This window comes from Podarcis gaigeae (assembly GCF_964106915.1).
Source record: "Podarcis gaigeae genome assembly, chromosome: 16".
Classification (NCBI taxonomy): domain Eukaryota; kingdom Metazoa; phylum Chordata; class Lepidosauria; order Squamata; family Lacertidae; genus Podarcis; species Podarcis gaigeae.
The window spans coordinates 23,854,144-23,981,115 of record NC_139693.1 but is presented as its reverse complement, the minus strand read 5'-3'; the positions used below and the strand labels follow the sequence as shown (position 1 = coordinate 23,981,115).

Below are 126,972 nucleotides of genomic sequence, written 5' to 3'. Positions count from 1 at the left end.
CCAGTAAAGCAAGATGAGTGCCGCAACCCCAGAGTCAGTCACGACTGGACCTAGTGGTTAGGGGTCCCTTTACCTTTACCTATATACACACACATAACATATACGCACTTTATTACTGTTTTCCTAATTCAGCAACCTCAACCAAATACATGCCCAGAAGGACAGTGGTGTATATCTATTGCACATGGATTCAGACTCCAAAAGAAAGGGTAGCATGTCATAAAGCAGAGGAAAACACCCATCAACGGCAGCTAGACTGGTGACTGGGAGCGGCCGCCGAGACCATATAACACCGGTCTTGAAAGACCTACATTGGCTCACAGCACGTTTCCAAGCACAATTCAAAGTGTTGGTGCTGACCTTTAAAGCCCTAAATGGCCTCAGTCCAGGATACCTGAAGGAGCGTCTCCACCTCCATCGTTCTGCCTGGACACTGAGGTCCAGCTGTGAGGGCCTTCTGGCGGTTCCCTCTCTGCGAGAAGCCAAGTTACAGGGAACCAGGCAGAGGGCCTTCTCGGTAGTGGCATCCGCCCTGTGGAACACCCTCCTACCAGATGTCAAAGAGAAAAATAACTACCAAACTTTTAGAAAACATCTGAAGGCAGCCCTGTTTAGGGAAGCTGTTAATGTTTAATAGGTTATTGCGTTTTAGTGTTTTGTTGGAAGCCACCCAGAGTGGCTGGGGAAACCCAGCCAGATGGGTGGGGTATAAATAATAAATTATTATTATTATTATTATTCCTCTTTTGGGAAGCCTGCAAGCAGTACCTGAGCGCAAAAGCAAAACTTGCCCCAGTTGTGTTTCCCTGGTAACTCGTATTCAGTGGCGTATTCCTTTCCAGCAGTGGAGGTACAATGTAGCTGTCATGGCTCATAGACTGCTTTTTATCTGCAAAGCATGTGGTTTACCACTACTGTATGCTACAAAACTGCATTTAAAAAACAGCAACTAAGTTCTTCGCAAACGTGGGACACTAAGAGGCTAACTAACAAAGATGATTAAGAAACTATCCTGCTGGCTCTATCTAGTCTAATCATCAGGCCCCAAACTTCCATCTATATTCCAGCTTTCTGGTGTGTGTGTTTTTATGTGCTCAACTGTGTTTCTGGAACCTCCCAAACAGGATCTGAAAGCAGCAACTTCTTGGAAAGGGCAGCATAGGTACAAGAGAGCGGAGAAAGGGAGAGAAATTGTCTTGTGCTTACAATTTTATTTATTACATTTATATACCAATTTTTTTTCCAAGGAGCTCCTGGTGGTGTATATGGTTCTGCTTCCTCCCCATTTCATCTTTGCAATAACCCTGTGAGGTTGAACAGGCTGAGAGAGGGTGACTGGCCCAAGGCCACCCAGTTCATCGCTGAGTGGAGATTTGAACTCTGGTCTCTCAGGTCAGAAGTCCAACACTCTAGTTAGACTATAAGCTTTAAAAGAGGATTAAGCAAATTCTTTTTTTTTTTATAATAATTTTTATTAAGGTTTTCCAAATTAGAACAAATTAAAACAAATTAAATCCAATTTATAAACTTTTTGCCAATAACCAGGACTTCCCCTCCCTGCCCCCTCTTGTGTTCCAAATCTTCCAAATAAGCAATTAAATTCAACAAGTTCTTTTCCCCAAATTACACTCATCATCAATAACCCAATTTATCCAAATTCCCATCCCCTAAGATTGATCTATTCCCTTCCACGAGTTCCCCCCTTTCAAGCATGGTACAGATGGAAATAAAATAAATATGAGTAGTGATTTTACAACCTTTGGATTCCAACTTTCCCTCCCCTCTTTCCCCTTTGCGTTTCACCTATCCCTCTACTTCTAATATCTTCCTGGAGTTCCCACATTACACTATGACCCTCAGGTTCTTTGCCAGTCTTTAATTACGAGTGTCCAATCATAGAAGGAGTCTATCAAACGAGGGGCCCATTTCTTCTATCCAGGTTTTTATATCCAGGAGTAAAGACTCCAATTTTGTATCCATAAGCTTGTCAAACCTGGATATCCCAAATGTTCCCTCTCCCAGTTCTGTCCAGTTCTTGTTGTTTCCTTGTTCTTGTCAATCATTCTCCTCCTTTTTGTTTCTCTGTTCTCCTACAGGAATGTTCTTTTTCCAAAAGTTTCTAGTGTCTCTGCAGGGGCTTGTTATTCAGAAGCAAAGCATTGCATCATGTTCCTTTCATTTTCCAACAAATAGTTCCATTGTTTCCTGTAGTGTAAAGACCTCTGTAGACAAAATAAAGTTCCATTCCTGCAATTTCCCAGGAGATTAAAAGTTCCATTCAACTGTTCAAGTTTCCTGTCAAAAACACATGCAATATCCCTCAGCTCCTCTAGGTGGATTACAGTAGCAAAGTTCCCTTCCAGAATCACATCCACCAGTCCAAATAGCTTGTTAGCCCATATTTGAAACAGTTTATGTTCAATTTATAACAAATGTAACCGGCAAAGTCCTCATAACAAAGTCTCTATTTTAATCTTCCTTTTTGACAGCTCTTTGACAGCTGTCAAAACCTCCATTGCTCTTCTCCAGGCAGTTTCACGAATCGCTCCAGGGATTCCGGGGGGGGGGGGGTTGCTTTTTTAAAACAATTCCACTTTTCTCCTCCAGCTCAATCTTATAATTTTCCCTCGCGAAGTTGCTAATTCGGCGAGATAAGGTTACACTCGATCTTAGTTGTCCAGTCCTTTGTTTTGGCTCTTCTACAATTTAGGGGTGGGCTGACTTCCTTTTTTCCGCCTCCCCCGTTCGCTCCAAATTTTAAAAATTTATCCCTCTTTTTTTTAGTCCATATTCCAATTACTCACGGGTTCTTCTTTAGATCCAAATTTTCAATAGAAGAAGTCAGCGCTCTCCGCCGGATGGCATGCGGCTGCGCTCGGCAGGGATAGCAGAGAACTCAAAGCACCACGCTTCTCCCCGGCACCCGATCCGTAGCCTTTAAAAAGGCTCCTTCACGAGTCGGGAGGGCGCTGACGGTGCCAGCCGAGTCTCCATGTCCACGGCCTCCTCTGGCCGTGGTTTTTAAGGGTCCCCGCATCGCCGGTGCGGTAGGACCCAGCCCCTGCCAAGCCGGCTCCCTCCGGAGCTCGGAGGGAGTCCGCCATTCGGCGATGGCGCCGACCCGGAAGTCTGAAAAGAGGATTAAGCAAATTCAAGGGGGATGAGACTATCAGTGGCTACTCACCTTGATGGATATATCGTTCTACCACCGTGTTGGAGGCAGTATGCTTTTGAATGCCAGTGTCTAGAAACTGCAGGAGGGAAGAGTGCTGTTAAACTCAAGTCCTGATTGAGGGTTTCTCAAAGGCATCTGCTTGACCACTGTGAGAATAGGATGCTGGACTAGGTGACCCACTGGCCCAATCCAGCAGACAAGTTTTTGGGAGGTGTTAATAAAGGTACTGTCACAAACACTCTTAAAATGACTCCTTTTTTAGCAGTATTCCACAATGGGCATTTTTTTTGTTATGGTGAGCCACCGTGGAAATCCTTTTATTTTAGGGTGCTAAGGACACCTTTAAAATGTAATCCTAAGGAGTGTACTTTATGCTCTTGGGGAGCGTTGCCGCTGGGTCTGCTTTACCATATCCTGCATTGACTCTTGAATTAACAATTTGCTTCTCCTGCCTGAGCATTCACACAAAGGTGAGTTTGGCTTTCTAAACACACCCCACACCCCCCGGCTGTTTTCACAAAGACGATTTGCAAAAGAGCCACCTTTGTGGCTGATGTCGGATGCAAAACAGATAATCTGAAATCTGCTTAGCTTCCAGTGCAAGGGAGAGTAGATGGTTGTGGCCAACCGCTGGGCATGTATTGTTCATCCCAATCCACCCACAAAGGATGTGCTGTTCCCTGGTTGGCTAGGCCTTTTGGATGTGAGCCCACAACTACCCACATGCAAGTTGTGAGGTTCTTCCCAGACCAATTAGGAGACTGAAGATAAAAATCTGGAAGAGATGCTTATCTATGCAACAACATGCATCTCTGGGAGACGCACCTGTGTATAACAGCAAATTGTGCAGATAACATTGGCAAAAGGTTGCTTTGAGTAGAATGAGAGCTCCAGACAAAGCCCTGAAGCAGAACCCAAGCGTGGTTCCTACATGTCTCTGATGTAGTGTGGCTGGAAGGAATGGAGTCATTTTGCAACCCACCCGTCACCTTGCCTTGCCTTATTATATATGTACTTTGTATATGCTCTGATGGTCCCTGTTTAATTTTGGAGGCAGCGATGCTTCTGAATAACAAGCCACAGGAAGGGAGAGTGCTCTTGTGCTTGCTTGGGTTCTTCTTGAAGGTTTCTCACAGGCATCTTGTTGGCCACTGTGAGAACAGGATGTCAAGACTAGATGGGCCATTGGCCTGATCCAGCAGGCTCTTATCTTGTCCTTGCCAGTGGCAATCTCAGCCTTCTGGTCTCTGTCATTGGCCAATTATTCTCCTTGCCTGTTTTTTGAGGCAATTCTGGGGTGTTTTTTCAAAGGTGAATTGTTCCTATTGTTCTGCTGTTAATCCCTTGCTTCCCTTTGTGGTTTCCTTAAGAGCTAAATTATGGGGGGGGGGGGTGCATTTTTGCCCCAAATGCACAACTACAGTGGTACCTCAGGTTACAGACGCTTCAGGTTACAGACTCGGCTAACCCAGAAATAGTACCTCAGGTTAAGAACTTTGCTTCAGGATGAGAACAGAAATCGGGTAGCGGCGGCACAGCAGCAGCAGGAGGTCCCATTAGCTAAAGTGGTGCTTCAGGTTAAGAACAGTTTTGGGTTAAGAACGGACCTCCAGAACAAATTAAGTTCTTAACGCAAGGTACCACTGTATATAAATGGCACACGCGCATACACACACACACACAAACACAATAGCATCATGTAGTATACCGGCGGTCATTTTCTAATGGAAGTTTGCCATGTTTATTTAAAATACAGTGGTACCTTGGGTAAATAACTTAATTCATTCCAGAGGTCCATTCTTAACCTAAAACTGTTCTTAACCTGAAGCACCACTTTAGCTAATGGGGCCTGCCACTGCGCTGCTGGCACACGATTTATGTTCTCATCCTGAAGCAAAGTTCTTAACCCGAGGTACTATTTCTGGATTAGCGGAGTCTGTAACCTGAAGCGTCTGTAACCCAAGGTACCACTGTACTTTTATACAGCTTTTAAAGGTCAAAACATTCTCAAGGCAATTTGCAATGTAAAACCTGAAACCCTCTGTGTGTTCGTGTGTTTTTATTGCAAGTATCTAAAACGACAGTATTAAAACAACATTCCAAGTTGAAAAGAAAATAAAGCAATAACTGTACAAACAGCAAGCATCAATTAAAAACAGACTGAAATATCCACGTCTACAGGGCCTGTGTAAAAATAGGAAGGGACCCAGGCATAGCTCTCATGGAAGGCCATTGCAGCGCATCAGGACCAAAAATATGTGCCAGATGCCCTCCACATGTTTTGAACCACATTTCTCCCAGACAAACAGACAATGGTCAGAACCGATAGTTCTTTATAGTCCGAAACAGGATTTCAGGTTGGTAAAGGATGTAAAAGAAGGATTTTCTGGCCAGCTGCACAACTGAATAAGGTGTATCAATGTGAAGAAGCCAGAGTCTCCATATGGGCTTTCTAAACATTTTAAGGAAACAAGTATTTTAATGTATTAACTATTTTAAATCAAATGAAAGTAAGAAATTGGTCATCACCCCTGAGACTTTGCAGGACCAGGATATACGATGGGATGTGTGTTTCTGTGGCTTCATTCCTCCTGAGAAACTTTGGTAGAATTCCTCTCGCACATTTTGCTATATATTTCTGATTTTAAAAGGTAAAGGGACCCCTGACCATTCGGTCCAGTTGCGGATGACTGGGGTTGCGGCGTTCATCTCGCTTTACTGGCCGAGGGAGCCGGCATACAGCTTTTGGGCTTAAAAACTGAGTTCTATCCTTGGGAAAGAGCTCAGATAATACAGGAAGGAAGCCTGTCATATATTTGAGGGGCCCAAGGCTACCACCTCAGCTGTATTTTTGGACCAGAACTCGTGACATGATAAAAGATGGAAAACCTTTGAAGATACATTTTATGAAGGCCTCGGTCCAGGTTCAAGCTTGGGCCACTGGACACATTATGGATTTTGAGAGGGTGGCGTGGGCGCCAGTCACAAAATGGCTGCTGTGCGGGAAGTGGCAGAATACAGAAGGGCTGCTGCATCTGAAAGAGAGAAAAACAAAACAAAAACAGGAGCACAAAATGGTCCCTACAATCAGCAGCCCCATCAGGGAGGGGGAGGCACCGAGCCTAACACAGTGGCTTCCAAGCTTTCTACCTTCTGACATCCATATCATATCCTCCAACTGCCCTGAAAATGCCGGGATTGTCATGAAAACCTTGAAGCCACCGCTGCTCCACACTTTTTCATGCAAAGTCCCAAATTCCCAAGGGGCATTTCCTAGGGTACAGCGTTTCAGCATGGCATTGGAAGTTCAGATCCATACGTCCCTATAGCAAATTTTGAAGAAGAAGAAGAAGAAGAAGAAGAAGAAGAAGAAGAAGAAGAGGAGGAGGAGGAGGAGGAGTTTGGATTTGATATCCCACTTTATCACTACCCGAAGGAGTCTCAAAGCGGCTAACATTCTCCTTTCCCTTCCTCCCCCACAACAAACACTCTGTGAGGTGAGTGGGGCTGAGAGACTTCAAAGAAGTGTGACTGGCCCAAGGTCACCCAGCAGCTGCATGTGGAGGAGCGGAGACGCGAACCCGGTTCTCCAGATTACGAGTCCACCGCTCTTAACCACTACACCACACTGGATCTTAGATCCCGCTATCCTTTCCTCGCCCCCCAGCCTGAGATCAAATCAGAAACTGGGGTGACTTCTGTAAATCCAGGACTGTCCCTGGACACTTGGAAGGTTTGGAATTCCAGTTTAACGATGCACTTCAGGAAGATGTGCGGACAACAAACATGGCTGCCCCATTTTGGCCTACAATCCAGGGCCACTCAATGAGGCTGACCTGAGGCGCTTCAGGTCCACCCTACTTAAACCTAGCAGGGGATTCACATCGCCCTCTCCTGAGGCAAAACATGACCGGACTGGGGAGCTCTATAATGGTGGGGAAGCTGTTTCTCATGGAAGTCTGTTGGCCATTATGGGCCTTTGTGAAAACCACTCCAAAACCACTCAGCTCACAAATATCTCTTACGTACATGCAAACACACATGAATAATACACGCACGTACACACAACACACACATAATCCCATGAAAGTGGCATTCGACTCTGAAAAGTCCTTTGTCCCTCTTGGCTGGCGATAAATTGTCACCCTTTCTCCCACAACAATACGCCCCGACAGCATATGGAATTTGTCACAGCCCAGCCATCGGCCTGCAACTAATTTAGAGCACAATAGGACGGGCTATGCTCTTTCCCCCCGTCTCTCCACTTTTCTTTCCTTGCACTTGGTCCGCCGTAATAAACACCATCTGCTTTCCCTTCCTTCTTGCGCCGATTTGCAGGAGACTCAAGGAAAAGAAAATAAGATGAAAGGAACTGACTCCTCTCTGCACCTTGCCCTGTTTGCGGAGCTCAGCTCTCCCAAATACCTCCCTCAGCAGGGTATGTGAGAATTTGCTTCGCAACTGGGGTGGAAAGGAAAGGAAAATATAAAATACATTCCACAGGGCATGAAATGGCCAGGCCTTTTTAATATTGAAGCAAAAGAGAATTACCCACGCCCTATAAATTTGGCAGAACCAGGCCCATACACAAGGATAGCGGAAAAATACAGGCCAATCCAGTGTGTATGGACTGCAACCGTAATGTGAGGCAGGGCCCAGCCCTAGAAGGCTATTGTTCACATTGTGTTCTGCAGAAGATAAGGAGTGCTTGCTGATCTGTGCAATCACAAAAGATGGTTGCAGAGGTTGTATTCTAAGACAGCCTTTGCCAAGCTCAACACTCCAGATGTTTTGGGCTATAGTTTTTGGGCTGGTGGGGGGTGGGTTCTGGGAGTTGTAGCTCAAAACATCCAAAGGGTTGCCAGTTTAGTGCATGGTGTAGAGAAAGCAGATGTTTTTGTTGCATTGATTTGTTTGATTTACTTTAATAAAATTGAAAAAAAAAAGGAGGAGAAGCTACTGTTCCCAGGATTCTTAGGAGGAGGCCGTGACTGTTTGATGTGGTATGAAACTGCTTTAAAACTATCGTGCAGATGGAACCTAAGTTACAACCTTTCCCCAAGAGAAATATCTTCCTCTTAGGAATACAGGAACACTTGCCTTATACCGAGTCTAATCAATGATCCATCTAGCTCAGTACTGCCAACACTAACTGGCAGCAGCTCTCCAGGGCTTCAGGCAGAGAGTCTCTCCTAGCCCTACTTTGAGATACTGGGGATTAAACCTGGGATCTTATGCATACCAAGCAGGTGCTATACCACTGAGCTACTGCCCTTCATCTAAAAATAAATTAAGATGCTAGTCTAAAAAAATAGAGCTGAATTAAAGAGGAAAGCTGCCTCCTATTGAATCAGACCACTGGCCCATCTAGTTCAGTGCTGTCTGCACAAACTGGCAGCAGCTTTCCAGGGTTTCAGACAGGGAGTCTCTCCTGGCCCTATTTGGAGACGCCACTGGAGGCTGGACCTGGGACCTTATGCATACAAAGCAGCTGTTCTACCCCTGAGCTATGAACCTTCCCCTCTCCAAGCAACCATTACAAAAGGGTGGGGGAATAACTGAAGTACTCATTGACTGAAATGCATCTCCGATGGATGTGGGGCGTGAGATGCTCCCTTCACTTGTCTTTGAGCCTATCCTCCTCCCGACGCTGCCAGACGATGTTTACAGACAACACAGGTGTTCATCTGCGTTGCGAGCCCTCTGGCACCATCCCTGGAACATCGGAGCTCTTTCCACAATGAGGGATTGTGCACTGCAATCAGAGGTAGCCAGATCTGGGGACCAGAATTTGGCAACTGGCTGAAAAACTGAAGGAAATGAGCATGCCATAATTAGTTTAATTGAGCTAAATTATATACATAAACAATCTAAGACACGTCGGGGGGCCTTCTTCCACAGGGGTTCCCCAGCCTCCATCCCCTCCCCATGTACTTATCGGTCTCTCACACACAATTTCACACACAATTTCTGCCTGGGTGCCTGCCAGGAGTTTTTTTATAGCTGCAAAGCAGGCTAAAAAACTCCCACCGGTTGAGCTTTTCATATACTTTGCCTATAGTATTCCTGTCTTTGAACAGCCAAGCCAATGCTAGCTCTACATTTATCAGAAAGTGGTCACCTTTTATTTTGGCTGGGCTCCTACATATTCCAGTTTCCTCCTTTTAGATGCTAATCAAGCCAACATTCAACAGGTTCAGCTGTGGCAAACTTCATCTGTTGAGTTTTGACTCACATTTGTCTATCCTAAACCTACTACAAAAAGAAAAAAAGCTATGGTTTTCCCAGTAGTGATGTATGAAAGTGAGAGCTGGACCATAAAGAAGGCTGATCGCCAAAGAATTGATGCTTTTGAATTATGGTGCTGGAGGAGACTCTTGAGAGTCCCATGGACTGCAAGAAGATCAAACCTAGCCATTCTAAAGGAAATCAGCTCTGAGTGCTCACTGGAAGGACAGATCGTGAAGCTGAGGCTCCTGTACTTTGGCCACCTCATGAGAAGAGAAGACTCCCTGGAAAAGACCCTGATGCTGGGAAAGATGGAGGGCACAAGGAGAAGGGGACGACAGAGGACGAGATGGTTGGACAGTGTTCTCAAAGCTACGAACATGAGTTTGACCAAGCTGGGGGAGACAGTGGAAGACAGGAGTGCCTGGGATGCTCTGGTCCAGGGGGTCACGAAGAGTCGGATATGACTAAACGACTGAACAACAACAACAACAAAACCTCCTACCAAACGATGCTCTCTGGTGACTCTGAGTTTGAGTCTTATGAGCATGAAAACTTTGTTCCTGCTGCTGATCACTGAAGCTATATATGAACTAGGAATGCTCCTCGATAATGTAAGAAAAGCCCTGCTTCAAATGGGTCAAAGGCCCATTCAGTCCAACATCCTCACTGCGGCCAACTAGATTCCTACAGGAAGTCACAAGTAGGAACCAAGTGCAACAGCAATCTCCCTAGTTGTGATTTCCAGCTACTTTCCAAGGCGGGAGTCAGGAGCAGGCCAGCAATAACTCACAAGGTGTCAATGAACTTAACTCTTGATTCAAAGAAACAAAGCAGCCCAGGCCTAGTGAGCACAGCAACTCTTCCCAGTAGATTTTGCCACAGTGAGGCAGTTGCAAGGACTGAAGGTCCCTGCCTTCCCATAGCTCTCTAAATTTCCTCCTTCCCTGGGTCGTCCCCAAGCAATCTGAGACTTCCTTGCTTTGTCTGTCTTTGTTCCGCCCTCTTCATACCTCTTCTGGTTCTGGGAGACCAGGGAAGAGGGAAGCTGGTCGCAGCAGGACGGGGAGTCTCCCTGGCTTCTTCAGCAGCCTGCCTCATCTCTGTCTCCTGGGTCCCCCTCCTCTCCAGCCTCTGATTCTGGACTGCTCTCTGCCACAGACTCTTCCTGCTCACTAAACCCTGTTGCCTCTTCAGCTTCCGACACCTCTTCCCCCCACTCTGCTCCTTATTCTCCCTCTGACCACTCATTGTCCTCCTACCACCAGCCCCTGGCTCTCAACCTTCTTCTCTTGGGGGAGAGTTCCCAAGCTGGTGCCCCCACCACTCCTTTGCATCCAAGCCACTCCATGACACCAGAAGTCATCAGTTCTCAAAGGTTTTGAGGGCATGGAGTTCCTCTTGAAGCAGGGAAAGGGAACCTCCAGCCAGTGGGCCTTATATGCCCCAGCTTCCCCACAAGCCCCCCCCCAACCTGCCCCCCCATGCCTGACATTGTTTCCTGCAAGCAATAATTGCACAGTTTCTAGGAGGGTATGTAGCATTTATTAATACACATGGGAAAGAATGTGGCAACCCTGCTTTTAGGGAACATTGAGTGAGTACTGTAGTGCTTTGGGGAATGGCCATCCCTGGCCAGCTTTGGCTGAGTTGGCTTCCTGTATTAACCACTGGGGGGCACTGTCTCTCCTTAAATGAGTACACACTCTAGTGCTCTTAATTCAGATTAGAGCTGGGGCACAGGTTGAGGTGATCATAGGAAGAGTGCTGGAAATGATGGATGACCTTCAGAAGGTGAATTTCCTTTGCTACCACTGTTATGTGCAGCTGGATAGTTTCTGTACCAGTCTCATGCTGCTGGAGAACCTTTTTCAACCAGACACCAAAATCAACATTATGGCCAGAGTTACATATTAGTTGTATTGCACTACATCCGTCATCTATGGACAAAAGTTATCTAGAGATTTCCAGTAATGTTTATTATGAAGATGTGCTTTGGCTCCTTAACAGGCTTCAGTCTCTTACCCTGGGGTATCACCATGGTGCAATAGTTAGAGCATTGGACTAGAGTGTGAAACCATTGGAATGTGAGTCCGTGGATCAAATCTCTACTCAGCCTTAAAGCTCACTGAGTAACCTTGGACCAGTCGACCTTTTCACTTGGGAATCACAAGTGTGGGGAGGTAAGTATTTTATTTTATTTTTAAATATTGAGTACAGTCAAACCTCGGTTCTCAAACGGCTCTGTTTCTGAACGTTTCGACTCCTGAACACCGGCAACCTGGAAGTAAATGTTCTGGTTTTTTAACGTTTTCGGAACCCGAACGTCCGACGCGGCTTCTGTTTTGAGTTTCCCTATTGAATTGAGGCTTCTGCTTTCAGTTTTTGGTTTTTGAACGTTTCAGAAGTTGAGTGCTTTTCCAGAACGGATTTTGTTCAAAAACTGAGGTTCTGCTGTAAAAGGTGACATGATAGAAATTCATTAAATGAAGCAGGGCCTGGAGGAAATGTGGTGCTTTGTTTGTTTTTTGGCGTTTTTGTAAAAAAAAAAAAAAAAGCAGCTCAACAACTTTCAGGTTTTCCTAAAAAAGTTCAGCAACTCTCAGGGTGTCCTGTTTTTTACTTTTTGAAATATGGCAACCCCTTGGAGACACGTGGGGGGACTGTAAACATTGAGGTCAATAAGGTCCTTTTCTGCATCTGTGGACTCATGCTGCACTGTTAAATAATAATAATAATAATAATAATAATAATAATAATAATAATTTATTATTTGTACCCCGCCCATCTGGCTGGGTTTCCCCAGTCACTCTGGGCGGCTTCCAACAAAGATGAAAGATACACTAAAATGTCACATATTAAAAACTTCCCTGAACAGGGCTGCCTTCAGATGTCTTCTGAATGTCAGGTAGATGTTTTTATCTTTGACATCTGATGGGAGGGTGTTCCACAGGGCGGGTGCCACTACCGAGAAGGCCCTCTGCCTGGTTCCCTGTAACTTGGCCTCTCACAGTGAGGGAACCGCCAGAAGGCCCTCGGAGCTGGACCTCAGTGTCCGGGCAGAACGATGGGGGAGGAGACGCTCCTTCAGATATACTGGACCGAGGCCATTTAGGGCTTTAAAGGTCAGCACCAACACTTTGAATTGTGCTTGGAAACGTGCTGTGAGCCAATGTAGGTCTTTCAAGACCAGTGTTATATGGTCTCGGCGGCCGCTCCCAGTCACCAGTCTAGCTGCCGTTGATGGGTGTTTTCCTCTGCTTTATGACATGCTACCCTTTCTTTTGGAGTCTGAATCCATGTGCAATAGATATACACCACTGTCCTTCTGGGCATGTATTTGGTTGAGGTTGCTGAATTAGGAAAACAGTAATAAAGTGCATATATGTTATGTGTGTGTATATAGGTAAAGGTAAAGGGACCCCTAACCACTAGGTCCAGTCGTGACTGACTCTGGGGTTGCGGCACTCATCTTGCTTTACTGGCCGAGGGAGCTGGCATACAGCTTCTGGGTCATGTGGCCAGCATGACTAAGCCGCTTCTGGCGAACCAGAGCAGCGCATGGAAACGCCATTTACCTTCCTGCCGGAGCGGTGCCTATTTATCTACTTGCACTTTGATGTGCTTTTGAACTGCTAGGTTGGCAGGAGCAGGGACCAAGCAATAGAAGCTCACCCCGTCGAGGGGATTCGAACCGCCGACCTTCTGATCAGCAAGTCCTAGGCTCTGTGGTTTAACCCACAGCGCCACCCGCATCCCTATGTGTGTATTTACGTATCTATAAATACACATGCCCATATATCACATGTAGGTAGATGGGAGTAGACACACATAGATCTTAGAGACAACAAGGCTCTTGGAGCTGTTACAAGGTAGAGTGATGAATGAGAGTCATCTCAACAGCCCCCAGTGACTTTGGCGCTGGCGAGCTCCTTTCCCCCGAAGATAAAGATGTTCTTGTTCCTGGTGGGAGGGAATGAAGAGAGCAAGGGAAGCAGAACAAAGTGGGGGTCTTGGCTGCTCAGCAAGAGGCCTTTCCCAGGCAAAATCACCCTGCTCTTCATGCACTGCTCCCATAGAAGAACGCACAAGCTTATCTCCATGCAAGATGGGACCTCAATTGCTCCTAGTACCAACCTCGACCCTTTGGTGCATCTCCATAAACTGTTCCCCCCCCCCCCCAAAGCTGGGATGATGTTCCTTCCACCCTGTACTGACAGAAGCTGCCCCTAAGTCACTTTAGCACGCACACAGTGCCACAAAGCAGCTGCATTGCATGATCTGAGGGTGGGGGGCACTGCAGGCCTAGAATGAGGAGAGGGCAAGAGGTAGCACACAGGTTGGCAAACTAAGGCCCGGGGGCCAGATATGGCCCAATCGCCACCTAAATCCAGCCGGTCTGGGAATCAGCGTGTTTTTACATGAGTAGAATGTGTCCTTTTATTTAAAATGCACCTCTGGGTTATTTGTGGGGCATAGGAATTCATTCACCCCCCAAAAAAAATATAGTCCGGCCCCCCACAAGGTCTGAGGGACAGTGGACTGGCCCCCTGCTGAAAAAGTTTGCTGACCTCTGAGGTAGCACATGCTCCAGGCGGCAGGTTAGGGGACTGACGAACAGCATCCTGCCCTGAAGATGATGTGCTGTGGGAGAGAGAGAAGAGAAAGATGTTGCAGCACACACTCAGTAGTGCCTCCCAGGTTTTGCAGCTCCCAGCTGGTTTGTCAGCTGGGAATGATGGGAATTGTACTTCAAAACCTATGGAGTGAACCAAATTGGGGAAAACTGGTGAATGGGATTTTTTTTCCTGGGTAAGTTTTACTGAAGTTAAGTGGAGAAATAATGATGGTGGGGCAATTCAACCCTTCTCTTTCCCCCTGGTTGTTCTCCCCCCTTGAGATGTCCTCCTTTGAGCTGTATTTCTCCCACAGAGGTGAAAATATATACGTAACAGGTTAAACAAGGGTCACACACTGCCGGCTCTTTTTGCAGCTTCTGCATGCAGGTACCCTACCCTCTTGGAGCAGCTCGCTGTGTTTCCCACACAAAGGGGGCAGATTTGGGGTGCCACACAATTGCCCTTCATGACATGCCGAATCTGCCCCCCCCCCACCCGCTTTGTAAAGGCCTCCTTTGAGGTGCAACTCCTTGGCAACAGGAGGTGGGGGAGAGAGGAGAGACGCTGGCTTCCTGAAAAAAAGCCGGTCTTGTGTGTGTGTGTGATCTCAACACATCCACCCCACCCCCTAAGTCCTTTCTTTTTCTGCTTAACAAGGCCAGGAGTGAATAGGGGAACTTTTCCAGGGTTTGAACATGAAAGACTGAGCAGGGGGAGGGGGCAAATGAGGAGGGAGGGGACCCTTTGCAAAAGCTTCTCTCTCTCTCTCTCTCTCTCTCTCTCTCTCTGGTTTCCTTCTAGTCGAAGGTGGGGGGGGGGGGCTTGAGACAAGGGGAGGGATCTGCAGGTGAAATGTATAGATACATGTTGCATTGGATATGCAACATATTTTGCAAATAAGATGTTTTGCAAATAAAATGTTTTGCAAATAAGACGGAGGCACCTTGAACCAAAAGTGGGAAGGGTTAAGAGTTTCAGGCTAGACAAAGTTCTCTCTCTCTCCCCCCCCCCCCCGCTCTGCTGGAAATCCAGCCCCTGGAAGGCTACCCTTCCCCACGGCCGGGGCCCTCCAGCAAGTGGGGGGAGGAGGAAAGAGGAGGCCCTTTTCTACTTTTGCGCTCTTTTGATCCATCCGGCGCAGCCTGCACGCTTTTGCACGCGCGCGCAGCAGCTGATCAGCGCCCTCCTGCAGCCTAGCTGGATGCGAAGAGAAAGGGAGTTGAATGCCATTTTCTCCTCCCGTGCTTTTCTTTTCTCTTTTTTAAAAGATAGATCTCATTTCTTCTTCTATTTATTTGGGGTTTGCAGCTTGTAAGCAGCAGCAGCGCGCAGCTGAGCTCTTTCCCCTCCTCGCTCTGTTTTGGCTGAAACCCCTGGATTTATTCCGGCTGTGCTTGGCACGGAGCCACCCATACTCTCTCTCTCTCTCTCTTTCTCTTTCTCTCTCTCTCTCTCCTTTGCCAAGCGGAGGACTTTTCCTCTCCCGCGGTTGCCTTGGCTGGGCGTCTCAATGAGGGCTCCTTAAGCCGGGGAACCTTTTGCGCGTCGGGGAGGGCGCACGGCTCGCTCGGGAGGTTTTCCACCCCTTCTCCCCGCCATCAGAAACACGGTTGCCTGGAGGGGGACTGGCCGGCTCTCCAGCTGCCCCGCGGCTCTTTATGGAGACGGCCGGGAGAAGGCGGCGGCGCTGGCCGGGCTGCCTCCGAGCTGCGCTTTGGCTTTGCTGCTTGCTCCCGGCACCGGTCAGCTGCACCTGGAACCGCGCGGGGCTCCAGTACACCAATCGGAGGTAAGGCGGGCGTGTGGTTACTCCGGGGGGTTTAATGCGGATTGTGCTTTTTAATGCCCAGAGCTCCTTGGGCGAGGCCCAGCTAATTCATCCTTCTTTCCTAGCAAGACAGATGCCTCTGGGAAGCTCGCAAGCCCTGTTGCTTTATCTCTTTGCAGATAGACTGCTCCTACACAGGGGAGCTCCATTGTATTTATGGCATTCATAGGTTCAACTTTTCCTCCAAGGAGCTCAAAGTGGTGTCAGTGGCGTAGCGTGGGGGGTGCAGGGGGAGCCGGCCGCACCGGGCGCAACATCTGGGGGTCAGGGTTAGGGGGAGCAAATCCACGGGTTAGGGGGCGCAAATCCACGGGTTAGGGGGTGCAAATTACTTGCCTTGCCCCGGGTGCTGACAACCCACGCTACGCCACTGAGTGGTGTGCAGGAGTGCCAGCTTGGCCCTGTGACTGTGGGTGCCTGGGGCTGTGGGCGTCATGCAATGTGCATGGCCCTGGCACCAAAATTTGTGGGTACATGGCCCTTTCGTGGGGAATTTCGTGGGTGCTCGGGGTCCCAAGGAGTTGGCACCTATGGCGGTATGCATGCCCCTTTGCAGCTTTATGTAACCCTCCACAACAGCCCTGTGAGCTTGGTTAGGCTGAGAGGCAGTGACTGGTCCAAGGAGACCCAGTGAGCTTCCTCTCCAAGTGGGTATTGGAACACTGGTCTCTCCCAGGTCCTTGTCTGATGCTCTAGCCACTATGCCACACAGTCATGTTATTTCCTCAGAAAGGTTTCCAGAGTGGCTAATGAACAAGACATACAAGAAGCTGCCTCAATACCGAGGTGGGTCATTGGCCCTTGTAGATCAGTGATGGTCACACTGACAGGCAGCAGCTCCAGGGTTTCAGGCAGGGAATATTTTCCTTGCCACATCTGCAGAGGGAGCTGGCGAATGAATGTGGGACCTGCATGCAAAGTGGCCGCTTTGCCATTGAACTGCAACCTCCCCTCGCTGATATTTATTGTCTTAGCCGTTGTTGCCACCCTGATGGATGAAGGGCAGCGAATAGAGGAAACAAATAGCATAAGAAATAAAAATGGAATGAGAAAGAACAGGGGACACTCAGAGAAAGGGCTGGGCAGGGAGGAGGAGAAAAGCAAGCTCAACTCCATCAGCAGAGTAGGAGAATCTTAATCTCCGGGTTGTGGGTTCAAGCCCCACGTCACGCAAAGGATTCCTGCATTGCAAGGGGGTTGGACTAAATGACCCTCGTAGCCCCTTCCAACTCTGCAATTCTATGATATACCAACCAGCCAGGATGGAGAGAGTAATGGATGTGTTCAGACTATGTGAATTTGCACCAGCTTTTGAAAACCACCTGGGCTGCTGGCCATGAATGGATCTGGTGGCAGTGAATTCCATAAGTTAATTGTGCTTTGTCAGCTCTGAAGTTAGGGCTAGTTCTGAAGGCATGTTTTAATAACCATATAAAAGTTATCATACCTTTTATACTTACAGTGAAGGAAACTAAGGAATGGTGAAATTATAGGACCTCCCCACCCCCACTTTGAATATAGTTTTAGAGCACTCCTAATCTATATTGGGGGTCTTGCAGGGTAATGACTAATCTAGCTACTGAATTTAGGTATAAATGGCAAAGGGTAGCTGTAGTTTTGGTTCCCACGTTGGCTTGGGAAGTACAGTGGTACCTCGGGTTAAGTACTTAATTCGTCCCGGAGGTTTGTTCTTAACCTGAAGCACCACTTTAGCTAATGGGGCCTCCTGCTGCTGCCGTGCCGCCGGAGCACGATTTCTGTTCTCATCCTGAAGCAAAGTTCTTAACCTGAAGCACTATTTCTGGGTTAGCGGAGTCTGTAACCTGAAGCGTATGTAACCTGAGGTACCACTGTACAAGCTATGTAGGCTTGCATCAAAACACGAACCGGATCAAATTTCTCTGCCATCCTTATTTGTGACACGTATTTTAGGGTAGCAAGTCTTGGTGAAAGGGCCCTTCCAAAGATTTTGCTGGCAACATTGGCTAGCAATAAATAAAGCAAAGGACACCTGCATCAATGGACAGAGAACAACAAGGCGAGTTAAGGAAGGGTGGCCCATGTCCAAATGCAGGTGTCATTTGCTCTTTGTTTATTTATCTGTCACATTTATATCCCACCAAGGAGCTTGAGACAGCATACATGGTTCTCCCCCTCCTCGTTTATTCCCCACAACAACCCTGTGAGGTAGGTTAGGCTGAGAGACAGTGACTGGCCTAGGTCACTCAGTGAATTTCTAAGCTGAGCGGGGGATTGAACCCTGGTCTCCCGGGTCTTAGTCCAACATTCTAGCCACTATACCACGCTGGCGTTCCTCGCCTGGGCAGCCTCTAACACTGAAATTGGGGACCTCAGGCCCAGGGACCAAATGTGGCCCTCTGTTCCCCTTTATCTGGCCCCTGGGAATCTCCCTAGCCTTGCCTTTCACCTTCCTCCAGTGTTTTTGCCTGGCTGGGCTGTGTCCTTGAAGCCTGATGATGATTCTTGTTTGCTTGCTTGCTTGGACAGATGGATGGAGGACAGAGAGTCTGTAGCACTAGAAACCAACCTGGTGTACAAAGGGAGACATTTATACCTGTTGCTCTGCCCACTCTCAATTCCCAGCATGCAGCCCCCAGGCTGATAAAAGGCTCTGGGCTCCTGCTACTAAGTCTGCTGCACCAGGTTGAGAGGGGGAAAAGAATGTGGAGGCAGGAAAGGAAGCATTTCCTACTCTTTGAATGACCACAGCTAATTATAGGCATTGCCCTGATAATGTTGGGGGTGGAGCATCCTGGCTCACTCTGGACCATCACTTGCCTGTGATGGCAATGCAGGAGTCGGGCTACGGAATTTTCTGAACCGCCAAGCTGATTGCAGCCATATATGTTGATTTCTGCTTGCTGCGTTTCAAGGGGGTTCCGCTCTGGCCTTCAGTAAACGCTGCAATCAAATGGAGGGGGAGAGTGGAAACCCTACTAGGTAAAGGTAAAGGACCCTGTGATCTAAACCACTGAGCCTCTTGGGCTTGCCAATCAGAAGGTCGACAGTTCAAATCCCCACGAAAAGGGTGAGCTCCTGTTGCTCTGTCCCAGCTCCTGCCTACCTAGCAGTTCGAAAGCACACCAGTGCAAGTAGATAAATAGGTACCGCTGTGGCGGGAAGGTAAAAGGTGTTTCCGTGCGCTCTGGTTTCCATCACGGTGTCCCCTTGCACCAGAAGTGGTTTAGTCATGCTGACCACATGACCCGGAAAGCTGTCTTGTGGACAAACACCGGCTCCCTCAGCCTGAAGGTGAGATGAGTGCCGCACTCCATAGTCGCCTTTGACAGGGCCAGATAAATGGGTTGTGTGTATCCTTGCTAAGTTATACAGTGGTACCTCGGGTTACATCCGCTTCAGGTTACACACTCTGCTAACCCAGAAATAGTGCTTCAGGTTAAGAACTTTGCTTCAGGATGAGAACAGAAATCATGCTCTGGCGGCGCGGTGGCAGCAGGAGGCCCCATTAGCTAAAGTGGTGCTTCAGGTTAAGATCAGTTTCAGGTTAAGAACAGACCTCCGGAACAAATGAAGTACTTAACCTGAGGTACCACTGTACTCTGACATGATTTGAATCAGACCATTGGTCTGTCTAGCTCAGACAGGCTAGATTTCAGAGAGGCTTCTCTCCTAGCGTTATGTGGAGATGCTGGGGATTGAACTTGGGACCTTCTGCAAAGCAAATCCTCTGCCACTGAGCTACAGCCGTTCCCCTGAATGTCTTGGTTGTTTTCCTGATGAGTTAGATTTTTTACTGAGCATTACATTCTTTTACGGTGTGACTTTATTTGGTTGCATTTTTTTCCTCTGTAAATGAATGACATAAAAACACTTCAATTAAATAAAATGGCACAGGCTGCATCATGCATGTGCTTTTAGGTCATATCCATGCTATACATTTAAGGCACTTTAATAGTCATCTCTCCCCCCTGCCCCGAATCCTAGGAACAAAAGTTGTCTGCTCTGGTGGCTACTAGCCAGTGTTTGAAATTACCCAGGTGCCAGGCACATTTTGCACCTGGCTACTGGCCACTTGCGACCAAGTGAAGATGCCTGGGCTCCAGGATGGCACCTGACGCCTCCACCATCTGCAGGTGCATGCCAGGGAATCCTTGGATCTTGACTGTTTCCACATACTAGCAACACATCCTGTAGAATTCTACCCATGATATTTTATCTGCACAATCAGAATGCATTTCGGGAGCCAAAAAGTCGTGTTTTGGACTCACAGCTGGCCATGGAGGCGCAGGTCAGTTTTGTGTCCAGGGCAGCCGTCTACCAGCTCCACCTGGTACACTCGCTGATACCCTTCCTGCCCGCATACTGTCTCACCAGAGTGGTGCATGATCTGGTTATCTGCCACTTGAACTACTGCAATGCTCTACATAGGGCTACCTTTGAAGGTGACCCAGAAACTACAACTAATCCAGAATGCGGCAGCTAGACTGGTGACTGGCAGTGGCCGCTGGGACCATGTAACACTGATCCTAAAGGATATTCATTGGCTCTCAGTACATTTCCGAGCACAATTCAAAGTGTTGGTGCTGACTTTTAAAGTCCTAAATGGTGCTAAATTTTTAAAGTCCAGTATACCTAAACGAGTGTCTCTACCCCCATCATTCAGCCTAGATACTGAGGTCCAGATCCAAGGTCCTTCTGGCGGTTCCCTCACTGCAAGAAGCAAAGTTACAGAGAACCAGGCAGAGGGCCTTCTCGGTAGTGGCGCCCTCCCTGTGGAACACCCTTCAGATGTCAAGGAGATAAACAACTACAGTGGATGCTCTGGTTGCGAACGTGATCTGTGTGGGATGCACGTTCGCAACCCGCAGTGTTCGCAACCCGTGTCTGCGCACGTGCGGGTTGTTATTCGGTGCTTCTGTGCATGCCCAAAGCACGATTTAGCACTTCTGCGCATGGGAGACCGCCGAAACCCAGAAGTAACCCATTCCGTTACTTCTGGGTTTCGGCGGTCCATAACCCAAAAAAACACAACCTGAAGTGGCTGTAACCTGAGGTATGACTGTATACAACTTTTAGATGGTATCTGAAGGCAACCCTGTATTGAGAAGTCTTTAATGTTTAATGCTTTATTATGTTTTATATATTTTGTAGGCCACCCAGAGCAGCTGGGGAAACCCAGCCAGATGGGCGGGGTATAAATAATAAAATTGTTGTTGAAAAATACGACTTGTATCTGTCTGGGCCAAAAATGGCAACTAGGCATTCCGTTTTGGCGACTGCAATCCTGGCTTAAGGAGCCATTTGGTGCCTAGCTTACATATCTGAGTTTCTAGCACTCCTGCCAGCCGCAATGGCTGTCCTTTGCTTCCACAGTCGGAGGCAGCAATGCTTCTGAGTACGAGTTGCTGGAAACCGCAGAAGGGGGAGAGGACTCTTGTGTTCGAATCCCGCTTTCAGGTTTCCCACAGGCATCTGGTTGGCCACTGTGAGACCAGGATGCTGGCCTAGATGGGTCATTGGCCTGACCCAGCAGGGTCCTTCTTGGGTCTTTACATTCTTTCTCCCAGCCCTGCCTTAAGGGAGAGCATCCCTTTCAGCCAGCGGCAATGCTGGCCAGATGACGTTCCTCCCTAGACCAGGCAGCCTGCCTCCCAGGCGTCATGGGAACTGTGTCTAGGGAGGTCTTGCAGCTGGAGAGTGGAATCGAGACAGCCGCAGAGCGCTTCTTGCGGTGGGCCCAATTTTTTTTTTTGGGGGGGAGGGAGGGAACAGAAGATCAGGGAGATCTACTCATTAACTCCACTTGGCCACTGGCGCCCGTCCCTCTTGGCGGGCTGGGATCTGATGCTGAGTGTTCACATTCCACGAGTGCGAAGGACAACCCCTTCCAGCTGCTCTGGGGTGAGCGGTTGTTGGCCAGCCACCCACCCACCCGCAAGCCTGCAGCATCAGGACCAGAAGAGGCCTGATTGACAGGGGGAAGGCAAGGCATAAAGAGGCTTTTGTGATGGGCTCTGGGGGCGGGCAGTGGCGAGGGTGTCGCATGGCCTTGTTCCAGGAGGTAGGTGGTGGCCGTGGGGCTGGTGTGATGCTGAGGAGGAATGTGACAGGAATGTCAGAAGTAGGGGAGTTGTCGTTGTCTGTCCCCCTTCATCAACCCCAGACTGGAACCAGTCCCTGGGCAAGTGTGTGCTCAAGAGATGGGGCTGTGTCGGCCTTTAGCAGTAAGCACCTTGACCCCTGTGAGACTCCCCCCCCCAAAAAAGTATCAGAGCGACTTAGTAAGTTTCCTGTCCTCATTGAGCCCTTGGACAGCAGACTGAGAAGGCACACAGGGGTCAGAGTCTGGCAGCCTCACTCCATTAGTTCTGCTTGTGGCAGGCTTGCTCCATCAGGTCTCCTCTCCTCTCCTTCCTTTTTTTTTTTTAAATATAAATTTTATTAGTATTTTCCACACAACGACAACAACATGAAAAATATCGAAAAATTTTGTTGTTGTTTAGTCGTTTAGTCATGTCCGACTCTTCATGACCCAATGGACCAGAGTACGCCGGGCACTCCTGTCTTCCACTGCCTCCTGCAGTTTGGTCAGACTCATGCTGGTAGCTTCGAGAACACTGTCCAACCATCTCGTCCTCTGTCGTCCCCTTCTCCTTGGGCCCTCCATCTTTCCCAACATCAGGGTCTTTTCCAGGGAGTCTTCTCTTCTCATGAGGTGGCCAAAGTATTGGAGCCTCAGCTTCAGGATCTGTCCTTCCAGGGAGTACTAAAGGGCTGATTTCCTTCAGAATGGAGAGGTTTGATCTTCTTGCAGTCCATGGGATCTCAAGAGTCTCCTCCAGCACCATAATTCAAAAGCATCAATTCTTCGGCGATCAGCCTTCTTTATGGTCCAGCTCTCACTTCCATACATCACTACTGGGAAAACCATAGCTTTAACTATACGGACCTTTGTTGGCAAGGTGATGTCTCTGCTTTTTAAGATGCTGTCTAGGTTTGTCATTGCTTTTCTCCCAAGGAGCAGGTGTCTTTTAATTTCGTGGCTGCTGTCACCACACAAAACACAAAAACCGACATTCAAAAAACAAAACCTTATCTTACAGGTTAATAATATAAACACTAAAAAGAAAAACAAACATTGACTTCCACCAATCCCACAGCACCTCTTTTACCTCTCATTGTGTCTTCCTGCTTTCCTGTTTTTCTTCTCATCTCTGTCCTAGCATCCAGATATACGGTAAATCCCTCTTTCTTGTCCTTTCACTTCCCAAGGTTATTCCTTCCTTACTTGGCAGGGGAGACACCTTGATCATGAAGGTCTCCCCTCCTTTCAGCTGTCATGCAATCCTAGATTTCGAAGGGACCTGTCTTTTGCCATGCTTTCTCTATATGCAGAGTGCAGCGTGCATTTCAGTGATGTAGGCAGGCCTGAGACTGGCTCCCCTCCTTTTGGGAATGAATGGAGCCCTGTCTGTAGGTGGTCTCTTCTGGTTGAAGGACTGTGAGGAGCAGTGGTTGCTCGGCAGCCGAATCCTTGCCTCTCATGCTGTGTGGAATGACAGAAGTTGCTTGAGGTTCCTTTGATCTTGCTCCATCCATGAGGCTGCAACACAATGAAGCTTCTGCTGGGATACTGGCTTGAGGCTCTGGGGTTGTGTAAAAGGTGGAGGAATGCACGATTTGGGGCTGAATTGGTGTGTAGGGGAAGAGACAGACCCTTATAAATTTGGCTTATGGTGAGTCAGCAAAGTATCAAGCCAACATTTGCAACAAACCTGTGGGTTGTTGTTTTAAGTGGTGAATTTCAGAAAGCTCAACAACTCAGGGAAAGCTTTTCCAGAGGGATTGCAGCGAAAGCAATAGAGGGTTGCTGCATCCAATGTTAGCCCTACTCAGGGTAGACCCACTGAAATGGCAGTGTATGGCTATTGCTATGGCATCGGGCTACAACTTCATCGTCACCGTTGACCACGTTGACTAGGGAAAGGTCAGAGGGAAACAAAATACCTTATCTTCCGGGAATTTGTCTAACCCACTTTTTGAAGCCGTTCAAGTTGGTGGCTGCCACTGCCTCCTGTGGGAGTGAGTTCCACAGATTAACAATGCACTTTGTGAAGGAGTCCTTTCTTTTTTTCTGTCCTGTCTTTCCCAGCATTCAGCTTTGTTGGACTTCCACGAATTCTAGTTTTATTCAAAAAGGAGCAATTTTTTTCTTAATCCACTTTCTCCGTAATTTTATACATTTCTGTCGTGTCACCTCCTTCTTGCCTTTTCTATAAGCCTAAAAAGTTCAAGTTCAGGAATGGGGCACAGAGGGGGCTTTAACTCTTTCCACCCACTGTGTTCTCACCAAAAATCCCCCCCACCCGAGCTGCTATTGGTCCCAGGAGGGGCAATTTTTCTCAAGGCTGTGGTGTGGGAAGCAAATATTAACTGGGCTCCAAAGTCCTAATTTTGTCAGTAGTGTTTCTATTTTACAATCTCTTTAAAAGCCTTACAGATGATGCATTTGATGTGATTTGCCATTTGACCCTCAGCCCCTTTTGGGTAGTGTGCTCCCATGTGAAACTGCCTTCTGCCAGCTCCCACCGATTTACTGCAAGAGGAACACTGGTGAAGTGGTCCAGGCTTATGGGGGGGGGAGTCAAAGACCCCTTACTATTTCTGCAGCTGCAGCGTCCCAGCAGAGATCTTGCCTCCAGCATCTTAGAACCACCCAATCAGCACAAAAGGGTGTTTTCTAGCCACTAAGAAGTCATCTCCTTCCCCTTTGTGCTGATGGGAGCCAATCAGAGTGAAAGGAAGTGAGCCAGCCAATGAGGGTGGGCTCCTAGGGTCCTTCTGGAGGAGAGGCGTGGGAAGAACACCAAGGAGGTGTTTAGGAACCCTGAAAAACAAACCAGGGGCTTCTGTCTCAAGAGAATGGCATGCAAATTCTGCGTACAATGGAACTTTGCAGAAAGCACCACCTGGGTCACTTTTAAGGTGACATTGGAGCACTCCAAATCATTTGTCCATCTACGTGCACAGGAAATAGTTGATCTAGCTGAAAGGCAACGCATGGAGATCTGCATTGACTGTTGCAATGTTGTTGTTATTATCGAATAATTGTAAAATGGTTGTACAGTGGTACCTCGGGTTAAGAACTTACTTCGTTCTGGAGGTCCGTTCTTAACCTGAAACTGTTCTTAACCTGAAGCACCACTTTAGCTAATGGGGCCTCCTGCTGCTGCCGCGCCGCCAGAGCACAATTTCTGTTCTCATCCTGAAGCAAAGTTCTTAAACCAAGGTACTATTTCTGGGTTAGCGGAGTCTGTAACCTGAAACGTCTGTAACCTGAGGTACCACTGTATAATCAAAGAAGGGGGAGTGGCTGTGTCTCCCATGAAGGGACCTTGCAGTTCTGAATTTGCTGCTAAAGTAATGATAAGGAAGCAGGTCTCTAGCCCACAAGAAATGGCGAAATCTGTGGTCCTCCTTATATTGTTAGATTCCCAACACCCTCTAGTCCAACATCTTGGGATGATGAGAGTTGGAGTCCAATAACATCAGTTGAGCATGCCACAGGATCCCCATGCCTTATTTACACACTTGCTCCACAGGCCTGTGATGTCTGTTGCCTCCATCCGAGACATGGCAGTGCAATCCTTGCAAACTTACTCATGTGCAAATTGCACTTTGTCACCGTGTGGCTTATTCCCAGGTAAGGGTCTCCATGCGGGCAGCAATCATTTTGCATGGGGGTTCCGTACCCGGCTCCTGAGCGTGTTGGCAGAGAGCATCTAAGTGTCCCTGCCCCGTTCCGCTTCTGATCTACCTTCATGCGTCGATAGAATGGCAGGACACGAGTGGCGCTGTGGGTTAAACCACAGAGCCTAGGACTTGCCGATCAGAAGGTCGGTGGTTCAAATCCCTGCGACGGGGTGAGCTCCCATTGCTGCTGCTCCTGCCAACCTAGCAGTTCAAAAGCACCTCAAAGTGCAAGTAGATAAATAGGTACCACTCTGGTGGGAAGGTAAACGGCGTTTCCGTGCGCTGCTCTGGTTCGCCAGAAGCGGCTTAGTCATTCTGGCCACATGACCCAGAAGCTGTACGCCGGCTTCCTCAGCCAATAAAGCCAGATGAGCACCGCAACCCCAAAGTTGGCCACGACTGGACCTAATGGTCAGGGGTCCCTTTACCTTTACTAAAACAGAGTGGCACCCTTAATTTCCAGAAACCTCGGTGGTGGTGCTGAATCCTGAAGAATGCAGCAGGTCTATAAACTCACACTTTTAAGATTTTTAAAAAAGGCATCCCCTCTCCCTGGAAGGGCAAACTGGGATTCACTGGGACATGTACCACCGAACTGGGGCAGCTTAGGGAGGGGAAGGCTACTAGCCAAGATCTGCCGGCACGATTGGAGGCAGTGGTGTTTCTGAAGGCCAGTTGCTGGAAACCACAATGCTTCTTGCATGCAGGTCCTGCTTACAGATTCCCTGCTGGAGCATCTGGTTGGTCCCTGTGAGAGCAGGATGCTGGACTAGACAGGCCATTGGCCTAATCCAGCAGGCTCTTCTTGTGTTCTTAAGCCTTTGATAAATTGGAACCCCTTGGAGTGATGCCTCGACACATCGCTGACATCAGGCCCTTGCTGTTCTGAGCCTGCTTGGCCGCCCCCAGCTCTTGACCTGCTGAAAGGTCTCCATTTAGATTAGATCAGGGCTTGAAAGGTGACCTGCAGATTCCATGTGTTTTGGCAACCTTGGGTTTCTCGCATTACCTGACTCTTTTGCCGGTTCTCCTGGAAAAGCTTGCCGCTGCCTGGAATTCAGAGACTTAACGTGTCTCATATATGCGCGCCAGACGGATGGAGAGAGTAGCAATGCAAGGTCCTGTGAACCCCCCACAAGGCGAGTGAGTATTTCCTTTCTCCATCCTGCCAGTCAGGGATTTATGACTCTGGCACGGAAAATTACAGACCTCTCAAGAGCAAGACTTGGCACCAGGTTTCTGGGGCTGGAGGGAATTCCCCTTCCTGTTTGCTCTCTGGAATGCTTAATCGCCTCTCCAGGGCCCTTTTCCAGCCTTTTCAAGTTCTCGCTCTCTCCTCCCCTATATTATGGGCGCGCGCGCACACACACACACACACACACACACACACCCTCTTCCTTGCTCAGAATGTGGAGAGGCAGTTCAGTTCAGTGCCAGCGGGGTGTTCATCTGGCAACTCGCAGTGTTTTAGTTTCTTGGACCGAGTAAGGTGTCAATCACAAACTGGGGAAAGTCTGGGCTGGGAATATTCCTGGGTTCACGAAGGCTTCGCACACTGGTTTTAACTGCATGTTGTTGCTTCGGTGTTGTAGTCATTAGGGGCTCGGTGGGAGGGTGCTGGCCTCCTTACCATAGGTGCCAACTCCTAGGGGACGAGCTCCCTTCGCCCCTCCCCCCAAATTGAGGGGGCCGGGCATTGCCATTCAAATGGTGTGAGTGCGCCTCATCATGTGATCAGTTATACAGGGCAGGACTTACCTGCCCCCTTCCCAATATTTTATTCAGGTTGGCACCCCTGCCCCTCATTGAGATTCTAGCTCTTGCCTTGAATTTTCTTTCGTTAGGGTGGGGAAACCAAAAGAGTAGGGGGAAGATGAAATGATTGACTTGTAAGGGACCTTTGAGGTCATCTGAACAGCCAAAAACATAAGAGCCTAGTGCAAGGGTCAGCAAGGCTTACCAGTCATGGCCGGATCACTCCTGCGGAGATCGTCCGTGGGCCGGACCAGTGCAGCGCAATGCCAGAAATCACGTCTGTGCATGCCCAGACGCCGAAAATCATTCCTGCGCAGAAGCGATTTTTGGCATCTGGGCATGCGCAGAAGTGATTTTCGGTATCTGCGTGTCCGTAGATGTGATTTCTGGTGCCTCTCAGTGAGTCCCCGTGCTGCACTGTGCCTGTTTAGTGGGTGGCTCAGTTTGGGGGTGGCTCATGGGCCGGTAAAATGGTCTTTGTGGGCTGGATCCGGCCCATGGGCCACACGTTGCCAACCCCTGGCCTAGCAGCTGGGTCAGGTCAACATCCCGTGTAGCCCGGCATCCTGGGCTCAGGGGTGGATGCAGTGCTGCTTGTTTGCGCAAGTGTTTTGCACCTTCCACCCAGTGGCGTCCTCGTCAGAAGGCAAGGATGGTAATGGCGAGGAACGATCAATGATGCGCCTGTAGATAATCTCATAGAATCATCAAGTTGTCCCAAAGAAACCAGAGTCCTTTCTGTTGGGGATAATTCAGACTGAAATTCCCAGGTTTCAAAAAAGTTTATTTATGTGTGCCACTACTGCAGCCTGTGTTTTGTTAGCCCCCAAAAGGAAAACGAGCGAAGTCCGACTACAGAAGATTGGCAGCTTAAGTTGACAGAATATGCGCAGCTTGCAGACTTAACATATAGAATAAGAGAACAAGAAGAACATACGTTTAGAGAAGATTGGAGAACGTTCATTGAATGTATGGGGAATAACTGTGTACGGCTGAAAACGCTGGCAGCATTAAGATAAGTTCAATAGTTTGAATAAGTTATGATGGATGCAATAATGGAATACTGAATGGTATAGTTTCTGTATGCAGGGATTTAGGATATGTAAAATAAACCGTGGAAGAGAAGAAGGGAAGTCATTGATATCTTAAAGATGTAAAAATGAGTAAAAATTGTAAAACATATACACACACGGACACACACACACACATATATAAATATATGTATGTATATATATGACAGAGAGAATTGTTGAGCTACAAGGGACCCCCAAGTGTCATCTAGTCCAACCCCCTGCAATACAGGAATCTCAGCTAAGGCATCCATGATAGATGGCGATGGAGCTGGGATAGAAGGGCTCAAGAGATCCCTGGGGTACCTCGGACCTATGTTGTTCAGGGCTTTGTCAATTAATACAAGGACCTTGAACCTGGCTTGGCTGTAAGTGGGCTCTAATGGTGGTGCGGCATGTTGTCAGTCAGATGCCCCCACCAGCACTCTGGCCACCACATTCTGCTGCAGCTGGAGCTTCTGGAAGCTTCCAGACCAGGCACATAACACGAGGGCAAATGGATATTCTGCCTCCGCTTCTGTTCCTCAGCACCTGGTGATTCATCCTGTGTCTCTTGCCTCCTTTCAGGAATTGGTGTTCTTACACTGTCACCCGAACGGTTTCCTGTCATATCCAAAATGGCACCTACCTCCAGAGAGTGTTCCAGAGCTGCTGGTGGCCCACGACTTGCACGGGGGGCAGGTGAGGAAGCCAAAAGCATTTGACCAGCCTCCCACATCCTTTCCGAGCTCTGCCTGCCTCTATTTCCAAATGAGTGGGTCATGTTTGACGGGTCGGTGGGGCTTGACACCTGCCAGTCACCCAGTGTCCTATCTGCAGCTGGTGGGTGGGGCTTGGCCAAAATGGCCCCGCAGGCCAAACAAGGAGGTGCGGTGGGTCCGTTGAGCCCCACTGGCTGGTGGTTTCCTGGCTTTAAGGCCTCTGTTGCCAATGCCATTTATTTATTTATCCTTACATTTATTCTTTTTATTTCATAAAATGTGCATACAGTGGTACCTTGGTTCTCAAACTTAATCCGTTCCATAAGTCTGTTCCAAAACCGAAGCGTTCCAAAACCAAGGCGCACTTTCGCACAGGAAGTAGAAGAAGAAGAGTTTGGATTTGATATCCCGCTTTATCACTACCCGAAGAAGTCTCAAAACAGCTAACAATCTCCTTTCCCTTCTTCCCCCACAACAATCTGTGAGCTGAGTGGGGCCGAGATACTTCAGAGAAGTGTGACTAGCCCAAGGTCACCCAGCAGCTGCATGTGGGGGAGCGGAGACGCGAACCCGGTTCCCCAGATTACGAGTCTATTGCTCTTAACCACTACACCACACTGCAAAACAGATTAATCCATTCCAGACTTTTAAAAACAACCCCTAAAACAGCAACTTAAGATGAATTTTACTATCTAACAAGACCATTGATCCATAAAACGAAAGCAATAATCAATTTACTGTACTATAAAATAAATAAGACAGTATTGTAGATGATAAAAATTAAAATTAACATTTTTTTCTTACCTGCACTGATGATAGTCATTGTTTGGATGGGGGGCTTTTATCCATTTCCGCAGTCACACAATCAGTCAGAATTAGTAGCAGAACTGGGTTCCATACAGACACAAAAACAAATTAACCAAAAAAGCCTCAAAAACAAAAGCGCATAATAAATAGCAAAAACGAAAGCGCCAAACTTAATCCATTCCGGAAGTCCATTTGACTTCCGAAATGTTTGAAAACCAAGGCGCAGCTTCTGATTGGTGCAGGAGCCCCAGAAACAATAGCCGGCAGCCGCATCGGACGTTTGGCTTCCGAAAAATGTTCGCAAACCGGAACACTTACTTTGGGATTTTTGGTGTTTGGGAACCAAGGTGTTTGAGGACCAAGGCGTTTGAGATCCAAGGTACCACTGTACAGCTTGATTGTAAAAGCAAACCTCTAAGCAGTTTACAAAAAGAATAAAACAATAAAACTGAATACCTCCTTTCCCCCCAAGGGTCTCAAGGTGGCCTAGAAAATCTTACCTCCCTGCATTTTCTCCTCATATCAACCCTGCCGGCTCGGTTAGGCTGATGGGCAGTGACTGGCTCAAGGCTTACCTATTGAGTGTATCATGGCTGCAAGGGGATTTGAACCCTGGTCTCCTTGGCCCTTGGCCCTCCAACCACCCACTCTACTCTTCCCTCCACAGCCCCACACTTTATTATAGGAGTTGGGCCCCCACAGAAGCCCCAGGCTCTCTGCACTTGTAGCTCCTGTTGCCTGAAGAAGCCATTTTGTTTTTTGTCTCTCCTCAGCTATAGAACGATTGTCAGGCCAACGTACAAGCAGGCCTACAAGACGGTCACAGCTCTGGAGTGGAAATGCTGTCCGGGACACACGGGTTCCAATTGCGAGGCAGGTATGAGGCAGCCGGTTGGGGTGGGCGCAGAGATAAGGCCCGGTTCATAGAATAATAGAATTGTAGAGCTGAAAGGGACCTCGAGGATCATCCAACTTATTGCAATTCAAGAATCACAGCTATGGTTGTTGGCATTGATATGACCGTTATGTGATTCTTGCTGCTTTGTACAGGTACGTAAACAAATAAACAGGTCCCCCAAGGGTCTTCCGGTCTGAAACAGTGGGGAAATTGAAGGATGTGGGGGGCAAAGCTATGCACCGCTGTCTGGTGCAGCCCCCTGAGATGCAACTTATTTATCTCGCAAAATTTATATGCCACGTGATTGTAAAGGGAAGAAACCTCAAAGTGGTTTGCAAGAAGTCGTCCCAAGAAGCTTGCGACTCCACTTGCCCTCTGCCTTGCTTGCGCATTTTCAGCCTTGAAAGCGCGCAAGTTAAATGCACATACGATGTGACCGTGCTGTACGGCAACATACAGAAACCCACAACGTTTCAATACTATGAATATGGTAAGATTACATTAACAATGTCAAACTTCCTGGCAAAAGCCAAAATATTAAGGTTGCTATTCGAGTTCGCCTTGGTTCTAGAGGCAGACACACCTCCCCTGATGTTGTTCATGGTCCTCCTGCAGCAACTTGCGAACCTTCCAGAAGGCTGAGTAACAGTGTCCTGGGAACTGTGGTTTGCTGAGGGTGCTGTGAGCTGCTACCACAGAGCAGGTGGGACATGGGTGGCGCTAAACCAGTGAACCTCTTGGGCTTGCTGATCAGAAGGTTGGTGGTTCAAATCCTCGCGACGGGGTGAGCTCCCGTTGCTCTGTCCCAGCTCCTGCCAGCCTAGCAGTTCGAAAGTAGACCAGTGCAAGTAGATAAATAGGTACCGCTGCAGTGGGAAGGTAAACGGTGTTTCTGTGTGCTCTGGCTTCTGTTGCGGTGTCCCCTTGCGCCACAAGCAGTTTAGTCATGCTGACCACATGACCCAGAAAGCTGCCACGGCAGGAAGGTAAATGGTGTTTCCGTGCGCTCTGGCCTCCGTCACTGTGTTCCGTTGCACCAGAAGCTGTTTAGTCCTGCTGGCCACATGACCCAGAAAGCTGTCTGTGGACAAACGCCAGCTCCCTTGGTCTGAAAGCGAGATGAGCGCCGCAACCCCATAGTCGCCTTTGACTGGACTTCACGGTCCTTTACCTTTTACCACAGAGCAGTACAATTTAGAATCCTCTAACAGTGTTTGCTTATTGAAGGCATTTATAAATCGCTTAATTATTTTTAAATTAATGTTTCTGTGATGGGACAGGAGCTGGGTGAGGTGGTTCTGCCTGAGGTGGTTTCTAGCTGACGACTCGTGTTGATCTTGTGTCTGGGTCCCAAATCGCAAATGGCAGGGGGAAGTTCAATGTCCGCTTGGTTTGGGTTGAAGGAAGCAATGACTCAGGATGACCCAGAAGGGAGCTGACCGATTCATCCTGTTTCTTTCCCTCCCCTTGTCTTTGAAGCAAGGAAGGATGTGAGCAAGGACCCAAGACTCCCAGATGCTGAGATGCTCTGGAGCAGGGGTCAGCAAACTTTATCAGCAGGGGGCTGGTCCACTGTCCCTCAGACCTTGTGGGGGGGGGCAGGCTATATTTTTTTGGGGGGGGAGAAATGAATGAATTCCTATTCCCCACAAATAACCTAGAGATTAAATAAAAGGATACATTCTACTCATGTAAAAGCACACTGATTCCCGGACTTTCCATGGGCTGGATTTAGAAGGTGATTGGGCCGGATCCGGGCCCTGGGCCTTAGTTTGCCTACGCATACTCTGGAGGGCTGCACATGGGCAAAGAAGAAATGGAAAATTCCCAAGCGAAAAGCCGGGAGAGTTTGCTGGGAAAGCTGAGAAGCGAAACTTTAGTACTCTATTTATAAAAACACAGAGAGACAGTAGAATTGGAAGGGACCACAAGGGTCATTTATTCCAACCCTCTGCAATTCAGGAATCTTTTGCCCAACATGGGACTCGAACCCACAATGCTGAGACTGAGAATCTCGATGTTCTACTGGTTGAGTTGAGCTTGCTTTTCTCCTCCTCCCTGCCCAGCCCTTTCTCTTTGTGTGCCCTGTCTCTCGTCTCATGCTCTACCAACTGAGCTACCCCAGCTATCTAGATGGAATATATAAGGCTACAAGATAGGTAAAGGTAAAGGAACCCCTGACCATTAGGTCCAGTCGTGACCGACTGGGGTTGCGGCGCTCATCTCGCTTTATTGGCCAAGGGAGCCGGCGTACAGCTTCTGCGTCATGTGGCCAGCATGACTAAGCCGCTTCTGGCGAACCAGAGCAGCACACGGAAACGCCATTTACCTTCCTGCCGGAGTGGTACCTATTTATCAACTTGCACTTTGATGTGCTTTCGAACTGCTAGGTTGGCAGGAGCAGGGACCGAGCAACGGGAGCTCACCCCGTCGCGGGGATTCAAACCGCCGACCTTCTGATCGGCAAGCCCTATGCTCTGTGGTTTAACCCACAGCGCCACCTGTGTCCCTAAGACAACAAGATAGAGGTGTCCAAAATAATGCACAACATGGAGAAAGTGGGTAGAGAAAAGCTTTTCTTTCTCAGTCATAATGCCTGAACTTGTGGACATCAAACGAAGCTGAGTGTTGGGAGATTCAGGACAGTTAAAGAAAGAAAGCACTTCACACTGCGCATGGTTAAAATGTGGAATTCTCTGCCACAAGAGGCAGTGGCTCTATTTAAAACTGGCTGCAGGACAGCACACCTGGAGGCAGCGGGGCTTGCATTGGGCATACAGGACAACCTGCTCTGTCTTGCATTGCCTCTCCCAAGCAAAAATGGCCAGAGGCAGCTTCCTCTCTGCCCCATGGTAGAGCCAGCCCTGTGAATGCCACTGATTGTGGTGACAAGACGGAGTGGTGGTTTGCGGCCAGGAGGTAAGCTCCACTTAAACCACTCCACACACTTCCTGAGCCTTAGTGAAGGGTTGCCCCCCCAAACCCAGCTATGCTTGACTGCGCATGGAAAGGGGGACCAGTGTCGGTAACTCCAAACAGCAGGCTCAGATCATAACAGGTGGCAGGCAGCCAAGATGTCAGAAGTGATCCATAAAATACAAGGACACCTGGTGCGAAATCCCATTATTGTGAAATCCTACCCGGTGGATGGATACTCCCTGTATTGAGTTTGGCAGAGCATAGTAGGAAATGAGAGAGGTCTGTGGTGGAGGGGAGGCTGACTGGGGCTGGTGGGGGGAGAGGGGGGAAGAGGGAGAGAAATAAGCCAACTTTGGAGAGAGTGCTCTGTTTTGCCAGGGAGATTCAGGATTATAATTTTGTTTTTTTAATTGGCTCTTGGTTTTGACATAATTTTTATTCGGATCCCATTTTATTTGAGTCATTTTAATATTTATTAAGAGCAAATTATCTTGCCTTCTTAAAGTTGACCTTCCAGGGAAATTCAGCATACTGTAGTTTATTTGTGGCCAAGTTAATTTCAGTTTCTGCAGCCTTGGTCTACTTCTGTGTGGTTAAACTCTGTTCGGCAATGGTCGAAGGTGCAGAAACAACCAAATAGGTCTGAGATCTGCGGGTAAAGGGTGGTATAGAAATTGAATAAATAAAAATAAATAAAAAATAAATACCCCTCGTTCAGGTCCTGGTGCCCTCAAGCTGTTGCCATCATCCTTGGCCATTGGTTATGTTGGCTTGGGCTGATGGGAGTTTATTTTATTTTAAAAAATAGCTCTTATTAAAGATTTTCTTGTGTTAAACAACAAACAAATAAACAAGGAAAAGTACATAGAGCATCTCTGTTTCTGATTTGTAGGGTCTTCGTCACAGTTTACATTTGGTATGAGACACTATTGCCACAGACATCGTGCGTTTGGGGGGGGGGAGATGGGATGGAGAGAGGGAAATGGGAATAATGATCTTTTATTCTATTGCATAGTGTTTGTGCAGGGTTTTTTGTGTGAGCATCATGTGAGTAGGTCCCTTATTTATTTATTTATTTATTTATTTTACTTTTTTATTTTTTTATTTATTTTTATTGCCATTGTGAGAGATTAGGGGGTCCAGAGCCTGGTTGGTTGCAGTGTGGTTTCATAGAATTGTAGTGTTCGAAGGGACCATGAGTATCATCCTAGTCCAACCCCCTGGCAAACCAGGAATCTTTTGCCCGGTGGGATTCGAATCCATGACTTTGAGATGGAGAATACCAGGTTCTACCGACTAAGCCATGGGTGTCCAAACTTTTTCCAAAGAGGGCCAGATTTGTTGAAGTGAACATGAGTGAAGGCCAACCAAAGGGCCAACCAAATTTTTTGACCTTTTTTTAGGATTGAAGTTGTTGAGAGCTTTACCCCAGGAAATAAACTGCCACAGGGGCCAGATTAGACCAACCAGCGGGCCAGATTAGGTCCCCAAAACGGACTTCAGACATGCCTGGACTAAGCTATCCGAGGTGTCTTGTTTGTATTTATGTGTGTTTGGAAGTGGGTTGCCGAGTCAGATGAGCCATACTGGCTGAGTCAAAGACTCGGTAATGGGACAGGGAAAAGGAAGCTTTTATTCACACAGCACATCGTTAAACTTTGGAACTCTCCGCCACAGGAGGCAGTGACGCCCACCAACCTGGATGCCTTTAAAAGAGGATTAGAAAAATTCATGGAGGAAAAGGCTATTAATGGCTGCAGGCGATGACTGCAATCTTTTGCCTCCATTGCAACTTTCAATTGTTCTCTGAGACGCGGAGGAAAAAAGGAAAAGAGGAATCGAAACCAGGATGGCTTATGTAATTCCGGGACTGCCCCTGGAAAATAGAGACACTTGGAGGGTATGGTGTAAACAAGACTGAGCTAAATGGATAAGGCACTCTGTTCCTGTACTCCAGTGATGGAGGTAATTGAGAGTGTTTTAGGTAAGAGGTGCAGGGACCCCTCCTCTTCCTCTTTCGACAGGCCCTGCCTGCTTGATCAGCGATCTGTTTTCCTAGGCGTGGGGCTTGTCTTTCTGTGACGGCATCCTTTCATCTCCTGAACCATCTGACCTACGAAGGTGACAACCTCCACGGGAAATCATTCGCCCTTCCTGTTTGTTGAGTGTCCCTTGCTGGGTCAGCAGTATGGCTGCCCTTCTCGAGATCCCGTTGGCCCACCGCCTTTCCTTTGCTTGCTGTGGTCATCTCAGCCCATTTCATGGCGAAAACCGCACACATTTTAATAAAGCATTCCGGGGACGAAGGGAAGAGGCAGCTCAATTAAACTTACGCAGGAAGTAACAGCTGGCAGAGGTGGATATCGCTGAGAGGTCATCTTCAAATTTCTGAAGGGTTGTCACATGGAAGATGGAGCAAGCTTCTTTTCTGCTGCTCTGGAGGCTAGAGCCTGAACCAATGGGTTCAAATGACAAGAAAGTTGATCCTGGCTAAACATTAGGATTGGGAGAGATGGAGGGCACAAGGAGAAGGGGACGACAGAGGACGAGATGGTTGGATAGTGTTCTCGAAGCTACCAGCATGAGTTTGACCAAACTGCGGGAGGCAGTGGAAGACAGGAGTGCCTGGCGTGCTCTGGTCCATGGGGTCACGAAGAGTCGGACACGACTAAACGACTAAACAACAACAACAAACATTAGGAAGAACTTTCTGATTGTGAGAGCTGTTTGACAGTGGAAATTGAAATACTTTATTGTCACTTGTACAACTTGTATACTGTGAGATTACATGAGCACCCCCCACTCAGCTCTCTTAGTCTTAATTCCCCTTGTTTACTGACGCACACCCACCAAACCCGAAAGTCAGTTGCCCTGTTGTTATCTTTTCATTCAGCAGCCTAACAGCCCACAGATAGAAGCTGTTCTTTACCCTGTTGGTGCAGACTAATCATACTTCTATATCTTCTCCCTGAGGGCAGGAGATCAAGAAAGTGCCGGCCAGGGTGTGAATCATCCCTGAGAATTTGCCTCACTCTCCTGAGGCAACATTCTTCCGCTATTTCATCCAGTGGATTCACGGGACAGCCCATAATATATTGTGCTGTATTAACCACCCTCTGTAGGCACTTCCTATCAGTTGATGTCAAACCAGCGTACTACACCGTGATGCAGTATGAATGGACACTTTCTATTGTGGACCGGTAGAAGAAGATCATCAAATGTTGATTGACATTGTTCTTTTGCAATACTCTGAGGAGATGGAATGGACAACCTCGGAAGCTGATGGGCTCTCCTTTGTTGGAGGTTTCTAAATGGAGGCCAGAAGGCCATTTGTTAGGGATTTCTTTAGCTGCGATTGCACGGGCTAAACCAGATGACTCTTGGGGTTCCCTTCCAAGTCTTGAATTCTTTGTTATTTCAGGGATTTCCCATAAAGTACAAGTGTGGAAACTCTTTCAGCCTGAGGAGCTATGTTCCTTTCTGGTCAACCTCCCAAGGGCCACATGTCAGTGGTGGACAGGGCCAGAGACAAAAGTGAGCAGAGCTGCTAAGAAGGAGGAGGAGGAGGAGGAGGAGGAGGAGGAGGAGGAGGAGTAGTTTGGATTTGATATCCCGCTTTATCACTACCCTAAGGAGTCTCAAAGCGGCTAACAACCTCCATTCCCTTCCTCCCCCACAACAAACACTCTGTGAGGTGAGTGAGGCTGAGAGAAGTATGACCAGCCCAAGGTCACCCAGCAGCTGCATGTGGAGGAGCTGGGAATCGAGCCTGGTTCACCAGATTACAAGTCTACCACTCTTAACCACTATACCACACTGAGCAGAGCTGCTCATGTGAAGCTTATTCCACCTCTTTACCTTCTTGCCAGTCAAGCAAGAGACTTTGGAGTTTAAGGACACTTTCCAGCTAGGCCAAAGCACTGAGGCAGTGCTAGTGAGAGGTGTGGTCTGGGGAGATAAGTGTGACAAGAGAGGGGGTTGGTATGGGTAAGGTCCCAAGGGCCTGAAAGAGAGACTTGGGGGCCACATTTGGACCCCCCCCCTGCAATAAAGCATGCCACATTTCTCCCCACTCCTTATTATTACAATTTGGCACCCCCTTTCCAAAAGCAGGTCACCACGCTCTCAACAAACAGCTTTAACACCACGATACGTAACTCTTACCTGGTCCTGGCAAGTCTTCTCCCTGGTTATTTTGTCCCTGCATTTGATTCCTTGGCAGCTAGCCTCTGTGATCATGAGGACTGGAAACGTGAGTGTGAAATGAGGGCTGATAGTGAGAGGGAGTCATGCAAGGAAAGGGTGACCTTTTGTATATTCCTTGCATTTAGCTTGGGAGCTACTTGGAGGAGTCTAGTAGAAAAACAGGATGCAGATTTATCAACCAAACAAATGTGTAAACAAATAATTAGAAGGGAGAGCTTCCGTGCCTTTGTGTGTTCCAGTTAATTGTAGCTTATCTATCCAAGAACTAAACTTCCTTTTCAGTTTAGGCGGGGAAGAGAGTAAGGGAGGAACAAAATAGTGATATTTAAAATAGTGCATGGCTTGGAATAAGCGGACAGAAAAAGCCCCCCACTTAAAATACTAGCAAAGCAGCATTTAAGAGAGCTGAATGTTGGAAAATTGAAGAAAGACAAAAGTAAGAATTTATTCATGCAGCATATAATTAAAATGATGGAACTCACTCCCACCAGGGCTAGTGATGGCCGCCAACTTGGGAGGCTTTAAAAGAGGATTAGACAAATTTATGGCAGAAGATAACAGTGGCGTAGCGTGGGGGGTGCAGGGGGGGCCGGCCGCACCGGGCGCAACATCTGGGGGTTAGGGTTAGGGAGCGCAGATCCACGGGTTAGGGGGCGCAAATCCACGGGTTAGGGGGCGCAAATTACTTGCCTTGCACCTGGTGCTGACAACCCACGCTACGCCACTGGAAGATAAGGCTATGAGGGCTACTTAACTGCAATAGCTATACTCTGCCTCTCGGTCAGAGGCAGTAATGCTTCTGAATACCAGTTGCTGCAAATCACAAGTGGGGAAACTGGCTGTAGTGCTTAGGTCCTGCGTGGGGAACCCCACTGGAACATCTAGAGGCTCCTAAACTCACCCCCATAAACTCACCCCCAGTGCCCCTTACCTTACAAAAAGCATTCTTCAGAATAGCAGTTTGCATGACCCACTAAGGAAGATAATTGCAGAATAAAATTCAAAACAGTAACAGTAATTAGTTGGGGGGAAAAAATTCAAATCCAGTTGAAGCTGCAGCACAACCTTGGTTCAGCTGCTGAACGCTGAAAACCCAGAAGTGAATGCTTCCATTTCCGAACACACCTTGGAAATTGAACGGCTTCCACGGCACGTGTTTCCATTTTCACCATTCACTTTGCCGACACCCCTTGATTTTCAGTTTTCGAATGTTTCGGAAGTCAAACGACTTCCGGAATGGATTACGTTCGAAAACCGAGGCTCCACTGTATTTAGTTTAATTGATGAACTTGATCCAGTGATACCAGTTTAAAAAAACTGGTCTGATGGTCATTTACACCTCGTCACCCCTTACCTCTTAGCGCCCCCCCAGTAATCCCCACCCCCACCCCTAGAAGCCTAGAGATTTCTTGCTGCCTCTTTTCTATCTTGCCAGCTGCATCACTTCATGCCTGTGATCTGCACAAACACCCGCCCTCCTTTCTCTTCCATTCCCCTCCTTTCAAAGCAAATATTTACATTGCCAAATGCATTCCAGTTCAGATTAAGGGGAAAGGGGAGATCGTGGTCCTCAGGGTGGTCTCAGAATGAGCCATCAAGAGATCAGCGTGTTCCCTTATTGGTTGGGACAGCTGATGATGCCCTGACCTGGTGTGACTTGAAATCAGGATGGGGCGAGTGGGTGGGGACAAGGCTGATGACATCCATTTGGCCACCCAGATGCGACAGCCTTGCGGAGACAACCTTGTCTCAGCGTGTCCCCAAATAAGTACTGGGAGGCTGAAGAAAGCGTCTCCTATCTACCAGCAGATAATCAGACTAGCTATTCAACTACTATGGGATTCACTCCCACCCACAAGAGGCAGTAATGACCAACAATCTTTAACAATGGCTTTAACAAAAGATTAGACAATTTTGTGAAGGATAATTATTATCGTTATGTTTATCCCCACCCTGCCTCAAGGACTCAAGGCGGCTTACAGATAAAATAAGAACAACTAAAAATGGGGGGGGGTGTCATTAAAAACCAGTTAAACATTAATAGAATTAAAACTAACCAACCAGCCAACACACACACACACACACACACAGAGTTGTACCTCGGTTTACAAACTTAATCCATTCCGGAAGTCCGTTTTTAAACCAAAGCCGTTCTTAAACCGAGGTGCGCTTTCCCTAATGAGGCCTCCTGCCACCAGTGCCCTTCCACTGTTCGGCTTCCATTCATAGACTGAGGTAAAGTTCGCTAACTGGAACACTACTTTTGTGGAGTTCTTATACCGAATAGTTTGTAAACAGGGCTGTTCTTAAACCGAGCTCCTACTGTATGTATATGTGTACAGTGGTGCCTCGCAAGACGATAAGAATCCGTTCCGCGAGTCTCTTTGTCTTGCGGTTTTTTCGTCTTGCGAAGCAAGCCCATTAGCGGCTTAGCGCTATTAGCGGCTTAGCGGGCTTAGCGGATCAGCTGTTCAGCGGCTTAGCGGATCAGCTGATAAGCGGCTTAGCGGATCAGCTATTAAGCGGCTTAGCGGATCAGCTGTTAAGCGGCTTAGCGGATCAGCTGTTAAGCAGCTTAGCGGCTTGGCGGATCAGCTGTTAAGCGGCTTAGCGGATCAGCTGTTAAGCGGCTTAGCGGCTTGGGAAAAAGGGGGGGGAGGGAAAAAACCCCGCAGGAACTTGCAAGACATTTTCGTCTTGCGAAGCAAGCCCATAGGAAATTCGTTTTGCGAAGCACCTCCAAAACGGAAAACCCTTTCGTCTAACGGGTTTTCCGTCTTGCGAGGCACCACTGTGTGTGTGTGTGTGTATATATATATGTGTGTGTGTGTGTGTGTGTGAATTATATATATGAGTGTGTTAGTTGGATGGTTACTTTTAATTCTGTTAATGTTTAATTATGTTTGTTTTAATGACTTCCCACCCAGTTTTAGCTGTTATATCGGTGTTAAAAACATACAGATAATTACAGGTGGGCCCCCCCACTTATGCAGCGGTTATGTGAAATTGCATATAATTGAAACCCATTGAAAAATCCTGCAAAACCCTTGTTACGCCCTTTTGGTGGCATTTCAGTGAAATCTGTATGCAGGTATTGAAGGTGCATAAACAGGAGGTTGCCTGTACAATAAAAAAACTATAGAATAAGGCTGTCCACAGCTACTAACCCTTATTGATGTGTTCCGTACTATCCACTGTTGGAGACAGTATGCTTAGGTCCTGCTTTTTCCTTTATGCTATGCCTTTGGCTCTTAATTATTCCATAAGTTGCTTAGAGGTGGCCCCCATGCTTTTGTATTAAGTGACCAACAAGTTTTTTTTAAAAAAATAGTAGCTATGGAAAGAATGAAAAGAGCTCTGGTGACTTGACTCCCAAGACCCATCTGATCTGATACATCATTTCCAGCTATGGCTGGGCCACCTTGCAATAAGAGCAGAGCCATGCAAAGCAGGTGCTCTTCCTCTGAGCTATGGCCCTTCCCCTTAAAAAAGGTTAAGTTTCTAGCCCTCAGCATTGTAAATAAAGGGTTGCATTAAATAGGAACATAAGAAGCAGCCTTGTACCAAATCAGACTATGGGCCCATCTAGGTCAGTGCTGTCTACACTGACTGGCAGTAGCTCTGCCCCTAAGGAACGGCCCTTCTACTGTGGCGGGTGGCACTGTGGTCTAAACCACTGCGCCCATTGGGCTTGCCAATCAAAAGGTCGGCGGTTCGAATACCTGCGGCGGGGTGAGCTCCCATTGCTCTGCCCCACCTTCTGCCTACCTAGCAGTTTGAAAGCACACCAGTGCAAGTAGACAAATAGGTACCGCTGCAGTGGGAAGGTAAATGGTATTTCTGTGTGCTCTGGTTTCCATAATGGTGTTCTGTTATGCCAGAAGTGGTTTAGTCTTGCTGGCCACATGACCCGGAAAGCTGTCTGTGGACAAACGCCAGCTCCCTCGGCCTGAAAGCGAAATGAGCACCCCACAGTCGTCTTTGACTGCACTTAACCGTCCAGGGGTCCTTTACCTTTTACCTTCCACTGTGTGATCAGGGTTTGGGGGAATTTCCAAATTCCCTGGCCGGGCTAACTCCACGGAAACCACCCTAGCAATTCTTTTCCTCCTGGGGATCTCAAACGGCAAAAAGGCTTTGTTACCTAGCAGAGTTGGGGATACAAGCTTGGCTCAAGAGAGACAAACCAGACGGCAATCTCGGGCAATCCCGTCCCTTTCCCACCTCATCCCAGCATGGGAAGCCAGCCCTCCGGACCTGTGTAGGAGACAGACCTCCATCTGGAGGAAGCCAACTGCAGTTCCAAGTGATTCAGACAGCGGATTTCCTCAGTGACTCCCCATGCCAACACGAACCTCATTCAGAGAGCCATACAGCTGCTGTCCTAACCCCACCTTCCCTTGGAATAAGCCCCTCTGAATCCAACATGGCTTACTTCTGAGCAACTGTGGTTAGGATTGCGCTATAAACTGTCTCTGATAGTGGCATGCGACAGCCCTATGGCTACAATTACACTGTATTTATTTATTTACTTATGTTTCATTTTTGTTTATGATTTTCGATTTTATACATTACAATAATTTTACCATCGTTTTAACATTTCGAAGCACGACGTCCTTCCCTGCCCTCTTTCTGTGCTACCTTAAATTTATTTTTTTACATATTTTCTGCATGTTCCAAATGAACTTAACTTACTCATTTATTCATCTGCTTTAAATATATACACTTATAAAACTGCAGGTTATTAAAACAATCCTGCCAATGTTCTTATCTGTTTACAGTTTGTTTGTTTCTTTGGTAAATATTTAATAAACAATTTCCATGCTTTTATAAAAAGTTTGCTATCTTGATTTCTTATATTTCCAGTAAGTTTTGCCATTTCAGCATATTCTGTAAATTTTTTGTATCTGTTCTTCTTTCGCTTGGACTTCTTCTTCTTTCCATTTTTGGGCAAGTAACATTCTTGCCGCCGTAGTCGCATACATGAATAAATTTCTATTCAGTTTGGGTAATTCTGTTCCTATAATTCTTCCCACACAATATTTAAAGCAACCAGGATACCTCCTTAAACAGCTGTGGCTTCCCTCAAAGGATTCTGGGAACTGTAGCATGTTAAGGGTGCTGAGAGTTGATTGAAGACTCCTGCTCCCCTCACAGAACTACAATTCCCAGAGTGGTTAAGCAGAGATCTGGGAACTATAGCTCTGAGGGAGGAACTTGTGACCTCCAGACTACTCCCACAGCCCTTAACAACATCTCCCAGGTTTCTTTGGCAAAAGCCACAATTGTTTAAATTCATGGTGGGAATGTGGGAAGAATAATGTCTAGCTTAGGGTCAAACGACTCAATGATGTGGCGTGTGTATTTTTTAAGTGTGCTTAAGTTTGGGTGGCATGGGACACGGATGGTGCTGTGGGTTAAACCACAGAGCCTAGGACTTGCTGATAAGAAGGTTGGCGGTTCGAATCCCCGCGACGGGGTGAGCTCACATTGCTCTGTCCCTGCTCCTGCCAACCTAGCAGCTCGAAAGTACGTCAAAGTGCAAGTAGATAAATAGGTACCGCTCTAGCGGGAAGGTAAACAGTGTTTCTGTGCGCTGCTCTGGTTCGCTCTGGTTTGCCAGAAGCGGCTTAGTCATGCTGGACACATGATCCAGAAGCTGTATGCCGGCTCCCTTGGCGAATAAAGCAAGATGAGCGGCGCAACCCCAGAGTCGGCCATGACTGGACCTAATGCGAGCGAGTGTGGTGTAGTGGTTAGGAGCGGTAGACTCGTAATCTGGGGAACCGGGTTCGCGTCTCCGCTCCTCCACATGCAGCCGCTGGGTGACCTTGGGCCAGTCACACTTCTTTGAAGTCTCTCAGCCCCACTCACCTCACAGAGTGTTTGTTGTGGGGGAGGAAGGGAAAGGAGAATGTTAGCCGCTTTGAGATTCCTTCGGGTAGTGATAAAGCGGGATATCAAATCCAAACTCTTCTTCTTCTTCTAATGGTCAGTGGTCCCTTTACCTTTGGGTGAGCTCTGATCTGGCTCTCAGGCTGAAATAGGTTCCTTGCCACAACCCTAAACAATTCTCCCCCATCTTTTTCTTCCTTTTCAGAGACTGCTGGCTACCAGGATCCCCAGGACGCTGCTCATGGGGCTGCCCCTTTACGCAGACTGCCAGCCCGGCCTGCAGCTTATTCTGGTGAGGGTTGAGGACCTAAGATGAGTCAGGCCAATGGCTCAGCATCCTGTGCTCATGGCCGCCTCCTCAATGGGAAACCATCAAGCAGCACCCAAGCGCTAGAGCAACCCTCTTCCCTCCTCTGGCTTTTAGCAACCAGTATTCAGAAGCATTGGGATGCAGGTGGTGCTGTGGGCTAAACCACAGAGCCTAGGACTTGCTGATCAGAAGGCCGGCGGTTCGAATCCCCGTGACGGGGTGAGCTCCCGTCGCTCGATCCCTGCTCCTGCCAACCTAGCAGTTCAAAAGCACATCAAAGTGCAAGTAGATAAATAGGTACCACTGCGACAGGAAGGTAAACGGCGTTTCTGTGTGCTGCTCTGGTTCGCCAGAAGCGGCTTAGTCATGCTGGCCACATGACCCGGAAGCTGTACGCCGGCTCCCTCAGCCAATAAAGTGAGATGAGCGCCGCAACCCCAGAATTGGCCACGACTGGACCTAATGGTTAGGGGTCCCTTTACCTTTACCTTTAGTCAGAAGCATCACTGCCTCCTACCATGGAGGCACAGCATAGCCGTTGTGCCTAGTAGCCGGCAAGAGCTTTTTCCTTCAGGAGACCCTCCCCAAGGGTTTCTAAGCAGAGTGCCCTTGCCCTTGGGCTGGTGTATGTTGTCCTACCCAAACTGCACCGTTGCTTTCCTCCCCTTCACTCTTGGCATTTTGGGCAGACAGCCAAAATGGCAGATCCTAGGACATCTTTGACTTGAGCTGAAGGCTGGGGTACATCTTTCTCACCTTATTCAGTCCCCACAACAACCGTGCGAGGGAGGTTAGGCTGAGAGGCACACAGTGAGCTTCGTGGCCGAGCAGGTGATTTGAACTCCAGTCTCCCAGCTCCTACCAGGGACGCGGGTGGCGCTGTGGGTTAAACCACAGAGCCTAGGGCTTGCCGATCAGAAGGTCGGCGGTTCAAATCTCCACGACGGGGTGAGCTCCCGTTGCTCGGTCCCTGCTCCTGCCAACCTAACAGTCTGAAAGCACATCAAAGTGCAAGTAGATAAATAGGTACCACTCCGGCGGGAAGGTAAACGGCGTTTCCGTGCACTGCTCTGGTTCGCCAGAAGCGGCTTAGTCATGCTGGCCACATGACCCAGAAGCTGTACGCCGGCTCCCTCAGCTAGTAAAGCGAGATGAGCGCCGCAACCCCAGAGTCGTCCGCAACTGGACCTAACGATCCCTTTACCTTTACCTTTATCTCCCAGCTCCTAGTCCAACACTCTAACCACTACGCTGGCATGGGTATAGAGCGTTTAAGATCTCTTTCATGGCTTTCAACTCTTATTTGCTTGTCTGTTCCAAAGTCACGTTTCAAAGTACCCTCTGTGTCTCTCTGTGTATGCGCTCAGTTCTGATTCCCATTAGTTGGATCTCAGCGATGAGTGAAAAATCCTTCTCTTTCCACTCCCCTCCAATAAGGACAGCAGGGATATTTGTCATGGCTGCAGCACCTCACCAGGGAGCTAATAGAATTGGTTCTACAATGCAAGGCACTAATCTGCTCTGTGTGGGAATTGGCTGAGCTGGCTTGGCAGAGGGCTGGCAGCCCTTTGCAGGCTGAGAAATTCCTGGTTGTCCCTCTGGCACTGCTTTCACAGTAGTGTGAATTTGCCTTCCCCAACCTGGTGCCCACTCAGATATCATCATCATCATCATCATCAATAATTGTTAATAATCATCTTCCACACAATGGCCTCAAGGCAACGTGTGAAAAAAACAGTGGGAAACAGTGGAAAGCACAAAAGAACAGCCTCTATATTTGAGACAAAACTTAAACAATACAAAATAGACACTCTGCACAAAGACCCATTTATCCAGCTGGGAAAGCATTAATACAGTCGTATATCGGAAGTCGAATGCCTTGTGATTCGAACGTTTTGGCTCCTGAACGCCACAAACCCAGAAGTGAGCGTTCCAGTTTGTGAACGTTCTTTGGAACCTGAACTTCCGACACGACTTCCGTGGCTTCCGATTGGCTGCAGGAGCTTCTTTTTACCCAGTAAAAAGCCTTTTACCCAGTCAGACCATTGGTCCATCTAGCTTAGCATTGCCTGCACTGACTGGCAGTGGCTTTCCAGGGTTTCAGAGAGAGGATGTTTGCCGATCTTACCTGGAGATGCAGGGGTGTGTGAGAGTGGGGTGGCCACACCCACTGATGGCATGTGCTCCTTAGAGAATTAACCAAGGGCGAATGTGGCTTCCAGGCCAATAAATAAATAAATGTTAGCTGCCCATTTTAACTACTCCCTGTCTCACCTGATTCCCCAGGTTGTTTAAACTGCAGCAAACTCTCAGAGCTGCTGGAGAGGGTCAACTTCTTAGAAGCAAAGGTCAGTCTCTTTCAATATAACTTTATATACTCTTGAAGGGGCAGTGGGGTTGGGGGGGGTCTCAGCTGGGCTTCTTTATCCAATACCTCTCCTCCAACTCTCCAGCCTTGTCAGAAATCATTATTTCAATGTGGCAAGTTTGGCACTCCCTGCCTATTGATATCAGACAGGCGCCTTCATTGTATTTTTTCTTCCCGGTGCCTGCTTATTTTGTTTTCATTTAGGCAAGCCTCTCCAGAAACATGAATGTTAATGTTGTTCGCCGTTAATTATTTTTTTCAGATGCTTTTCCTTGTTTTTAACTGTTTTTTAATTGATAATTTTAATATTTCTTGTAAACTGCTTAGAGGTCTTAGTTCAGTCAAGTGGCATGTAAATGTTAAAAAAAAAAAAGATATGCAATTTCATCAAAGACCAACAGCATCAGAAGGGAAACAGCTCTGCATGCGGGGGACACAGAGGAGAACGAAAAGGATGCCTTCTTGCCTCCCTAATCACATATGGTAGTCAATATAGCTAGCATACTGATCTGAACACACAACCCTCACATACTCAACCCCAACAACGCTACTTCTGGAGCTGCGCCTCCCTGCCTGTGCATGTGTCAGGGGTGAAGACCTTTTGCTTCCTTTGCTGGAGATGTTCCCCCTTGTCTTCAGGTAGCTACCCTCTCTGCGGCTGAATCTGTGGACTCTCTGGTGCCCGGCAGACGACTTCCTCCTAATGGAGGTGACTCTCCTGATTCCGTGGCCCTGTGGGGCTCTATGGCTGCTCAGGGGAGCCCTGGGGATGAAAGCGCAAAAGGTAAGCAGGAGGGAGGCAGTGGATCTTCGGTGGTCATCTGGGGTGTGGTAGGGTGGGCACAGGAGACGTGGCCTTTTCAGTGGTGGCCCTGCCTGTGAATTCCTTGCCTGGTTAGCTCCTTCATGCCTTTAGACTCTGGCAGGGAGTGGGAGCTTCCTCATGTGGGCTGATGGGGCAATGCCCCATGAATCTCAGTCTGGCCTTGGCCAGCTCTCACCTGCCTACCTTCTTACATACAAGCAGTCCAGGGGGTGGCCCTGCCTAGCCCCTACCTGCCAGGGAACGAGCCAGCACTAAATCACACGGAGTCAACTCTTCATTAGACGAAACAAGACCTGCTCCAGGGAGTGAAGCCTAATCAGCACAGCAACTCTTCTGGGTAGGCAGTTGTGGAGGCTGAAGGTCCCGGCCTTCCCACAGATGCCTAAATCTCCTCCATCTCCAGGTCCTTCCCAAGCAATCTGAGACTACACCGATGTGCTTGTCTCTGCTCCTCTCTGAACATACCTCTTCTGGTTCTGGGAGACCAGGGGGAGTGGGGATTGTCACAGCAGGAGGGGGAGACGCCAGCCTGACTTGTCTCTGCCTCTTGGCTCCCCTCCCCTCCTGCTTCAACATCTGCCTCTGATTCTGGACTTCTCTCTGCCCTAGACTCCCCCAGCTCACTAAACCCTGTAACCTTTTTAGCTTCTGGCAGATCCTCTTCCCATTCTGCTCCTTCTTCTCCCTCTGACCACCCATCCTCTGTGTCCAGCCAATCTGTGATGCTCCTCCAGCTCAATCTCAGTGGTTGCCCTGATAGGGTGCAAAACTAGGATGAGTTGGCTCCACACAGAATTGTACAGTTGGGACTCATAGAGTCACCTAGTCCAGTGGTTCTCAAAGTGGGTGGTACTGCTCACTGGGAGTCAGTGGGATTACCTAGGAGGCAGGGGGCGCAGGAGGTGTAAATGACCACCAGACTTTGAAAAGCTGCTGGATCAAGTTCATCACCTTTGTTGAATTAATTAAATAGTTTTAATTGGATTTTGAATAAATGTGTAATTAATTGTTACTCTTTTAAATTTTATTATGCTACTATCTGCTGTAGGGGGTTGTCAAAACTGCTAAAGAGAGGGCTATAGCTTGAAAAACTTTAGGAACCACTGGTCTAGTCCAATATACCGTATTTTTCGCTCTATAACACGCACCTGACCATAACACGCACATTGTTTTTAGAGGAGGAAAACAAGGGAAAAAACATTCTGAATGAAACAGTGGATGTATCATTTTTGGGCTTCATGCTGTGGCCACAGACATGTGATCTGATGGTGAATTTGGGATGACCCAATGCAAAGATCCTAAGAATCCCTGTGGATCCATGCTCTGTAACCACGTTTTTGCACCATTGCAGCCCCAGGCAACAGTGGGTGCGTGATTTTTTTGGTGCAGGCTGTAGCCATGGACATGCTATGTGATCTGATGGTGAATTTGGGGTGACCCAATGCAAAGATCCTGAGAATCCCTGTGGATCTATGCTTTTTAACCACGTTTTTGCACCATTGCAGCCCCATGCAACAGTGGGTGCGTGATTTTGGGGGGGCAGGCTGTAGCCATGGACATGCTATGTGATCTGATGGTGAATTTGGGGTGACCCAATGCAAGGATCCTGAGAATCCCTGTGGATCCATGCTTTTTAACCACGTTTTTGCACCATTGCAGCCCCAGGCAACAGTGGGTGCGTGATTTTTTTGGTGCAGGCTGTAGCCATGGACATGCTATGTGATCTGATGGTGAATTTGGGGTGACCCAATGCAAAGATCCTGAGGATCCATGTGGATCCATGCTTTTTAACCACATTTTTGCACCATTGCAGCCCCAGGCAACAGTGGGTGCGTGATTTTGGGGGGGCAGGCTGTAGCCATGGACATGCTATGTGATCTGATGGTGAATTTGGGGTGACCCAATGCAAAGATCCTGAGGATCTATGCTTTGTAACCACATTTTAAGTGGGGAGGGAAGGAAAAACACAGAAGGGACAAGGAGCAGGAGAGGGGTGTGCAGAGAAGCAGCTGGCTAAGAATGCAGGAGAGGGGTAGGGAGGAAAGGAAGGCAAAAGTTTTCCCCCACCCAAGCCAGCCAGCCATCTCTCTCTCTCTCTCTCTCCCTCCCCCCCTCCTTCCCTCCCCCCCTCTCTCTCTCCCTTCCCCCCTCTCTCTCCCTCTCCCCCAGCAGCACCGGAGCTTGCCTGGAGGGGAGGGGCTTTCCCTGCTCTTTGTTCCGTTTCAGCAAACACAGCAAGGAAACAGAGAAGGGTGGGCAGTAAGACCCTGAGGCAGAATGCAGGAAAGCAGCTGCTTCCTCTTTTCAAGTTTGGCTTCTCTGTGCAGCGTGCAGCCCCGCGATTTGATTTTTGCTTGATTTTTCGGCTCCAGGGACCACACATTCGCTCTATAACACGCACAGACATTTCCCCTTCCTTTTTAGGAGAAAAAATCTGCGTGTTATAGAGCGAAATTTACGGTAGATATAATCTCTGGCGCCCCCTGCTGTTAGCCTCCCTACTTTCCACTCTACCAGTCCCATCAGCTACCATTTTGCTGTCTGGATGTGCTAACAGATGACAGTATAGGTGTGCATTTTGTGTGGGTGGCCATCGAGAAGCCTCAGCTACTTTGTTTGCCTTGTCTCTCCTTTTCCGGTGGTCCTGGGACCTGAGTTTTGTACTTGTTTTGATGGTGGTTAGCCACACTGTTGGCAGATGTTTTAATAAAAAAAAGCAAGATGGAGCAAGAAGCCAGTTTGTTCGGAGAGGATGCGCGTGTGTGTGCATGGAGCCTAAACTTGAGGAAAGTCTGAGGGAGTATCCTTTTACCTGTTGCTTCTTCTTCCCTGAATGAACCGAAGTGGATCAGTTGAGGCCAGGACCTTGCCTACAGGCCCTCACTAGTTCAAGGCAACTGTCCTTGACATTTAACAATGCCCCAAAATGACCATTTTCTCTCAAGAGGGGTGAGCAACCCAATTGCCTGCTTGGCCTCATTTCATGTGCGTAGGAAGCAGGCAGGAAAGGGATGCAAGAGAAGAGATGAGAGAGAAAAGGTATTAAGTTGTGGGTGAACATATCAGACGACACAACGATTCTTCAAACAGCTCTTGTTTATTCACAGGCCAGAACAGAACTGAACTGAAGGGTTTAGCCAGCCTGCTTATATAGAGCTCCACCACAACGCAACAGTAACCACTTTCTGTAACTATCCAATCACTGAACGTCACTTTCAATCCCTTACTTGCATACGTGGACCTGAGTGAAAACTATCTACAGTATCCCTTCTGGCCCAGGGTGAAAACTTCAGTACATAACAAAAGGGAGTGGGAAGAGAGAGAAGGAGAAAAAGGGGTGTGGCAGAAAAGAGGAGAGAAAAAGGAGGGCTGCCCCTTTTGGCTCCAGCACTGCCAGGGGGGCAAAGCACTTCAATAGCGCACACTGAAATTTCCATCACTTCTGCAAATTACTTGACAGTCTGGAGGTGACCAAAATCTGGAGGCTACTTTGCCTCTGCAAAGACACCATGCATTGGCTTTAGCAAAGGGGCCCCATGTTGCCTTTTCAAGCAAATGTAATTTATTTTATTTATTGCATTCATATTCCACCTTTTCCTCCGGGGAGCTCAAAATGGTGTGCACAGTTCTCCCCCCTGTCCTCTCAATTAATCCCCACAACAACCCTGTGAGGCAGGTTGGGCTGAGAGGCAGGGGCTGACCCCCGAGGTCGCCCTAGTGTGAACTTCATAGCCGAGTGGGGTTTTGAACCCTGGTCTCCTGGATTCTAGGCTGACACTCTAAACGATGCATTAGATTTTGATTTTAAAGTAGGACAGCGTGGGGGAAGCTGAGGTTCTTTGAAAGCAGAATTCTGCGTGGATTTTCCGTGGAATCGTAACTGACCTGAAGCAATTCTGTTTGGGCTGGCTGGCAAAACTGGCTGAAGTTTTCACAAACTGGGCAGCAGCATCCTCAGACTGGCCCTGCCTTCTCCAGGATTGAAGTAGGGACAATGGAGTTTTGCTTCTGATTATCAGCTCCAGCCTCTTCCCTCTCCTCCTACCACCCGCCATCTCCTTCCTCCCAAGTCCGCTGCCAGCATTGCATCGGAGCTGGTGAGAAGCACACCAGGGGAGGGGGCCGAAATTGAAAGCAGCTGGCTGACAGGGACTGTCCCGGGGCCTGGTGAAGCTTCCTGGCTTTGGCTGGAGCTCTCTGCAGCTGGAAAGGTTTAGTGGTCTTTCCCTCGCTCTGACAGAACATGTGTTTCTGGTTTGGGCGAAGAGAGGGGAGGAGAAGACGGGAATAATTAATGATGGAATATTTCTCTCCCCTCTTTGCACAAGTTGCAAAAGGACAATGGGCAGAAAGGGTGGCGAGATGTTCTTTCCTGGCAGGGACGTGCAAGGGCTTCCCTCGCCGCTTTGTCACTCATTACACCCAACAGGAAAGGTGTGCTGAACCCGGAACATGATGCGCCGTGAGCAACTGCTGTTGTTCCTCGGTTGCGTTTCTGCTTTGCAGAGAATGTCCCACATTGACTTATGCAGGGTTTTCGGTGCCTCAGAGATTGGTCTTTGGCCTGATTCAGCAGAGCTCTTCTTAGGGGACACAGGCGGCGCTGTGGTCTAAACCACTGAGCCTCTTGGGCTTGCTGATTGGAAGGTTGGCGGTTTGAATCCCCACAATGGGATGAGCTCCCATTGCTCTGTCCCAGCTCCTGCCAACCTAGCAGTTTGAAAGCACGCCAGCGCAAGTAGATAAATAAGTACTGCTGCGGCAGGAAGATAAACATGATGGGGGACCTCAGAGTCGCTTCAGGATCGTTGTGTGGCAAAGGGGTCCTTGTTCTAGCGCAGTTGTAACTTGTGGCGTTGCAGCCCTAAGAGGTAAAAAAGGGTAAAGAACCCCAGGACGATGAAGTCCAGTCAAAGGCAACTATGGGGTTGCAGCACTCATCTCGCTTTCAGGCCGAGGGAGCCGACGTTTGTCCACTGACATTTTTCCGGGTCATGACTAAACCGCTTCTGGTGCAATGGAACACCGTGACAGAAGCCAGAGAGCATGGAAACTCTGTTTATCTTCCCGCCGCACCGGTACCTATTTATCTACTTGCAGTGGCGTGCTTTCGAACTGCTAGGTTGGCAGGAGCTGGGACAGAGCAACGGGAGCTCACCCCGTCGTTGGGATTCAAACCGCCAACCTTCCGATCGCCAAGAGGCTCAGTGGTTTAGACTGGAGCGCCCCCCGCGCCCCCTAAGAAGAACTCTGTTGAATCAGGCCAATGACCCATTTAGTTCTGTTCTCACAGTGGCCAACCAGATGCCTGTAATGGGAAACCCTTGAGGAAGACCCAAGCGCAAGAGTACTTTCCCCACCTGCAACTTCCAGCAACTGCTTTTCAGAAGCATTACTCCCTCTGAACATGGAGGCAGAGCATTGCTGTTGTGGCTAGTACCCATTGATAGCCTCCATGAATTTGTCTAATCAAAGCCATTCACCTTGTGTGCCCATCATTGCCTCCTGTGGCAGTGAGTTCCCTAGTCCAACTATTTGCTGCGTGAAGAAGCTGCTTCTTTTGCCTGTTCCAAATCTTCCAACCCCCAACATCCTTGGATGTCCCTGGGTTGCCGTGTTATGAGAGAGGGAGAGGAACTCCCCTCTATCGCTTTCCCCAGACTGTGCAGACTTTCATAAGCTCCCATCGTGTCCCTTCTTCCTCGGTTTTTCTCGATACAAAAAAATCCCTAGGGACTGGATTGCCACCTGCATCTGAAAAGCCTCGAGATGGTGGAAATGCAGCTGCAGGAATGGGGTTCTTTTGGGGAGCACAGAACTTGGCACTTTGTGGGAATGATAACGACGAAATGGTTCATTATTCGGGGATGCAGCTACTATATGAGAATCATAGAATTGTGGAGTTGGAAGGGACTCTTAAGGGTCAGATTAGTCCCAACCTTCAATGCAGAAAACACAGCGATGCTCTTGGAGGCTCAAAAAAGCAAATTCACTCTCCATCTGCATGCCCCCCTCCTGAGTTCTTTTGCTTTCTAAATGGCATGCAACATTCTGTGGTTCCTATTATTATTATTATTATTATTATTATTATTATTATTATTACAGTGGTACCTCGGGTTACATACGCTTCAGGTTACATACGCTTCAGATTACAGACTCCGCTAACCCAGAAATAGTACCTCGGGTTAAGAACTTTGCTTCAGGATGAGAACAGAAATCGCGCGGCAGCAGCAGCAGCACAGCGGCAGCAGGAGGCCCCATTAGCTAAAGTGGTGCTTCAGGTTAAGAACAGTTTCAGGTTAAGTACGGACCTCCGGAACGAATTAAGTACTTAACCTGAGGTACCACTGTATTATTATTATTACTATTATGAATTTATATACTGCCCTACACCCTAGGGGTGACTGAATCTCCCACTTCCTTCTTGGTGGTTCAGTCATGGGAGCACTGAGTTCAAATTAGAAGGAGTCATCATTCAAAGGGTTGCTGCATTTTCCCAAACTGATGGATTGCAGAGGTGGGGTGGGGAAGAGAATGTTCCATGCCTTTGTGTGCAAATGGGGTCTGGCTTAGTTTTTTCTTTCTGTCTCTGTGTGTCTTGTCTGTCTGTCTGTCTGTCTCTCTCTCTCTCTCTGTGTGTGTGTCTCCAGGCTTTTCATCCCAGCGGTCAGTTCTGCCTCTGACCCCATGTCTAGGGTTTAAAGTCCTTGTGTCTCCTTGCAGTTGGTAGCAGGGTCACTTAAATACCACAGATGGAGTACAGAGAGAAAAGCAACCCTGATAACAATTTACAGAGAGCAGTGAACAGAGAGCAGTGTATGATCTGAGGAGAAAGGAACAGGGAGGTTTCTTCTTACTTACGTCAGGCCTTGTACATAGCAGAAAGAGATTTGACCAAACATACAGAGGAAAACTTCCTCAGAACTACACGGCCAATCGGAGCACATGCTTCCCCAGTAAAGATCATGTCATTTTGCCCAGTTGCTAAGCAACATCTCCACCTGTCCCGCTCTTGTCCACTTGACTTTAACATGAGCAGAATTAACCCTTATATTACAAATTGAATGATATCTGCTGCTGCACTTTCAACAGCAGCATTCCAAAGATCCTGAAAGAAGGAAGAGCAGGGACACTGCATGGCGTGTACATGTGTTACACTCTTAACATAGCCTTGCTTGTAGGAGCTCCAGGTAACATCTTGTCCCCTCTGTATTCAACAGGTTCTCCAGGCCCCAGAGAGAGGCTGAGGACCATGATACCTGGACGGGATGGTATGTACTCAAGCGACTTACAATATTTTAAGGGAAAAAGAAAACGTACAGATACATTCAAAGCAGCATTAAAAATAAATTATGAAAGACACTTCTGTTTTTTAAAAAGCAAACAAACTACATCGAAACATCCCACCTATGCAGAAAGGCCATAGATGGCTAAAAAAAGAATGTTTTTGCCTGGGACCAAAAGATATGTAACTAGTGTCAGGCGAGTCTCCCTGGGGAGAGAGTTGCACAAGTTGGGGAACCACTTCTGGAAAAGACCCATTTTCATTTTGAGGAGGGGCCGCGTGAAGAAGGGTCTTGGCTGACGATTGATAAAAGGAGACTGTGAATTTCTGTGTGAAATGTTCGTTTTACATTAATCTTTTCTTTTCCTGCTGTAATCCGACGTCTTCAAGCATTTCACTTTCTCAAGGACTGAAATTCTCGCTGCAACACACCCTTCGCCGTGAATCTCAGTCTCAACACATCCCTTTTTGGCTATGGCCGCTCCATGTATCTGAAGCACACAACTTCCCAGCAAGAGAATCCTGGGAACTGTAGTTTCTCCCTACCACAGAGCTACAATTCCCAGCACCCTTAACAAACTACAGTTCCCAAGCTTCTTTGGAGGAAGCTGTGTGCTTTCAGTGTATGTTGTGATCTTGGGAATGCGCGTCTTCCTCGACTGTTACCGCCTTCCCTTTCCAAACCTTTTGTTTCAGGGAGGCTGGCCTCGCAGGGACCCCCAGGCCCTGTGGGTCCCAAAGGAGACATTGGCATCCGCGGCCCGTCAGGCGTACCTGGTGTCAAAGGCCCTGCTGGACCGCAAGGTAAGCCCTCGCTGCTCTATGGGTGCAACTCTGCCTTCTCCTTGCATGGTTCAATCCTCTGCATTTCCAGCTAAAAACAACTTACCATATTTTTCGCTCTATAAGACACACTTACTAAAAAGAAAGGGGAAATGTGTGTGCATCTTATGGAGAGAATGCAGGCTCCATGGCTTCAGCGAAAGCAACGCGAAGCCTCCAGAGCTCCCGCTGCGCTTCAGAGGATTCGGGCGGCTATCCCTGAAGCCAGGAGAGCAAGAGGAGTCGGTGTGCACTGATCCCTCTTGCTGTCCTGGCTTCGCTTCGCTGGAGAGGCGCTGCACAGCTTTCCCTCTCTGTGCAGCGCCCCTTCAGCGAAGCGGGAGGAGAAATGGAAGGGGCTCTGCCAGTTGGGAGCCAGTGTGGTGTAGTGGTTAAGAGCGGTAGTCTCGTAATCTGGGGAACCGGGTTCGAGTCTCCGCTCCTCCACATGCAGCTGCTGGGTGACCTTGGGCTAGTCACACTTCTCTGAAGTCTCTCAGCCTCACTCACCTCACAGAGTGTTTGTTGTGGGGGAGGAAGGGAAAGGAGAATGTTAGCCGCCTTGAGACTCCTTAAAGGGAGTGAAAGGCGGGATATCAAATCCAAACTCTTCCTCTTCTTCTTCTTCTTCTCCTGCCGCTTCGCAGAAGGGGCCTTTGCGCAGAGAGGGAGAGAATTGTTTTTTTTCTTGTTCTCCCCCTCTAAAACAAGGTGCGTCTTACGGTTGGGTGTGTCTTATAGAGCGAAAAATACGGTAGCTAGCAGCCTTGGGGGAGACCCCCCCTCCCAAGTCTCCGGGACCTTTTTCTGCTACTCGAAATGAATCATGTGGAGGGATATATAATTTGATGTTTCGGACTACAAATCCCATCATACCCAGTTCAGGTGTGGGGAACCTTAAGCCCTCCAGATGTTGCTGAACTATACATCATCACCTCTGGTGATGCTTTCTGGGGTTGATGGGAGATGTAGGTCAACAACATCTCAGCAACATCTGGAAGGCCAAAGGTTCCCCACACCTGACAGTCCAAAACACCTGGAGGGTTTAAGGGGTATTGCTTGTGTTAGTTCTGGGAATGCATCCTCTAGATTAAGTTCATGCATTTTATTGTTAGACCTTATTATGCATTAGCAATGATTTGTTTAATCGTATTCTTGATCCCTGTGAGATGTTCTCATCAGCCTATCCATTTATCTGGCAGTTTAAACTTCCTTTAGATCTTGCAGTTGTTAGTGAATGATGAAAGAAACCTTTCTGATGTTGTGGCAAGTTGCTTTGAGCTTGCCTTGCCTTGCAAAGAAACGGCAACGACTAGGCCAGGGGCTCCCAATTAGCTAAGTAACGTATTTTTTGCTCTATAAGACTCACTTTTCCCTCCTAAAAAGTAAGGGGAAATGTGTGTGCGTCTTACGGAGCAAATGCAGGCTGTGCAGCTATCCCAGAAGCCAGAACAGCAAGAGGGATTGCTGCTTTCGCTGCGCAGCGATCCCTCTTGTTGTTCTGGCTTCTGAGATTAAGAATATTATTTTTCTTGTTTTCCTCCTCCAAAAACTAGGTGCATCTTATGGTCTGGTGCGTCTTATAGAGCAAAAAAATACGGAAAATGCAGTGCTTTTGAAAATGTTGATATCGCGACATTAGTTTTTGTTATGTAAATGGTGGCACACAAACCCTGGGGTCCACAGAAAACCAATAATATATTACTACGTTTATATACTGAATTCTTCCTCCAAGGAGCTCAACGTGGCCTACATGATTCTGCCTCTCCTCATCTAATCCTCACAACATCCCTGCAAAGTAGGCTAGGCTAGGCGACAGTGACTGGCCCAAGGTCACACCCCACGGTGAGCTTCACGTGGCTGAGTGGTCTCTCCCACGTTGTACTCTCATGCTCTACCCACTGCACCACACTGTCTCTCATTCCAGTGACATGGTGGTGTGCACCATGGGTTCCTCTGCAGGACGAATGTTTGTACGTGTGCCCTCTTTCTCTCTCCCGATCTAAAACCTATTTTTTGAGGGGGGGATGGGACACGAGAGTGAAGCGTGTCTCCGATGTTTGGAAGTATGGGTATGGTTTGGAAGTTTGCCTCCATGATCAGAAATCTGAGGAAAACACAGTCATTGTAGGATATCTTGAAGTCTCTCGTAGTGGGTTTTTTTTGGGGGGGGGGATTTGCTGGGGTGGAAGCACCCTCCCCGGGCAAACAAGGCTGGGGATCTGAGCTCATGTGGAGCTGTGGTCGTACTTGGCCGTCTCTGTGGGTCTGCTTAATGTTTATTGGGTTTGGAAAGCGTCCCAGAGAAAGTTGCCGCTGGCCGTTTGGAGTTAAAACATTAACCAGCCAGCCCAACCCCACACAGACCCCATTCACCACCCTCTCCCCCCCACTCCTAGGCTTAACTCTCTGTAAATCCCACTTCTTTGTTCTGGACCTCCCTGAGCTAATTTGTTTTTTGGGGGGGGGAGCAGGGAGTGAGTAGGAAGGGGTTGCCTTTGCCAAATCCGATCTCCCCCTTCGCTCCGCTCCCGTCTCTGCACGCTCCCGGTCTTCAGCTCCAAGCCGCTCGGAGCCAAAAACCTGCCTCTGAACCCCTTAGCGATGGGGATGGGGGAGCCTGTGGCATCCCAGATATTGTCAAACTCCAGCTTTCATCGTCTGACCTTTTGGACGTGCTTGCTGGGGCTGAGGAGAATTGGAGTTTCATCTGAAGGGCCACAGGTTCCCCATTTGTGCCTTATAACAAGAAGATCACCTCCAATCAGGAGAAGGAGTGGTGTCACCTTTTTTCAGATGCCAGCTATCTATTTAGTTCCCATGGCAACATATTGTAAAGCTTACATGGCAAACAGTTCTCAATAAAGCTGGCTAGGGCCTGTTGACTTAGCGAAAGGAATTGAGTTGACAGTTTTAGCAGCCATCCTCTTCTGCAGACCCCAGTCTTACAGCTACAGAATCCCACGGTTGCAGGGGATCCCCAGAGGACATCCATGCCAACCCCAATCCTCCTTAACAACATAACGACGCCGTGGAGTTTGCCACATGAAGCAGAGCCTTCTCAGTGGTGGCTCCCTGGTTAAGGCATTTCCTCTTTATTGAAAATGGAGTGTCTGTCCACACTCTTTTCGTTCAAGATTTCCCACAGGCCTTTGCAGCATTATATGTAATTTGTGTTTGTATCATTTACTGCTGACCTGTCTGTGATTTTACTTGGGAGTTGGCTGCAGTGCTAGTCCTAATCAGAGTAAGCCCATTGAAGTTAATGGATACCACCAGCTTAGGTTCATGCGCACATTTCAGTGGGTCTATACAACCCTTTGTTTTGGGGGCCCCGTAAAAGAAAGGGCATTATATGGGAAATGTCACCATAATTTATCATCATCATCATTGATAACGATAGATGTGGTGGTAAGTTAAATCAAGCAGGCCGAACTGTGCCCAGTTGCTGATTCAGGAGAAGCAACACAAGAGGCAAAACTTGCTTCCATTTTTAAATGAAAGCTGAGGTTTTCCAGAAGCTGGATTTGGTGCTGCCCTTGTGCACAGATCTGACAACCACGCAAATCCCTGCTTGTACAGCTCACATTCTGCTGTTCCTCATGCTCAGCATGAGAGCCAATGTGGCATAATAGTGTCGGACTCGAATCTATGAGAGACCAGGGTTCGAATCCCCGCTCTGCTCTGAAACTCAGTGGGCGGTGTGACCTGGGACCGCCCACCGTCTCTCAGCCTGACCTACCTCACAGGGTTGTTGTGAGGATGAAAAGGGAAGAATGGGGAACCATGTGCACCACGCTTGAGCTCCTTGACAGAAAAAAGTAGCGTATAAATGTGATAAATAACTAAAAAAGTGGCGCCCTGAGCTTTTGCCCACAGGTGCTGGAAGAAACCCACCTTTCCTGGCTCAGCTCTCATTGTTCACCATTGTGCTGCTTTGTTTTGTTTTGTTTTCCCCTCCCACGATTTCATCCAGGGCCTCCGGGGCCTCCTGGTCCCCCCGGGCGGGACGGCGCAAGAGGTTTCCCGGGAGAGAAGGGCCTCCCAGGACCCCCTGGACCACCAGGTCCACCAGCCCCTGTGGGACCAAAGATATCGCCCATTCCGGATCAAAGTGAGTAACCTCCCGGGCTGGGAAGTGTCTTGGCCACAGGGGTAGGGAACCTCAGGCCTGTGAGCTGGATACGGCCCTCCTGGCCTCACCAGCTGGCCTTGGAACTCTCCTCAGGCCACGCCCCCTTGGCCTCACCCTCTCTGAGTGCTTTGCCCTGAGTGGAATGTGTCCTTGAACTTGGATCTTTCTTCCCTGGATGGAAGACTAAAAGGGCTGTGTGAAGTGATGGACATGAGGCAGGAGTTGACAATGCAGATGAGCTGCGCACAGGTGAGCTGAAAGCGTGCTGCTGGCCAGCTCTGTGGAGCCTCCTTTTATTGAGACAAATATGCAAACCAGGCAGATACATTTTGGGCTGTGACCTTTACACATCTTCCGGTCCCGAGATCGTGGGGTGGTACAAAGTTATTTTGGCACCTGTTTCCACCGCGTCATTTTCCCCTTGCACAGTGTATGACGAAGGAGACAAAAGGTCTCTGAGACAAAGGTTATAGACAGGACACCGCAGACTACTGAGACTGCAAATGGTTAGACAGAGGTAACAATTTTCAGACAGCTGTGGCTTTGTCTGTGAGGGGTGTGTGTGCTCCGCACCCCAAGGTCACGCGTGCAGGCAGGCTCCCTCCGGACTCCACTCCCCACTCCGCGATCCTCTCTACATGTGGGAGTGTAGAAGCTTGCCTACTGTATAAAGGTTAATTTTTTACATCCGTTGTCCCGCCCACTTTTGCCTCTGGCCCTGCCCACTACTGCCATGTGGCCCTTGAGAGGTTGCCCAGAAGGGAATGTTGCCTTTGAGCTGACAAAGGGCCCCTGCATTAGCTGCTCATTTCCTGGTCTGTTTTTGTGCAGTGAAATATGCTTAAATCTCTTGGTCCAAGATGGTTTTGCCCATTCGCTCTCCCCTTGATCTGTCTACTGCAGTCTCCTGTTCAAACTGCTGTTTTCTTTTAAGGCAGCCTTGGCCAAACTGGCACCATCCAGATGTTTGGAACTATATCTCCCATCAGCCCCAGCTAAATCTTCGTTTAGAAAATGCCTTTGGGGCTCTTCAGTTCCAAGAAATATCTCTGCAAAAAATGCAAATACGGATAAAAGATGGAGGATTTGGGATCCCAGACTTAGAATTGTATCACCAAGCATATTTACTGTCAGGTACACAATTCTGGAGACCCATAACTGAAAACAACGGTCCAAATTGGGCTACTTTGGAATATTCCTATGTAGCACCTTTAGAAAGATGGGCAGCACTTGGGTTCTTAAAACATTAATGCTTAAGATGCTATTGAAACAATAACATCAGTTCGAACAATGTGGCACCACATGTCCAAAAACTATAAATTCGACCTTTTCTCCCACGACAAAATGACTTTGTGGGGAAACCCGTCTTTAAAAATCAGGAAAGAAATGGTCGTATGGAAGAAGTGGATGAATTTCGGTATACAGTGGTACCTTGGTTTAAGAACAGCTTAATTTAGGAACAACTTGGATTAAGAACGCTGCAAACCCAGAAGTAGGTGTTTTGGTTTGTGAACTTTGCCTTGGAATAAGAACATGTTCTGCTTCCTGTTGAGTGTGTTTCATTTGTAAATTGAGTCCCCCGCTGCTATGGGAAAGCACGCCTCGGTTTAAGAAACGCTTTGGTTTAAGAAAGGACTTCCGGAACAGATTAAGTTCATAAACCAAGGTACCACTGTATTAACGTTAGACCGGCTGATAAACGAAGAGGATGAATTTTATACATATTCCATCTTAAGAGTCAAATACAGATTACCTACAAATGCTCAATGGCAATATCTCCAGATAAAACACTTGCTAACCACCATCTATGGACCAGCAGCTTTTCCACCCTCAGAGACCCCCAGAGATATTGAAGCAGTTGATTAGTTCTTACGCAACAACAACAACAAAAAATGGTCATCAACATATATAAATCTTTGTTACTAGCGAACTAAGGGAGGATTGGAATAAAGAATTAAGAGATCACATCTGGAGGGTGCCAATTTACCAAGGCTGTTTCATGGGGGATGGTTTGACTGCCTATTATAATAGCGGAGGTTTTATATTTTGAGGGATTTTAAAGCTTTGCGAACTGCTCAGAGGCTTATTTTGGCATTAACCGGTACAGAGGATGGTCTGCGCACACACGGGTCGCAATTTGGCACTTATGTGCATGCACAAAGTGTGATTTAGCGCTTCTGCACAAGGGCAAGCACCGAAACCCGGAAGTAACCCATTCCGGTACTTCCAGGTTCGGCGTGGTGCGCAACCCGGAAACGCACAACCTGAAGCGTCTGTAACCCAAGGTATGACTGTATAGAAATCAATACTTTGTATAACCAGCCTGGTTTCCAAAGGAGAGACACCCATTCCCTGGTCTTTCTCTACTTGTGTGATTTCAGGGGACCCACTTCTGTCAAACACCTTCATTGAAACGGGCGTCACTGGGCCAGCTGGGCCGCCTGGCCTTCCGGGACCTGTGGGTAAATCTCTTTTTGGCCCTGTATCTTCACCCAAAGATGGGGGAATGACGGGCAGCAGCTCTATGGGGTTTCAGGTGGCATTGTCTGGAAACTCCTTTGGGGATTGAACCTGGGACTTTTTTTAAAAAAAATAATTTTTTAATTAGATTTTAATGCCGGCTTTCCTCAACTTCCTTTTCTGGTTTTGAACATATTGGCTTCCCCTGCTTGCTATATTATATCACATCTAAATTTTCTATATTAATTGTTATTATCTCTTATCATTTTAACATCACCTTTCTAGTTTTTTGTACTTATTTTTGTTGCTTGTAAGTGTTTACTCAAACCCTGCTAGTGAGTTGTCTTTATCTCTGAGTCTTTCTGTTAGTTTCACCATTTCAGCATATTCCATCAGTTTTTGAAGTCATTCTTCTTTAGTTTGTATTTCTTTGTTTTTCCATCTTTGGGCTAGTAATATCCTAGCCGCCGTCATAGCATACATAAAGAGTTTATTCTTTTCTCTTGGCAGTTCTTGACCTGTAATGCCTAATAGAAAAGCTTCAGGTTTTTAAATAAAAGTTAGTTTGAATGTTTTCGAACCTGGGACTTTAGATGCTCTGAGCTCTGGCCCTTCCTACAGAAACAGCAAAATATGAAGCTTCCTCAGGCAGACAAACAGGCAGACCATTGTTCCATCTAGCTCAATATTGTCCACACAGACCCGCAGCAGCTCTCCAGGCAGAGGGCATTCCCATCTGTACCTGGGGAGATGCCATCAGGGACTGAATCTGGGACCTTCTGCCTGCAAGGCGGATAGATGCCCTACCTCCATGTTCGGCCCTTCTCCAAAGGGAGTCTAGGAGAGACAGGAGAACCACAGGAGATATTCCAAATGATGTCACCATGCACATACCTGTCAAAAGCTGGGTCCGCGAAATGTGGCCATTCCACCCTGAACGCTTGAAGTGCCTCTCCCCATAGTATCTGACTGCTGAAATGAAATTTGTGGCTTGCCGACGATGAGAGCTGCATGGACTCGATTTGCCCTCTGAATGTTTTGGACTCCCAGCCAGCCACAGCCGGTCTTTGCAGATCTGCCATTCCCAACCAGCACAACAGCTTTCTCGTGCCTTTTTCAGCGTATTCTGTGAGTGTCCTGGTAGGAAACAATACAACCTGTTGCCATCCATGGCTGATGGTTCACTCAACTTTAGGAAGGATTTGATAGCTGACGTTCTATTGGCCTCTGGTGGCACTTTCCGTTCCAGGAAAGTTGTTGGAAGTGTTTTCTGACCGTGGTAGGAATTGTTTTCGTCCGCCTAGACTAGAGCACGAGTCTGCCAGGCCCAGCTAGAAAGGGAGTCGCACAGTATTGTTGTAAACAAAAATTGCCCTTTTCCCTTATGGGGTATCCAAGAGCCCATATAGAGTCCTTACATAGGTTCCCTATTGGTAGGAGAAAATAACAGAGGCCAACCAGAAAATAATGAGAAGCAAAGCAGCTAGTAAGCTTGATCTTTATTGATCTGTTGCAACAGGGTGCTCCCCTCACCCACAGGAGAGCGGAGGAACCCAGAAAAATGGCGGGCAAGGCTTTATAAAGAATTTTGAAATTGCCACCCTGTAGATCAAGACCACCCACAGAAACATCATACATGCATCATGGAAGGGGTGTAACCTAAGACCACCCCTCAGATCTACATCTCAGAAAAGGAGGTCTAAACAGAAATTTGAATGTTGTTTTTCTCCTGTTGTTGTTTATCTCCTGTCTGGCAGGTTACTTGATTGGATTGCCTGGGGAGCCTGGCTAGTCTTTTGTAATGATAAATACTTAGTTCCTGGGCCAGGTCACAGGCTCACACCCTATTCATATCTTAAATGTGCCCTTAAGACAATATTTGTGAGGAAAGAGACAATGGGGAGGTTTCCCACTTTGACCTTGCAGAGAAAACATTTGCTCAGTTTAGGAATCAAAATGGCTTCAGGTCGGTCTTCCTGTGCTGATCTATGTACGTGTGGCTATGAACATTACCATATATCTAAGACCTCAAAATTCCTATCACAGTATTAAGTGGGAGTTGCAACAGATCAGGGCCAAATCCTGCCCCCTGAGGGGTGGGAAGCGACAGCCACAACAAAACTCAGGGTGGGGTGGGAAGGTTGTACTTAAGGCTGCAGCCTTGTAGGTGCTGCTGGTTGGCCATTGTGGAAAAGGACGTTTGGGGGGCTTTTGCCCTTCCCTCCAACTCCTCCCTTCTCAAAGCAGCAAAAATTAGTTGCTGACCAGGGGTGTGCAACCTCTTTCTCCCTGTAGGTCCTCCAGGGCCAGCTGGAACCCCAGGTCAGCCGGGACGTGATGTAAGTACCCCTAATCTCTGACGGGAGGAAGCAAGGGTTTCTGGGAGGGGCAGCACTTTTGCTGTGGAAACAGCCCAATTGCATTTTGAGCTGATGATTTGAATAGGAGGTGGTGTTTTTCCAGGGCCTGGAACCTCCCAGTATTTTGGGACTAAACTGTAGGTAACACTTAGCTGCCACCGTATTTGGGGAGAGATCCCTTGCAACCGACTTGGAAATTTTTTTATTAAAGATTTTCTTGAATTGCAAAAGAACGGTCCCTTGCAACTGAGATCCATTGTTGTATTATTATTATTGTTGTTGTTATTATTATTATTATTATTAATCGCGTCTTATGCAAGTAGTGTTATGTTGCTGTTTATTTGTACATCGCCTTTCATTCAAACAGGCTTATTATTATTGTTGTTGTTGTTGTTGTTGTTTGAAGCTACGATGGTTCTTTCTTTCAGGGGAGCCCCGGAACCCCAGGCGCCGACGGGGCAGCTGGTACCCCTGGAGAAAGAGGAGAAAGAGTGAGTACCGCCCTCCAGCACCACGTGCCCTCAGGCTTACATCCAAGTTTCATAGCATCAGAGAATGGTGTGGTTGGATACATGCAGGAATCACAGCTAAGAATCAGCTTCCAGCTTGGTCGATCTCCTTAAACTGCGGTGTCCTTAACTAGACCAACCAAACTGGTTTGACTTGCAGCCGCCAGCAAGGAATTCCTCTCCACAAGATATGCACTCATACCTTGGGTAGAAATAGCTTCGGGATGAATATTTTCAGGTTGTGTTCCGTGGAGCGTGTTACTTCCGGGTTTTGCCGCTCGCGCATGCATAGGCACTCAAAATGACGTCACGTGCATGCGTGGAAGCGGCGAATCGCGACCCGCGCACGTGTGGACGCAGGTTGCGTTCGCTTCAGGATGCGAACGGGGCTCCGGAACGGATCCTGTTCGCATCCAAAGGTACCACTGTAGAGCTGTTATTACCCCTGCTGACGTCTGCACATCAAGCAGCTTTCGAAAGCGTATCTACAGTGGCTGGCTGGAAGATGGCAACCCTCCATCTGCCAGAACAGGAAACCCAATGGAGCACTCAGAGCTCTTAATGCACTGTGGGGCTGGAGGAACTGCCCCTGTGGGATTTCTCCCTGAGCCAGAGCCATATAAAGTAGCAGGCGCCTCCCTCCAGGTCAGGATCAGACATGGGGTGGGCTCTCGTGTTCGTATACTTGCCCGGAGGACCTGGATTCAAATAATGCCTGCTTGCTTTAGCACTGTGGGGAACCTTTGGCCCTCCGTATGTTGCTGATCTACAACTCCTTCCAGCCCCAGCAAGGGGTTGATGGGAGTTGGAGTTTAACAAATTCTGGAAGGCCAGAGGTTCCCTGCACTTGCTTTAACCAGGCAGAGAGGGCCTTCTCGGTGGTGGCGCCTGCCCTGTGGAACACCCTCCCCTCAGATGTCAAGAAAATAAACAACTATATGACTTTCAGAAGACATCTGAAGGCAGCCCTGTTTAGGGAAGTTTTAAATATTTGAAGTTTTATTCTGTTTTTAATCTGTTGGGAGCTACCCAGAGTGGCTGGGGAAACCTAGCCGGATGGGCACGGTATAAATAAATTTATTATTATTATTATTATTATTATTAGCAGAGGATGAAGAGCAAAAAGGGGTTTTAGGCAGGTCCCTGGAGGGCTGGTGGGGCAGGAGAACCGAAGCATATAGCCATGAACTGCATTTTCAGGGGGTTGGATTAGATGACTCTTGAGGTCCCTCTCAACTCTACAGTTCTATGATTCTGTGACTCAGGTTTTCTCTTTTCTACTCCTTTGTTTCTCCTGTAGGGACCGCAAGGATATCCTGGCCGCCAAGGTCTTGATGGAGAACGCGTAAGTGTGGCACAGTGGAGGAGGAGAGAATACCCTGCTAGGGTGGGTGCAATAAATTTGGGTGGCTAGTGGCAAACTCCAGTGCCCAGGGAACTTCTGCACATTCTGAGAAATGTCCCTTACACTACATGAGAACTTCCTCGGTCACCGTTCTCCATGGGACTTTCATTCATTCGCTTGTTCATTCATTGATTCGTTTGAAGCAGGGCTGGGGGACCTGGGTTCCTCCGGAGAGTTGTTGGAGTCCATCTCCCATCAGACCCAGCCAGCAAGGTCAACGGTCAGGGATGATGGGAGTTGAGTCCAGTGACATGTGAGGCCTGCGCGGGTTCACCATCCTCGATTCAAAAGCATTTATACCCAGCTCTTCAGTTTCCAGTCTGGCGTAAAAATCAATTAAAAAAAAGCACAGTTCTAATAATCTAATACTTCTGCCAAACTTTAATATGATTTCGAAAACTTTGATGTACTCTTGCCTTTTCATACCACAAGTATGCATGCCAGCCAAATCTATTGTCATATCCTTCAAAATCTCTGTATTTTTTAGTTATATCCATTCCCGGATCCAGCAAATACAGGAAGCTTCAAAATATAATTTCAAGTCTGGCAGGGAGAGGCCTACTCTAGGTACTGGATTCTTAACATTACACAGTTATTATAAAGGCCTGTCTCCATGCCCAAGGCAGCATCCATAATCTGCCTTTCCCAGGGTGGGCCAAGCCTACCCCTCCTACCTGCACCACCCTTACCCTTGGAAAGAAAAAAGCTTTGTTTTTTCCTGACACCTGTATGAAGCTTTTTATTGTATTACATACGCCTTACATCATAGGTCACTAACATAAGTTCTGTGAGCTCATAAGTCTCTATGGAGCCCTTCCAATTCTCACTGAAATTGCCTGAGGTTGCAAATTCTTTATGCTGGGTTGGTTACTAATTTTCAACCACTTCCAGCTTATGGAAACCTTTCTCCATCTCTAATCATGACAATGAGATGTTGCGATTCTCAAATGCTCCCAGAGTTACCTTAATAAATCCATCTTACTATGTTCCCCGTGTGCCTTTCCAAAATGTTGCATGTAAGATTCTTCCTGCTGTTGCGGTACGTGGCTCTTGAATTCAGTACTTCGGCGTTATATGCTGTTTTACACAATTCAGCAAGGGGGCAAGTGCGGTATCTGGAGCATCTATCTGCCTTGCATGCAGAAGGCTCACTTCCCGGCCGCTCCAGGTAGGTCTGGCAATGTCCCCATGTGATTGCTGCTGCCAGTCAGTGTGGGCAATGCTGTGCTAGATGGACCACTGGCCTTTACACTCTGTGTAAGGCAGCTTCCTAGGTTTCAACAACAGCAGAAGAGGGTCTGATGCAATTTCCTATTTGAAGATTTCTTTTGCAATGACCACAGACCGCCCCAAACCTTTGTTTTCTCATGCCTTTTCTCCTTCCGCTTCAGGGTGAGCCGGGGCCCAAAGGTGAACCAGGCGAGAAAGGCACCTGGGTAAGCTTGTGGGGTGGGGTGGGGGGTGGGGACCCTCCTTTTCTCTCCTCTTCCCCCACCCCAGACACTCACTATCTCAACCAAGGGACACTGAGTCTTGGGAACCAGCTGAACCTGCAAAAATCTGCCCCGATTCCCAGCTCTCTGCCCCCATTGTACCCTCATCAACTGAAGCCCATTTCCACTACTCAGACGTGAGCCAAGCTGGCAGGCTTCTAGGGGTGTGCAAGAGATATAAGGGGTACTGAAATGAAGGCACTTTCCTATTGAGACCTCCCAGGGTATGCAAAACAGCCAAGAGCCTAGCGGCGCCTTGAAAGCAGCTTCCCCACCAGCACCCACTGATTTTGGACTGCAATTCCCATCAGCCCCAGCCAGCACAACCTTTCTCCCATCAACCCCAGCAGCACGAGACTGAGGCTGATGGGAGTTGAAGTCCAGAACCATCTGCAGGGAGGCCGCATTGGGGATGGAAGGCTACCCTAAAGGTTATTGTGTGACATGAGCCACCGTGAGCCAAAAGCTGCTTCACCAGACATTTTATTTCTCAGAGTTCAGTGCGTATTCTGCATGAACAGAACATTTTGTTGTTGTTGTTGTTCCCCAAAATAATCAAAGTTCTTTGCCAAGAAAAACCACATGTGATGATCTATATGGACTGTGTGTGTCTTTTGTGTCCACATTTTTGTGGGCTTTTAAGCCTATTATTTCCACAGCCTTAAGGACTAGAAACTTGGTTTTTTGTTTTAAAAAAGAAAGCTTCCCACCTTGGAGATGCTGAATTCTTCCTTTGCATGGTACAGTGGGAGAAATAAGCACAGCTTTCTTGCTGCTGGCCAACGCAATCTGAAACCAGGACCGGACATGTGAGGCTGCCTTTCTCCTCCCATAGGCAAGAGAACGGGAACACTCTGGCACGACCCCAACTAGGATTGCCAACTCTTCAACCAGCTGCTGCAGCACTGCCTTTTAGGAGCAGCTTGGTGTGCAGATGTTGGCAACCGATTATGACTCCATACTGCGAAAAGTGTTGTGGGCTGATTTCTGCAGATCAGAGTTTTTTTGAAAGAACAGAGTGGGTGGGTCCATATTTTCTCCTCCTTCATTTCCAGCCGTTCGGCAGCCCTAATCCCAGTCTCCCCCCTTGCAAAAGTCTCCAGGAGCTTTTTTGCATTGTGCTCTGTTTCATTGCTGCCCCTTGAAATAACATCTGCTCCAATCATCAAAACGCTCAGGTCATCACCCATCCCATCCATTTAAAGCAGTATCATATCACTATTAACAGTCGTGGCTTGCCCCCAAAGAATCTTGTGAGCTGTAGTTTGTTACGGGTGCCGAGGGTTTTTTAGGACCACCCCCACTCCCAAATTCCCCATTCCCAAAGCTACAATTGCCAGAGTGGCTAATCAATCACAGAGTTGTAGAGTTGGAAAACTCCAAAAGGTTCACTAGTCCTACCTTATGCAGTGCAGGAATCACACCTAAAATAAACCCTTGTTCCCAGACAATTCTGGGAATTGTAGCTCTGTGAGGGAGAATAGAGGGTCTTAACTCTCTGCATTTTAAAGGCGAACCTACCATGATTTGCATTTTTCAAAACAAGACATAAGAACAAAAATGCAGCCCCCCCAAAAAAACTTTCACATATCCAAATTCCTGGAGAGTGAGCCCAAATGAATGCTAAGGAACTGGAGGGTGGGGGGATTGGTTTGCTACTGTTATTAAATTTGCCATACCCCTCCATGCCGAAAGAGTCTTCTGAGAAATACGTCAGGGAGAATTGCATGTAAAACTCTGTGTGTGTAAGGAAAGAAATGAGCGCAAAACTCTCTGCGTTAGGTGAAAACGAGTCTCAGATAGCTGTGGGCTTAAAAATTAAATTGCAGAATGACAGGGAAAGTGAACTTCAGTTTGAGGAAACACGAAACGGAGAGAATTTGCCCATTCCTCATGAACGTAGCCGGGCTCCGATCTGGGATTGTATTGCGAGCTCAGCCAGGCCAGAAGCAAAGGCCATAAAATGAAGCACGGAGACCAGTTTGGGGGGCACCTTGGGCCCTCTGGATGTTGCTGCTGGACTACAACTCCAATCAACCTCGGCAAATGTGGCTAACGGCCAGGGATGATGATGATGATTGGAGTTGTAGTTTAGCAACATCTGGAAGGCTCAATGTTCCCCACTCCTGACTTGGAATATGCCTCAAAGTCTAGAGATGGGGGGAAGTGTCCGGGGATCCTTGTCTGAGGGCTCTCTGCCTGCCCGTCTCTTTCCCTGGCCGCCACCCCCACTAAACCCCACTCACCTCACTCTGCCCAGGGGCTTGGTGTGCTGGTACCAGAACTCCTGCGTTCCATCTGTTCCTCTAAGGCACGGAATTGGGACCTTTTTCTGCCCTGGGGGGGCCCCACATACTAGTGGTGGGCGTGGCCAGAGGCGGGGCAACACATGTAAATTAGACCTTTGTACAATAGGGCAGTTTCTCCCCCCCATCCTGTCAAGCCAGAGACCTGGTCAGATTTGAAGGGTACATTTCCAGTCAGGCAGAAACTATGGAGATTCCCCACCCTTGCTCTGGGAGGAGGGCAGATCTTAGCCCTCTGCTCTGTTTGTTATTACATGTGGTGCAAAATTGGGAGGGGGGTGAGTTCGCTTTGAATTACCTCTGCCACTGGCTGGGGCTGATGGAAATTGTAGTCCAAAAGATCTGGAGGGCACCAGTTTGGGGAAGTCTGAGTTAAAGAGATGCCCTCCCCTTAACGGGGAAGACTTGGGAAGGGCTGTAGCTCACTGGTAGAACATCTGGTTCAGTCTCCACCGGTGGATGGGAAAGACCGCCTGTCTAAAAAAACCAACCCCAAAGAGTTGCTGGTGGTCAGTGCAGACCGGGCTTCCCAACCCCCCGACTTCATGGACCCCTTTTGTCGTCACCGACCCCCAACCCAAGGTGAATGAGATAAAGTCAAGAAAAATCGATCTGTAACAAACATTTATTAATCCCCATTGCTAGGAATCATAAACAAAAGGATACGGAGTATTGTTGCATTGCAGAATCATCTTATTAGATGCAAAGATTCCTCATTGGCACTCTGTACATGCTCGTGCCCTTGATTTCTGAGACTCCTAATTCCCACTACAGTCCTACCTTGGTTTTCAAACAACTTAATTCTTGAACGTTTTGGATTCTGAACGCCACAACCCCGGAAGTGATTGTTCTAGTCTGCAAACTATTTTTGGAAGCAGAACGTCTGATGGGTCTTCCATGGCTTCTGATTGGCTGCAGGAGCTTCCTGCAGCCAATCAGAAGCTGCAATTTGGTTTCCGAACGTTTTGGAAGTCGAACGACTTCCGGAACAGATTATATTTGACTTCCAAGGTATGACTGTATAGGCCACAAGTGCCTTTTCTGTGCCTTGGTCTTTTCAGCCCTGGCACAGGCCCACCAACCTTCAAGGAGGGGGTATTGACCGCTTTGAGAACCCCCTCTGCAGACAGTGTTGAGTGAGATGGACGGATGTTCTGACTCGCTGGCAAGCAGCTTCCACCATGCCTTTGCTTGTAACTGGAAAGATGTTCCTGCTTTTAGGTTCAGCTGTCTCGCTCGCCCCAACTTGGGACATTGCTTTCCTTGCTCTCCCTGGGATAGTTTCCCCTCCTTCCTGGTGGAAGTGAGAGGGACTGTTCTCCCCTCGCTTTGTGTGTTTGGCCACATTCGGCCCCATACATTTAAATCAGTGTCATTCCCGTTCACACAGTCGTGGCTTCCCCCAAAGGATTCTGGGAGCTGTAGTTAGTTAAGGATGCTGAGACCCCTCTCCCCTTCCTAGAGCTGCAGTCCTCAGAGTGGTTTAACAGTCATTGCTCTTTCCCAGAGAACTCTGGGGACTGAGCGGGAATAGGGGGTCTCCCCTAACACTGCTTAGCCGCTGTAACAAACTACAGCTCCCAGAATCCTTTGGGGGAAGCCCTGACTGTTCCGAGTGGCATCAAAGCACTGTAAAAGGGATGGTGGGAATGTGGCCTCAGGGATACAGCTCTGGGAATCTGGTTACTGCATCTGTCTCTCTCTCCACCTCCATGCCACCCTCGAGGTCGCTGTATTTGGGACCGCCCCCTGCTACTAACCACCCATGCATGTGCTTCTACTGTCTTTGTGACCACACACCTGACTTCCTGAGCAAGGAGGGAAAGCTCGTATCTTCTCAACACCAAGCCCAGGCGGCCGTATCTGGGTCTCTGTGCCATTGTGCTTCTTCCGTTCATTTTCTTTGCTTTGGTTTGGCCTCCTTCCTGCGGGAGCTTCTGGTTGGACCCAGCAGCCTGCTTCTCTATAACCCAGCTTTCTACATTTGCAAAAGCAGCACAGAAGGTCTCCTGTGGCTTTATCTATTTTGCATTTAAAGCCTACCTTTCTCCTCCAAGCAGCTACACGGTCCTCCCCCTCCTCGTTCAACAACAACCCTGCGAGGTAGGTTAGGCTGAGAAGGAGGGACTGGCCCGAGGTGAGCTTCACAGATTTGATCTCTCTCAGGTCCTAGTCCGACACTAACCACTGCGCAGCACTGCTTGTAAGCGGGTTAGCCCCTCCGCTTGCTGGAACTTCTGGATCTGCTTGGGAGTCCACCAGCGCTGCTTCCCGGGGGTTACGTCTCCCCAAGGCATTTGCCAGTCTGCAACGATGGCGAAGGTGGCACCCAAGTGCCACTGGTGCCAAGACAGCATCCTCTGGCTAGCTTAGCGGTCAGAGGGCAGGCACCTGGAGTGAGGGAAGGGAATAATAATAATAATAATAATAATAATAATTTATTATTTATACCCCGCCCATCTGGTTGGGTCCCCCCAGCCAATCTGGGCGGCTTCCAAAAAAATATTAAAATACTGTAATACATCAAACATTAAAAGCTTCCCTAAACAGGGCTGCCTTCAGATGTCTTCTAAAAGTCTGGTAGGTGTTGTTATCTTTGACATCTGGTGGGAGGGCATTCCACAGGGAGGGCACCACTACCGAGAAGGCCCTCTGCCTGGTTCCCTGTAACTTGGCTTCTTGCAGCGAGGGAACTGCCAGAACGTCAGTGCTGGACCTCAGTGTCCGGGCAGAACGATGGGGGTGGAGACGCTCCTTCAGGTATACAGGACTGAGGCTGTTTAGGACTTTAAAGGTCAGCACCAACACTTTGAATTGTGCTTGGAAACGTATTGGGAGCCAATGTAGGTCTTTCAAGAATATTGGGTGCCAACACAGCCCTGGCTCAGGAAGATTTCTGATAGTGTAATGCAGGGGTGAGAAACCTTTCTCCAGCCTGAGAACCACATTACCTTTGGGGGGGGAATGCTTGGGGTGGGCAGGATTACAGGCAAAAGCAGCAATTAGGCAGCTGGTCCAGGGTACGAGGTGAAGCTGTCCCAGTTTCAGGACGAAACACACTTTCCCTCTGATCATATCTTTCTCTCCCTGCGAACTGCGCCAGCTGAATGATACTGTTTGCTCAAACTCCTTAAAGGACTGCACATGCATGATAGATACTTGATAGATGCTCTGTTTGCATTTGTGCCCCTTGGGTGGGTGGGTGGGTGTGTGGTTGTCATTTCTGATGGCTGAAATAAATGCGGACGGGAGGGAGGGTTAGGCATGCCAAGCCCCAGCTCACCCCCCTCTCCTTTTTGCACGTATTTATGCGCATGCACACACACACACACACACACCCCTGCACGTGCGCCCCCTTCACGGCCGTGTCTCTGTCTCTCTTTCGTCCGCAGGGGGAGGGTTTGCACCAGCTGCGAGAGGCTTTGAAGATTTTAGCTGAGAGGGTTTTAATCTTGGAAACAATGATTGGGCTGCATGGTGAGTAGAGACAGACAGGAGGACAAAATTCCCCCCGCGGCCCCCCCAGGCCAGGAGGGGTCAGGAAAAAGGGGGCCACCATGGGGGAGGCCCCGCCCAGGTCTGTATGGTGATCTGCTTAGGGCGGTTTGCCCTGTTCTTGCAACCTTTTGCAAAATCCAGGGGTTCAATTGCGCCCTTGGCTGGCTACTGGACTAACTCTCTGGGTCCTATGGGGAGCAGGCCTGGCACAATGCATTGAGGGAGGCTCAGCCATGGCACAGTCTCTATGTCAATGGCAATGGTGACATCAGGAAGTGGTTGCACAGGGTCTGCTGCCAGAAGGAGATTCCCCCCCAAAAAACCCCATTTTTTGTTGCTTTTGTTGGCATCTGTCTGTCTCAAGAGACAATGGAGTGCACCTTCAGAGGTGAACCTGAACTTCTGGGTTAGCAGCACCTAAGTGACCTCCCCGGGGCGCAAGCCTGGGCAGTGCGTATGGAGGTCCTAGGCTGCGTAAATGACAAGACCCCCCTCTTGGCCTCGCTGATGTGGTCCAAAGGAAAACAGAGCAATAGGTTTGGCATCAGCTTGGCTGCAGCAGTTGCCAGGAAAAGACATGCAAGGCACCCTCCAACCGTCTTAGGGACTCCATTCTGGTTCTGTGTAGGGTTTACTCCATAGCCTTTTCTTCTCCCAAAGATGTCCCCCAAGGCAGCGGAGGTTTAGGATCAGAGTTATCCTTCTCCTAAATGGGATACCTTCCCAGGTGGACAAACCTCATCTCCCCCTCACTTGCCTCTACAGCACATATAGAAACTGTATTCTGCGCCGTTGAGTTACGGACTTCTAAACCAACTGTTCTTCAAAACATTACAGTAGTACCTTGCTTCTCAAACTTAATCCATTCCAAAACCAAAGCGTTCCAAAACCAAGGCAGCTTTCTCATAGAAAGTAATGCAAAACGGATTAATCTGTTCCAGACTTTTAAAAACAACCCCTAAAACAGCAATTTAAAAAATACAACCCCCCCCCAGCAATTTAACATGAATTTTACTCACCAACGAGACTATTGATCCATTAAATGAAAGCAATAATCAATGTACTATAAAATAAATAAGTATTGCAGATGATAAAAATTTTAAAACTTTTTTTTCCTTACCTGCACTGATGGTAGTCATTGTTTGGATTGGGGGGGGGCTTTTATCCATTTGCGCAGTCACACAATCAATCAATCAATCAATCAATCAGTAGCTGAACTGGGTTCCACACAGTCACAAAAACAAATTAACCGAAAAAGCCTCAAAAACAAAAGTGCAAAATAAATAGCAAAAACAAAAGCGTCAAACTTAATCCATTCCGGAAGTCCGCTTGGTTCGAAAACCAAGGTGCGGCTTCTGATTGGTGCAGGTGCATCGGACGTTCAACTTCTGAAAAGCATTTGAAAACTGAAATACTTATAGGTTTTCGTTTGAGAACCAAGGCGTTTGAGTACCAAGGTGCCACTGTACTACTTTTTGTCATATGTTGAACTTTTACTAGTCACTATGGTAAAAAAAAGGTAAAGGACCCCTGGATGGTTAAGTCCAGTCAAAGGTGGCTATGTGGTTGTGGTGCTCACCTCACTTTTAGGCTGAGGGAGCCGGCGTTTGTCCACAGAGAGCTTTCCAGGTCATGTGGCCAGCAGGACTAAACTGCTTCTGGTGCAACGGAACACCGTGACAGAAACCAGAGCGCACGGAAACGTTGTTTACTAGTCACTTGCTATATAGAGAGGCTCTAAACAACTCAACAAAACTTGTAGAGTGTCATGGATTTCAAAACACATGCAGAGAAAGATTACTCAGTCCGGTGTTAGTTTTATTTGTGCTCATACAATCAGTGGTCATGGGAGAGGAATAGAAAAGGAACTCTCCAAACAGGGGATCCTTAGAGAAAAATGTACAGTGGTGCCTCGCAAGACGAAAACAATCTGTTCCGTGAGTCTCTTCGTCTAGCGGTTTTTTCGTCTTGCGAAGCAACCCTATTAGCGGATTAGCGCTATTAGCGGCTTAGCGGCTATTAGCGACTTAGCGGCTAAAAGGCTATTAGCGGCTTAGCGGCTTAGAAAAAGGGGGGGGAGTGAAAAAAATTGCAAGACTTGCAAGACGTTTTCGTCTTGCAAAGCAAGCCCATAGGGAAATTCGTCTTGCGAAGCGCATCGAAAAACTGAAAACCCTTTCATCTAGCAGGTTTTTCATCTTGCGAGGCATTCGTCTTGCAGGGCACCACTGTACTCAGATAAAACTTAGACAAATTGCCCTCCTTCCTTGTACGGGGATGAACTTTTCTGCTTCTGAGCATGGTTACCAGACAGATAAGATAGAGATGGACTGCAGATCTCAGGAAGACCAGCTCTTCTTACGCTTATTACTCAGTTGAACTTGGTTCAAGGGAGAGAGAGGAGGCCTTTGGGGAACACATTGGAGTGGGACATATTTTCCCCTCAAAAGCATAGCATAAATTGGGGGATATACAGTAAAAAAACCATTCAAAGAATATTGCTAACCAAAAGCGATTTTCCAATCAAAGCACTCAAACGAGGCAGGTGGGGAATCAGGACCAGGGTGGGGCTGGTGTTTTTAGGGTGGGGTGTCAGTCTTGATGCAGATGAAGCCAGTCTGGGCCAGACTCGGAGCTAGCCTCTGCTCAAGGCCACAGAAACGACCCAAAGAAAAGAGAATATGCAGAGTCCCTAAGTTAACACCTGAGGCAAACAGTCCCATAAGCACCACCCTCCTTTTCCTGGCAGCAGAAATACACTACAGCCGTACCTCTGGATGCGAACGGGATCCGTTCCGGAGCCCCGTTTACATCCATAAGCAAACGCAACCCGCGTCCGTGGGTCGCGATTTGCCGCTTCCGCACATGCGCATGATGTCATTTTGACCGTCTGCGCATGCGCGAGCAGCGAAACCCGGAAGTAACGTGCTCCGTTACTTCCGGGTCACCGCAGCGCGCAACCTGAAAATACTTATCCCGAAGCTACTTCAACCCGAGGTATGACTGTACAGAGAACGACCGTATTGCTCACAACCAAGGACTGTTGATGGGGTGGAATCTAGTGGAATTAGACACACACACAAGGCAGATTTTCCCTCCAGGGTTTTTTTCTGTCAAAAAATGCCCACCTCCCTGAATTTCCTACTGCAGAATAGCATCTTCTTGTAGTTTGACTGAGAATCGAGGCTGTGAGATCCAAGTCTACTTTCCCTGACTTGGTCCCCTCCCCAGATGTTTTGGACTACAGCTCCCATCAGCCCCAGCCAGGGATGGGGTGGGGGAAGAAATATGATTCAGTCTGCATTTCAAAGCAAGCCTCCCTGATTTGCAGTGTCCACATCAATGTGTGAACTGAAACACAGCCGTCCTGTGAAATTTGCACTCTTCTGAATTTTGCGGTGCAGTTCTGCTGCTGAGTGATGCATTCAAAAACACATATATTAGAGTGCATATAAAACGAAGCTGCATTATATTGGGGAAAATTGCTTTGCAAAAACCACAATAATAAAACAGAGCAGTCAAAACAGTTTGATTCCCCCGGGTCTCCGATGTAGTCTTGTATTGAATTGCGAAATTTTCAAAGTGTGGGCAGAGGGCTTCAGTTGCTACTACTGAGCATGTGCAGTAGTCTGAGCATGCTCAGTGTGGGGAAACAGAGGTGGTGGGCTTCTGGTGGCTACACCTCCAATAAGGTAGGAGCTCAGTGCCCTCTGGTGGCGGCAGCAGGAGAGAACAGCCACTTGTGCTCCCTTTCAATGGAGACTGCAACTTTCTGTGCAATGCTAGGCTCATTTACTCATAAGTAATTGCCACCCAGTTCAGCTGAGTTTACTCACAGGCAAATGTGTATAAGACTGCAACTGAAATGCTAATAACAACCCTGGATCAGTATAACTGATATTTTAATTCAACCATCAATTTATTAGGGTTAGTTTGCGACAAAAAGGGCTTTTACCAGACCTCAAACCTCCTTGCGTTAATTCATTTCCCCACCTTTCCAGGTGTGTGCTAGAGGTGAGGAGGATGCAGAAAGGTGGAAAGCAGGGCTGTTTCCTGGACTGGGATCTCCATACCCTTCTATCATTTTTCCAATGAAAATAGGGGCATCCTATTCCATTATTATTATTATTACTACTATTATTATTACTATTACAGTGGTACCTCAGGTTACATATGCTTCAGGTTACATACGCTTCAGGTTACAGACTCCGCTAACCCAGAAATATTACCTCGGGTTAAGAACTTTGCTTCAGGGTGAGAAAATAAATCGCGCGGCGCTGGCAGCAGGAGGCCCCATTAGCTAAAGTGGTGCTTCAGGTTAAGAACAGTTTCAGGTTAAGAACGGACCTCCGGAACGAATTAAGTACTTAACCCGAGGTGCCACTGTATTATTATACCCCAGCCATCTGACTGGGTTGCCCCAGCCACTGTGGGTGGCTTCCAACGTATATAAAAACATAACAAAATATTAAACATTAAAAAACTTCCCTATACAAGGCTGCCTTCGGATGTCATCTAAAGGTTGCATAGTTACCTCCTTAGCTCAGGGGTCGCATAACTCCATACCCTCCAGCATTTCTCCAATGAAACGTGGGACATTCTAAGGAAAAGAGGGACATTCTGGGATCAAATCAGAAACCAGGACAGCTTCTGTAAATCTGGGCCTGTCCCTGGAAAACAGGGACACTTGGAGGCTCTGCCTCTCAGAAGAGATACCTCTTTAAGTTGGGAGCAGCATGTAGATTTAGACTCCCATGTCCTCCAACCTTTCTCCAATGAAAATAGGGATGTCCCATCCCATAATGATCATTTTACTATTTATACCCCACACATCTTACTGGGTTGCCCCAGCCACTCTGGGCAGCTTCCAACATATATTAAAATATAATTAAACATTTTTTTTAAAAAAACCTTCCCTATACCAGGATTGCCTTCAGACAACTCGGGAGTCATTTCTGCATCATTTTTTCCAAGGAAAATAGGGACATCTTTAGGAAAAGCAGTACAAGGATTAAACATAAACTATTAATTGATATCTGTCAGAGCTGCCTCTAGGTCCCAGCTCACAGAGGACCAACGCCAGGTTGATGTAATGTACAAAAGTCTTTATTGAAGTTTAGTTTCCATTTCAACGCCAGAGCGTGCAGCCCTACGTCTTAGACCTTAGATCGGCGAAGTCCCGTCTGAATCACCTCCCCTTCCGCACCAGTTTAAGATCCTAGCCCTGCTCCACCTTCTGCGCTGTTCTCTCCTCCTCTGGGTCCTCCTGCCCACCGGGGCATTGCCCTTTCTGGACTCCTCCGACGCTGAGTCGCTTAGCTCCTCCCCCTGCCTCCGGCGGGCTTTAGGACCCGGTTCCCAATCCTCATTCTCTCCTGTCCCGCGCTCCTGTACATTTGAACTTGTTTCTCGCGCCAACCCAGTGACCTTTCTCCTAACCGTTACACTGCTTCTATCACTGCTTCCCTCTTCCGTGACACTGGCCGGATCTGACCTCCCCTCCGTTGCCTGACTCTCCGATGGAGGCGTGGTCAGCTCGGCCTCGTCTCCTCTCCCTGGTGGGGAAAGCACTGGCCCCGATACCTGGGACTCTTCCCCCCCACTCTGCTCTGGTGGGGAAGCTGGTCCTGATTTCCAACTACTGCTCTGGGAGTCCCTGCTGCCCCCTTGCTCCTGGGGCGTTCCCCTTGGGAACCCCCTGCCCCTGGCCACTGGCGCCCCCTTTTGTGAATCTTCCGATTCACTGGAGAGGCTCATGGAATCCCTCGGACCACTGTCCCCTCCTACGCTCTCCTCGGATTCCTCCCCTTCGCTCTCCATCTCCCCTCTTCCCTGTGCCTCTGCTCCTGAGCCCCTGACAATATCAAAGAAAGAACTGGATTTTCCCTGCCAGATTTGGAACTCTATTATGAGGCAGCCTGTCTCTCCTGGATCAGGGAATGGTGTACACTACAAAATACAGACCTTCAATATCTGTTTTTTTTAAAAAGATATTTATTAAAGTTTTATAGACAGAAAAAAGTTACAGAATAAAAGAAAAAAGAGAAAAAATAAAAAGGTACAAAAATACAAATGAAAAATACAAAATACATGAAAAATAGATGAAAAATAGAGAACAATTAAAAACAGATCAATCTTTTCATGTCTTATATTTCATTTACTTATTTCCCTGACCTCCTCACACCTCCCTTTTTTGTATTCCAGTTCACATGGTTAATTCAGCAAATGCTTTCCCTCTTTGTTTTTATCTTAATTCTATATCTTAACATATTATAACTTTATATTTTTGTCTGATTATCAATCCATTTTTACATATTCTTTTAACCTTGTTGCTAGAGCCGTTTCATTTCAATCCAACATCATTTTAGCATTCATTAATTTTACAATGTTCAATATCTGGAAGGATATGACAACCATTATGACAACTGGGATGGCTTCTCTAAATCAGGGACGTCCCTGGAAAATAGGGACACTTGGAGGGTGGACTCCAGCCTTGCGAGACCATCAGAACAGTTCTGATGGCTCAGGCTAAGGGAAGCCCATCTAGTCCAGCATCCCACTCTCACAGTGGCCAACAAGATGCTCCAATGGGAAGCCCCACAAACAGGACATAGGTGGAAGAGCACTCTGCCCAACTGTGATTCCCAGCATCTGAGATTCAGAAACATTTATTGCCTCTGACAGTGGAAGCCATTCCGGCCAGTAACTACAGTGGTACCTTGGGTTAAGAACTTAATTCGTTCTGGAGGTCCGTTCTTAACCTGAAACTGTTCTTAACCTGAGGTACCACTTTAGCTAATGGGGCCTCCTGCTGCCGCCATGCCACTGCTGCACGATTTCTGTTCTCATCCTGAAGCAAAGTTCTTAACCTGAGGTACTATTTCTGGGTTAGCAGAGTCTGTAACCTGAAGCGTATGTAAGCTGAAGTGTCTGTAACCCGAGGTACCACTATACTAATTGCTTGAACCTCTGAGTGTGCCTAATCCTCTTTTAATGCAATCCAAGTTGGCGTTGTCACAACCTCCTGCGGGAGTAAGTGCCATAGTTTACCTCTGTGCTGCCTGAATGAGAACTTTTCTCTGTCCTGAATATTCCAGCAATCTGTGTTTTTGGGTATCCATGAATTCCAGCGTTTACCAGAGAGGGCGGAGGAACTTCTGCTTTCTCCGTGCAAAGTGAGAGCTGTTAGGGAGTGATGGATGGTGAAACCTTCCATTGGCATCCTCTGGATCCATTGGGTGAATCAGTATATGCCTTAGTGATTCTGGAGGTGCCTGTTCCAATAATAATAATAATAATAATAATAATAATAATAATAATAATACTTGTACCCCACCCATCTGACTGGGTTGCCCCAGCTACTACAGAGAACAGAGGTCTACCAATGGGAAGCTTTATTATATCATATTTATTATATTTTGTTATTTTATTTTATTTCCTTCCAAAAAAAAAACCCTTCCTGCATTGCAGGGCATTGGGCTAGATGACCCTACAATTCGATAGTGACGTTAGCTACCAGCACACAGCTCCTTTTCTGTGTGAAACTTTGAGAAACAGAACCACCCCTCCTTTTTAAAAAGGCACAGGCTTTTACATACCCCTGATCCCCATAAGTAAAGAGTGGAAAACCCTGTATCGTGTCTTTCCGGGTCTGGGGGAATTATCACCTTTATATCTTCTGAGCCCCCTGCCCAAATTCTCCGCCCGCAGTCACACACCCCTCCAAAGATTCCCGATTCAGATCCCTTTCCCTCTCCACCCTTTCCCCATAACGAGGGTGAATGAATTTCCGCTCTGCTCTTCTCAATCTCCCATCAGGCCATTAGCTTACGAAGCTTCCTAGAGCAGCAGGCCCAGCTGAAGCTCTTGTCTAGGAGGGTCACCTTGCTGGAAGCTATCATCTGGCCAGGTAACAACAGAGGGGGGGGCTCCCCCTCTCTCCCTCTCCCTTTTTCCCTAGCATGCTGCATTCACCAATGCAGAGAGCCCATGGCCAGGAGGAACCCCCCCCCCCACTTTGCTTGCAGACATGGGCTTTCTCTCCTTCCCCGTCATCCCGCCCCAAATTCTGCATGCCACTAGTCCACAATGTCCAGGTTTTTAATTCCCTCTCTCCATTGCCCTGCTGCAGTCAGAGCTACTTTTATGTGGGATTTTGCATTTCCTGACCCATAGCCACCGGGGTGGGGTGGGGTGGAGGGAGACTTAAGGGGGACACATCTGGTGATGGCTGGGGTGGGGAGGGACTGCTCCTCTTCCTTCCCACCCCTCCAAGCATGAGCTCAGAAGTAAAAAAAAATTGCTTGCCTTGCACCAAAAGTTAACGCCAGCTTCGGGGTGTATTGGATTTGTCAGACTGCTGGGTATCCAACAGCATGTGGCGGGCCTGCCTTTCCAACGGAAGTCTGTGCATGCTCAGTGGCAGTCTCCTCTCAAGCCAGCTCGCACCTTGTAGCTTAAGTCTGCCTGGAGGAGGTCGGCTCAGCGCTGATCTGCCTCTTCACCCACCTGGGAATGCACCAGCCAATCCAAGAACGATGTTAGCAGGGAACCAGTGCAGAGGTTCGGGTGGGGAAGTCCGCTGGCTGACCGCAGCTAAGAGACTGACTTTGCAGCATTCTGTTTCTAGCAGGAGCTCCAAAGCAGGACATACGATGGGGGCAGCTTCTCCCCTGTTTCTTGTTCCATCATTCAGATACACTGCCCCTGCAGGTGAGGGTTCCACCTGCCTGCTGCAGCCAGGCGATGTCGCTAGATGCCCAGTTAGGCAGCTTTCCCCCACCCATGTGTCATCTGATGTGACAACTCCCACCAGCACCAGCCAGCGTGAATCAAAGGTGGCTGGGAGTTGTAGCACAACGATGTTTGGGGAACCCAAGGCTGGGATAGGCTCATTCTAAGGTGAGATTCCTTCTGCAGTTTCCCCACTTCAGATTCATTTGGAACAGGAGCTAGTTTAGTTTACACTAAGGAAATCAAGCCTTTTGCTCTTGGAAGACACTGGATCTTGCAGTCAACTTTGAATACAGGCATGGCGGGAGGGACTCCCAGAATCCCTAAGGAGCACCCACACCCTGTTTGTTCTTCTTGAGCAGGGATAGGGAACCTGCAGGCTGTCCAGAAGTTGCTGCACTATAACTCCCTTCCTCCTTGACTGCTGACCATGCATGGGACTCCAGCAACATCTGGGCAGCTGTGGGTTTTCCGCTTGAGCCACCTAGACATTTTTCACACCTCTGGAACCATGAGGACCAGAAACTTGTTTTCACTTTTAAAAAGATCACAAAATGACAACCGAGGTTCTTGGGTTGCCAAATTCGGCAGCGGACGAAAAGCAGCTCAGCTCTGACTCTTGCTTGTCCTTCCTCTCCGTTGACAGAACCGGAACCGGGATCCGGACTGGGCCTTTCCTCCACCAGCATGCCTGGCTACGACCGGGGGAAGCGCGACGAAAGCCTGGCAGCTTACAAGATGATCTCCCACCACCTCTCTCAGAGGAGCGAGGAGGAGAGGAAATGAGGAGGGGGCCGTTGGCCTGCCTGTTGGCAGGTGCAGTTGAAGAGCATCCTTTCTGGGGAGGGCACGAGAGGCCTCTTTCGGGGTGCCCCCCCAAGACCCAGCCCTCTTCCTCCCACTTTGGACTGCCCCCGCCCCCACGAAGAAGCAGTGGAAAGGCATGTGTTGAGGAAGGCGCTTGCTTGCCGACAGCCTGCTTCCGTATTTATTTTGCGCAAAGCGTTGTGTGTGTGTCTGTGTCTGTAACGGTGCAATGCATCCCACGCCTTCACCCCACGAACTGTTGCCACAATTAAGCCGCTAAGCATTCTTTGCGGCCGCCTGATTGTCTCGTAGGGAAAGCCGTTTATCCCTTGGTGCTATTTAACGGAGATATTTCCCCCCTGCACAGCACAACTGCACCCTCTCCTGTAACTTGCTGTTTTTCTGCCACTTGGGACTTTGACCTGGAAATTTAACTAGTTTTTCTACTAAATTTCTCCCGATCCCTGAATCGCCCCTTTCTCCCCCATAGCCTGGCCTGGGCAAGGATAACCGAGGAGAGAAACAGAGCTTTTCTGGACTACTGTTTTCAACTGCAGTTGTGGAAGACGTCATGATATCTTTGCCGGGAAAACAAAAGTTCCCCACTCGCTTCCTAAGAATGGGGAACCCTTGTAGGGTCAGGTCAAAGGGCTTCTCTTTCGTTCGGGATGCCCAGCAGTGTGTGTTTGTGGAGAGAGGACAAACATTTTCCCTTCCCTAGTAGAAGTTGCCAGCGCTGAACTGTGCAGACGTTGTAAGAACTACATCGGTGGCTGTCCCAACAAAGGATTTGCATGCATAAGTCCTTTTTTGATTGGATCCCTGGGTACAATTTTAGCAGCCGGATCAGATCCGGCACGCAAGCGATTCAAAGCGAGGTTGGATGTTGGAACAGATGGGGAGGTGCTGCCATGAAACCTCAAGCACCTGGGAGACGATCAGACTACTCTTAATGAAAAGTCTTGTGGGCAAAGCAGATCAGGGAGAGAGAAGGATATGTGTATGTGTGTGTGTTTATCTATGTGTGTCTGCCTCCATATAATGTATGTACTCTCTGGGATTTTGGCTGATAACAGGGACCAGGTCAATAAAGCTTCACTGAACACGGGCCTCTGCCTGAATTGAAGGGAGTATGGAGGGCCTTGCCTCAAAGCCTGAGCTAAGATGATGCTCTCTGTACGCATCCTTTGCTGAATTTTGTTAAATGTCTGTCAGGGAACTGCCATCAGAGCAAGAAATGGAGGCAGGGCTCCCGAGCGATGCCGGAGAGGGGACTAGCAGGGGGGAAGGATTTCAGCGTAACACCCATAGAGAAGTGAGGGAGATGGAGGAATTGGTGACAGGGCTCCAAGACCCTTCACCCGAAACCAGTGGAGAGAGCGCTGGGATGCCCCTGCCTTCCCCTTACTTGCGCAGACGCGTTCCGCGCAGGGAACATAGGAGGAGACTCTGGGTCAAACAGCTTTTATGCTGGAAGAGGTTCAAGAGACGCCCACTCTCGGATTCTGCAAGTGACTAACAGGTCACGGAGGGCGAGCTCTGACCCTAAGCATGGTTGGGCAAGCAAACTAACTAAACTGAAGGCAATTTACGCACAAGTAACCCCTCACAACCATCACAATGTCCATCAGGCATCAGCTTGGCAAAGGTGACTTTTTGAAGTCCTCTCCTACTGTTTTAAGAGTTATGGCTCCTCCCCAGAAAATCCTGGCACCTGTAGCTTGTGAACAGCCCTGAAAGCTGTTAGGAACACCCAGGGCTCCCCCCCCCCCAAAAAAACCACACATTTAGGGGAAGTCTCATTTTGACTCAAGAAATTCACCATTTTATAGTTCAAATCGGGGAAAATAAATACAGTAAATGGACAAAATACAAAGATTCACAAAATGTTTAGGGGTATGCGTCCCCCCAGAAAAAAAGCACTGGGAACACCTTGACGGACAAGTTCCTAGGATTATTTGGGGGAAGTTGTGGCTCCCACCCCCAACACATGAATCCTGGGAACTGTTAATAGAATCACAGAATTGGAAGGGACCAAATGGGTCATCCAGCCCAACCCCCTTGCAATGCAGAATTCGTAGTCATCTGTTATTCCTTTGAACGTTTTAAGAGTACGTTAAACATACAGTGTAGACATGAGTCTGTTCTGCATGGGGTGAGAATGCCCTGCCCCCCCTTCAAAGTGGCTGTATGGGAAAGGCCCAGATTTGAGTTCTGGATGCTTTAGTTCAAACTCGGAACCCCGGAACTGAGATCCCTGCTACAACTCCCAGTTGAGTGGCAGAGCTCATAGGCACGGAGAGAGGCCCCTTTCTCACGAACGCCTAATGTGTGGCAGCCCAGATGGGTTGGGGGCGGCCTTTGCCCGTGTTCCCGCCACCTCCTGACGCGTCTCGGGAGATGGTTTCCACAAACACCCATGGAACGCGTGGAAAAACGACTGCAATCAGGAGAAACCTCTGGTTTTGTTATTCCAAGAATCCCCAGGATGGGATGGAAGAAGCCACTGGGTCTCCTTTTGGAGGACTTCCCAAGTGACTTGCAGCCCTTGATGTATGTGCATTGTCGCCCACTCTTGCCCTTGTGATGCACCAGCCTGGCTGGGCTGTACGGCAGCCACCCCATAGCAGCAGGATGGCCTTGGCTTCAATGGTGGGTCTCACTTTCCTTCCTTCCCAGTTGAGTCCACAGTGAATCACCGCTCAACTCCACCGGCTGTGGCTGGTTTTCTGCCAGGATGCTGCCACTGTTTGGGCTGGCTTGCCAACCTCTGTCCACTCGCTGGCTGGTGCCCGGAAGAGGCCACTAACGATGAGCAGAGTGGCTCTCTGCCGTCACCACGGCTTGGTCTCCGACGTGGCCTCCGATCAGCAGTGAGACGGCACCCTCCACATGGCCTGTGGCTGCCAGCGCCACAACTGCCCGCTCGGTTGGGAAGCCCATTTTCTGGAGCTGCTGGAGCCTGAAAGGGCAGGGGGCGGAAAGTCAGATAGTTGTTTATTTCCTTGACATCTGATGGGAGGGTGTTCCACAGGGTGGGTGCCACTACTGAGAAGGCCCTCTGCCTGGTTCCCTGTAACTTCACTTCTTGCAGGGAGGGAACTGCCAGCTGGACCTCTGTGTCCAAGCTGAACGATGGGGGTGGAGACGCTCCTTCAGGTATACTGGGCCGAGACCGTTTAGGGCTTTACAGGGTCAGCGCCAACACTTTGAATTGTGCTCGGAAACGTACTGTTGTCTGCCTGAGGGTGAAAAAAGCTTTAAAGCTCTGCTTTGCTTGTGGGGCAAGGCCTGCTCAGCATGCCAGCTCTGGGATGCTCATGTGAGATCTCATGGAGCCATCCAAGATCCCAGAAGGTCTCGCGTCAACATCTCTATAGCCTCCCGGAGTTGGTGCGCTGAGCAGGCCTTGCCTTCCAAAACAAGGCAGAGTGTTTCAAAGCTCTGTTTTTGTCTGGTCCCCTTGGAGTTACCTGCTACCAAATGTCCCCCTACCCCTGCTAGCCACAGGGTTGGCTCTAAGGGTTTGGGGACCTGCAATCAGAGACACGCAGAACTCTTTGAACCAAAGCCCCACGCAAGATGCGATTCCACTGTATCCATTTCTCTGATGCCCCACCAAACCCCATCAGGAAGGAAGCTTTAGCTTTCCCCCGGGAAACCCTTACCGGAGAGAAGAAACCGAAGATTTGGAAAGTTTCACCTCTTCCTCAGCCATATCCTGCAGAGAAGCCTGGATCCCAGCTTGGAGCAGCTCTTCATCCATCAGGGATCCTTGGAGGGCCGAGAAAGGAGCACCTAAAGCCCCGTGGTGGATGGGGAAGGGAGGCAGGGAACCAGCAGCAACTGACTGCCTGCATTGCTGCTCCAGCGCTGCAGTTTCTCCACTCCAGTAAGAGGCAGGTGGCGAAGCCAGAAAGAGAGGCTGCGTAGGGAAATCTGTTGGGGGAAACGCTTGGGTTGGCGACTCCGGAGAACGAGGAATCCTGGGAGAGAGAAAAAGATAGGCAAGGCTGTGACCTTGAGCCAAAGAAGACTGAAGCTCAGTGGTGGAGCACTTGCCTGCAGAAGGTTCCCAATTCCCCACCCCCCAAATATTTACTTATTATATTTTCAGGTATACATTTCCCCACAATTAAAAATAGAACAATACAGCCAACGACTTCCCTTCTTCTCCTTCCATGGTTCCTTGTACTTCCAAAATTAACTGAGTACAGTCATACCACGGGAGTCAAACGGAATCCGTTCTGGAAGTCCGTTCTGACTTCCAAAATGTTCGGAAACCAAAGTGTGGCTTCTGATTGGCTGCAGGAAGCTACGGAAGCCATGGAAGCCCCATCGGATGTTTGAGTTCCAAAGAACATTCGCAAACCAGAACACTCACTCCCGGGTTTTTGGCATTCAGGAGTCAAGGTACGGCGGTATTATATTTCCTCCGTCTGGTTTCCCCCTTTCCATTATATGTTAATCCAAATTATACCGTTGAATTTACAATAATCCTGCTAGCGTTTTCATTTGCTTGCAATGGTTTTTCTGCAAATGTTCTCCATTCCTCTTTATATACCCATTCTTCTTGTTCTCCTGCCCTGCTGGTTAGGCTTGCTAGCTCTGCGTATTCCATCATTTTTCAGCCGCCATTCTTCCCTCTTTGGAGCCTCTCCCACCTTCCATTTCTGAGCTAACAAAATCCGAGCTGCAGTCGTTACGTACATAAATAGCTTTCTTCGCCCCCTGGCTACCTCTGTCTGTATCATACCCAGAAGAAATGCCTCTGGGCCTTTAGAGGGGGGATGTTCTTTTAAACATTTTTTTCATTTCATTACAAATCATTCCCCAATACAGTGCTACCTTGGAAGTCAAACGGAGTCCGTTCCAGAAGTCCATTCAACTTCCAAAACGTTCAGAAACCAAGGTGCGGCTTCCGATTGGAAGCTCCTGCAGCCAATCAGAAGCTGCGTCGGACATTTGGGTTCCAAAGAACGTTTGCAAACCAGAACACTGCGGCATTCGGGAGCCAAAACGTTTGAATCGCGAGGTGTTCAGGATCCAAGCTACGACTGAAATCTGAAGTTTCCCAGGTTTGATCCCCGGCGTCTCCAAAGAGGGCAGGGAATGTCCCCTGCCTTCAATCTGCTGCTCGTCTTCCTCACGGGGTCTCTGCCATGGGAGCATATTCACCCAGTGCTTATCAAGCTGCACCGGCTCACGGTGGAGTACAGGGTCAGATTTAAGGTGCTGGTTTTGACCTTTAAAGCCCTTCACAGCCTAGGACCCTCGTACCTACGGGACCGCCTCTCCTGGTATACCCCACGGAGAACCTTAAGGTCCATAAATAGCAACACCCTAGTGGTCCCAGGCCCTAAGGAAGTTAGATTAACCTCAACCAGAGCCAGGGCCTTTTCAACACTGGCTCCGGCCTGGTGGAATGCTCTGCCTCATGAGACTAGGGCCCTGCGGGATCTGATTTCTTTCCGCAGGGCCTGTAAGACAGAGCTGTTCTGCCTGGCCTTTGGCTTGGAGCCAATTTGATTCCCTTCCCCTCTTTCTTTTTTCTTTTTCCTTTCTCCTCCTGTGATGAGGCTGCATTTTAATATTTTATTGTTTCAATATTTTAATGTTGTATTTTAATCTTGTTTTTAAGTTGTAATCATTCAACTTGTTTTTATTATTGCTTGTAAGCCGCTTTGAGCCCAGCCTTGGCTGGGGAGGGCGGGGTATAAATAAAAATTATTATTATTATTATTATTATTATTATTATTATTATTAGTCCCAAACGACAACCCCTTCGCCCGCCCAGCCCTACAAAGAAAGCCTGGGTTCCCAATTCACCTGTCCCTCCTGACGGCTGGGTCGGCAGTGGGGAGGATTTCAGCAGGTCCTGCCGGGGGCAGGACAAAGTGAAGGAAAGAGCCTCTCCCCAGGAGGGTCTTAAAGATGATTCCGCCATGCAGCTTTTCCAGGCGTCTCTCTGATAATTCCAGCGGGGAGAAGACCCCGGCCCAGACTGCGGCGTCAAGGGAAATGAGAGCCTAAGCAGACCCTGGTTGCTGGACCCACCTGGTCCAACCTCCTGCTCTCACAAAGACCAACAAGATGCACCATAAACCAGCAGTTAAACACCCCCCCCCCCGAACCCATCTTTTCGGAAAGGATACAGGCCAGGCCCGTGAGCAGCCCACTCAGATGCAGGAGAAAAGGAGAGCTGGGGGAGAGAATCCAGCTCAGACCCAGGAGCAGCGCAGCCAGCAGAGGAGGGGAAGCCCACTTCCGGGGACCCCCTTGTTTCCGACACCCTTGGGGGCACCCCAGCAAGGCCAGGTGCACGGGGGTGTAGCCCCCAACAGCAGAGCCGGCCTGAGCACCCTGCAGCCAAGCTAGGAGGAGGTAGAGGAGGGCCGAGGCGAAAGCGCCAAGTGCCGAAGAGTGGAGGTAGCGCAGAGTGCCCTGGCGTCGCTCTTGATGCCAACTCAGCAGCGGAAAGAGGAGCAGGTTGAGGAAGAACAAGGGAGCCTCCGTGAGGCACAGGCAGTAGGTCATGAGGCGATACACTGCGGAGGAAACGCAGGGGGTGGTTAAAAACATGCCATCATCATCATCATTATTCATCCTATTGAAAATTTTTGGTTGGGAAATAAAGTGGAAAAAAGTAAAAAGGAGGTCAAAAGTTGGGGCGTAGTGCTTGAAACTGTTGTAAAATACAATATATGGATACAGAATTGTACAGTTGGAAGGGACCCCAAGGTTCATCTATCTATTTATATTTTATTTTTTTATTAATTTTTCTGTTTTACAATTTAAAATACAGTGGTACGTCTGGTTACGAACTTACGGTAATTCGTTCCCGAGGTCTGTTCTTAACCTGAAACCGTTCTTAACCTGAGGTACCACTTTAGCTAATGGGGCCTCCCGCTGCCGCCGCGCGATTTCTGTTCTCATCCTGAGGTAAAGTTCTTAACCCGAGATACTACTTCCGGGTTAGCGGAGTCTGTAACCCAAAGTGTTTGTAACCTGAGGTGTTTGTAACCCGAGGTACAACAGCCTTAAAATATCAATGACTTCCCTTCTCGTTTCTCCATGGTTCATTTTGCATCATATCCTAAATCCCTGCATATTTTACATAAACTAAACCATTCAGTATTCCATTATGACATCCATCAAAACTTACTTGCACTGTTGAATTTATCTTAACGCTGCCAATGTTTTCAAGTGTACACAATTTCCCCCCATGTATTCAATAAATATTTTCCAATCTTCTCTAAAGGTACGTTCTTCTTGTTCTCTTATTATATATGGTAAGACCACAAGCTGCACATGTTCTGTCAGCTTAAGTTGCCATTCTTCTTTAGTTGGGAGTTGGCTCGTTTTCCATTTTGGGGCTAATAAAACATGGGCCGCAGTAGTGGCACACATAAATAACATTTTCTGATAGCTGGGAATTTCCGTCTGAATTATCCCCAACAAAAAGGACTCTGTGGTTGTTGTTTTTTTGAAAAGTATTTTTAAACATTTTTTTCCAGTTCATTATGGATTATTTCCCAATACTCTTTTATCGTTTTGCAAGTCCACCACATGTGAAAGAACATTTCCTTCAAGGTTCATCCAGCACAACTGCCTGAAATGCAGGAATCTCAGTTGAAGCACCCACAATGGGCCGCCGTGCACAATCATTCTAACAAGTATAAAATTATTAACTAGCCCTCGTGATTATTATTTTTTATAAAGGCATTCCAAATATAATTATATTTGCCCACACACAAATCTAAAAGCCATCCATTTGTATGTTGCAAGAGCAGTTGTGTCTTCTAGCCATTGTTCAAGGGGAGCCGGGGGGGGGGGCATTTTATTATCATCCCACTGAATCAATATCCATTTTTTAGCAGAAGCAAGTTTACATCGTAATGGCCAAGAATTCTGTAACCAAGAAACAGGGACGGATGCTCTCTCTCCCCACACAATCCCTTTTCTGTCAAGTCTTGAAAATCGTAACCCAGAGAGCAGGGACTGACTGGTTGTTGACAGCTGTCAGCTGCCCTGGAATCCTGTTGGAAGGGATCCTAAGTGTCATCTAGCCCAACCCCCTGCAAAGCAGCTGTCCCATGTGGGGATCGAACCTACAACATTGCCGTTAGCATGGGAGCCTTTTTTGGCTTCGAGAGGGCAGGATAAAAACAGTTTGTACAGTGGTACCTCGGGTTAGGAACTTAATTCGTTCCAGAGGTCCGTTCTTAACCTGAAACTGTTCGTAACTTTAATGGGGCCGCCGCGCAATTTCTGTTCTCATCCTGAAGCAAAGTTCTTAACCCAAGGTACTATTTCTGGGTTAGCAGAGTCTGTAACCTGAGGTACCACTGTATCAATAAAAACCCACATGGGATTCCAGGGGGTGGGATGAGAGTGGTGTGCTGGACCCAAGGAGCCCAGAACGGTTAGGGAGGCAACACGCAACACGCCAGGGGGCAGGAGCCTCAGGTAGCTTACGTTGGAAAGGGCTGCTGAGCAGGAGGGTGGGCGATAACGCCAAGCTTTCGTCTACGCCCGTCAACCAGAATAAACAGAGAAGCACCATGAGGGTGAAGGATGCAACTGGGGGGCGCCATAACCCCCATGGCCTGGTCCAAAGGCTCTTCATCAGCATGCCCCTAAGGGGAAGGAAAAAACAAGGGAGAAAGTGTCAGGGTTATATTAAAACCAGAAGGCGAGAAGCCATCCATTTGCTAAAGCTTTTAATCACTGGTTATTCAGAGGAGTGTACACCTAGTAAAGACTCTGGGATTTGTGGGGCTTCCACATTTACGGCACTTTACGAGTCAGGCCCACAACCCCAAAGAATCCTGAGTTTACTCCGGACGGAGCTACAATTCCTAACGCCCTTAACCAACTACAGTTCCCAGGATTATGTAGGGGGCGACGGGGGGAAGTTCAGGTTTGCAGCTCCTAACTAATGGCTCCTGCTGACTGCCCAGATTAACCTGTCAGAATTACCCCAATTATGAATTTGACCACAGGGCAACTGAGCTGTGGCAAGTTGCTCTGGCCTGATCCTGAGTCAGCCCTCACCAACCAAGCTCAGCGGCTGAGCATCTGCTTTGCATGCAGAAGTTCCCAGCTTCAATTCCCCCAGCAGCAACTCCAGGTCGGGCTCGCAGCATTCTCTGCCTGAAACCCCGGAGCGCTGCTGCCAGTCAGTGTAGACAATACTGAGCTAGATGGACCTATGCTCAGTCCAAGGCTGCCTCCTCACATTTTCTGGACCACAACTGATTGATGGGAGCTGCCAAAAGATCGGGAAGGCCCTGGGTTGTCAAAGTGCACGCCCAACTCTGCATTCGATTGGCTTGGATGCCTCACAATCCTGCGATTAAAGGTCTTATAGGTGAGAGGCTTGTCCCTCATCAATGCTGGAACACAGTTTTTCTTCCCATGTAGAGTGAAATCCCAGAGACGCGGGTGGCGCTGCGGGTAAAACCACAAAGCCTAGGACTTACTGATCAGAAGATTGGTGGTTCTAATCCCCGCGACGGGGTGAGCTCCCGTCGCTCTGTCCCTGCTCCTGCCCACCTAGCAGTTCGAAAGCACGTCAAAGTGCAAGTAGATAAATAGGTACCGCTCCGGCGGGAAGGTAAACGGCATTTCCGTGCGCTGCTCTGGTTCGCCAGAAGCGGCTTAGTCATGCTGACCGCATGACCCGGAAGCTGTACGCCAGCTCCCTCGGTCAGTAAAGCGAGATGAGTGCTGAAACCCCAGAGTTGGTCATGACTGGACCTAATGATCAGGGGTCCCTTTACCTTTTAGAATGAAACCCAGCTGGTTCAGAAGAGCCCCAAAAAAGCATGCACGATGCACAAGTCACTTATGGAACTCACTGCTGCAGGATGCAACTGGATGGCATTTTGAAAAAGCTGCAACTGGTTTTGAACACAAATGACATAACTTAAGGGGGGCATATGCAAAAGAGGATCCCTGCGCAGGAATTGCGCAGGAGATAATTTCTGGGAGCAAAGCTTGCATGCCTGAGCTGATCCAAGATTTTTTACAAGATCCACCGGCCCAGCATATCACGACGGGGATGAAGGCAGCCAGATCTTTCCTTCCTTCCTTTTTGATTTGCAGCCTCTCACCCTCAATCTCTGCTGTTTGCAGTTCTTTCCCACTGGGCAAGAACATTGCTTGGAGAAAACTGGGGAACACTCCCCCCTCGTCCCGCCCCCTATTCCTTTTTCTTTTACCAGGCGCAAGGTTGGCTGCGTGCATGGGGTTGCACCGGCCGGATGGGCAGCTCGTTAGCCGGGAGAAAAGGACCAGCGCGCAGCCATTTTGGACATGGCAGTTTGGGATCTGTGAGGCCGGTCGGCGCTGATCCTCTACGACTTGCACATGCTTTTGCAACGAGGCAAGGGAGCGTCGCTAAAGAGGAACCAGAAACTAAGAATCTCCGGGGCAGGGGGTGGGGCAGGATTAGAACTCAGATCCCATCTGCTTCTGCAAAGTCCTTAGTGGTGTTTTTTTGTTTGAGGGTGGGGGGTAGGAATGAGTTTCAGTTCTCTGTTCGTTTTGCTGGTCTGTGCAGAGTTGGTTTACTCAGCCTCTCCTTTTCGGCACTGCTTACTCAGCAGCGAAGCTGCCAACGTGACTGGCTTTAAAAGAGGACAATTTTACAACTAGCCACAATGGCTATGTTCTCTTGTTTCCACAGGCAGAGGCAGCAGTGCCAGTTGCTGCAAACCGCAGCAGGGGAGAATGGCTTTACTCTTGATTGCGGGTTTTCACTACTGAGAACAGGGTGCTGGACAGGGTGGGCCGACCTGGTCCAGCAGCAGGCTATTCTTATGTCTACTTAGAAGTAAGCACCTTTCGTTCTGTGGCCTTTTTGCCCTGGAAATGGGTTAAGGAATTAAGCAGCTAAACAGTGCAGTCACTCAGTTCTTAAGCACCTGCTTACTTCAATTTCTCAGCAATGGGCTTAACCCCCCCCCCCAAAAAAAAACCCGCGCTTGAATCACTTTTCCAGACTCCAGGCTGCATTTGGATTACAAGCCTCAAACAGCAGATAATGGTGGGGTTGCGACTTTTTTGTTGTTCCCAAAATGGAGCATGATGCCAGTGCAAAACTGATTTCCGTGTATGCGTCCTCTGACTGCCCTAGGCACCATGCGTTCTAAATTTGCTCGCAGGATCATCACCTTGTCATGGTGAGATGGACTCACTGTTAAGACTGTGTTCATGGAAGACAATCTTACTCGGCTACCGAGTGATCGCCAAAGAAGAATATATGTTTAAATCGTGTGGCTCCTCCCTCAAAGAATCCTGGGAACTGTAGTTCATTAAGGGTGCTGAGCATTGACAGGATGCCCTTAACAGACTACAGCTCCCAGGATTCTTTGGAGAAAGACATATACTTTTAGTATAAGTAGCATGTACACAGCTCCTGTCTCCTAAGAGAAAACAACACACCCCGAAAGTTGTTGGGCTTTTTTTTAGAAAACCCCCACAGTTATTTAGCAGCCCTAATGCTAGACCTCAGAGTGGACCCACTGAAATTAATGGGCATGCCTAACCTGGGTCCATTTTTAGTGTGTCTATTCTGAATAGAACTAGCATGGGGTGCAAGACAGTGAAAACAACTCCATTCTGCACACACACTAGAAATCTGCAACTGTATTGGAAAAGTTTTTAGATGTCTTTATTGTTTTGTCAAATCCGAGTTCCCTTTCCAAACACATTCCAGAAAATGAAAGACCAGTCCCAATAGGATAGTTGATAGCATAACACATAATCATCTATATTTTATTTTGGTGTTGTTGGGTTTTTTTTAAAAAAAAATGTCATAAAGAAATATGCTAGCATCACAACGGAAGTTGTGGGGGATGTTTCGTTGTGAAAAAACTGTTGTACAGGACTGTATGTAGGGCCTGAGTTCCTGGGAAATGACAATATTTTTTAAAACAGTTCCATTTTTAATCGTTCTGAAACTACATAGAAAGAGGTGTGCAAGGAGGGGAATGCTTTAAAAAGTCAGGAAAATAAGGAGAGGAACAGGACAGAAGAAACTCATGAGGTGGAAGAACAGGACAGCTTTGTTAGGTATTGGGAGGGTGCTGCGGCTGGGTGACACCCACTGGGTGCCATCAAGGTTTCCAGGTGGTTAGAGACTCAGAACTCAGGTGCAGTGGAAGAGATAGCACAGGCTTCCAAAACTTTGGGAGCCAGTGGGCACATCTGGAATTTTGAGACAGCCGCAAAATGGCTGCCATGAGGTATGTGGCACAATTCAAAATGGCTGCCATGGGACCATGCTGGGGACCCAGCCACGACATGGTGGGCAGACAGGCACAGGCTCCATTTCAAATTCCCACTGGGTGTTTGCTGAGTTGCAGAGATTGTGGAGGAGCCGACCGGAGTTTCTCCACCATTGCCTTACCTACTAGACTGCATCCACAAGCTATGATTTGCCATCCCCACAAGAGCATCAAAAATGCGTACACATTTTTCTGAAATGTACATTATTGATGTGCATTATTTTGAAATGGACATTATCAAATGAGAGCTACTTCCTGCAGCTGATAGCAATTTAGGACCCCCGTCCTTTGAACAGACTGCTATGGAGGCCAAAGGCTATGGTAAATAACTAGATTCAGACACCAAATAACTAGATTCAGACACCAAATCTTCTAGATATTTAAGGTTTGTAGATACTGAAAGAGGTGTTGGATAATGTAACAAAATGCTGCTGCATCCTGGCCACCTTTACTCAGAGTAAAGTGGCAGGCTGGTGCAATCCGGGAGCTCCCAAACTGTGGTCCGTGAATTTCACCCACAGCATGTTTGTAAAAATATACCGTATATTTCTGTGTATAAGACACCCCCATGTATAAGTCGTCCCCTATTTTTAGGGACTCCAATTTAAGAAAATTGGGGGGAGATTGCACCGTGTATAAGACGACCCACAGTTTTCCACATCATTTTAAAGTAAAAAACCCTAGTCTTATACACAGAAAAGTAGGTTATTTAAAACTGCAGGATCAAGCTCCAGTGTATTGCAATGCTCACAACAGGAAAAGAAATTGCTTAGGGGTCCGCCAACACCTCCAGCAATTTTCAAGTGGTCCATAGGAGGGAAAGGTGGGGAACTACTGATGTAATCCAGAGGGGAAACCAGTGGCCCTCCAGATGTTGTTGTACTCCCAAGTTCATCACCCTTGACCACCGGCTATGCAGGCAGGGGCCATTGGGAATTGTATTATTTATTGTATTCCTATCCCACCCAAGAAGGGACGTGGGTGGCGCTGTGGGTTAAACCACAGAGCCTAGGACTTGCTGATCAGAAGGTCAGCAGTTTGAGTCCCCATGACGGGGTGAGCTCCCGTCACTCGGTCCCTGCTCCTGCCAACCTAGCAGTTCGAAAGCATGTCAAAGTGCAAGTAGATAAATAGGTACCGCTTCGGAGGGAAGGTAAAAGGCCTTTCCGTGCGCTGCTCTGGTTCGCCAGAAGCGGCTTAGTCATGCTGGCCACATGACCCAGAAGCTGTACACCGGCTCCCTCGGCCAGTAAAGCGAGATGAGCACCGCAACCCCAGAGTCGGTCACGACTGGACCTAATGGTCAGGGGTCCCTTTACCTTTACCTTATCCCACCCAAGAGCTGGCACATATAGTTCCCCTCCTCTCAATGTTATCCTCACAACGTCCCTGAGAGGCAGGTTAGGCTGAGAGGCAGTGATTGCCAAGGTGACCACCCAGTGAGCTTCAAGGCGGAGGGGAAATGGAGCCCTGGCCTCCCAGGGACTAGTTCACCTGGCATGTCAAACACAGTTGGTGGCTTGGGGGGTCAGGGACTGCCTCCCAGCCTAGCCTACCTCGCAGGGTTGTTGTGAGGATAAAGTAGGGAGTGGGGTGGGGAACCCATGTTGAGCAAAGAAGATAAACGAAGGCATTTTCTCTACTTTCAAAGGCGCTTACTCTACCCCCCCCCCATCACCTTCTGGGCAAATCCTCCCAGAGAGCCCGCCCCCTTCCCTAATGTCACTCACACACACCCGCCCGACGTTTTTCAACCGCTCTGCCTCTTGGACAATGATCCCTAAAGCCTCCCGGACGGAACCATCCGCTCAACAGGAGGGGGTTGCGAGCGTCCGACGCTATTCCACGCGAAAAGAGCCTCTACCGCTCCCCTCCTCCGCATGTTTCCCCTAGCTCTCTTTTTGACTTATTTGACTCCAAGCTGAATTTAGGATAAATACAAAGATAAGAGGAAGAAAAGAAGTGGCGCGTTCCCGCTCCACCCCCCCGGCTTTAACATCGCACAGTGGTGTCGACCCGAGTGGAAAACCTCGCGCCTGCGCAGTGCGCGGCGGCAGAAAGACCGGGAGGACGTTAGTGAGGGAGGAGGAGGCGGCGTCGGAGGAGGAGGAAGAAAGAGAGAGAAAGAAAATGGCGTCGACGGGTGAGGAGAGCCGGGCGAGGCCTAATCTTAAACGGGGGCGGCGGGAGAGACCTTGGGAGCGGGGAGGGAAGGAGAAAGGGGATCCCTCCGTGAGGGGGGGGAATTAGAAGGGGGCTCGGGGCGGGAGGCCGGGAAGCTGCGGCCTTTTGTGGAAAGTTCTCATTCTCTGTGTGGGGGGGGAGGGGAATGGTTGCCGGGCGGCCGTTAAGTGGGGGGAGGGGCGGCGGGAAGCGCGTGCGACTTCGTGATTGGCTGGGGGGTCAGAAGGAAGAGGGAGGGTCGGTCCCCCCCCCGCGCGCCTTCTTCTTGGTAGCGCCAGGCCTCGTTTAACCTCATGGGAGGGAGGGAGAAAACGAAGGTGTGGGGGTGGGAGGAAGTGGCTGCTGGTGTTGCCCCCGGTGCCAGCCTCAGTGCACGCTTCCTCTCCTCTTTTCCCCCTCGATTACAATTTTTTTTAAATAAAAAAACCAAAATTATTTTGTAAATCGACGGGTTGCAAGAGGGCCCACCCGGGCTCCCGCCCTCCCCCGCTTAAATAATTAACTTGATTCAATTTATAAATTAACGAATGGAAAGAAGGGAGCCGCGTGAGGTAGGGAGGGCCTTGAGGGCAAACAGTTAATTTTATTTAGAAATTAATTACTCAGCCTCAAGACCCTTTCTTCCTGTCCTCCCATTAAATTATAAATCGACAAATTCTTGTCTTTTATTTTACTCTGCTCTTCAACGGGGGGGGGGGAGAAGAGGGGTGCTGCACACCCCCGAGTGGCACGATGCTCCTGTCCTCTTTCACAAGAACAGTGATGACGTTGTTTACTGTAATAATTATAAATTAACAATGATGATAAAATGTCTGGCGCACAGAGAGAATTGAAAAGAAAAGAATACAAGAGATGCGGCATTATCAGTAAGCTGCTCTGATTATTATTAGGAATTATTATTAGGAATTCCTTTTCACTGCTGCACCCTGCTTTTCAGATAATGGGGAAGGAGGGCAAAGTATTTATTGCAAACGTTTCTGCCCCTTGCCTTTTCACCACTCTTTGTTCTCAGTTTCTTTTTCGTATTTATGCTTCTGGTGAAAGTGGACTGTATTCCACAAATAAAATAACTTCATTAGTCTTAAGGTATCACAAGATTTGCGATGGGTGTTACACAGCAGATGCAACACAGCTGCCCTGCTAGAAATTGTTGTGTGTGGTCTGCATGTGTTTCGTTAATGCATAAGGATGCATGCATGCATATACCCACCCACATGTGCATGAACGGGGCTGGGGAAGCTGGCCTATTTTCTCCAAAGATAGCATTTTGGGTATATTACAGACAGAATTAAGCACATTAAAATGCTGCCAACAGTTTTTATGTTTGGGGAATAATTCCATTGGATTTCCTTCTGAGGGAAGATGCATAAGATTAGCCACATGGCCTGTGGATTCCAGGGGGAAAGTTGAACACATGCTTTTCGCCTCCAACTCCCAAAATGAAATCAATGGGACTCGTAAATCAAATCAGCTACCTATAAATAGTTTAAAGAATTGTATGTAGTCCTGGTCAAAATGTGTATTGTTATGCACACAAAACATAAATAATGCATTACAATGTATACATTTTTTGTCAGGGTGGTGTCGTTAAAAGCAGCTTACAGTAAAATCAACTGATAGTGCGCTTTTCATTGCAGTCTGTACAGAAGTAGACTTCCATTCTGTTAGAATAATTTTTTTGCAACAAAACTGATCCAGAGAAGCAATGAAGTGCTTATACAGGTCTGTCTCTGAAAACCACAGGGACAAAAAAATGTCATGAGAGATTACCAAGATTACCAACTGATTCTGGTGCAAAGACTGATCCAGGGAAGAAGAATTCCTTTCTTTTGATAGAACATTCAGCAACAGCCTGCAACTTAAACAAATTTATCTTGTGTGCTTTCAGCTTTATAGTAAGATGGTGTGGTTCCAGGAAAATGAGTTTAGCAATCCCACTAGGCATTGAATACAATGTGTTTTGACTATACTGTACATTATTTTGGCTTTTGGCATGATCTGTGGATCATAACCCCAAAGTAAGTTGCAGGCTTACGGTATATGAAGAATTTGGCTTGGGGTAGTGAAATTTCTTTGGTGAAGCTCATTTTTCTTTTTTTTCTTTTTTTGTCTGTGTTGAATATTAAAATAAGGTGCAAGTAACATGTTAACATATTTAAGCTATGTTAAACCGCATAAAATACCAAAAAACCAACAGGAGAGATGGAAAAAGATATGTGTTTACTGTTAGTTTGTCTTACTATGATTTTGTTATTCTCACATGTTTTGTCTATAAAGCAAATCTGGGATAAATTATATCTGTGGGAGATGCTGTGGACTCTGATGAAAGTACAGAAATACATTTTTTGCTACAACAACAGTAGCAGCACCAGAACAAGAAGAAAAAAAGAAAAGCAATCACCAATTTCTCATCTTTAGTACAGTGGTACCTCGGGTTAAGAACAGCCCTGTTTACAAACTATTCGGTTTAGGAACTCCGCAAAACCGGAAGTAGTGTCCCAGTTTGGGAATCTGCACGGTGGAAGGGAGGCCTCATTAGGGAAAGTGTGCCTCGGTTTAAGAACGGATTTGGTTTAAGAATGGACTTGAGGAACGAATTAAGTTCGTAAACCAAGGTACCACTGTACTCATTCCCCCTCCAGAAAACCTCATTGCTGTTCCCTGCTCTAGTAGAATTTTGGGTTTTTTGTTTTAAAATAAACTTTAATGCCATTAATACTTTAAAACAAAACCTCACCTCCCATTGCTGCAGATGTAAAATATGCAAAACTTAAAAGGACTAGTTCAGACAAGGTGCTCTCTCTCTGGGTATGAGTGAGGAGAGCTAGAGGTCAAACAGGAGGAGAGGGGAGAGTATTGGAAGGAGACTTTGCAATACTACTGGACCTTCCAATTCTGCTGCTGTTTACATTCTTTGTGCGGCCTCATTTGTACCCAAAGTGTGTTGAACTGGAAATATGGCACCCTTGGCTATCCAAATATTGGCCTACCTTATTTAACAGATTTGATCAAGTCTGTTGCTATTTCATGGTCATCTAATATAATAATTAAATGTTAACAAGTGCTGATTAGGGATCCTTTGGGAGGAATGGTGGGATATAAATTTTAAAAATACGTAGTGTAGTGAAAGAGTAGACTTTTTGCTTTTTAAGCCTTGAATAGTTTTGTGCATTTGTATGTGCATATTCCAAGTGGCTTAGTGTTGTCCCATTTAGGGTCTGGCCATTAAAGACAGTTATAATTGGGAAATCAGCCACTCAGTGGCAGAGCTTCATGCTCCAGCACGGGGGGGGGGGGCCCCTCTCAGTGCGGGGGGGGGGCAGCCTTGATGGCACCCTGCTGGGATCATGCAGCGGGGGGGGGGCGCTACCCCCGCACTCCTCTTCCTCTGCCAGTGTAGCCACTTAATCTTAAAAGTGGAACAACCTGGCAAGATCTAGGACAATTAGTGTCTCATCCTAAGTATGTTTACTGCAAAGTCCTGAGTTCAGTGGGACTTTGCCCAATAATGATGCCCTATTACTCATACAACAGATCTATTGTTAGCACATTAGAAAATTACACACCATTCTTGACTAGGGTAGTTGGAAATTGTGCCTTCTGGCATGTGACTGCTGCATCAGTCATTTATGTAGTAATTGTAAAATTTGTTCCGTGATTGCAGCTGTGTAAATGCTTTTAGGAGATAGATCGCAGAATGGTAATTGTAATGGGTAAAGCACAATGCAGATTGTATTTTAAATTTACTGGTGTGTATGGTGGTATTGGTGGTGCTTGATTTGGGGGTATGTCCAAACAGAATCCCCAGTCTTCACTAGTTCAACAGTGCAATGATTTATTTAGTAAAGATGACTTACTGTGAAAACAAGCTTTTTAAATAGTGCAGTTTGGTGGAATAGGTAGCTTACATATCCATAGTGCCACCAAAATTGGATGTGTACCAAAAGCTTTTTCAATTTTTAAATAAGAGTATCACATGAAAACCAGCTGTTTTAACACGTTGAAATTTTTTTTCATTCCTACTGGAAGCCATATTCTCTTAATTTGTGGCACAAACCGTGTATTCTTCTTGGTTCCTGTGGATAAGTGCTATGGGTTTATGAATGCCCTACGTGGCATTCTTAAGTAATGTTTGCTGTTCTGTTCCCTTGTGTAATGATGAAGAGTAGGCTTCAGTTTTATCAGATTATGCTATTTTGCATAAGTTTTACAAATCATAATTGTGACCACTTTGAAATCTGTCTGCTGGGAGTATGATTGGAATAGTAAGCTCCTGCCTGAAGGTCAGTAACTGCCCACAGAGTTCCTCATTTTCATAAGTGACAGAGTTACATCGTGGCTTTTAAAGTAGAACTCATTGTGCATAGCTGAATTGATGAACTCTTAAGTCAGTTATGGACAGGACAGAAGGTTGCAGCTTTTAGGTTTTCTTTATTTTGAATTTCATTCAAGTGTGATCATGCAATTCTCCCTCTTCCTATTTCTGAGAGCTATTTTAAGAAAGTCTGTGGTCCCATTTTAACTAAGTACAAAATAAATTTTATAAGTTATGTCACGAAAGCTCTTCTGCAAATATTAGCTTTTAAAATGGTGTGTCACAATCTTTAATCATAATATTTGTGCAGTTCGAATTACAAGACGAAATAAAGGTTTGGATAGAGGAAAAAAACAGTTATAGACTTGAATTGTGTTAATTGATATGCAGTTAAATTAAAAGGTACAAAATGGATCTTCTCATAGACCTTTCCTTTGTTGTTGAGTGAAGAGTTTTGCAATTTCTCTTACTTCCCTATAGTAATACAACTTTAGACTTTGTGCACGTTAGAAAGGTCAAAAGTGTTCATTTACTATATCAGTAGGAATACATAGCAAGATATAGTATGCTTTGCCTTGCTTCCTTTTTCAACACTGTATAGTAAAATTTGCTGCTTGTGTTGGAGAAAGATCTTAGGACAAATTTCAGGAAAAGCTTAGTCAATTTGAATAATCTCAATGTTGACAACCTGGCTTGGCAGCAAAATAAATAAATGAAAGTAGACTCTTTGCCTATTGGAGTTGAGAATATTAAAGTGATGTTTGGCTGTAAATAAGCAAAGGCATTGTCTCTGGCTCCTCTCACAAGGCTTTTACATTGAGTAGGACTAAGAAATTGTAACTTCCAAAATGGAATTTGAGGTCATAGATGATTTTGGGGTGGGGAAGGGTTAGGTTGAAAAAGCTGTAGAAGTGGTGCCAATCTTGGGTTTTAATACACAACAGATTTCAGACTTCCATTGGGAAACCACACGGTAACAACAGCTACAGTACTTGTGTTTGTGTCTGCAATAGTGTTGCTTTTAATTGGTCCAGCTTCTCTTGGTGAAAGGAAATCACAACCTGATGCATCTCAGGGGAGTTTTTAATATGACAAACATAAGGGGGTGGGTGTAACTTTAGATTCTGAGCTTATGTTTAGAGGTGTTTGAGTGATTTCTCCCCCACCCATCTCCTCTTATGCTTGATTTTATGTCTCCTTACCACCTGCAGATTATAGTACCTACAGCCAAGCGGCAGCCCAGCAGGGGTAAGTTAAGTTTCTTTGAAGATAAATATAGTCTGTTCTTGAAAGAAGACTTGGTTTAGAATTCCTCTAATGTATTTTATGTTTTAAGGACATTGCAGAGTTTTAATAACAAACTCTTTTAGTACTGCTGTTTTGAAGGTTATTCATGAAGGCATTGCCTTCATTAGTCATTGTATTCTCCAACTTCAGCTTTCTTTCTTTCCCTCCCTTCAGCTACACTGCATATGCTGCTCAGCCAGCTCAAGGATATGCGCAGACCACCCAGGTAATAAAGAACCAAGAAGCCACTTCCCCTCTAAATGCAAATGAAACCACAACCTTTTTGCAAAAGAAAAAGTTGCATTGCATCTACTCCCATATTTTCTGTTGGGGCTTTTAAAACTAGCTGCTAGAAAGTATATTTCTATTGCTGCAAGTATTCATTCAGGGTGTGCACTCATTCAGTGAGTAGCAATAGCCTTGGGCGCAAGCAGTGGAAAGCTGGCTGTTTGCTGCTCTTGCTTCCCTGTTAATGCATTTTGCTCCTGCCTGCCTGTATACACAGCCCTTGGAAGACAAATGCGGCAAAGCCCTGTGGGAGGTGACAGCCTATAAGGGCAGCCCCCATCGTGTTGAGCCATGGAAACAAAACACGGGGCTGCTGTGTGATGGCTGCCAGACCCGACTTAATTGCAACATGCTAGTTGCCGTGCAAGATTAAAGTATTAAGGGACTTAGCACAGACATGAAATTTTAAAAGGGGCTGTGTCATATCCTGAAAACGAGAGAATAATATAACCCTCTTTTTATGTAAAGGAACTGAGAAGCAGCAGTTGGTGGCTTCAAGGCCTTTAATTTTGTTAACTTCTAGCTAGGTGCTAGAGGTGTCTCAACTTTTGTTGTCCTTCAGCTAGCTCTTCTTATGTCACGTTGCTTGGGTGCTGGTCAGTACACAGCATAGATGACAAAACAGAGTGAATTAGACTCATGGGGATGGCCAATAATACTAGCTGTTAACTGACAATTCTACTATACACCTGTCTCCACTTTCCCTGGCACCTTGTGGGTTTATGAATCTGCTTTGCCTGAGCAGGAAAATATTTGATACAGGACATGGGGTTTCACCCGTCTCATTTCTGTTGCATATGATTACAGACTTTTTCTGTCCAAATCAAATTCTTAAAATCTCTTGTGTAGAGCCCATAGTTAAAATAAACCCTTTCCCTCTTTGTAGCAGGCCTATGGGCAACAAAGCTATGGAACCTATGGGCAACCCACGGATGCCAGCTATACCCAGCCTCAGACAACTGCTACTTATGGGCAAACCGCATATGCAAGTTCTTATGGGCAGCCTCCAACTGGTAAGTGTGCCTATGTCTATTCCCACCTAGTCTCTCCTTATTTTTTCATTGTGCTTTGGAGACTTTAAGTTAATGTGAGGGTGGGAACTTTTTGTAAAGCAAATTGGACTTTAATATTACGGATCACTTTGGTTACTGGTCCACATGGAGATTGAGGCATTGCTGAAGAATGCTGCTAGCAAGATGCTAACATACCTGGGGAATGAGGCACTCTACCTTTTGTGACAGTACTAAGACTCTCTTAAACCTTTCTATTGCTCAAGGATGAGTAGTTCACAAGACTGCTTGCCTGTTCTGATAGTCTGCCCTCTACTTCTTGTCTTGTGCTTTCCACAGTAGAAGGGACCAGTACAGGTTTGAATATCCTGCTCAATTTTGCATGGGAAATGCTGTTCATTTGGTCTAAATTTATGGTGTTAACCCTTTAGGTGGTTTTATTCTAGCAGCAAAACTTGCAATATGGTTGGCACAGGGCCATTCAGTGTTTGCTGCTCATGTTACTTTGCAGCAGCATATCTGCTGTAGAAAGGGTGCCATTCATAAGCTCTTTTTGACTACTGTGTTGTATGGATAAAGCTTATATATTAAAATGACAGCTATGAACAAAGATGATTCAAGCTAACCAAACTCAGCTGTCTTCCCGGTGTCCTAAAGGGTGAACAGCATGATTAGACATATTCAGCTGTTGCAGCCACCATCTCTGCATGTTCCATGTTATTGGTTCCTCTTTCAGACATTTACCTCAGTGTTGTCATAAATGCTCTGTAAATTATTTTGCTTGTGCTAAACTGTGTTAAAACTGAAGTTCTGTTCATCCTGATGCTTTATTTTGATGTCTGAAAAATAGACCTACCTTTTGAAGGTTGTACAGCAACCACTTGATCAGTGGTCTGAATTTAAAGTGCATGCAAAAACACTGCAAACAGCATCCTGGCTACAGTTTTAAGTAGCATGTTTTTTCCTTGTGCTTAAAACTAATAACAACTGCGTTGGCAGATAGAGGTTTTAAATAACAAAAAGGTGAAACTGTTTTGGGTTGTACATTTAGCCAGTAAAAATAACTGTGTAGTTAACGATGCAGATGTTTTAGAATGTTTCCAGTTTGGCATATATTTATGAGACCTATATGTTCCCCAAACAGTTCAGTACTTCTTGCAGTTCTACATTTGCCCAAGTAAGAGGTAGGGATGGAGGAAAGGTGTTGCCTGGAGGCACTGCATTTGAGCATGCAAAGTAGATACCTGATATATAAAGTAGGCTCTCTATATTCTCTCAGGCATAGCAGGAAGAGGATCTTAGTCTTCCTTGCATGCCAAGATGACTGAATGCTTATGCAGGTATATCAAATACACAGTTGGAAGAATTGCTTTACTTTTCTCAAATCAGCAATTTACTGGCCCAGCTCTGTTTTTAATGATTAAGTTGGTAGCGTAACAATGGAGGAGTCAGTTGTTTAATCTAGTTCAGAGTTTACAGATAGATTTGAAGATCCTGGAAGGAAATGGAAACATTTGAAAAAAGTTTTTTTCAGAAACCCAAGAAGGGTGCAGGGAATGTGGGGGTGGAACTATATTAATGCTGGAAATAGCTGGGTTTGTCTGTTAAATATGCCACTGGTTACACAAAGATGAAGTGCATCAGTATTAAAACATACCACTCCTTTCCTCTGTGACTATTGTATAGGTTGTGAATATTCAGATGCACAAGGGGGATGGGATTCTAGCAGTCTTGGGGAAAACAAATATTGTAAGAAAGTAAACAAAGTTGAGAGGAGAGAACCCCAAACCAGCCACATGAATAATGAGTATGGTCAGTGAGCATGGATCACAGTAACTGGGGATAAAGCAGAATAATGTAGTGACTAAAATTCTTAGTAGCAGCACATTGCTGCACTGCAACATGTTGTGGTTGGTCCAACTTTTTTTACACCTTAATTGTCCCACAGGAATTTTAGTGTCATTAGCTTTTTCATTACAGATGTTGGGTCTGCATGATTATTTTTTAGGTCCATATATTGGACAGGGTCCAAGGAGCTCCCTTCAGACTTCCCCAAGGGTTTGAGCAGTGCCCAGTGGGATTTCTGATTCCCCCCCCCCCTGGGACAGCATATCCTGTTTCATCTCTCAAACTGATTTTGAAAGTACATCCTCGGTTGTTTCTAAGCATTAGAAGCAACTGTTAGAAAACATGAGCCCTAGGACTCCTTGATGAAGCTTGTGGTTTTGTTCACCAGATCCTGAATACCATTTCTAAGCTGAAGTAGTACATGACCACTCCCCCCCCCCAATGTCGATAGTTCCTCTAACTTTTTAATTCCATACTGTTAAATATATTGTTACAAAAGTTGGACACCACTTCCAATCTCTGCCAAACTGTGTTTCTTTGAGAAGCAAGGCATGACAGAGGCTGTCGTAGGTTTAAGAAATATGATTTATTCATGTATTTACACCTGAATTTAGATGGAAGGAGTCCAGATCTTATAGCATGGTCATCTCAAGAGGGGCTTGTTCCCCACAGTAGTTCAGCGTCGATCCAAGGCATCTCTCTGAGCCTGCCAAGATGGTTCTGTCATTCTCCCTTCTTCTTCCAAGCATACCTTGTAAAGGCCTAAGTCTCCTGCCAAAGACACACTCTTACTTTCTCCTGACACACAAACACCCTTGGGCCATCTACACCGTCTGTCATGTTATCCCTGGTTAACTATGTGAAGCTGCTTGGGCATCCTAAACTGAATGCAACAGCACTTGGCTTAGTTTTAATTAACCAAACTTAGCTTGCTTCATGAATTTGAGTTTGTTCAAATTCAAGCTCTTTACAGAATCTAAAGATTATGGAGAGTCTGGCTGTCCCCCAAACTTACAACAATATGCTTAAGATGCAGCCACTTGTTCCTTCATGTCTAACTGTATTTCTAATAAAGAAAATGTTTAAATAAAGAAAATGCACTTCAATATTTATTGAATAACGAACAGTGCTACTGTTTCATATGCCAAATTATAGCATGTCTGTGTTCTTAAAGTAAATAAAGTTGGGGTTCAGTGAGAACAATTATTACATAATTCAGTTTCCCCAAAAAACATTTTCCAACAACAATTCAAGGCTTCAGTTTACTGAAAATGGACATCAATGTTCCTACATTGTGGGTTAAAAGACTGCTCCATATATGTTTGAAAGATTTATCACATGACTAGTCATGAATTCAAATTTACTAAGAGATCTGCATATGGAGTTAAATCTATTTTACCTTCTTTTCTTTATAACTTGCATTTGCAGTTAATTCTGAAAGCCATTCTGAAAGCTGCAAAAAATTGTTATTGATTGCACAAAGCTTGCTACTCTGTTTACAATCCTTCCCCATGTTTTGCCAGTTCATTTTTTGGTTCTTTTGTGTTCCACTTCACCTGGAGCTTTTGAAGAATGCTTCATAAGCATTTTGAGAAAGTACCTTTCAGTGCAGTTCAGTGCCAGTTGCTTGAAATACACTTCTAAAGGCTGGATGTTAGAATCATTACAATAGTCACTGTGGAGGGAGTTTCACCGTGATGGTTATCTAGTACTGCTTTTCAAAGCAGCAGAGAAGAATAGAGCCTTGTAGCATTATATTATTTTGTCTGAGAACCTTGTGCATTATGACCACATATGGGCATGCGATTTGGCTGCTGTCAAACTCCTTCACTTTGATTTCAGGCCACAGTGATTGCAGCAGTGTGCATAAAGTGGCTGTATTTTTTTAATCCCGCCCCAGCTCCCTGCATTTCTTAAGATAGCTTATCAGAAATGGGAGCTATTTAAATCTTTCTCCTTGATTTGGTTGGTTGATAAGGCAAGTTTTGTTGTTTATCTGGAGGTTTCAAAAGAGTGGCCCTATCTGCAATTGGAAGTGATTCGGAAGTGATAGTAGCACATCATATTAGATAATGTGCAATATGGTTCTGCTTCAAGTATCACAGTAACATTTGAGAATTAGTTCTCAAAACTATTATCCACCTGTACAAATGTGGAAATTTTCAAGAGCTCTAAGTATACTCTCTGATTTACATTTGAAATGAGGTTGAAAAATCCAGTCAGTCTGCCATTCCCCCACTTAGCTGATAGCCATTATAACTATAAATTTAAATCTAACAAAGAGTAGCTGTCCATTCTGTAATTCTGGGAACCATCTTGTGTCATGGAATGGTTGAAATATGTGAAAGCTTCAATCTTTGTACACTGACAGTGGCTTGTGATGGGTTTCCTTTTGCGTTATTTCTCCCGTGAAGTGCAAGGGCTCTAGTTTTATTGGAATCATCCTAGTACTTTGACATTTCCTTTAGTCTTTTAACTATATTTTGGATTTAGAGATGGCTTCTGGATATTTGGTTTTTTTCCTGAAAGTAGCTTTCTTTAAGCTGATAATAAAAAATCCATTACTTCTCTGTCGGTATTTTTAATGAGGATGAGGCACTACCCTCCCACAAAGCATTTTTGTTTACAGGTTTCCTTGACTTCATAGAACATTTCACTAGGGTCCTTAGTATAAATGCTTAGACAGAGTAATCAAAAGTGATGAGAAGCACAAGTGTGTAAGCTTCTCAATAAGGTTTCTTTTCGTTGCAGGCTATACCGCCCCAACTGCTCCCCAGGCTTATAGCCAGCCTGTCCAAGGTTACGGCACTGCTGCTTATGATACAACCACCGCCACAGTTACCACCACCCAGGCTTCTTATGCTGCCCCATCTGCTTATGGCACCCAGCCTGCCTACCCCACCTATGGGCAGCAGCCAGCAACAACTGCACCTGCAAGGTAACATACAAATAAAATGTGATGCATTAACATATACATTCTTGTACTTTTGGGTAAGGGAAATAACTCTATTTGAGAACACCATCCTCTTGTCTGGCTTCTGCCCTACAGCTTTGATAATTCTGTGGTTTGTAGGCACATTCCCCTCCTCTCCACATAATGCTTGAATGAAACAGAACTCACATTCTTTCAGTGAAGCGCCATGTGGAATAATAGCCATGTATTCTTCTTTCACTCTGGATAAAAAGACAAAACTTACTCGGGCACTATCGCCTTAAAACACATCTGGTGTACTTTGCTGTTGGTGCTTTGATTGGCAAGACATTTAAATGGCACTCAGAGTAGGATTCTTTCCCCTCTGTTAATGAAGCACCGTTGTGGCTTCTGTGGCAGTCAATAGATGGATTGCACTAAATGTTTGAATCATACATTGATAATAATTTTAGTGCATTTAAAATGGTGACCTGCCCTGTGTGATGAAGGGGGGGATATAAATAAAATTAAAATGGTTTTTATATTTGTTATCAAAACTCAAATCTTAGCCTAGGGTTTAAGGCAAATCCTGAAGGCAAAATGTCTGAGTAATCTTCTGAGATGTAATTTCCACCTGTAGTTAAGTGTTAACATGCAGAGGCAGTACATAAAGGTTGCCAGTGCCTGATATGAAAGGCAGGCAGGGGCTTCTAAAAGATTTATCCTCACGGAAGGATTTAATTTTTAGAGCCCAGGATGGCACAAAGCCTGCAGAGACTACCCAGCCTCAGTCAAGTACATCAGGCTACAGCCAGCCCAGTCTAGGATATGGACAGAGTAACTACAGCTACCAGGTCCCTGGCAGTTACCCTATGCAGCCGGTTACTGCACCTCCATCCTATCCTCCCACCAGGTGAGTTTACTGGAATTCTCAGTATATATTATCTGTTATGTATATGCTGTCTGACTGGATGATGTTTTGTGTGGTGATGGTGGGGGGACCTCAGGCTCAGGTGCTGATTGCAGCTCCTCAGACTGTACCCCTCACCTGCCCTGCACCCTCCTTGAGTGCATTTTGCATCCTTGAGCCGTGTAAAACCTTAAACCATGATTAATTGCATGGATGGAGGAATGTATGCATGTGTGGAAGCTTCTGACTTGTGTGCCTATGGTGCAGAGTTGAGTCACATACGTTCTGCCCACCTTTGCCTCTGGCCCCACCCACCACTGGTAGGCAGTCCCCACAAAGGTTGTCTGTGAGGGAATGTGGTCCTCGGGGGGGGGGGAATTCTCCTCCCCTACTTTAGAGGATGGTTAGAAACGTCAACTCCTTTTTACGACTTACATCACCTTGGAATGTAGAGGAGCAACAGTTACAATTCTTAATATCTATTGGCATACCATGACCTGCTCCTCAGAGTGACATTGAAAGCATTAGGCAGACCGTCCAGTCATAGCAGCACTACAGTGATCAGTGCAGCTTGGTCTGCTTCCCTTTGTTGCCTTTTCCCCGCCAGCCGTCTGGTTAGTTGTACTGCCATTTACCATGGCAAAAGACTTAAGCAGTCTCCAGCAGACATGGCCATCAGAGAAAAACAATAGTGGGGCTGTATCCGTGGCCACAGCCAAAACACAATAGACTACAGTGGTACCTCGGGTTACATTCACTTGAGGTTACATATGCTTCAGGTTACAGACTCCGCTAACCCAGAAATAGTGCTTCAGGTTAAGAACAGAAATTGTGCTCCGGCAGCGCTGCAGCAGTGGGAGGCCCCATTAGCTAAAGTGGTGCTTCAGGTTAAGAACAGTTTCAGGTTAAGTATGGACCTTCGGAACAAATTAAGTACTTAACCTGAGGTACCACTGTAGTAGTGTTTTGATCGGGGTAGGCAACCTAAGTCCTGGGGGCCGGATGCGGCCCAATCACCTTCTCAATCCCCCCTCGTGGACGGTCTGGGAATCAGCATGTTTTTACATGAGTAGAATGTGTGCTTTTATTTAAAACGAATCTCTGGGTTATTTGTGGGGCATAGGAATTCGTTCATCCCCCGCCCCGCCCCCCAATCCGGCCCACCACATGGTCTGAGGGACGGTGGACTGGCCCGTGGCTGAAAAAGGTTGCTGACCCCTGGTTGATTTCCCACATTGTTGCAACCTGGTGGCAAAGTACTAATAGTATGCATCATTCTAGTCTGCAAATGTGCAGGTATTAGGGTTTTTTTTTGAGTGGTTGGTTGGTCACAGCTTTGTCAATTTTATTGCAGCCAGTGGTGTGTACTGGTCTGGTTTTCTGTAGTTATAGATCAGCCTGGGCAAGGGCAAATTATGCATGTTTGCTTAGGTTTTTGCACTTGTATGGGTGGAAATAGACTGTTTTACTAAGTGCTGTTTTCCTGTCCTTTGACATATCTTTTCAGCTATTCTTCTTCGCAGCCCAGTACTTATGATCAGAGCACTTACTCTCAGCAGAGTAGCTATGGTCAGCAGGGCAGTTATGGACAACAGAGCACCTATGGGCAACAAAGTAGCTATGGGCAGCAGCCCCCCACCAGCTACCCACCTCCGACTGGATCCTATAGCCAGACCCCAAGCCAGTACAGTCAGCAGAGCAGCAGCTACGGGCAACCAAGTGAGTGTTAATAGGGGGCGGGGGGGGGGTGTTCAGATAAATCTTATCAACCCCAAGATGGCAATTGGGACTTTTGAACCAAGGTGTTCTGATTTAAGGGTGGCGTTGGGAAGCTTTCAGATGTTTTTTAAAAAATATTCAACAACCTCAAAACCTGTGCTGTGTTTCTGCTTTTCAGCTCGCCTGTCTTTCATATTTGTCCTTTTTTTAAAAAAAAAAATACACTGCTGAGGAGCCATTGGCCCTCCAGGTGTTGTTGTCCCATCACCCCCACTGATGGCCATCTTTGCTGGGGGTGATGAGAGTTGGCGACCCAAGAACATCTGCAGGGGCACAGTTCCCCCAGATTCCTTTTTCTTCTGTTTTAATATTTTTCAATGCTTTCATTTTATGTTATATTGAAACACTATAAAGCAACATATTACAGTACAGTGTTGGTCACACAGTTTTCTATCATATTTCTTTTCACTAGTTTGGTCAATGTTTTGTTGTCAATTTAGATTTATTCTTGCTAAAAACAGATCAAGCCCTTTTGGGGCACCTTACAAATAATATATAACATATGGTTGGATTTCTGCCAGAATGTATGTGAAAAATCAGCCCCCATGAAGCAGGTAGAAAAGATGGCTCTGTGTGCTTTGCTGGTTGGACCTGTTGGGGTGGAAAGAGTAAAGTAAAGTGTAGAAGCCAGCTGGGAAAAAAATCAAGTATTTTCCAGCTGATATTTTGCCATACCTATGACTATCTTAAGGAATGCTTCAATTCACCATTGAGGGCCACTGCATGTTAACTTTCTAGAGGAAGGAAATGAATGCTGTTTGCCACTTTGCTAAAATTGCCATATTGACTATTCCTTAGGTTCATTCCGTCAAGACCACCCCAGCAGCATGGGGGTGTATGGCCAGGACTCGGGAGGCTTTTCGGGCCCAGGAGAAAGCCGAAGTTTGAGCGGCCCTGATAGCCGGGGCAGGGGAAGAGGGGGATTTGACCGTGCAGGCGTGAGCAGAGGTGGGCGGGGAGGAGGAGGCCGCGGCGGAATGGGGTAAGAGCAAACCTTTTCTTCCTCTCACCTAATTTGGTTTTACCCCATAGGGTGTGCAATGGAAAGAAGGGCTGAAAGATGTCGATGCAAACCACTTTTCCATGGAGATAATCTAATTAGCAGCGAGTAATATATACGACTAATTAATTCATGGAAACATTTTCTTAATGGGGACTAGGGGCAGGATACATTTTACCTGCAGTTAATTGAGGGTTGGAGGCAAGAGAGTGCTGGGTGTTCAAATTGTGAAACTTTCAGCTCCCTTCCACGATGAACAGAGATGAAACTCTCTGTGGGTTTAAGAACTGTTGGGTTGAACACACACACCCCTTCTCAGAGGTCCGCATGTCATTCATTCCTCCTTGCTGGTGTTTGATATCACAGGTATGTACCATGGTGTGTGCTGCTCTTGTAAAGCATTTTCTTGCCCTAGCTGTGTGTTCTCTTGGCAGTAGCTCTCTGAGCTCGTGTCAAAGCTGAATAGGCTGTGTCAAGATGCTCTTTGAAGCCCAGAGATCTCTAGTGTAGCTGTCGCGTGTGTTCAGGTTGGTTTGGAATTTGAGGAGAGACCCTACATGGTGCAATAATAATCATGATAATTAAAAATCGCTTACAATTCTGGACGCAGCTCCATGCTGGAGCTTTCAGGTGTCCCGAACCAGTTCAGCCATTTTAACTGATGGTGGAATCTGGTTTGGGAAGCCTGTTTAGTCAGTACTTGTTTTCCATTACTGGTTTATCTAAGGTGAAAGAGATGGTGGTCAACTGAGAGGCTCAATAATGAAGGGTGTCCTGTGTGTGTTCTACCCATGTGTATATAGAGCTATGCAGAGTGCTACCCCCAAAACCAAAATGGTCACAAATTTGGACTAGGAGGATGGGAGGGCAGAAAAAGATGTCATGGGGTCCAGTTGACGGATCAGTTGCCTTCCAGTCCCACTGCACGTAACAGTCTTGACTGGCAAAAGAGACACTCTGCATAGCTTTACTAAAATGAATCCAGATGGTTTGAAATCTTTATTGAAGTCCAACTGCTTTTATTGCTTCAAAAGCTGTTCAGTTAATGACCAAGCCATTTTAACATTGAAGAGTAACCCTTTCAAATTGGCTTGAATGGAAAAGGGCTCCTTAGTTCTATTATAAAGATTTCATCTGTTAGGTGTTCCTAGATGTGTTTTAAAGTAGATGCAGACACTTGAAATTGCTATCACCACATCTTTTTTCTTTTCTAAAGACCTCCCTAAAAAGTAGGGCAATTTCACACCCATAATCAAAATTTCGTGTGTGCCTTGTCATTGGGGGGATTGGGAGGGAATGTAACTGCTATAGGCCTTAGGCAGACCCCATTCCCAGGGTGGCCCTATGAAACACTTACTTGGCCACCAAGGGCCAGGGTAGGGGAACTATGTCCCCTTTCATGGTGTGGTGATGCATTTCAGTGTCTGTCCTGCAGGTAAGGAGCCCAATGTTCTTAACGTGCCCTCTTTCATTGCCTCAATATTTTTTTATATTTTCACTGGCTGTTAAACATGGAAACTTTTTAACATGCTTTGTCGCATTTATATGCTACAGGTTACAAAGTGAGAGCCTTGTATACACTTCAATACTTAAAAAGTACCCGTACTCAGTACTCAGCCGGCAGCATAATGAAAAGTGGGACTAGACACGGTGTCCATATGGAGAGGAAAAAATATACATAGAATATTTTTAACCAAATGTGTTCATTGTATAAATGGAAACCTTCTGTAACTTTGGTAACTGCATATAGTACTTCATGTTTGGTATTGAAACGAGAGGGGAGGTGTAATAACTTTAGAATTGTGTAAAATTAAAGTGTAAAAACATGTGTTAAAAAGGGAAACATTACATATATGGTATATATACTTTGGGAAAAGAGACAAAGCTGCATGCAACAGCTTGGAATTGTGTATATGAAATCTTTTATGGGTTAAAGGTGCAATACTTGCTAACAGTTAGTGGTCCTTCTCCCTCCTTTCTTACTTCCATCCAAATGATTCTTCCACATGCACCCAAAAAGCCATTTTTAGTGGCACTTTATTAATTGGGCACATTTTTGCCCATAAATTATGCTTTGTGGCTTCTCTCCATCCGGCTCCCCCCCCCCCCATATTAAAAGCTAAAGCACTGATTTGTTGTGTTGTGTTGCATTGTATCCACAAAGCTGCACCCTTAGGCCTTTGTACCCTGGTATATTCTGTAAATTCTCCTTCCACAGAGACTGTTAAATCCAGTAGTGACCTGAATGTATGGCTTTAGTGACTTGTCATCTGAACTGTGTTCTAGGGATTGCTGTATCTTCTTTTTCTCCTTTCCCCCCTCAACTGTTAATGTTAAAGGTCCTCCGCCCAGGAGCTTGGCTTGCTGGCCTCACTCGCAGGAGGCTGAGGGTGCAGTTTTATGTATGCAAGATTAGGAGGGAGTTGACCAGTGGACATAAAATCTTTGTGTGTTTTGATAAGCCAGTAAATAAATGGAAAAGTTCCATTTTTCCTTCTCGGGGGCCAAGTATTGCATTGTTAATACCATTAGCCATGAAAAAGGGTCCAACTGCCACCGTGGGGCATCCAAACTCAGGCAAGCAAAGGTTGCGTGTGTGTAAAGGAGATTTGAACAAGCTGCCCTGAAGAAAGGCCTAGTGACGAGATGAGAGAGAGAGAAAGAAAGACAGACAGACAGATGCATTGTTTGGATATGTTTAGCCAGTGCCCTTCTTCCCAGTGAGCCCCAGTGGCTCCGAGCGGTACTGGCTTTTTAAAGGGAAAGGCCTTCATTTCTTCGTTTATCCCCCCAGCAGCGCTGGAGAGCGAGGTGGCTTCAATAAGCCTGGTGGTAAGTTTTTGAGCATTACAATGGGATAGTGTTTTAAAAAAAAATGCAACCAGAAAATAAAAAAGCCCATAATATTTGTTAGTTTCATAAGTCGTTAAAATTCCATATGCAACAAGACTTTTAATGGGTACTGCCGGCAATGCCTAGGGGTCTATAAGGTTTTAACCTACGGTTACAGAACGAAGGGTAAACAAAGGGTGATGATGAGAGGAATTACTCCTTTAATTTGGGGAAGGAAATCATTTTAAGCGGCTTTGGTTTTTTAAAAAATAAAGTAACTGGTGGTAAACAAGCACTGATTGGCCCAAGAAAGCCCCCTTTAACCAAGTGTAATACCAGGTGATGGTTTAGAAAGCTGCTAAAATAGCAAGCTGATCTCGGCAGCAAATGCATAAAGGGTGTGCATTGCAAGTTTTTTTGCAGTGCGGTCAATTTGAGTTTTAACACATGCCATCAAATGGCGGTTGTAAATAGGTAGTTGTGTGTGTGTCAGTAGCGTAGCTTGCAAGGCGTGCACTAACAATCTCTTCTATGATTTCTCTTTCCTGGACAGCAGGACACATGGATGAAGGGCCAGATCTCGATTTAGGTAATTTCAGATAATTCTTTAAATCTGTGGAATGGGTCCCATGTCATTAGTCACCCTCAGCAGAATGCAGTCTTCTCTCGCTTAAAGTAGAATGTTGCTTGTTCATCTTAATGTTGGAGATTGACAGAGTCAGACACTTCTCAGGGCTTCTGGAAAACTGATCGCCCCTTGCTAGTTTTGCCTTCATTGTGGACAGTAGTTATTAAGGGTGCGTCCTTTTGCTGAGGGCCACCCTACACAGTCCTGGAGCTGGTCATGCCTTTTCTGTGTTTTATTGAGTCTGCATTTTTAAACTGACTGAAGCTCAGTTAAATGGCATTCTTTGAGACTGGAAGTCCAGAAGTATTGGCCGGTCTTGGTAGCCAGCTGTTACTTGTGGTTGCCTCTGATGCCTTTCCTCACTTGGATCCTCTGACCTTCTACCCTTGGGGAAAATGGGTAGTAATCCTGTTGGAGGGAGGAATGAGGCAATGTTTGCTTCCAGTAGCTGTTGGGGTGGCCTGTACTTGGTGACACATTTTTCTCTCTCTTGCCTCAGGCCCACCCATAGACCTAGATGATGATGCTGACAACAGTTCAGTGTATGTCCAGGGGTTGACTGACAATGTGACCCTAGAGGATCTGACAGACTTCTTCAAACAGTGTGGCGTTGTCAAGGTAAGTAACACGATTTGTAAGGTGCAGCCTGTCCTGCTACTTGATGGAGTTGTGGGGGAGGTGATACAAATCCCCCTTGCGATTTGGCTTTTAAGTTTTCCCATGTGTCTTTCATTGTCCCAAGAATACCTTCTATTCTCCTCCCCTGAAAGGAGAGGAGAGATTCCAGACCATCCCTGGAAGACACTGGACACACTAACCACTGATATTAACCACTGGCCTTGCACCAGAGTTCTGGGTGGGGAGGTTAAAGGGGGGAAATTGTTGGTTTGATCTGAATGATTTTTGGACTAGGGAGGTGTGGTTTGACCTTTTGCTTATTTGCTAATTAGTGGATCAAAGTATTGCTTTGTTTATTATTTCAGTATTGTTAATATTGTTCACTATTATTTATATGGGTGGTGTGTTCTTTTTGGAGGGGGTTTCCGCATAAATGTTAGGTGAATATGAAATATCAATGTATTATTTCCCCTTTTGGTGTTATTTATTGCATATGTTTCTTTGTTGTAAGTTACTTGAATACCTTCAAGTGACAAGTGACTAATAAGATTAATTAATCTATATAAATAAATGTGTGGCATGACCACCTAAGCCTTAGTAAAGCACAATGTGGGATTTTAAAAAAATGAAATTTGATGGTGATTAGTCACATAATATTTGCCTTTCTAGGATATTCTTTGAAGCATCTTACTGAAGAGTACTTCGGGGTGGGGGTGGTCTAGCCTTGGAATTTACTCCTGTCCAGAGCATGATGATCTTCTCTCATTGCCTCTTAGATGAACAAAAGAACTGGACAACCCATGATAACAATCTACCTTGACAAGGACACAGGGAAGCCAAAAGGAGATGCTACTGTGTGCTATGATGACCCACCGACTGCCAAAGCAGCTGTAGAATGGCTTGATGGTGAGTGAATTAGAATAGTACAGTTACTGCTGCAATTTATTACCCATCCTTCACCTTAAGGTCCCAGGGTGGGTTACAACTATTAAAGCACAATATTAATATTAAAACACAATATTGATCAATATTAAAAGCTTAAAATTACAGAAAGGTGGGTCCTAAAAATACACATCTCAAGTGTCAAAAGCCAGGGTAAAGAGTTGCATCTTGAGCATTCGCCATATAATGAAGGTACCAGAGGCACCTCTAAGGGAAAGGAGTTACACAACTTTGGGGCTACCACTGAGTAGGGAAGAAGGTGGTCTTTCAGATATTTGGGGCCTTGTTTCTTTGGGGCTTTAAACACTAACGCACAGCTTTCCAAACTTTTCATGTTGGTGACACACTTTTTAGGCATGCATCATTTCATGATATAATAATTCAGTTTTACTAGCAAACCAGAGGTTAAACTAACCCCTTTCCAGCCCCGAGAGAAGTGTGGGGAGCATTTGTGCAACACACCTACACTTCAGCCAACACAAATGTGTCTCGACACACAGTTTGAAAAGCTCTGCACTGATATGTTATTAGATGCTCAGTAGCTCAAAAGGTTAGAAAATGTCAACCTAATGTATATGTAGTTAAAACAAATGCAGTGTGCCTTATTACATCAAGTTACAGATAGGTAGCCGTGTTGGTCTGCCATAGTCAAAACAAAAAAATTTCCTTCCAGTAGCACCTTAAAGACCAACTAAGTCAGTTCTTGGTATGAGCTTTCGTGTGCATGCACACTTCTTCAGATTCTTCAGGTATCTGAAGAAGTGTGCATGCACACGAAAGCTCATACCAAGAACTAACTTAGTTGGTCTTTAAGGTGCTACTGGAAGGAAATTTTTTTGTTATTACATCAAGTTTGATTGCAAGTGGGGTATACTGGGGTGTGTGCCATGATTTCCACAGGAGTGCAGCATGGCTGGGCCAGTGGGGGACACAGAAGTGTGTGAACAATGCCTACTGAAATTTCAGAAGCTGGAGGAGCGGTTGAGTGTTGCATACTCCTCTCTTTACGTTAGCCTCAGTTATGGAAGCGGCAAAGTTTGTAACTTCCTTCCAAAGGCCTCGGCAGTGTGACTTAGATCTACTTGCCCAGTTGTAGGTGGCTCATTCTCTGCAGCAGTGAAGCTCTTGTTCACAGAGAGACTTCTGCTTTGTGTGTTTCAGGCAAAGACTTCCAGGGCAGCAAGCTCAAAGTCTCTCTTACTCGGAAGAAGCTGCCACTGAACAGCATGCGTGGAGGGATGCCCCCGCGTGAGCCACGTGGCATGCCTCCCCCACTCCGTGGAGGTAATCTTTGGCTAACGCTGGCCAGCGCTGTTAGCCCCCAAGGGCTCTGTGGTGTGCTCATGAACTCACCAAGTGTCTTCTTTCAGGCCCAGGTCCTGGGGGCCCAGGCGGTCCTGGTGGTCCCATGGGCCGCATGGGAGGCCGAGGTGGCGACAGGGGTGGCGGTTTTGCCCCAAGAGGACCACGAGGATCGAGAGGAAACCCTTCTGGTGGAGGAAATGTCCAGCACAGAGCAGGAGACTGGCAGTGCCCCAACCCGTAAGTCGCTGTGTTTCATTCTCTGCTCTCACCAAGTTTCTGTGCATATGAGAATCAACATAGATCTTGGCTGGGCTGCCCTGGTGGACTCCTGCATGGTAGTTACCCCAGGATGCAGTTATGCAATTCATTTAGGGTAATATTTTGGGTGTGGACATAGTTCCAAGGCCCTTTTGTTGGGTACCAGCCACCACCTCAGTAATTCACTTACCAGCTCACCTAGAATATTGCTAGGTTCCTTGTAAGCATGTGTTCCTGCTCGGCCCGATCAGTTGTGTGGCCCAAAAGGCTAGGCAGCCTGTTTCCATTGACTTGCCTTTCCTTAGTTATTCATGGGAAAGCATCCTCAAAAGATGGTCCAAATGAATTTGCCTCTGGGTAGAGACTTTCCTTGTGCTCCCCACCCAGCTGTGAATGAAATTGTGGTCAGCTGGCTCTCTTCCGCCCTAGTTCCCCAGCCTTGGTTGTTTTTTCCATGTTCAGCCAAGAAATGCACTTGGCATCTCTCACTAAACACTGGTCCTTTTCCAGGGGGTGTGGAAACCAGAATTTTGCCTGGAGAACAGAATGCAACCAGTGCAAGGCTCCTAAACCGGAAGGCTTCCTCCCTCCACCTTTCCCACCTCCAGGTATGTTCCTCTTGTCCGCGAGCTGGGGTGGGAGTCGGAATATGTGACACTGACCTCTGCTTATGTGATGTTCACAAGGTCCTGGATTCTTGCTTGGAAAACCGCTGCCACTTAGAGGGCTCATATACGGGACAAATAGTGGTAAGGGAACTGTACAGGTGGTATATTTTTCCTTCGTTTGTGTATACACTTCCAGCAGAGTGAAATGGGGAGGTGACGCTGCGCCATTCACAGTCGCCATAAAATGGCCACTGTTGGTTCTTGGAAGCATTGACTGTGGATGCATTGACCTTGCCAAGGTTTACGCTGGAGGTGGGGTGGCGCCACATTTGGTGGAGGAGCTGCTCTGATCAGACCCGGCTCCAGCTTTTCATGGGACCTTGGGCAGGGATCACTCAGCACGATCTCTGGGAGCGGGGTGGCTGATGGGGAGTGGTGTGCCCAAAATGGGGGGGGGGGAGGAGCCCAAGAGTCTCCAGGGGTTGCGCCTATGGCTCATGGGGGGCTGGCCAGACCAAAAGCCAGGCACATGGTTTCTGGCTTGGCCATGCAAAGGGGAGTGTGGTGCAATGTTGGTAGCCCATTGCAGCCAAGTTCTTGAGCTACTTGCTGGTGGGGACAAGTTAATTTTTTATACTGGTAATATTCCTCTCCCATATCCTCCAGCAGTCGTAGTCTGCCCAGGAGAGCACATGGTGTTCAATGCTCAGAGCCATGTATGTGCAAGCTGCATGTGGAGATCGGGGGGAGGGAATGTTAAGGGTTGTTTAAATCAGGCACTCTCTCCTCTTCCCCTGACTCCCATCACCAATCTCTTTTGCATGGCTTCAGTTTCACTCACCTTCCCAAGCTGGACAGAATGGGTAATGAGGCTGGCAGGTGCTGGATGTGGGGGCATACAATGGCTTGTCTGTTGAAATCACTTGTATGCGTCTCTTTTTGCCCCTGCTCAAAGTGGTCCATATATCTATGAGAGAGAACATTTTGAAACACTACACTGAAACAACAAGCAGGAAAGCATCACTTTCTGTTAAATTTAATCACAAAATTATGGAGGGCCTCTTGGCTATGGGGAGCCATCCATCACAATTTGAACCCCTAGCACTTTACGGAGTAGCCATGAAGAGAAGCTATTGATTTGATTCATCAGTTGGCTTAATGGAGACGAGTTTCAAGCTTGAAGGATGAGGAAGTTGGGGAGGGGACTTTGCCCAATGCCATGCAACTCCAAATGGCAAGCCCTGGGCAGTTTCAGGAAAGGTATGGTGCCATGTTGCATTGAGTCAGTAATTGAGCAGGGGCAAATGGTGTCGTCTTGATTGGTGCTCCTCTACGGATGTGTTTGAGTTGCAACGTTAATTCCCCTGTAGGCACTGTTGTCCTTATGTGCTGATCTTGAAAACAAACTGCACCTGCCTGCCCTTAGAAGTGGCTGTTTGAAACATCACTAAGAGCCAGGGTTGTAACCCTCCAAACTGCAATTACCATCAATTCTGACTAGGTCCCACTGGCTGAGACTGATGAGAATTGGAGTCCTGCAGCATCCACACCATACCCACCCCTGATCTATAGAATCTGGTGCGAAGTGGCCTAGCTGCTCTCTGCTCTGTTTACTCTGTCTCAATGGATGTTTTCCTACACTCTCGCGCTGAGTTGTGCAAACTGATTCTCCTTTTCTTGTCATCACAGCCTACCTTCTCACACGCTTCCACCAGGCTTCAAGCCTGACTTGGAAGCTGATTACAGGTGGGAGGAGGGCTGCATGCCAAGTTCTGTGTTGGAACCTTAAAGTGTTTTGACCCCAAAGCTGTTTTTTCTCTGCTAACTTGTACACAGCCCATGAGCAGTAACTTCAGTTTAAGAATCACCAGCCTGTTTTAAAGCCCAACATTAAGTTGCATTAGGAGAAGCAGCTCAGTCTTCCTCTATGGTTGGTGTGTGAATCTAGGTCAGTGTTTCCCAAACTTGGGTCTTCAGCTGTTTTTTTCAGACTACAGTTCCCATCAGCTGTGACCTCTTGTCTTGCTAGCTAGGGATGATGGTAGTTGTAGTCCAAAGACAGCTGGAGACCCAGTTTTGGGAAACACAGATCTGGGTCTTTTCTTGTATTGACCCTCTTCCTGCAGTTGCTTCCAGTAGGAATGATCAGCTGTTAGGGCAGGTTATGAGGAACCACATTAAAATGAGGGTATCCTTCCTTGCGGGGACTTGCAGAAAGGGTGAGAACGATACGGGAAGTGGGCATTTGTGGTATGGTATTTTGCTTGCAGCTTTTCTTGTGGCTGCTGCTGCTGTCACATGTTGTAAGAACAGGTGCCATATTTTAAAGCAGTAGGGACTCCCTAAGGTGGTAGCACACACATTCACACCTATGCAACACAGACATGTGCCATCATTTGGTCATTTTTGTGGGCCTCGGCATGTCTGGGTCCTGCTGCCTGCGCTCCCGAGGCAAGTCTTCAGCTGCCTGTCTAGTGTTGCCGCCTTCCCAGCAACCCTTTGCTCGATTGAGTGGTGCTGTCTTTCTGCACTAGGTGGTGATCGTGGCAGGGGCGGCCCCGGTGGCATGAGAGGAGGTCGAGGGGGCCTGATGGATCGCGGCGGCCCTGGAGGGATGTTCCGAGGGGGCCGAGGTGGAGACAGAGGCGGATTCCGAGGAGGCCGGGGCATGGATCGAGGGGGCTTCGGAGGAGGTCGGCGAGGAGGACCTGGGGGCCCACCTGGACCTCTTATGGAGCAAATGGGAGGCAGAGGCGGCAGGCGTGGAGGACCAGGAAAGATGGACAAGTAAGGCTTGGGGAGGGGGAAGTGAGTGGTGTTGACAAAGGGGAGGGAAGAGGTCTGGGCTGCAAAAACTGGAGGAGGAGGCTGTTAGTTGCAGCCACATGCTCTTATTTGAAACCACCTCTCCCTGTGATGCAATAGCCTTTGGGTATGTGGTTGTGAGTCTGACCCCACCCCCTTTCCTCTCTTTCCTTTGCCAGGGGAGAACATCGTCAAGACCGCAGAGACCGGCCTTACTAGTGGCGAGCCACCCCCTCTCCCTTGCAGGACTGCATTTACTACCAGATTTATTTTTTAAACCAGAAAATGTTTTAAATTTATAATTCCATATTTATAATGTTGACCACAACATTATGATGATTCCTCGTCTGTACTTAGTATTTTTCACCATTTGTGGAGAAACATTAAAACAAAGTTAAATGGTAGTGTGCTGAGTTATTCTTTTTCTCTCTCTCTTACTTTTTCCTTTTAAAAAATGGTTGTTTAAACTAAAACACATAAGAAAACCATTGTTGTGAGCATGCTCAGTAAATCTGTGTGGAAGACCCAGGAGGAAGGAAACTTAAAATCTGTAACAATGTTAATGGTTGTGATGTTTTTTAAATAAACTCTCAAATGTTTATAAATGCAACACCTCTTAGCATGTCTTCGCAACAGCAGTGACTCCAGTAGGAGGGCAAGCACCCTTCAGGTTTCCCTGGTGTGTGGAGGCCATTGGGTTCACCAAGGAGTTCTGTGTCACACTGTGGTTTTCAAAGTCCCAGGGCCACTGCCAGTGGAGAAGGACTGGAGCAGGCCTGTGAAGTGCACTTGCTAAGATACAGCCTTGCACCTGCATGGTGAATGGTTGGGGAAACCTCAGGCCCCTTCGTTCTCTGCCCAGCCCTCGGGTCTTCCTCAAGTATCCTGGAACTGTGTTGAAGCTTCTTGCCTGCCTTCACAATCTCCTATGCATGGGTAGAGCATAGTCTACTCTACGCAGGTAAGGGTCACATCCATTGCCCCACCCCTCTTTTGGCTCTGTGAACCCCAGGTTGAAAAGGGTTCTTCACCCATTGTAGGTACATGGTTTCCTGTATTTAGAGGCAGCAATTGCTTCCAAAGCTCCTTCGTCCTTACTATCTCAAAGCTGTATAAAAGCACACCACTGGGCTCATTAGATGCATTTTCATTTCACCTTCGCACTGGATTGTACCAGACCTGCTACAGTTCCGTTCTGGAGTGTTGTGCTCCCTGCAGAAAATCAGCTGCCCAGGCTGACTGCTAGAAGGTTTTAAAAGAAACTATTTTATCTGATCTCTACCATGCTTAGCAGGTAAGACCTCTGCAAAGCTTGACAGCAGATAGCACAAGAATGCTAAAGGTGTTGATTAGAGGAGCCTGTGCTAAGTGCAGTGTCAATTATACATGTATTTGTTGTCTATGCCTTGACTGGCATAGAAGCTAGAAGAATGTATTCAGGTCTCCTGGCTTAAGAGTGTTTTTGAATTTGAAATTCTGTCACTTCTGCAATAAGTATACAATAAGTTTTTACAACCCTTCATCCTTAGGTTTAGCAGCCTTGAAAAACTACCAACTGTGAGGCTGCCTACCTTTCAATGTGCTTTCCTATGGTTCCCGTGTAGTGGGAAGAAGAAATTAAGCTGCAAATCTATTGCATCTTCCAGGAGCAGAGGAAGAATGGGGTGGGCGCTGATGGTAATTGCACTTTGGAGTACATCTTGAGAGTGTCTCAGCAAAAATCAGTCCAACTCACACCACTGGGAGAGGTCTTTTAAAAAACCTTATAAAACAAGATCTGCAAGACAACTCAGTTCTGTGCTATGGGGTCAAACCTACTATGAAAGCATAGCCAGGATTCTTACACAGGATTCTGGGGCTGGTTATATCATGGAACCTATGCGGTAAGTCAGATTTGCCATTGTGCTGTTTACTTATTTATGAAAGTGTTCATACTTCCACAAAATACCAAAGTGGTACCCAGCAATACAAAAATATAGAAAGGACTAAAACGTTTTTAACAATACAAATCTAATAATACTGTAAACAACCCATCAATTTACAGCTGCCCTTGCTGCATCAAGTCCCAAAATAAAATTGCCTGTCATTCAGTACTAGGGCGCCTGCTTTGTGTGCAGAATGTCACAGGTTCAACCACTGGCATCTCCAGGTAGGGCTGGTAAAAGGACTCTGCCTTCCAATCCATAGATATCTAGATGCAAGAACAGCCAATGGGCAGGGATGGTGGGAGTTGCAGTTAGCAACATGTGGAAGAACCAATACTGTGATAGGTATCCATGGCCTGATTGGGTATGAAATAGTTTCTTGTCCTCCAATTAAAGGCAGCCAACTTCTAAGAGCCAGTGAAGTTTACTCTTCAAGAACCACCTTGGATTCTAGCTCGTTTGCTTTTAATTCTTGGTTTTGGGTGTTTTTCTGTTTTGTTTTTTTAATTGATGCTGGTGGAGGGAAAACCTGGGACTAGTGGCTTTTGGTGGTATAACCACCAGGTGGCAGTTTGTCAATTGGAAATGCAGCATTATTTTTGAGCTATGTCAGAATAAGCTTCCGTCGTGGGCTTTGATTTTCTGGGGCGCCTGAAAGGCTGGACCACAGGCGGTAGACATCTGCTTTGTATGCAGAAGTTCCCATGATCCACCCGCAGATCTCCCAAGCAGGACTGGGAAGGTTACTTGCTGAGACCCCCAGAAAACTGTTGTCATTCGGTTTGGGCAAAACTGGGCTAGGTCTTATCAAGAGAGTGAAGGACAATAGTTCAGTGGCAGGCATTTGCCATGAATGCAGAAGGTCTCCATTTCAATCCCTGACATTTCACGGTAGGGCTGGCAATGTTCCCTTGCCTACCAGTCATTGTGGACAGTCCCTAAGGGATCCAATGGTTTCTCCTTTAAATGATCCCTTCATTCAGAATCATGAGGACTAGATTCTTGCTTCATTTTTAGCAAAAGGGTCATAGTTTAGCTGTAGAGCATCTAGTTTGTACTCAAAAGGTCCCAGGTTCAATCTTTGGCATCTCCAGGCAGGGCTGGGAAAGATCCCTGTCTTGAACCCTGGACAGCTGCTGCCAGTCAGTGTAAAGGTAAAGGTACCCCTGCCCTTACGGGCCAGTCATGTCCAACTCTAAGGTTGTGCGCCCATCTCACTTAAGAGGCCGGGGGCCAGCGCTGTCCGGGGACACTTCCGGGTCACGTGGCCAGCGTGACGAAGCTGCTCTGGCAAGCCAGCACCAACGCAGCAACCAGAAACGCCATTGACCTTCCCGCTAGAAAGCGGTACCTATTTATCTACTTGCATTTAGGGATGCTTTTGAACTGCTAGGTGGGCAGGAGCTGGGACCGAAAGACAGGAGCTCACCCCGCCGCAGGGATTTGAACCGCCGGCCATACGATCAGCAAGTCCTAGGCACTGAGGTTTTACCCACAGTGCCACCTGCCAGTCAGTGTAGGCAGTACTAAACTGGGTGGGCCGATCTGTATAAAGTACTGTAGCTTCCTGCAACTGCCTGTTTTTGCCCTGCCCTGTGTGTCTTAAGAATCCATAGAGGATTGTTAGGAGTGGCTGACTAAGGAAACCTTTCCCCTTCAGCTCTGTCCTTCGGATGACTTAATCGGGTCGGGCACTCGTTCCCTGGTACCTGATGGGATGTGACAGAATTGTACTACAGCTGAGAAATCCTGACAAGCAGATGCCCAAGAATATTGCTTGCAAATACGTAAATGCTCTGGCCCTGCTGGGGCTCCCAACTTGGGGTGGCTGAGAACCTTAATATGATGGGGAACTTCTTTATTGGCAACTTTTGCAGGTGTGTGTGTGTGTGTTTCACATACCAGTAGTGGGTGGGGCCAGAGGCCAAACTGGGCGGAGCAATGCATATAAATATCCCCCTTCTGCCCCAATTGAACAGTAAGCTGGTTTCTACACCTTTTTTCCTATTCTCCAGGCAAACCAAGAATGGTATTTTCACGGTTCAATATCACCTTTCAGGGTGCTTAAAA

The 126,972-nt window shown here is 47.2% G+C and overlaps 3 protein-coding genes across 21 annotated transcripts; 2 read left to right on the top strand and 1 right to left on the bottom strand.

Moving 5' to 3' along the window:
* Window positions 1–14,942: 14,942 nt before the first annotated feature.
* On the top strand, window positions 14,943–84,258 carry EMID1 (EMI domain containing 1). Of its 8 annotated transcripts, none has more exons than XR_014559080.1 (17): window positions 14,943–15,811; window positions 28,978–29,091; window positions 30,692–30,795; window positions 44,042–44,128; window positions 46,433–46,494; window positions 47,154–47,298; window positions 54,561–54,611; window positions 55,322–55,429; window positions 59,424–59,561; window positions 61,964–62,044; window positions 64,338–64,381; window positions 64,831–64,893; window positions 66,212–66,256; window positions 67,708–67,752; window positions 73,508–73,592; window positions 81,432–81,522; window positions 82,993–84,258. XR_014559080.1 is itself a non-coding variant. In XM_083717397.1 (16 exons), exons 1-16 carry the CDS (start codon window positions 15,681–15,683, stop codon window positions 83,130–83,132), a joined length of 1,449 nt encoding a protein of 482 aa, XP_083573523.1. In that variant the 5' UTR covers window positions 14,945–15,680; the 3' UTR covers window positions 83,133–84,258. The 8 variants fall into 8 exon arrangements, 6 of the variants coding, with proteins under 6 accessions (XP_083573527.1, XP_083573523.1, XP_083573526.1 ...); XR_014559081.1 differs by having other exon boundaries at window positions 14,944–15,811; window positions 54,558–54,611; window positions 82,993–83,037; XM_083717397.1 differs by lacking the exon at window positions 73,508–73,592 and having other exon boundaries at window positions 14,945–15,811.
* A 697-nt stretch (window positions 84,259–84,955) lies between these two features.
* On the bottom strand, window positions 84,956–93,585 carry RHBDD3 (rhomboid domain containing 3). 5 transcript variants are annotated; one of them, XM_083717409.1, is made up of 6 exons: window positions 93,380–93,585; window positions 91,632–91,792; window positions 89,309–89,701; window positions 88,983–89,157; window positions 86,822–87,139; window positions 84,956–86,115 (listed from the first exon to the last, which is right to left on the bottom strand). In XM_083717409.1, the coding sequence occupies exons 2-6, from the start codon at window positions 91,786–91,788 to the stop codon at window positions 85,959–85,961; spliced, it is 1,200 nt and encodes a 399-aa protein (XP_083573535.1). In that variant the 5' UTR covers window positions 91,789–91,792; window positions 93,380–93,585; the 3' UTR covers window positions 84,956–85,958. The 5 variants fall into 5 exon arrangements, with proteins under 5 accessions (XP_083573535.1, XP_083573536.1, XP_083573534.1 ...); XM_083717410.1 differs by having other exon boundaries at window positions 86,857–87,139; XM_083717408.1 differs by lacking the exon at window positions 93,380–93,585 and adding an exon at window positions 92,939–93,361 and having other exon boundaries at window positions 86,857–87,139.
* Window positions 93,586–97,224: 3,639 nt separating this feature from the next.
* EWSR1 (EWS RNA binding protein 1) lies at window positions 97,225–123,587 on the top strand. 8 transcript variants are annotated; one of them, XM_083715388.1, is made up of 19 exons: window positions 97,437–97,592; window positions 103,160–103,196; window positions 103,410–103,461; window positions 104,410–104,536; window positions 104,873–104,890; window positions 109,133–109,319; window positions 110,041–110,205; window positions 111,710–111,921; window positions 112,780–112,963; window positions 115,779–115,813; window positions 116,370–116,402; window positions 116,941–117,059; window positions 117,836–117,965; window positions 119,163–119,285; window positions 119,372–119,543; window positions 120,075–120,172; window positions 120,251–120,313; window positions 122,707–122,959; window positions 123,157–123,587. In XM_083715388.1, exons 1-19 carry the CDS (start codon window positions 97,580–97,582, stop codon window positions 123,194–123,196), a joined length of 2,061 nt encoding a protein of 686 aa, XP_083571514.1. In that variant the 5' UTR covers window positions 97,437–97,579; the 3' UTR covers window positions 123,197–123,587. The 8 variants fall into 8 exon arrangements, with proteins under 8 accessions (XP_083571515.1, XP_083571514.1, XP_083571513.1 ...); XM_083715387.1 differs by having other exon boundaries at window positions 115,776–115,813; XM_083715389.1 differs by lacking the exon at window positions 104,873–104,890 and having other exon boundaries at window positions 97,225–97,592; window positions 115,776–115,813.
* Window positions 123,588–126,972: the final 3,385 nt, after the last annotated feature.

Bases quoted from the DNA above. Each gene is read 5' to 3' on its own strand.
- RHBDD3 (XM_083717406.1), bottom strand. From the start codon at position 92,302: ATGCTGCGAGCCCGACCTGGAGTTGCTGCTGGGGGAATTGAAGCTGGG. The intron at 89,702-91,631 runs GTAAGCTACCTG...TTTCCTCCGCAG, and splicing joins GCTCAGCAGCCCTTTCCAAC to TGTATCGCCTCATGACCTAC. The intron at 89,158-89,308 runs GTATCCTTTCCG...TTGACGCCGCAG, and splicing joins GCTGCTCACGGGCCTGGCCT to TCTGGGCCGGGGTCTTCTCC.
- EMID1 (XM_083717396.1), top strand. From the start codon at position 15,681: ATGGAGACGGCCGGGAGAAGGCGGCGGCGCTGGCCGGGCTGCCTCCGA. The intron at 44,129-46,432 runs GTGAGGGTTGAG...CTGATTCCCCAG, and splicing joins CCGGCCTGCAGCTTATTCTG to GTTGTTTAAACTGCAGCAAA. The intron at 62,045-64,337 runs GTAAATCTCTTT...TTCTCCCTGTAG, and splicing joins TGGCCTTCCGGGACCTGTGG to GTCCTCCAGGGCCAGCTGGA.
- EWSR1 (XM_083715387.1), top strand. The intron at 111,922-112,779 runs GTGAGTGTTAAT...ACTATTCCTTAG, and splicing joins CAGCAGCTACGGGCAACCAA to GTTCATTCCGTCAAGACCAC. The intron at 119,544-120,074 runs GTAAGTCGCTGT...GTCCTTTTCCAG, and splicing joins GACTGGCAGTGCCCCAACCC to GGGGTGTGGAAACCAGAATT.